The sequence below is a fragment of the Paroedura picta genome, chromosome 9 (assembly GCF_049243985.1).
Source record: "Paroedura picta isolate Pp20150507F chromosome 9, Ppicta_v3.0, whole genome shotgun sequence".
NCBI lineage: Eukaryota > Metazoa > Chordata > Lepidosauria > Squamata > Gekkonidae > Paroedura > Paroedura picta.
In genome coordinates, this window is record NC_135377.1 from 29,753,632 (window position 1) to 29,874,163 (window position 120,532).

At 41.3% G+C, this 120,532-nt stretch overlaps 1 protein-coding gene across 5 annotated transcripts; it reads right to left on the reverse strand.

The window, feature by feature from the left end:
* Window positions 1–41,603: 41,603 nt before the first annotated feature.
* On the reverse strand, window positions 41,604–113,289 carry HNF4G (hepatocyte nuclear factor 4 gamma). 5 transcript variants are annotated; one of them, XM_077352121.1, is made up of 11 exons: window positions 113,093–113,274; window positions 69,839–69,965; window positions 64,456–64,627; window positions 57,688–57,782; window positions 51,974–52,080; window positions 50,682–50,837; window positions 48,687–48,774; window positions 47,886–48,038; window positions 46,424–46,660; window positions 44,448–44,567; window positions 41,604–44,050 (listed from the first exon to the last, which is right to left on the reverse strand). In XM_077352121.1, the coding sequence occupies exons 3-11, from the start codon at window positions 64,599–64,601 to the stop codon at window positions 43,932–43,934; spliced, it is 1,221 nt and encodes a 406-aa protein (XP_077208236.1). In that variant the 5' UTR covers window positions 64,602–64,627; window positions 69,839–69,965; window positions 113,093–113,274; the 3' UTR covers window positions 41,604–43,931. The 5 variants fall into 5 exon arrangements, with proteins under 5 accessions (XP_077208236.1, XP_077208233.1, XP_077208232.1 ...); XM_077352118.1 differs by lacking the exon at window positions 69,839–69,965 and adding an exon at window positions 101,701–101,813; XM_077352117.1 differs by lacking the exons at window positions 69,839–69,965; window positions 113,093–113,274 and adding exons at window positions 101,701–101,813; window positions 104,096–104,113.
* Window positions 113,290–120,532: the final 7,243 nt, after the last annotated feature.

The following is a 120,532-nucleotide window of genomic DNA, read 5'->3' on the forward strand; positions in this document are numbered from 1 at the left end:
AATTGACCCCTGTCAGGCTTCAGAGATAGCAGAGCAGATGCCCTGCCACCCTCTCAGGACGACATCTTTAGCCACACCCCCAATATTTACCAGTTTTATGATGCTTTGCTGTAACATATACTTTGATTCCCTAACGTATCTATGTTTCAGAACATGGAAAGCATACCCTGTTTGAAACTATTCCCTAATGCTAAGCCTTCTGCTCCCAAAATCACACAGTAACCATAGTAGATCTTGAAACTTCTAAGAACATGCATCTCTCTTTGTACAACACTGATAATTGTCATTGAGGATTCCAAATTATTTATTAACAACTGAATTTCACAAAGTTTATGCAGAATATCATCTTCCTGGAGTTGATCGAGAAACAAAAATCTTTAGAAGACATCTGGAAAATCGCACATTAGTTTCCCTATGAAAGTCCTGCAAGTTGATGAAACTCATGACTTCCCTAAGGAAGTCATGCAAGCTGGCAATAACTCCAGTAAACAATAAATTGTTTAATGGTAAATAATTATGTTCTCCTATCAAGCCATATTTTTGTTCAGGGACTTGGCTTACAGAACCATATTTAGGTATACATGTTATAATTATTGGTAATGTTATAATTACAAGACAGGGGCACAAGGAATCATGGAAAGGATTTAATTTCTTCAATTCCAGGACTCTCTTAACTTCTCAAGGGAATGAGAAAGATAATTTTCTTCATTTTCCTGTTTTACTGGCATGAATTACTCTCAACATTCCATCTTTTCTTTAGCATATTTATTCCTCATCAGGCCAGATTTTTTTTTTGGAGGAGGGATGGGGTTTTCAAATAATTTACAAAATATAATTTTTTCTGAATATTTCAAGTGCCCCCCCCCAATGTGGGTGGCCATGTTGTGCAGCATTTACCATTCCCACCGGGACAAGCCAGTTCATTACTTGGCATAGCAGTTAGTAATGCATGTTATCCAATGTTCTTGAGAGGTATCAGACAGTTGTTTATTTTCAAGCACAAGCATTTAGAGAACAGCCCTCAGGAGGTCTATTCAGACATCCCCCTTTATTCAATGGAAAGTGGTTCTATTATTACATTGTTAAGCTATTTAAAAAATCTGTGAAATTTTACATTTTGTGCTACCTTCATTCTACAAGAAGACCTTGAGGTGGTTTACAAAAGCAAATGAAGGCGTATAACCAAACATATAAAAACAAAACAAAAACCCAGGAGTATAAATATTAGTGTGAAAACAGCCAGGGCCTAGTTTGTTATAAAAGCAGACATGTAAAAGGCTGCCATGAAGGTTTGAGGCAAATGTGTCCATAACTACAGCCTCCTCACAGAAAAGGACCTTTCAGTGGTAACCATCAGGTGATGTTCAAGGGCAGGGAAACCTGCAGGGAAACCTGCACAATAGATATATTTATTTGTTTGTTTATTTATTCATTTATTTATTTAATTTCTTACCTGCCGCTCCCAGCAAGCTGGCTTGTGGCAGGTTACACAGCAAATCAATACAATAAAAACCCAGTAAAATCCCCATTAAAACCCAACAATTACAAAAAAATACAGCAACAACAACATGGCAGCAAAAAATTAAAGACATAAACCCTCCCTAAACAGAAGAGCTACTCACCTATGTAGCGAAGGAGTCCAACACTCGACATATCAATGGTAGTAGCAACATGGCAGTGTGTCTTTTCTGGGGTGGTGGGGGGCATTTGACCTAGCAGAAGAGCTCTGTCTTGCAGGCCCTGTGGAAAACAGAAAGATCTCCCAGGCCCTGTAGCTCTTCTGGGAGCTCATATATCAGGTAGAGGCCAAGCGAGCTTCTCTGGGGATGGGGACGACCAGCAAGTTGGTACCCACAGAGTGCAAAGCCATGGAGGGGGCATAGGGTAACAAGCGATCCCTGATACGTGACCTTAAAGGTCCAAACTAGAACCTTGAAACTGATCTGGGCTGCAACTGGCAACCAATTCAGCTACCTTAGCACAGGCTGTATATGGGCCTTCCAAGTTGTTCCTGTGAGGATCCTAGCAGCCACATTTTGTACCAATTGCAATTTCTGGGTCAGGGACAAGAGCAGGCCCACATACAGCAAGTTACAGAAATCAATATTGGGGTAACGATTGCATGGATCACCATGGCTAGGTGCTCAGAAGACAGACAGGGTGCTAGTAGCCTTGCCTGGTGATGGTGGAAAAAGGCCTGGCTAGCTTCTTTCTTGACCCATGCCTCCATGGTCAGTGAGGCATCCAAGATCACTCCCAAATTCTTGGCCTGGGGCCTGGTGGTCAGTTGCATCCTGGTCAGGGAGGATAAGAGTACTTCCTGATCTGCTCTCTTCCTCTCCTGCCACAGGACCTCCTTAAGATACCCTGGTATCCAGTTATTCAGGATTCATAGGTTAAAAACGAACACTGAATAATGCTCAAAAACAGCCTTGGAACTAATACCAATCTTTAAAGTCCAAAAGATGTGATCTCATGGCTAGTCACTCTGTAAATGATTTGCCTATTGCATTCTGGAGTCAGACCTATTGAAGTTTTTGAATTCTTTTGATAGTGCGACCCTCACATGTCCTTGAGTATAGAATGTTCTAACTGGTAAGACTGAACATTGATATCTGCTGAAATGGAATATGGTTTGCAGAACACCTGTCATAGCTCTTCTACATACATTTGGTCTTTAATGCATACAGCCTCTTCCTAATGTTCCTGTGTTAAACAATGGTGGATCTATGTATTTGGCTAGTAGGGAAAGGTACAAATGAAACATTACAGGACAAACATATACATTTTTTGCCTGGAAAAAAATTTAAATTAATTTCAGAAGCAGGAAACTGCAAATCAATAAAGAAAGTGGTGGAGAGGAAGGGGATTAACTCTTCCTTCTCCAGCTGTTTTCCCACTCAGAATTATATTCCTGATCCTGTTTTTCATCTGTGGGAAAAGGACATGAACACCCATATTTTTTCCCTGTTGGTAAAAAAGCAACTTGTGTGGCTTCAGAGGGGGGTGGGACTCCAAAGGGGAAAAACAGTCCTTCCCCTTGCTAGCACTCCACTAAAGATTGAAACCCCTATGGTTACTTTTCATTAAAGAAACACCCATTGGGAGACTGTTACACAGATCTGTCATGTAGGGTTTAGACTGGCCCACAGTTTTTCTCGCAGGGATGGCTGCAATTCACCCCAGGGGAGTGGCAAATTACATGCTTGAACTAATCTCCCAGCTATTTTCCATTTCTACCTCCTGTTTGTTATTCAAAAATGCCAAATGATCTCAATTCTTCTCTATAAGAAAGAGATCGTCTTATCACTAAAATTCTTGTGTTTTCTCAGCATTCTGCCTAGAAGCAAACAGGGCTGTTTGAGGCTTCATAGCCCATTCACTGGGGAAGCATAAGCAGGGGAAGGCATAACGCTGCAATATTTCTTGCAAGTACTAGTAATGAATGAGAAGAAAGGGGCTTCATAGACAAAATGGGGAGACTGGTGTAGGTACACATTTAGTTTAATCAAAGAAGGGGTTTCTTACAACCATTTCCTGTTAAGAACACAGGCACAAAGTCATGGAGTCGAGAGAATGTTTATTTCCTGAACTTACAAGACAAGAAGTTGGATCTAGAGTGACATTGATTGGCTGAAGATTCAGGACAGAAAAAAGAAAATACTTCTGAATTCAGCATATACGCAGTTAATCTAGAATAGGCAAGGCAGCTTGCTGGATGATGGTTGGGGGTATAGTCATGGCAGAAACATCCTTCAGTGGTTACTAGCCTTAATAGCTAACTGAGGCGCTGTTGTGAGAAGCAGCATGGCCCTGAACATTAGCTAACTAAAAGCAAAACAGGGGACAGGCAGGTCTGTGGGATTCCCAGGAGCACTTAGGTGTCCACTGCCGAGATGCTAGATTCAATATATACGGGTTCAACCTAATTCAAAATGGATCACTTATGTCTTGATGAAGGAAGGGCTGCAGGTAAGCTATTTCAGGGAATATAAACAACCAAGGCAAGAGAAATGCAAAGTCAAGCCTTAGATAAGGTGACCAGATTGTCCCACTTTTGGACGGATGACTGGGGGCACCTGGCAAATTGTACCTATGTTGAAATTCCCAGCCCCAACAACTGTGATCCGCGCGCAGCGCAGCTCACAGTTACTCCCTTTGCTGCTGGCCTGGTGCATCGTAGGCGCGAAGTGCCTATGACGTGTCAGGCCGGCCGCAAGGGAGCCCCCAGCAGTTGCGCGGAGCGCGGCTGCCGGGGGCTCCCCGCAAGAAGGCTGCGCACATCCGCCGCTGTCCGGAGCAGCCTGCACACCTGCCCAACGGCCCGGCCTCTGCAAGCAGCATACCCGCCCAGACTACCAGGTAAGCTGCTGCGGCCAGGGGCCCTCCTCTCTCCTTCCCCCTTCCCCCTACTCCCCTTTCAAGGCCCATTTTTAGAAATGGGCTTTGAAACTAGTATATATATATTACAATACTATTTTTGCGTTCTATGCGTTCTATGAAAAATTTTGTTGCTCCATATAGACCAAATTTTTAATCAAGAACCTCCCCCCCCCCCCGGTCAATGGTGTCCTGCTTTACCAATGTTAAAATCTGGTCACCTTAGCCTTAGAGGTAGAAGAAGAAGAGGAAGAAGAGTTGATTCTTATATGTCACTTTTCTCTACCCAAAGGAGACTCAAAGCGGCTTACAGTCACCTTCCCTTTCCTCTCCCCACAACAGACACCCTGTGAGGTGGGTGAGGCTGAGTGAGCCCTGATATCACTGCTCAGTCAGAACTGTTTGATTAGTGCTGTGGCGAGCCCAAGGTCACCTAGCTGGCTGTATGTGGGGGAGTGCAGAATCGAACCCGGCATGCCAGATTAGAAGACCGCACTCCTAACCACTACACCAAACTGGCTCTCCAAACCACTACACCAAACTGGCTCACCAAACTGGTAGATCTAAGCCAGGCTTTCTCAACCAGGGTTCCATAAAACCATGAGGGATTTTGATGGCCCTAGTAGGGTTTTCCAAATGATTTTTAAAATATATTTTTAAAATTTGTGTATTCTCCCCCCCCAAAAAAAAATTCTACTTTCCGATAGTCATAAATAATATAATTCAGGGAATCATATCAATGCCATTTTTAATTAGCTGCCATAGTGCTAATAATTGTCCACCGCTGCACCCCTTTGAGCAAATAGCAAAAGCCTTTAAAACATACTATGGAATAGTAAAGCTAGGAAGGCATTTACTGAAAAGTGAAACATAACTATCATCTTGCACATTTTGTTTAGAAGAGGAAGGTCTGAAATTGGGAAAGAACAATTGTATAATTGTCTAGGGCTATGACCTTCCATCCAGTTATTGGTGAAACTGAGCATTTGTTGAAAAGGATCTATATTGAAGATCACTGAATGTACCTAAAAAATAATGCAGTCTCCATTTTTAAGGCATAGTCTCACTGAAAGTTTCTCTTTTTTGGTTAATGGACATGAGCAGAACACCCTTCTCTTCCTGTTGCAGTGTCTTCAAAAAGTTCGTACCTTTAGCCTGTTCTGTGTCAAGGTTATATTTCAAATTCTGTGGTGCCTCTGGACACGTCATCATATAATAGGATTGTGAGTGGTGAGTTTCTAGGATTTCAACACTTGTAAAGAGAGCTCCTGTTCTCTTGGTAGGTTTGGACAACTTTTCATCACTTGGCTGGCATGAAGTAATGGCTGATCTTGGAAACTGGCCATAAAAAGGGTTGTTTTTTTCTTCTTCACTGTCACTGTGGAATCAGAAAGGGTGAAGCACTCCACAGCATGAACGCAGACAGTAAAACCATGATATAAAATGTAAATCAACAGCATTAAGACATACTCCATGGAGGTCTAACACTGCAACCATCCTTGTACCTGCATACTAAAACAGAAAAACTCATGTATCGCCAGCTCAATTTAAATAAGCACCATAAATATCAATTTTTTCAAACAATTTTTCAGTATTGTCCAATGTTTAATGCACATTATTATAAACAAAATACAAGATGGTCACAGCTGACTACGTTCCTGTCAATTATAAACTTTGGTGTGTTTTTATTTTTACATACATTTTATACAGATCTCTGGCTTTTCTATATGGAGAGTGTTTCCTTTAAAGAAAAATGGTTTATACAGTTCACTTCCTGCCATAATCAAGGCCTTTCTAACCTGATATCTGAAGGTTATGCTTCAGTGAATAATTCAGGAGGTTAGTGAAACTGTGGCAGCAAAGAAAGTGCTAATCTTAGATGGAAGCTGTGAGGGATATTAAGAAACAATTGCAAAAAGTGACATATTTAATAGAGAAAGATTACTCAGTGCTACATCTATTTAATTTGAAATGAATAAATTTTGCCAGTATTTTATGAGATGCAGTCTGCAAATTATGTGAAACTTCATAGTGTCACTGAAGTCTAAGGGAAAGAATAAAAAGGTTTCTCCCTCCTTCCCTCCCCCCCCCTACTATTTTATGGGCATTGTGATATTTGAGGACTTTTCAGTCTTTTCAAAAGAATTTTCTATAGAAGAAGAAGAAGGGCCATTCTCTGTGGGACTTTATTAATTTGAATTAAGAAGAAGAAGGGGTAGGAAAAGGTGACAGCACAAAAAGATAAATAACAAGAAGCAATAAAAGGATCTCATGTAATGAGTCTTTTTTGAAATAACTGAATTCCTTCTGGACTGTGACTGAGTGGGGCCGAACAGGTTCTCAATCTTCCAAGGGAAATTTAGCTGATCTAGTGGAGACAAGTCAGAAAGTGTGAGTGAACACAAGTGTGAAAAATGATAAAGGACATGTTGGGGCTTTAATCACTATGGAGATTCTTAAACCAACCTAGTTCTGGTAGCAATAATTTATTTTACTGCTCTCAAATAAGCCAAAGAAAAACAAAAAGAAATATTGCTTTTACTAAGGATCAAAAAAATACAAGAAAAGGTATATTGGGATAAAATAAGGTATAAAGGTATATGGGATAAAAAAAAAGGTATATTGGGATAAAATATAAAATATGCACCAAATGGACTTGCAATTTCTATGGTTATTCACCTAGAGCTTCAGCTCCTGCACTGACCAAGAAAGTTAATTACGATAGTTATATAGATTAATTTACTGGATTTCTTATCAATGGCACCCAAATTAGCTCACAACAATAAAAATACAATTAGATACAATTTCAATACACAAGAACAATTAAACATTAAAAAAAAAAAAATAGAGGAGCTGGCAGCAACATCCGCCCCATCTGTCCTTCCTGCTCCTTGAATGTCCCACAACCCTCTTAAGGGCTTTGGGGGCTCAGAAGCTTCAGCAAGAAAGGAAAGAATGAACTTTGCTCACATTTCTTAAGATACAACCCATAATTTACAAAGAAAGAACTATTATAAAATATAAACTGGGTTCTTTGCTCTGCGCCCAAGTCATTGTTAACTCAGACAGGAATTATTAAATGCAATTTAGAAATATTCAGTAGACCAGGGGTAGTCAAACTGCGGCCCTCCAGATGTCCATGGACTACAATTCCCATGCGCCCCTGCCAGCGTTTTCTGGCAGGGGCTCATGGAAATTGTAGTCCATGGACATCTGGAGGGCCACAGTTTGACTATCCCTGCAGTAGACAGTCACATTTGCTCCTGCTGTAGCTTTTTCAGTGTATTAATAACTGTCATTTTTATTGCATCACTCTACCAGGTAGGCCAGGCTGAGAAATGGCAACTTCCCCAAGGCTACTTGGAAAGCATCGTGACTCAACAAAGATTTGTACCTGTTGTGCCTTTCATACTTAACCCTCCAATTGTCTGCAAAGTCCTCACGGGCAGCTCTTAGTTTTCTCATATCAAAGGCTTCCTGAAGTGAAATATTTAAGGATCCCCATTTCTATAGCTGCTTTGGAAGACACTCCATTTTAAAAACTATTAATGCAATCTTTTTGATATGCCATGAATTCGGATTAAGGTTCCCAGATATGGGTTGGGAAATATGAGGAGACTTTGGGGATAGCGATGGGAGAGGGTGGGACTTGGGGCAGGGATGGACTCAATGTTATGGAGTCAATCCTCCAAAGCAGCCATTTTCTGCATGGAAACTGAACTCTGTCACCTGGAAATGAGCTGTAAAACTGGTATTTCTAATTAGGGTACTGGTAAATTTACAAGAACTGATTTGAGAGCCAGCATGGTATAGCCGTGGCCTCTAATCTGGTGAACCAGGTTTGATTCCTCACTCTTTCACATGCAGTCATCTGGGTGGCCTTGGGCTACTTATGGTTTTCTCAGGGCTTTCTTAAACTCACCTACCTCACAGGATGTCTGTTGTGGAGAGAGGAAGGCTAGGCAACTGTAAGTCACTTTGAGAGTAATTCAGGTAGTAAATGATGTCTACAAAAAAAGCAGCTCTTCTTATGTTGTACTAGGGTTAGGTTTTTTTTTTTTAAATATATCACTTCAACCTAAACCAGGGGGTCCCTTCAACCTAAACCAGTTAATCTGAAACACCCCATTTTAATGCATTCCTCTTTTGTTCTACACAACATTATTTTGACTCTATCCCTAAATCACCAATATCCTAATAATGTCATCCACCTGAGCTGTCATGCAGGTGGGGGGGGGGGGGGAAAATCCCGGAAACTGATGAAACTACTTTAAGAGTTGACTGTTGAGGATATACTTCTCAATAAGGGTGCTGTGATCTCTACCAGAAATGCGTTTTGTGGATGAATTTATTATGATCAATGGTAGTAATTCTGGTGAGCCAGTCTCAGGATTAGTTAATTGGTATGGCAAACCTCCTGAGCTACCTCCAAGTTGCTGCCTGCAAGCAACACTTGCAGTACTGCCTGACGACAATTAACTGTAATCGGCTTCATTGAAATAAGCTGCAAACCTTTTTCCTGGGAGAAAGTCTGATTGAATAAAATGGAATTTACTTCTGAGTAGATCAGCTCTGGCCTCAGAGTGTTTCACTCTTTCCACCCAGTGCACAATTTAAACAGCAACTCTGAAAATGCAATTAGAATGACATTCCCAAAAGCAGACTGATGGTTTCTGGGACGGGAATGAGTGTTTTCCAGGGCTGTATTGGCTTCGCAGTCTACCACCCCCTGCCCCCACATGTTTACTCAGATGTAGGTTCCTTTTTATTAAGAGTTTACTCACAGGAAGAAGGATTGCGTTTTCATTTTACTTGCCACATTAGACCCATTTCCTTGTTTTTCAGGATCAGTTCATTATTATATGGGAAACTCTACAATGTCTATTCTCCACTTGTCTGAATGGGGTACGAACACATGGCTGCACAAGATAAGGCATGTGATAATGGATTGGCTGCAGGTTTAAGCATGGGTGGGAGCACAAAGGAAGGATTCCCCCGAGCTCAGTGATGGATTGTTGGGGTGGCCAAGCTTGCACATTGGCTTCCTCATGGTAGGGGGCCTCTGTAAGGGGCTAAGTGGTTGCAGAGCTGGGAAAGGGCTTGCACTTCCAGATGGTGGTGAAACCCAACAGAGGTCGATGCCCAGTGGGTTCTCACCAGTCATCAGCTCCCAGGGGTCTGCGGGCCATGGGTTTCCTTGGTGATCCAGGCTGGCAAGCTGAAGGTACCCATTGAAAAGGGAGACTGCTAATAAAGGGCTGCCTTGTGGTCAGTTGACTGTAAGAGGGCAAGATCCATCCCATGCTATGCCATGCTCATTTGAGTTAATAAAGGTTGTGCCCAAAGGAGGTGATGTCAGTGTCCTTATTAGGCATATTCAGTATTATTAGGCATGTTCAATATCCCCCTGCAAAGCAAGTTAGCCCCTTCTTTAACATGTCTATTATCATATAACCTCTTTCCCTCCTCTTATCCAAGCTACACATACCCAACTCTCTCAACCTTTCTTCATAAGGCATCCTAGCCCTAGTTGCACGCTCCGACTTGTCAATATTCTTCTTGAACTGGGATGCCCAGGGCTGGACACTATATTCCATATGTCTAACCAATGCAGAATAGAGTGGTATTATAACTTCCCTTGCTCTAGATTCTATGTTCCTAACAATGCAGTCTAATAATGCATTAGCTTTCTTAGCTGTTGCACTGTTGGGTCTAATTCAACATAATTATCCACCCAAAGTCCCTTTCACATGTACTACTATCAAGCCAGGTATCCCCCATCTTATATTTATGCATCACATTTTTAAATTCATTTTCTTGGCTATGGCCCTTTCCCCCAATTTATCCAGCTCTCCTTGAATAGTAGTCCTCTCCACCTACAATTTAAATATATATGGGACAAGTTTTTTGACAGGCAAATGTTTAGGGTCATATGTAGTTGGGTCTGTTCTGGTCATGGATCTCTTGTATCTCACTTAGCCCTTTCTGTGTATTTTAAAAATGACTGGCAGGTAGAAAACTCATTCTCCACCGCTGCAAAGAATTCAGGCAACCTATTACAATTAGTGGGGAGCGGAGTGGCTTTTTTGACTGTCCACGCAGTAGCATAGAGTCCTTTTTAATCTCACAGAGTATATAACTTGAACCTAATGTGTCAATGGGTATTCTGTGAGGAGGAAATTGTCCAGCCCAGCTTTTTTCTCTCTACTGCCCCCCTTTGCCACTTGCAAGCAAGTTCAGGCAATCCTTAGCCCGTTCCTGCAATCAGGCTCCTGTGAGAGCTGGAATTGCTTAAGAAAGTATATAAAATGAGAGTGCAAGCCAAGTAATGTGATTAGGGGAAATTGCTGGAAAACCAATCAGGGATAATGCTAACTATTTTAGTTAGACAGAAGCCCTTTCCTCATTGCCCCTCATTTATCTTCTGTCACTTCAAGAAATGATAACTTTTATAGTGTGGCCACTGATATCTGGCTAAGCTCAGAAAATGGTTGTGCCCTGGTCTAGCCAGAAGAAATCTTGTCTATTACCTTTCCAAGGTTAATTAACATGGCCTATTGAGATGAGTGTGATCCTCTGCAGTTTAACTATAATTCCTCAGATCTAGCAACCCCTGTTTGTCATAACGGCTAGGCTGACCACTGTACATCAAGACAGTGGAATAGCAAATGTTGAAAAGGATGTCATCACCTGTATGGCCAGGGACTGGTATCTGACTGGTCACTGTTGAAATTAGATGTCTAAGTTTACTGGACCTTGCTTTAATCATGTAAAGCAATTTGTATGGTCATAGCAGTGGCCCCTTCCAAAGCAAGTTGAAAATTGTAGTCTGTGGGCACACAATATGTATCACGATGGTGCAGCTCCAAGGCCATTTTACAGATTTTAAGAGGAAAGGAAAGCTTAGAATGTCTTAAAATAATTTTTTAAAAATACAACTAGAATATGGAAGAGTGCGGGCCAGGGTTTAGCATACACAAAATGTATCATGTTTCTTGTATATGCTTTGGGTGCAATGACCACCCTGCTGTTTATCCTGAGCAGTGGTCATCATTCTTGTTGTGCCACCCAGTACCATATCTTATTGTTAATGTTTTCCTTTTTATTATGTTTTACATTCAGATTGCACATGCACTTGAATCTCTCTAAAGCTAATAGTAAAAAATCTATGTGCACCTTGGGATGAATATATTATGTATAGAGTAGAGTACCCATGACAATCACATTTTAAGCAGCTTGCATGGCCTACACAAGGCTTATTGGTAAGGCACTTAGTTACAGCACGCAATTCTCAGGTTCGCAAACAGATTGCTGTTTCTCTGACTTGTCATTCTGTGTGGGGCTTAGGTGAGCCTTGTGAGATTTTACACCTATTTCAAATGCACTCCCTGCTTGGAGTACATCAGCAACAGCTTGGGAAATGTCTGTTGCTTTCTTCAAGTGTAAATGAAGCTGAATTCAAAACAAAATTGAAGATGCACATTCTCAAACAAGCAACAAGTTCTGAATTCAGAAATCTTCTTAGAGAAACCATCATAACTTGATAATGATGCTGCTTGGCATAACATAGGCCTCCGTGACTTATGATTTGTGATCCAACATCCATCTATGGTATCCTGGCAGAGGTGCAAGCAAATTTAAGATTGCTAAACTCCAGGTGATTAGCTGGATGCAAACCCCTAATTACTATGGATCTGCAGACAACAAAGGCCAGTTACCTGGGGGAAAGTGCTGCTTTAGAGGATGACTCTGACCATTTCTGTACTCTATTGTATGGACTTACATTTTTTTAAGGGTTGAGTTTTCATCCATTTCTGCTCTGAAATTCTACTTTTCAGGCACAGATCCAAATTGCCCCCTCACTTGCCCCACAGCAAAAGAATCCCCAGAAATCCAGTTTTCATTTTTTTAAGTGGGGTGCAACATAAGGTGACCAGATTGTCTGTCCCACTTTTGGAGGGACATCTGGGAGTACCTGGCAAATTGTACTTACGTTAAAATTAAAAAATATATAGTACAATACTATTTTTGCATTCTATGCGTTCTATGAAACTTTCTGTTGCTCCATATAGACGAAATTTTTAACCAAGACCCCCCTCGGTCAATGGTGTCCCACTTTACCAATGTTAAAATTTGGTCACCTTAGTGTAACAGGTTCTCTTTCTGGGCTGTTCAGTGTGGAAATGTGTGCATTTAGTTTTTCATGGCACCTGGCATTTTGAGTCACTTGGGCATGCCCCATTTTTCATATCACAAATGAAGAATGCAGAGTGTCAACTCACACCATCCAATCAAAGTCCAAAACAAGGCTAAAATGAGTCATGTCTCCTACTACGGAAACAGTATCTGTGGCAGAATACCTTGTTGAGGACCCTCCTGTTCCCAAAACCCCTCAGGCTCCTAAATCTTCATGAATTTCCCAATCCAGAGCTGGAATTGTTAATTCGGAAGGATATGTGCATGAAGAGCTATGTGAGAAGAGAGAAAGTGAAAGTGAAAGTCTTTGACTGAATAAGAATTCTTTGCCAGGGAATGGCTGCAAGGAAGAGAAGGAGAGAGAGGGATTAAAAGAAGGGAAAAGAGAGATTTTAAGGGGAAAATAACACATTTTCTGCTTCAGTGTTCTTGATATATGAGATTTAAGGCAGAGCTTCCAAAGTATCAGAGTTAATAATAAGAAGGTAAGGCAGAACAATGATGCTGCTGTGTGGCAAGGAAACAGCCTGAAATTTCAGAAAAATTAAAATTGTCTCCACGCCAGCAGAGGAGATGAAACTCCTGGCTGGTAGAGCAGTGATAGCTATTGAAGACAGCACAGAAAAGCATGAGTGAAATAACTGGAAGGAATGGAACTCATGGTGAGTCCAGGGTGGGTTATGTATTCACAGTTCTTAATCATTGTTAGATCAATGACACTGTTAAATCACCCCCTTTTAAATTGCCACTTTTAAAAAATGTGTGTTTGGGGTTTTTTTTACCTACCATAATAGATCGAAGTTATGGATTCTGCACTTGAGAGAGCTTTCCTCAAGTGGGAGAGTCCTTCATCCATCTCAGAGCTGATTGGTAGGCAGTGGTCAGCAACAATGTCACCTGACTGACACATACTGCTGACAGAACCTCATGGGAATCATAGATCATGGGCTTTCCATTCAGTCATTGGTGTAAGACAGCTCAGGGGAGGAGACATAAAACACAGTAAGTTTAATATTAATAATAATAATAATTGGATTTATTCCGCACCATTCCTGCCATGCCGGCTCATGGCGGGTTACAATAAAAAAAAAAGCTCCCTTTAAAAAAAACCAATAAAAATTAACTTTAACAACAAGAATGGTGGTAAAAACAAGCCCTCCCCCACTGTAAAATGGCTCCCTCCACCAGTGCAACAGGGCAGCAACTGTTGGCCACCACTGATAGAACAAGTATGGTGGGGTATCTTCCCAAGGGGGACCTATCAGATCTTCCTCTGCATGCCAGAAATAGCGTCCCTGGGAGCAGCTTATAGGAAGGAATCATAGCATAGCAAGTTTGTAATACTATGAGGAAAGAACACAGAAAATGCCACAAAGGGTGAGTGATGTGCATAATCAAATGCCTTAAGGAAGGGCAGTATACAAATGTGTGTGTGTATGAGAGAGAGAGAGAGAGAGAGAGACTCTGTTTTTTCTGTGATGAAACCATTGCCACATGCAGAATCAAAAAATGAAACATCTTTCTTTGCAAATTTTTTTGTGAGTTTTCCTGTTGTCAGTTGACAATGGACAGGTGTCTATGGATTACCTGGGTCTGGTGGAATTAAGAAGTTGAGACTTTCGAGAGAGGTAAAAAAAGGTGGCTGCATCCAGGCAGAGTAGACAAAAGGGCAGCCTGGGTAGAGGCTTCATGCATGGCTAAGGCTGTCTGGTAGGCTTACTGACTTCAGGCAAAGTCAGTAAAAAGTAATCATGTGTTTGTCCCATCAGTCAGTCTCCTTCCCAAGGTTTGGCCTCTTGTTAGCATAACCAAACGAGAACTTTGCCAGCAGCTCACCTATTCTGTCCCATTTTGTCAATTTTACTGAGTCATATAATCCACCATGAGCCCGTGTGAGAAAGACACAGTATAAATAATTTAATTTTTTTGTTTAAAAAATAAATAAAAGCAGGCAGAAATGTGGGAAAAGGCAATTGATGAACTGACATCAGTTACCACTGCGGATGAAGGGGCTGAGCCAAGAGTCCCTGAGGCTCTGGCAGAATGGCTAGAACTTGCTTCTGCTTTCCAGCTGCACTCTCAGGCAGTGGCCCAATGGGAAATTTCCCTGCAAGTTAAATGGCCAATCAATCCCTGATTGTATGGACTCCAGTATAGAAACCAGCTGTTGAGTATCCTGAACACCATCTGAACTGAGGTCAAATACTAGGGGTGGTAACGGTTATCTCTGGTATTATAAAGGTGATTAATCTCAGAATTATTCAGCCTAGAACTTCAGTTGAGAGATTCTGTAGGATTCTACAGCCAACTGAACATATTTTTTATTTTCCTCTTGTTTCAGCTGGTACTCCCGTCCCCACCAAATCCCTCTTGCAAGCATACTGTTGTGACGAGAAACGAATCCGATGCATTTTCAGATCTTCACAACATAAAATGAAGAGATAGCTTTTTAATTTTTTCCATTTGGGTGCAAACTTTTCTTGGTTTTTCTTACATGCCATTCATTTTTGAATTCATTTCATTTTCATTTTGTTTGAATGGAAAACACATTTCTGGCTGTGACTTCGATGTCTTACATCCAATTTTGATAAACTTCTCAGGGATTATACAGCCTGCTTGAAACATGCTGCCTGCCAAATTTCAGGTACAGAGACAATACAAGTTTTATAGACAATTTAAAGCAAAATATTTTCCCAAACCTGTTTTGACAATGTATATTGACTGATCACTTCCTATATATCAATCTTATTTCTTGATCTCTCCTGACTCTATATCCCCATCTTTATTACACATGTCAGAAATTAAACATTGGTTTTCTTTTCATGATTACTTGCTTTCCCCCATTTACTTTGTAGTTGGTTACTCCATAATATTCCCCCCCATCAATGTATTTAGTTTTTCCTTCCTGACAAAGTGTGCATGCACACAAAAGCTTATCCATTGAATGCAACTTTGTTGGTCTTAAAAGTGCCACTGACCTCAAACTTTATGTATTGGAAGGTCATTTTTAACATTCTTTATGCAATCAAGGGAGCATCCAAGGGTCAGGAGTGTTCATGTATTTTGAGGAAGTTCCTGTGTGTTTTGAATCATCTCTTTGAATCTTTTTATTTTGATAGAGCAACACTTTTGAACACCCTGAGCTTCCCAAAGCTAACTTACTGTCATTGTAGATTTTAAAAATTGCCAATCCAGAAATCATTCTTCATATTGCCAGCTCTCTCGAGGTTATTGAATAATATCTATACATCCCAAAGGGGCTATGTTCTGCTAAATGACCACAGAGCCAATAGCAGTGGATCCCCTAGATGATTGTATATGTTGTGTTCTTGTTTTGTTTTGTTTTGGCATAGGGGATCAGATTGAAAAAACATCCAGCCATATATGACTGTTCCTTAGATTGCCTTCTAATTTCCAGTTGAAATACAACAAACTTCTCGCTGAGAAAGAAATCTGATAGTCTAAGGACCAAAGATATTTAAAAGATTTATACATGAAATTAACATCTTCACTTGAATCAAGAACTATATTTTAAACAAAGGGTATTTCAAAGCACTGGTACAAAGGGTTTTTTGCAGTAATCAAACATGAGCAGCAACTTCATGATGTACAATGTAGTACTGCGTGGTCTTTTATGATACCCAAGAGCCTCACATTTATTAACTCATTTATTGAAGTCAAGTTGCACCTGGAAAGAAAATACTGGAATGAAATGTAGTCTCTGGTGATGCACATGTAGAATTCTCCATATTCAGAACTGTCCATGTCACCTCCAAACCTGTGAACATGGAAACATTCTTTAGGCCTCTGTGTGCACTATTCTCATTGTGAAATGGTAAATCTCCCCAGAGGCCCCTACAACATCAAAAGCCATTTCCCATTTCTTATGGGAGGAGTCAGCTGGATCACAACTCTTCTTAGGCCTCTTCTAGCTTCATTAGCAGCACTAAAGAGCCAGTTTGGTGTAGTGGGGCACAACTCTTGGGGCACAACTCTTCTTAGGCCTCTTCTAGCTTCATTAGCAGCACTAAAGAGCCAGTTTGGTGTAGTGGTTAGGAGTGCGGACTTCTAATCTGGCATGCCAGGTTCGATTCTGCGCTCCCCCACATGCAGCCAGCTGGGTGACCTTGGGCTCGCCACGGCACTGATAAAACTGTTCTGACCGAGCAGTGATATCAGGGCTCTCTCAGCCTCACTCACCCCACAGGGTGTCTGTTGTGGGGAGAGGAAAGGGAAGGCGACTGTAAGCCGCTTTGAGCCTCCTTCGGGTAGGGAAAAGCGGCATATAAGAACCAACTCTTCTTCTTCTTCTTCTAAAAAAAATGGGAAGTAACTATGTGTGTGATCACCCTCACTCTCCAGAATGACCTACTTGATGAGGGTAAGAAGGTTCCAAGTATTCTGTCTTTGTGCAAACTATGCAAAACAGGTTTATCTCAGAGCACTTTTAAAAAACAGGCAAACAGGATCGTTCAGAAAGTAACATTGGGGCTGTAGCCTATACTACTGTATTGCTGCCTATCACTATAAGTATGCTCCAGTAATGTTGCTTTTACACGATTTAACATGTCACGTTCTAATGCTTATGTATGTTTCAGGCTTGTTTCACGTCTGTTTTACATTTCTGCTTGTTTTCCAATTTCTCTAGTCCGAAACCCCATTGCACTGTTCACTGGATATCCCATCCTTTCGACCGTAATTGACTCACACCATGTAATTGGCCTTGAGTCTCAGTGAAAAATGTAAATAATAAACAAATAGGAACTTTTGCTCTCCACAAGATAAAAATAAGATCTTCTGCTCTCCAAGCTGGAGATTTGCGGAGGGCAGAAGATCTTATTTCTATCTTCTTCATATGAGAAAGAGCTTCTGGGGTCTTTTTGGTTGGGGGCCTGCAGGGTTCTATCAATAATGCCCCTTCCCTCATATACAACATCACAACATCTAGCTATCATAGAATCATAGAATCATAGAGTTGGAAGGGACCTCATGGGTCATCTAGTCCAACCCCCTACACTATGCAGGACAATGTATCAGTCAAACTCTATACATGGTACACTCTTTAAAAAAAAACCCAAAATGATTAATAGTATGCATATTAGTCTTTTCTTTAATAAACTTTGTTTAAGCCATACTTGGTGTCGTGTGTCTTCATGAAGGAGGGGAATTTGCCCACCAGTATTCTGAAGTTCAAGTTTACAATGCAATGACGTGTTTGTGTCAATAGCCTCCAATAGCCTCTTAAAAGTTGATAAGGCACACAGTGGATTGGGGCATTTCCCAGGCTTCAGGCATCCATTGCTTGCTTCAGGCGCCCTCTTCTTGCCTGCTGCCCTCATCATACACACGAAATAATTAATTTGCAGTCAGGCAGCCTCACTCGAAATCATTGGTGCAGCGAACCTCCCAGAGGCACAAGCCTGATTCTATATATCAAACAAAATTAAAATTCAAGAAACATGATGATCTGAAGCAAAACATAAATTAACCTACCTTTACAGATACGGATACAGGAACCTTTATTGGCATCATTAACAATACAAGTAGGGAGATACAAAGTAATAAAATTTTTAAAAATCAAGCAGAGTTACCTACCTTTGTTGCAAAGCAGACATTGCTGGATTTGGGTAAACAAAATCAGGTACATTGAGGCGTCATGAAAATCTGACAGAGTCCCTTGAGATTTCTCTCTTAAGTTTCATTCCGTCGTGAAAGGCAATCTTAACACTTAGTATTTCCCACAGACAGCATTACTTTCTTCCCATAAAGTTTTTTTTGGCCAAAAATGTGTGCATCAGACATAGCAGATGGATACTTTGTGATGCGAAGGGTACTATTTCATGCACCACATCTTTGAAGACAATGACTTGGATGCAAATAATACCAAAACCCACAAACAGAACAGCAATCGTCACCAGAACTGTGCCCTGCATGTCTAGACAGTAATTCTATATTACTTATCATTTATGCTGCTCATTTTATTCTATTTATAATGACATATTATTCTATTTATGTTTGAGTTGCAATCTGATTTGAAACAGCTCTTTTACTGATAATGACTTCAGTTGTAATTATGGGGGATGTAAGGGTTGTCAGAAAGAAATAACTGGATGAAATTAATTAATAAATTAAATAATTCATCCAATACATCTTCTCTGATGTAAGAAAATATGTTTATTTTTAAGTGTCAAAAGAAAATCCTAGGTTTGCTTGAAGATTTTCCTTCAGTTGCTTGTATTCAGATCCTTCAGATTTTTATAGCTTGTGGCCAATAGCTTATAGCCAATAGCTTGACTTGTTCTTCTGTTTTGATTGCTTTCCTTTCTTTGGGTAAATATATCTCTACTGCAAATGGTATTTCCAGCAATACTTCATTTATTTCTTTTGCAAAATCGGACTCAGAAGATCATCATTTTCCCGCTTCTTTAATACATTTTTGGTAAAGCTTGAAAAACACATCCTTTATAAAGATATTGGTAGACTATAATCCTGTAGTCATAATTTGGCAGCAGAACAGAAAACTAGGAGGGGGATGGAGACAAATTGGTGTTCTTCAATTACAAGATGATGTAGAAGCAAGTATCAAAAAGTTCTGGGAGATTTTTTTTTTAAATAAACAATAAGAAATGTCCTCAGCTACAATTTTGGAAGCAAGCAACATTTTTATCAGAAAAATCTTCTTAGCATCTGCTGTGAAAAAGAAATGGAAAAAAATTAGAACAAAGGAAGATAATTGCAGGAAAAATCCAGAGATTGGAACAAGAACATTAAAAAATCTTGATAAAGACATGTTAGCAGAGATCAGACTACTAAAAAACAACAACAACTAGGCACATTAGAAGTGGAATAATTAAAGAAGAGATTTAAAATTTCTAAAACAAAGGCATTTTGAACATGAAAACTGAACAGATATTGGTGTATTTTTTTAAGAAGGAGAAGGGGAAAAAATAGTAATAAGAGGTATAGACCTTTCTACTTTATCCTTGGGTTAGAGACTTTAGCTATAAGAATCATACAAGACACAATAAAGGAATAAAAGTGGACATTGGATTGTATAGAATTTAAAATGAAAAGTTGTGCAGACAATGTGGTCCTAACAGTAATGGATTCCCAAAAATCACTACAGTATGTAATGGAGCATATCAAAGAGTTTGGATCATCTTTCAGGACACAAAATAAAGAGAAAAAATACAAAAATGATAATGCAATTTTAATGCAACAAGAAAAAGGTATTATAAATTTATTATACAGAATGCACAGTAACCAATGAACCCATTACATATTTGGAAAGAAATATGACTGGAAAAAATTGTCATCTTTTCAAAAATTATGATGAGATGATTTGGAAACTTATACAAGCAAACTAATTAAAAAATATCATGGCTAGGTAGAATCTCCACAATCAAAATGAATGTGATGCCCAAACTATTTATTTTTACTTCAGATGTTACCTGTACATATAAAAGAAAGAATACTGAAAGAGTGGCAGAAGCAGATAACAAATTTATTTGGAATGGTAAGAAACCAAAAATAAACTTAAATATTGAAAGATGAGAAAAAGAGAGGACAACTAGCAGTTCCAAATATAAAATTAAATTATCAGGCAGCAGGTCTGCTCTGGATTACAGATTGGATTAAAACCCCAAAACAAAGAACAATAAAGCAACTTATTTGAGAAATTGATCAATCAACAAATTTGAGGACAAAGTATGTCCTCAAGCAGGAAAAAATATAGAATAGGTAGTTCAAATATTTGAACAAAAATATATATTGAAATGTTGAGGAAGGACGAGGAGGAGAAGGAGGAGTTGGGTTTTATATCCCACTTTTCACTACCTGAAGAAATCTCAAAATGGCCTTCCCTTCTCCCCACAACAAACACTCTGTGAGGTAGGTGGGGCGGAGAGAGCGCTGTGAGAACATCTCTAACAGGACAGTGACTTGTCCAAGGTTACCAGCTGGCTGCATGTGGAGGAAAATCAAACCTGGCTCTTCAGAACAAACAAACATCCCATTCAAATCAAGTTAATGAAAGCAATACTGAGCAGTGCATCCCTTCTCCCAGGGAACCCTGGCACTCATTGGCTCTCAATATTCAGTGCCTTATCAGTCATATTCAGGCACTGATGTAGGAAGGGCCATTTCTTTTCATTAATCTAAGGATGGGCACAAACCAGCTCACAAACTAAAGTTCATAATGAGTTTGGGGCAGAACCTGGATCACAAAGTGAAGTTCATGGCAGGATAACTGGCACGAACTTTCCATGAACTTTCAAACTGCTCATAGAGGTTCATGCTGATTCCTGTGCGGATACAGTTCCAAACAGACTGTCTCTGCTCAATTTAAATGTTTACCGAACTTCAAAATGACAGGAGGACAGAACTTGGAGGATGTGTAAAAGACCATCCGGGGGAGATCCCCTGCAACTTTGATGTCTCTAGCTTTCATAGGGTCCATTCTATAAACTTCCGAACCTCCTGGAGCTGTCAATATGATAGGCAGTCTTCCCCCAGCAAGCACCTTCTTTGGGGAGACTGTAACTTGGACCCCATAAATTCAGTGCTCACCAAACTTGGAGGGCAGGCTGAGGAGAGTCAGCTTGAGTTCCCCTTTGAGCTTGATGTCTCTAATTTCCACAGGATGCATTCTATCAGGTCACAAACCTCATGAACCAAACCATTTTATCTGGCTACTAAATGTTCATGATGGGTCATGGTTTGCGAATTGGGCACACCATGAACTGATCTGCAGTTTCCTGGTGCATGCCCATTCCTAGTCCTTACAATACTATATAAGGACTATTCAGTAGTTATGTTTTACCATCATATTGGAAGAATATCCTATACGTAATCATCCTAAACACACACCATCACCATTTCATTTAAAAGCAGTACCACAGAACAGACCCTGTTTCTGGTTTGCGTGTACTGAAGGGGAAAATGGCAATTGTGTTTATCAGGAAGAATGCATCTAGCACATTCTCCTCACATGTGTGGCAAAACACAACTGGAAAGGATGACAGGGAGACTTACATTCCGACCCCCACAAAGGACTTAAGTGACTCACACACAACAAAATGCACAACTGAATTTTATACCATAAACTTATTAAAATAGTGATTTTAGGGACAGAGTGCGATAATCCAAATTAACAGAAAAGTCTAAGCAAGACCTGCTAACTATTTAACATTCCCAGATGTCAACTGACCAGCATCTAAAGGCCAACAGAGATGGGGCAAACATTGCAAACTTTCCTGGGGAACAACAAAATCCGAATCCAAGAACAACGTTAAGACCAAGAAGGATTTATTCAAGGCATGAGCTTTCGAGTGCTTGCACCCAAAAGCTCACGCCTTGAATAAATCTTTGTTGGTCCTAAAGATGCCTCTGGACTCTGATTTTATTGTGCTACTTCACACCAACACGGCTACTCATTGAATCTTTCCTAGCTACAAGGCACTGATGAGGTTGTCGCTGCCAGGCTCTGTGTGGAGAAAGGAATCCTCAGGAACAGGCAGGTTTGTTCAGATCAAAACCCCTTGTTCCTAAAACTGTACTGCATCTTGGAAACTCCCACAACCAGTACACAGTTTTTTTGAGTTGTTTTTTTTTTTAGATTTGAGTCACAACACCAGTTCTGTACATCATTTATAAGGTAAATTATATTAAAAGAGAATAAATTTGCCTGTATTAATCCACAGACCTTATGGCCCAAGTTCATTCCCAACATCTTAGCTCTTTAAGAGCAAAAATATTCTTAAAAGACAAAGGTGTTCTTAAAGGGCAGCTATGGCTCCTATCGCTGTGTTTTGGATATTTAATAGCACACTGGCTGGGTTTTTCCACAGGAAACCAATCAAGCCATCCATTTTGGCATATTTCGAAACAATATGTGGCGTTGCAGATACTCTATGCTCAGCCCTGCATTTTGATCACATTCTTACCCATGCACAAGAATTACATGAAAGGTCATAGTGTATGCAGGAGAATAAATTCTGTATCTATGAACACACATATGTATATCATGCAAATGCCATACCATCACCCTTTTAAAAATGACTCTAAAATATACAATCAAATGGGAGATTGGGAAGCAATTTTAAAACTCTGGTTAACAAGACATTTGGTGAAACCTGCTGAACCTTTATAAAATACAAATTAACAGAAGTGTATTTGAATTGTTAAAATGAACATTGCCTTTCAAATTGGTTCCTGACAATTTTCTTATTATCATAAATATAAGAAAGCTATTGTTACATCGCCACCTAGTGGAAAGCCATGGGGATAGCAAGGGAAAATGAAAGCCTTTGTAAAATTCAAGACTTGCTGCCAATAAAGTAAGGTGGGTAAGGATTGTAATATAACTGTGAACACATGTGCTCTTGCTGACCCACTACGCTCTATAGGGATCCCCAATACGTATGCATAGGACTTCATTCTAAATATGATTAGGTACTGACCTGTTAGATAAGGCTGCAGTAGTATGCAATGTTTATTTGTATCCTTCCCACCCTGTTTTAATTTGAACTGAACATTCAGCCTAATGAAGAGATCTAGGAAGCTGAAAAGCTTTCGCACCACTTTGTGGCACACACTGTTTTGTGATACTTTTACCAGTCCTAAGAAAAGGCATTATGTAACTTCTTCTTTCAGTATTTTTCTGAAAACCAGTGCAGCTGCATCCATTACTCATGAACCATCAGGTAACTGCTGATATTCTTGAAGCAGGACCCAAGCATTTCTGATGGGCAAAAAAAGTAAAAAAAAAAAAAAGCCCTTCCTTTCATTTCTATTGCTGAAGGGTGACAAGCTTTAATCCTTACCTCCGCTTCCAAAGTTTACTCTCATTCTCACCTATATAAATCACACATTTGCCCTTCTGTCCTCATTTATAGGCGATTTACGAGTGGAAGGTCGAAGTCATTAACAGTGTTGCATGAAAGAGGAAAAAATATTTTCAGTACTTATTTACAAGTATAACTGGATGTTATGTATATGAAACTCTATATTATGGTAATGCAATTATAAAGGAAAATTAAATAAAATCAAAGCAATCTGTGGCCTTTACTAATGATTAAGGAAGTTTCGGAAAACCATATCCCTGCTCCAACACTGCCTCCCTTAGTCATTTTCTCAGGGACCAAAGTTTCAAAATCCTAATTTTAATAATACTTTCCCCCAAAACATAGCCACATATTTTCCTTTTGCTAGAATAAATACAGATTCTTGTGGTGTCTTGAGGACTAAAATGTATGTGGCAGGACTTTTTATATGCAAAAGCCTCCTTCATCATACACAACACACACACACATGTGCGTACCTTAAAAAACAGTCTGCCATAATGTGTGCATGCATTTAGCCCATGGATCTGAAGGGAGAAAAGTTTTTGCCTGAGTTACTTTCAGGGTTGTTGGGGTTTATTTCTGTATTCATGAAAATGAAGTTTCATCCCAACTTCGGAGGGCAAAAGTTTCAAAATTTATGTTTAAGTATCTAGGAGATGTTGACAAGTAAAATACAGCCCCTAGCTTGAATTTTAATAGTCGCCTCAAACAGTTTGGTATCATGAGAACAGCACATCTGACTGTCAGACATTCATTACATTTTTGGGGAAATTATTCTACCTTAACGCTGCTGTCAGTGCTTAGGACAAGCACGCGTTGAAATTTCAGCTCAAATGGGGCTATACACTCTTCACTTTTCACTATTTGGAGGTGGTTTGTAATAAAAAGTCCCAACCACAGACTGTATAGCCAAGAATAAGATCACACTTTAAAAAATCAGTCATGGGCAGCATATGACATAGTAAAACTCCAATTAAACAGCAACTTCTAATGAAGCATTATCTTGTAAACATCTTGCCAATTCTTCTCCGGACACAGGAGCATATCTCCCATCATGTTATATGATATTTACTCTAGCTGAATTATAGATTGTTTTCTGTATGTTATGCATTGTAGGCCAAACCCCCACCTGTTTCTTTCCCTGTAGGGTTAATGGATGTTGTAACGAAATGTTCCAACTTGCAGGTGTTACTAATTGGGCTCTGTAGCCAACAACCTCCTTATCATTTTCAAAGCCACAGAGTGGAATGGGCTAATTGAATCAATGTGAGAAATTGTGAGCTAAGAGCTAGGAATGGAGAGATAATCTTCTAGTGGATTGTAGCCAGAGTGTAGGTTGATTGGTTTATTGTCATCACCTGACCCAGGTGGACCAAAAACTATAACTGGCCTAAAATTTGGAATTGAATCTTGATGGGGCCAGGTCTGAACTATTACCTGCCTGTTTGCAAATTGATAATATCATAGAGACTTCTTGAGCTAAGGACTGAGTCTGCTTGAATGTAAGAATTTGCTGTCTAATGCAACTTGTCATTGTGTTAGATGATTAAGCTAGTATTTCTTATTTTCTGAAATGGCTTAGTTTTATAGACTTGTGTTACCTATTAATATAATGATTTTTTTTTAAAAAAATTGTCCTAATAAACTTTACGTATATTTTTACAAAATTTTGTTTCTTGTGCATGCTTGTCCTGAGAACTCACAGGTTCCTGTTTTGGATTCCTTAACAGTATTCTTCAATGGTTATCCCAAATCCTGGTTCAGTTCAAGAGTATTCTCTTTTATGAGGTAGCTATGAGGGACTACAAGGGGGGGGGAGTGGCCAAGGCAAAATTTGATTCCTGGAGGGTCATATGATAAACCCAAACATTTTTTGATGTTTTACTTTACTAACTTTCATCTTCCTCCTTCCTCACTGCACAATATCCTCCAATAGTTCTTCTTGCCTGGGAAAGTTTCCTGGTATTTTGTGCATTACAGGACTAAGAATAGCAACTGTCTCAACTCAAATTAGCAACAAAGTGTAACAAAGACAAAATGCTACTCAATGCTTTCCTGAAACGAGCCTCTTCCTAGCCAGCAAAGACTGCTCAAAGCTTCCTTCTGAACTCTCAAGCCTCCCTTTTCTTTCTCTTCCACCACCAAAGTAACATCTTGTCCAGACAGCAAATAAGATTCAATATGTTTGCATGATGGCTTCTATTGGGAAAGACTTAAACCGAATGAGAACTTAAAAGTGAAATAGAAATTTAAGCATAAATAAAAGTAAAAAGCAACATATCATTATTACCACCAGTTCACTAACTATAACAGCTAATTTTAACAAACTTAAAGTTGTGCTGAATAGATTCCCAAGGTTGGAAATGATTGAGTAGTAGGGGGTTCAAGAGGGGTGGGAGTTTCTTAAAAGTGAGAAAGAACAATAATAAATTATTCCAATGAGAAGGGAAACAGGAAAAGCCTAAAGAAGCCAGGGTGGTTCCATAAACAACTTTCTAATGCTCTGAGCATTAATGAAGACTTATTCAGGAAATGGAAGGAGGGCCATATAACAAAGTATGAATGTAAACAAGTAGCCACTGCTTGTGGGGAGAGTGTCAAAAAACCTGAAGCTGGTTAAGAGTTTCAACTAGTGAGAAATTATAAACACACACAAAAAAGAAGGTTTCAGTCTTTGGCTATGTTCAGAGGAAGAAAGATCAGCCTTCTGGAAACCAAAAGTGTCAGAGAATATTCTTAGAAAGTGTACAAGAGCATTTGGAAAATATTAGAATAAAAACCCATCACATAAAGATTTTAACAAAAATTGAGTCCAATAGCACCTTTAAGACCAATAAAGATTTGTTCAAGGCATGACCTTTCGAGTGCAGGCTCTCTTCCTCAAGCAAAATGCCTTTTGTCTGAGGAAGAGTGCATGCACTCAAAAGCTGATGCCTTGAATCAATCTTTGTTGGTCTTAAAGGTGCTATTGGACTCAATTTTTGTTGTGCTACTTCAGACAAAACACAGCTACCCACTTGAATAAAGATTTTAAGTAATTCTGGATAGCTTAAGAAACTCATATTAGGATGACACATAAGAACTAAATTCTGTGCATGTACCGATTTTACCTCAGAGTTGTATATATTGAGTTACCTCAGAAATTTTACCCATTATTTTACCTCACTTTTCTGCTCTATGTTGAATAAAATATTTTGTTGATTTTGAATATGAAAACTTATTGAGAGCCATTTAAGTTGTATAAATTAAAAAGAGCTCCCATTCCTTCCTTCAGGTTTCTGGACTGAGCAAATATTACTACTATACTGTGACAGAGTGGGACAGCCAGAATTCTACAGGGGAAAAGAAAAAAGGCAACTAGAGTGATGCAGTTACAGACAAGAAAGAAAATTGGAGGCAAAATCTTGCCTCTGAGGGAGTTAAGTGGATGGGGACATTAAAGCCATCTTAAGCAAAAGCATGGTAATTGAAATAGAAAATTTAATTATGCAAAATTCAAGAATTTACAGAAGTATAATCCAAAGTGTTTAAGGAATTCTGATTCCATTTTATCTACTGCGCAAGTAACAAACTTCAAGCCTTGTAAACTCACCCAAATATCACTGTTTTTGTATCTGTAGGGATGAACATATGGTTTCTTTTTGTTAGTTGTTTGTGTTGGATAACCTGTTCGAGATATGCTGGAGAGATCTAATCCTGGTTCTGTGTTGAAATTCACTTTGAGGCCTTGGACAAGTCACCATTTTAACAGTCACCTTGCAAGGAAATTGTACACTGTACCGTTACTGCCCTTTGATCTGAGTGATATGGATTAAGGTGCAAAATTATTTCTCCCAAGAAAACCAGTGGGTAGAAAAGGATTTTGTTTGGAACAGATTATCCAGTTGTTATACAATCTCCTAAAGTGTACCTGAGAGTCAGGATGGGTGCTGTTTGTCACCACGGGGCAAAGGCACTAGAGAAGACACTGGCACTGCGTTGTCTGCATCACCCCAGCAGCCTCTGTGGGAGCCTGCGGCATGGTGACGGTGTAGAGAGGCGGGGTGTGCGGCCATCTCCTTTTAAGGAGCGTGCACTGTGGGCTCTGCCTATTTCCCTTCTTGGAGCAGAGTGTCAAAAACCCATCCACCCATTCTTGTTTTGAATTGTTTAAAAAAATTAAATTATGCTATGAGCTTAAGTGTTTGTTGTTGCACAGTTAGTTATCTGTTTCCTGTCACAACCTCCAGTCTGTGGCACATGGGATGGATCAATTTGGGGGTGGCTTAGCCTGCAGGCTGGCCTCCCCTGAGGTTGGGGACCCCCAGAAGGGTCTGCGTGGATGTGCAGCTCATGGAGATTTCTCATTTACAGGTGGCAGTTTGCAACCCACATTGGCAGATGCCCGCTGGGTTCCAACTGGTAGCCACCTCCCATGGCCTCATTTGGTTCAGGGGGCCTTCTGACAAGACTTCCTTGTGGTTGGCTGACCACAGGAGGGCCTGATATGATCTCATGTTGGTGCCATGCTTACTTGTTTAAATAAATGGCTGTGGCAAATTTATTGCCAAAAGTGGATGTCCCTGTGTCTTATTAAGGTGCGACAATAAACACGTGCAAGGCAAGCAAAAGCACGCTTTTTAAAATACACACCCTGACAATTTAGTTCTATTGCCATTAGTATGGAAAAATATATTGTTCCGCATGTCCACAAAAACACAGAGGCTAGCTGTCAATGATATCTCTGGAACCAGCAAAAGCTACAGTTTTCAGTTTTGAGAACTGCCATTTTTCCTTTGCCTGTCTCATCTCTCAGGCAGGGAGGAACCCTCCTCAACATAAATGGAGCATTTGCTGTTGTCTTTCTACTAAAGCTTTCAAATTTAAGAAATAGTAGATGCCTGTCTAGACAACCCTAAAATTGTTTTAGTTACTGATGTATGGATGACTGATAAATGTCATCTTTTCTGCCTGCAGTGCATTTGGCATCCTGTCTGCCGACATTTGTCTATAGCTGACCTGATTCTGCATTTTTCGTTTGCATGAAGTATTTAGAATTTTAGCACTCCAAAACTTGAGATCCCATGACGCAGAGAAATAAATCTATCCTTCCCATGCTCGCAGACTATGAGGGAAGATTTGTGCTAAAACTCGAAATAACCAAAAGCACTGCATAACTTTACAACTGAAATTGCAATGAATTCCTTTGCTTTATATTCTAATATTGTCTCACAGATCTAGAAAGGAAACTGGAAAAGAGTACAATAATTAACTAATTTCACTCAAATATATTTGCTTCTGAAAGTGCAATTTTTTATCATGTATGACAAAATGTGCATTAAAAGCTATAAAAAGTAATATTTTTATCAAGAGCTTTAAAACTGCAGCTAAGGAGAAAACTATGATTGCTATCCAAAACCTTGTGTATGTCTGGGACTTTGGCTGCTGGTGAGCTGGTGTGGAAAGTGGAAATCAATGAAACTAGCTTTCCTTCTTCAGCTGGTGGAAGTAAGTTACACCAATGGGAAACAACTTTCAGCTCCAATCCCAAGTAAAGCCCAGGGATTAAAATTGAAGTTTTGCACTTCCAAAATGTACAAGTTTTCTTGACAAATGATCGGGGGGGGGGGGGAGTCTTCTAAAAATTATCTCCTTGTCCATGATGTTGGCAAATATGCACCCATGATGCTGAGCATGTTGCCATGGTGTGAATTACAGTTCAACTTGGTATCGGGTTCACAACTGAAGCTGCACTGAATGGCAATGCAGTGGCTTAGACAATTGCCCTATTGTGCTTACCAAGCATGTAGTTATTATGTAAAATACATGGTCCTTTAAAAAGGTCATATGGTTTCATAGGAATCAGTGAAAGTTTTGTAAAGATTGACATGTTAATATTAAAGCACTCCTAAGTGTGTGCCTATGAAGGAAACTGGCTCTGGACTGAGCATGCATAGAATGTCCTAAGTATTCTGAGACCATGAAGACTTTCTGAAGTGGTTTGATTTGAATTACAGCTGAACAGGCTAATTTACTGAACCCAGTAGTTATGAATTCTGGGCCTAGTCATTGCTTCAGTAATGATAGTGTTGCAACGTATATGAGTATCATAATGCAGGATAATAAGAAACAGCTAGTAAGTTAAGGCTAGTAGGAAGCATATGTCTGTCCTGAATTTGAACCCAGAACTTGAGGCACGCAATTCATACTTTTAGTCCCTGCACTATACTTGCTTTCATTTGTGCCATGCTCTGTTCGTAGTTTATAAAATATTCATGGCACATGTCCACTGATTTGCAAGTAGCTAAGAAGATATTACATTTACCCTGTATTTGAGGGGGGGGGGATACAGTGGAATCCTGCAAAAAGTCCAGAAGAAGTCAGCATAGACTCCGTATTGTAGACAAGAGGCCCAGTCATGACAACAGTGCAAAAAGTCTCTCTGTGAGTGTCCGTCCCTAGCTCTCATGATTCACTGTAATAATACAGTGCAGAGAGGGAAAATGTTTTTTTTAATGCTTCCTTCCACACACACATATTTTTATTTAGGATAAAAAAATAAAAGATTTTTGTTTTAATGCTGATAGCCCCAGTGGTATCTTGGTTAGAGTGCTGGGCCATCCCCATGCTCTTAGCCCATCCCCTTGGCATTCCTTTATTCAACCTTCAGCAGTCCTCATGCTTGAGCTGCTGACCCCAGCTCAGGAGCCTGGTGGAAGACAGAAAGGAGACGTCTGGAGAAGAAGGAAGCAGGTTGGACAGGACAGAATTTTTGTTTCTCAGCTGCTACTTCTGCTGCCATGTGATTGACCTAGGAGGAATGAGTCACCAAATAACACAATGGACGGAGAGAACATGAGCCAAAGTTTGGCTGCCAAATCAATCCATGTCTGTGGCTTCTTTAGGATTGCCTGCATGTTAAGGTCACATAAACATATGAAGCTGGCTACCTTCTACTGAATCAGACCATCAAGATAAATATTGCCTATTCAGACTGGTTCTCCAGAGACTTACATCACCTACCACCTGATCCTTCTAACTGGAGGTGCTGGGGATCAAACCTAGGACCTTTTTATACTGAGTGCATGCTCTATCACTGAGCCACAGCCCCTCCACATCATAAGAGAGTGCTGAAGGATTTGGCCAAAGGGCCATCATTTTGTTTGTGTCACAGTCAACTAACATTCCAATGGATCCGATGAAATGAGCATGAAAGCAAAGTCTATTGTGCCCAGCACCTGGTATGCATAATGTTTATGTTATTCCTTAAGTTGAAGGATCTATTTAACTATTGAGTTTGAATACAGCAGCGGCACCTTTAAGATCAACAACATTTAATTCTGGGTATGTTTTCATATACATGCACAGTTCTTTAGATACACTGAAACAGACTTCTTCAAGCCTTACATATGGGAGGGAATAGTTGCAAGGAAGGGCGTTAACATCAAGATGCATAAGTAACTGAGTGATAAGTATAACTGAGGTCGAAGTAAATTAGTTGTTAAGACACGTGAAGAGCAGCAAATGACCATAAAAATACAAGAGCTACCCATTAATGGCAACACAAACTACAAAGCTACCAAACAAATAAATATCAAAATGGTTATACTCCAGAAATCTCTTTTCATCTCCATCAGCAGAACCAAACTGAAAAGATATCATCATAGTTTTTCTTTAGCTCCCATGATCAAATTCCTTCCTCGGCCTTCTCCTAACTAGGTAAGAATGAACTGACCATTCAGATAGCTGGCAAGTACCAGTCCATCCCTACCCCGATGGCAGATAGGAGGTGGATTCTGAAAGAGAGAGACGTATCTAAAGCAATAATAGGAGATCTAAATTGGTGACCTCTGAGGAAGGAACAACGTTATTTACATGAAGTGAGAGGACAAGGGACCATGTGTGAATAAAGAACAATGCCCTTCCTAAAGTAACCTTACTGACTGTAGACAAAATGAATACAAAAATGCCTCTACCACTCAATCAGTCGAAGGCATTTCACTTTGATTTAGTATATCTTTTCTTATTCATCGATTTACAGCACATACACTGGAGGTAAAGTAATCATTCACCACTTGGATTTTCCTGTATGAAGAAGGTTGGTTTTTATATGGCACTTTTTTCTGTCAGAAAAAGTCTCAAAGTGGCTTATAATCACCTTCCCTTTCCTCTTCCCACAACAAACACCCTGTGAAGTCGGTCCGAACAGCTTTATTAAGGGCATGACAAGCCCAAGGTCACCCAGCTGGCTGCATGTGGAGGAGTGGGAACCTGGCTCACCAGATTAGAAGCCACCACTCTTAACTGCTACACCAAGCCAGCTCCCCAAGCTGGACAGGAAGGATGCAATATTTAGTAATATATGTATCCTACCAGATACATATGCACACATGCAGTCCAATCTTAAGCATATTTATTTGCAAATAAGTCCTATTGTGTGGGATTGACTGACTCCCAGCTATATGCCTGGGACTGCTGCATCAAGGCCATTAATTTAAACAGCCTTGAGTATGCTTAAATCAGTTAGAATGTGGCCATTCATTTTAATAAAGTTCAACCAATTTAGATAGCATTGCTCCAGTTCATGGAATCCAAGGACGGTATGCAATTTTAAAAATTCCTTGAAGTTACATTAACGCTAAATAAAAATATGTGTTTGATTGAACTGGAGAAGAAGCCGACAGCAACTTGGAACTGAATCTGAATTTGCTAGCATCTCATTGCAGAAGCAGAAGCAAACTAGGATCATTCAGATTACAAGATCTGTGATGGATTAATTTGTGGCGGCAGAAAGGGAATGAAGGTTGTGACAAGGATATTAGTTAACAAGGTACAGAAGGAATTCCAGAAGAGCTGTTCTTGATTTACGAACACACCAGACTTTTTGAAGCTCTCTCTGGCATGACAGATAAAGGGAGTGTTAGGTGCATTATATATTTAAATTTTCCAGAGGCATTTTGACAAAGATGAGACACAAGTGGCTTGTTTTGAAAATAAAGACTCTCGTGACTCTGGAGAAGTAACAAAGTGAATTAAAAAGAGGTAGGGCAATGATGGGAAAGAAGGAATAATGAATATAATGTATTCATGCACTGATGGGGTCTATTCTCTTGGGGATCCTGACAACCATCAAAGATAACCCTCCCGCACTGAACCAGTGCTACAGAACCTTTGAAAGGTAATCTCAAAAATACCTTCTTGTTTCTTTGTCTTGTTTTCAATTAAACTCACTTCTTAATGCCAAAGACAGACAAGTATTAATAGTGAAATTTCTTAATAAGTGAAAATATTTGTTGCTTACGGCTTTCAATTGGCAGTTGTTCAGCATCTTGTTGGAAATAGCCACATTTAACTCCTGTTAGATGTAAATTTATCAGTCTAGGCAGGAAGAACTACCAAGCAGGAAAAGTGCATGTGTGAATACACTTTTAAGATGGACAAAGTGCTATTATTGTACATTGTACATTCAATGAATGATTAAAATGTGGAATTCACTGAGAGAAGACGTAGTGATGGCCACAAGCACCAATGACTTTAAAAGGGGATTAAACAAATTCTGAGAGGACAGATCCATCAACAGCTATTGGTCATAATGACTAAAGAGTATTTCAAAATGCTCAGCTAAGACTTACCTGTGCTCTTTTTTGCAGGTATGAAGGCAGTATGCCTACCTCTTGATATCATACAAGAGTATAAGAAGGACGGTCTAATAATTAAAGAAAACAGAGAGAAACAGACCTATCCACTGGCAATATGATAAATAAAGAAAAATGTCCTGTTTTTGTGGTTTTCCTTGTTTCTTTATTCTTTAGGACTTCAGTCAAAACGGAATCCAGGTAATCTCCGTTTTCAGTTCTTTCATCAGTGACAAGTCCTTATATATATTAATAGTATAATACTGGCCACAAGCTCACATAGGTATGGGGATACCAGTCTGGGAACAATACAGTGTCAATACAGACTGGTATCCCCATACCTATGTGAGCCTGTGCTTAATCCGGAATTCAACAGGCCAAGTTGTTGAAGTATTAGCCAGATATGGGATCTCCATGATGTTTTAGAGAAAATCCTGGTTGCGGCATTCTGTACATTGTAGTTTCAAGATCAAGGATAATGGTAGGCCTGAATAGAGCGAATTGCAGAAGTCCAGTATAGAAGTGACCATCGCATGGATCAGTGTGGCTAGTGTTCTGGAGCCAGGTAGGGTGCTTAGTGGAGGTAGTAAGATGCCAGCCGTGCTACTTTTGTGACCTGGGCTTCCATTGTAAGAGAAGCATCCAGGATTATGCCCAGGTTTCTGGTGGAGAGCATCACTGAGACCTGCACACTATCCAGGGTGGGCAGACACACTTCTTCCCATGGTCCCTTCCTACCCAACCACAGGACCTCCGTCTTTGCAGGGTTGAGCTTCAAATGACTCTGTTTGATCCATTTCATCACTGCTTCCAGGCTTTGACTAATAGAGGAATTGATGATTCCATTACCTCAGTAGCTATTTAAACAGCCAACAAAAGCCAATCCTGGGATCACTGGGATCTTTACAACCAAATTTTTCCTCCTACAGAGGCCAGCGAGCTTCTTTTTTCAGCAATCTGGCTGAGAATTAAATGGACCTTCAGCTGTTGCATTGCCTGTCAGCTGTTTGATGGCACACTCTTCTGGAAGTGGATCTGTTCGCCCGGCTAAGAATCATAGAATCATAGAATCATAGAATCATAGAATCATAGAATCATAGAATCATAGAATCATAGAATCATAGAGTTGGAAGGGGCCATACAGGCCATCTAGTCCAACCCCCTCTCAACACAGGATCAGCCCAAAGCATCCTTTGCAGCAAGCTGGTTTCTTTCTATTGCCTCATTTTAGGATTAGTTAAGCTTGCTTCCCATGGCAGAGAATTGCTTCAGCATTTCTTGTGGTAGTAGCTTCCTATTTCTGGGAGGCTTACATTGGCAGTAACCACTATGACCATTTTTAGTGGCTGGAAACTGATCAACTCCCCCCCCCTTTTTTTTTCCTCTGGTTGTGGGGGGTTGTCTCCTCATGGCCTGTGGGGACATTTAAGCTCCTTTCAAGCAAGTAACCAGCAGTATTTCAATTTCATCTTGCCAAGGATAGCTAGTTAATTTCCTTGTGTTACCCATCCCTTTTTTGTATTTGGTGGGTGTGTTTGGGACTATCATTCTCATTTGTTTGTTAAATTCTTGCCTTATATTGCTGAGAAAGGCTAGCAGCCTTGCTCACCATTTGGTATGTTGCCGCTGTACCAACCACCCTGCTTTGTTTCAGGTCCCCACTAGCCCAGGATAAGACAGAAGGCCCAGCCAGACACTCAGTTAACATATTTGGGGTTTAAAGGTTTTTGTATTGTATTGCTGGATTGCTGAGGATATTGCTGGATTCTATATGTGGTATCTTTTACCTCCCTGTACGTAAGTTTGTTGCCCTCATAACTCTACTGTTTAGGATCATAAGTAGGAAAAATGCACTTTGAAAGACACTCATGTGCTGCTGTATCACCTAAATTTTGCCTGCCAGGTAGTCTCCCCAGGCAGGCTTTTCATGCTTGGCTGGCTTGGTCCACCATCAGGATTACATGTGGCTTGAGAGAGGACCAGAGGGTGGCAGGATTTTAAAATCATTTTAATGGGGCTGCTGTTTGGCAGTCAGTACTGTCCCTGGGGGAGAATTTACAACAGGGGTAGTCAAACTGCGGCCCTCCAGATGTCCATGGACTACAATACCCAGGAGCCCCCTGCCAGCGAATGCTGGCAGGGGACTCATGGGATTTGTAGTCCATGGACATCTGGAGGGCCGCAGTTTGACTACCCCTGATTTACAAGTTCACGCTGATGCTTCAGGAAGTTAGTACACAGATTTGTCTTGGCCTGCCTGGTGTCTAACATATCTTTCTCAGCACAATACATTGCAGGCACCAGTAACAGTGTTGTGGATGTCTCATCTTGATTCCAGGAGGAAAGGTTCCGAATTCTTGCCTCCAGTACAAACCAGCAGCGAGATGACTTCCTGGAGGACCTGTGGAGACTTGGCAGTGATTAATTATTCAGGGAGTCTTGGAGTTCCTTGATCCCTCTGCCTGTTGTGCCTATGAACACAGTTATTGCTTTTCTGTCCTTTCTGGTGTCTGTGGGAATTTCAAATTCTTAGTTGCTCTCAAAGGCTTTGGTCTTGCAATATTTGTCACATCTTAAAGAGTGCAAGCTCACCCCTAAGACCCATGACTATTCATCTGTTGACCATTTGCTTTTATAGTAAAGCTATGGGATTTTGCAACCCTTGTGACTTTTTTCTTACTTGGCATGCCATCAAGGGCTGGTAGAGATCATCCCTGAGAGCCTGATATGCGTAAGCCCATTGCTTTACCTATGTTAGAGAAATTCGTGTGGCAGCTCCTGCAGATATGTTTCTCAGTTTTTGAGATCACCTTTTTTGGCCAGCCTTTTGATTAGCTTTCTGGGGGGTTTTCACAGCCATAAGCTGCTGGCCACATTATGTGGGGACACTAGTGGTAGGGCCCTTGCCCTTTGAGATATTTCCTTGCAGAGCTCAGAGGTGCATATTTTGTTATGAAGATCCAAGGCAGATCAACAGGGCCAGGGGACTTGCATCTTTCTTTGTTCATTTCCTAGTGACCAGCCCTGCCCTTTTCTCTACCCCTCAGAATACTTCTCTATTTGTCCTACTGTGTCCAAGATTTTTCTTGTGCATGCCAACAGTTTCTGCTTGTCAGATTTTCATTTTGTCAGTGTCTTGCAGACATGTATCACCAGATAAAGTAGATTTGGCTATAAGAAAAGTCTGTAAAGATGTATCATATGCTATTAAGACAGAGGTCAGTGACAGAGTTCCTAAAGAGAGTGGATTGCCTACAGGAAATGTCCAGGAGCAAAATCACTGACCTCCATCCTGATGGCATGCACATCCTGGAGTGGGAGATAGAAATCTGTCTATATGAAGTTTTTGATTCTTTGTTGGGCTGGTGGCAGCATTGGGGGTCACCTGTTCTGTGGCAGTTTGGGCATTGGGATGGAAACTTTTGGGTGGAGGCCATGCCTATGTACCCACCTCCCCCATTTGGAGGACTTCCTAAAGGGGTCTTGGGAGTGTTGCCACTTAGCCTCTTTATCTGTCTTTGCAATGAAGGATTTGCAATCCCCCTTCTGCAATGAGAGACAGCAAACCACTGAATACAAGTGCCAGAGACAACCTCCGTGCCCTGTTGCTGGATTCACACTGCTATTCTGCAAGACGTCTGAGAAGACAGTATAAAAGTCTGAAGTTATTTCTTCAAAAATTCCTGAGATGAAAGATAAGGAATTTTTCCAGTATTTTTCAGCTCGGAACCCAAATACACACCTCTAATCTACACCTATTATTTTTCTTCATAAGGACCGTTTATGCACTGGCAACTTCATTGCCCCACCCCCCTGTCAGGAGCACAGATTGGGGGTGGATGAGATGCACCAGGCCAAGTACTCCCCCATGTGAGTGCAGGAAGAGGTGGGACAACCTGCCACGACTAAAACTCCAGCCTGCAACCTGGCATGAAACCTCTAGTGCGTAAACGGTCAAGGTGAAGCCTAACTATTTAACTATTCTCCTGATAGTTTTCCTTGTCTCTTTGTTACTTCTATAAGACCTATCTGAGAAATTACAGACTTTCCCTCCACTTAACTCTCCTCCCCCCTTCCAGAGGTTCCGCAGTCTCTCATTGGCTGATTCAACTGAGTATCTGTCTACTCTACCTGCAGGCAGGGATTGGCCAGGATTCCTGGTGAACAGAAATAGAGACCACCCATCACACCAATATAACTTGTATTTATTTAATATATTTATATTCTACAGTTGCCAGAATCTGGACAAGGTACCTTACTTTTACATATTGAATATCAGCAAAGAACACGGCCACAGAACTTTCAACATATCATGTAAACTTCTCCAGATGCATGTACCAGGCCAGAAGTGAAATCTGACATGAAATACAAAAGGAAACCATCATACACACTATTCCCAGCTGGGTAGCATCTGTGGAATGGGTCACTTATTTTTTCCATGACAATATTCACCAAGAAGGTGTTGGCAGGTTTCTTCCTATACCTTTGGTAGTAGTGGCCTATTGTGTTAATGGTAAGACTCTACCTGCTGTATGCTATTTTTAAAAAGATATTACTGCTTGTCAAGGAATATAGTTTGCTTTCTTATGGCTAAAAGTGTGGAAGTTGAATGTGTCCATATTGTGGTCTTCTCCCTGGTTTCTAAAACCTGTGTTTTGACTATATCATCTTCCTTCACAATAGTCTGTATGTTGAAGAAGAGTAGTTACTTACATAGTATTTATGAGAATAAAGCCTATGAGAATAAAGCCTACTTGAAAAACATTTTAACATTGAAGGAAATTCCTAGGTGAGTATAGCAGTTTTATAGCACAGAAGAAACACATCTAGCCAGGATTTCATGCCTAGCTATCATTACATACTGTGACTTCTAGATTCCACTGGATCTGTTCTATAAGGACAGTATTGATTACAGGCTACCTCTATGATATAGACATGCACCGTACATGGATCTTCAAACGTACAGTCCCTCACTAGACTCAGAAGAGTGTAACTTCATTTAGAATTGCACTGAAGATGCTCTAATTACATAACTGTTCATAAATCTCCTTTTTACCATTCTCTAAAGTCCTATCATTGACTGTGACAGACTTCTCTGTTTTCCACGTGTTTGATGAGAGTTCAAAACATACATCTTAATTTCTAAGATGAGATTAAATGGAGAAGGCAAACAATTCTATCTCTGTTATAAAATCTATACATACTGAATTTATTTTGGTTAGTGCACAGAAACTTTTAAAATCTATGTCACATTTCTTACAAAAGTCATTTTTCAGTTCTGCTTGTACAACATCAAAGTCAATTTTGAATTTCTGGATATCTGGAATCTCCTTGCATCCTTCTTTCTCCTTTTTGTGCTATGAATATGTAGATTTCTTCCCAAAACTTAGAAGTTCAAACTGTGGCCACTGGCTATGCAGCTGAGTGATTCAAAAAAAGCAATTATCCAGAGTACTGTATGGCTCCCCTTTTAATATTCCTTGTCATCTTATTTCTATTCAGGTGCATAAGTGAAGTGTAATATGGATAGTTAGATATCCACAGATAATATGAACATTCTAATTAAACTACACAAGGTCAAAGAAATGTTACAGGTTCTTTTTTCCCTTTTAATATATATATATTTATAATAAAAAGATTGTCCTTTTATATCAGTGTGAAGTTAACTTTATTATACAAATATGGATAACTTTTTTTTTGTTTCCTTGATAGCTTGGAAGGCTTTAGAATACTAAACAAAAATGGTAACTGAGCATGAAAAAAGGTGTCTGTTGCTGCTGATGCCCTTCTCTACCTTCAGCTGTTGCAGGGACATCATACGGTCTTGCAGACAACAATCTTGCCCCAACCAGCAGAAGAGAAAGGGTCCATTCTCGGTTGGATCCTATTTCCAAGTCTGAAATGCTTCTATACCAACAGTAGCCAACCACACATATAACAAACAGGTAGCGAACCAAGGCCTGGAGAGAAGACCCAATCCCAGTTCAGACAACAAAGACTTAGATCATCATTCCACCCAAGTTGACCTGTCATTTTTGTCTATTTGTGTTGGGAATTTTTTCCCCTTTGGGTAAGTTTTTTTGGATCCTTCTGGGGAGAAAATGCTTGCAACTATTTAAATAAATAAAGATATATCTGTATATATCTGTTTTATATCTGTTCAAGTCACACATGCAATCACCTGCCAACAATCTTGTGATTTCCCAACTACTGTAGAATGGTCCTGTGTAATGAATATACATTTGCTCTATATTTAAGCTTGAGACATACAAAAACAATGGGAATTCATTTCAAACTTGCCAAACATTTCCAGCACTCTTATATGAAACAGCATAATAAAGATGAATTTACTGTGCTAATTAAAATGAATACGAATGCCATTTGCACACATTAGAATTCCAACAAGACATGTTAGAATTCCAGCATAGGACTGGTACACAGAAGTGCTTTTATATCTTAAACATAGCTGGGATGCAACCTTCATTTTCTGGGACCAGCACAGCTAAAGCAATGTCTTGCTTCCGTGCTCTCAACTCAAAGCACAATATGACACATAATTCATATCAAAGCATTCCTGTGTCCAAGAGGCACATTTTAAAACTATCTAAACTGATGATTCAAAATTCACGTAAGAACTTAAAAAAAATGATTTCCCCCCATTCACACATGCAATCAGTGAGGAAAGCATTAACTGTAGCCTTCATCATGAGCAATGTAAAGAAAGGCCATGAGAAAGGCCATCCCCCCCCACACACACTTTGAAATAGTATTGGCTATATCTTTTAAAATGACTTCCCTGTTGCCTTATTACATCTTGAAAGCATTCTCTGCTTTAGCAACTCATTGTGCAGCCATTGGTGCTCCGTTCCTTACTCCCCCTCCTTTACAAATTGGGGTGTTTGAACAAGTGAATCCTCTAGGGAATGTTGTTTCCAGAATCGATTGTGTACTAGACTGCCATTTGTTGAGCTGCACTGCTGCCCTGTGCCATCTTTCCATCCAGTCACAAGACCCCACAATAATTTACCTGCTCTTTTGAGCACAGGAAATTCAGTCAGCTGAATTTAGTTTGAGTTCTTTAAACTCTTTGGATGAGCAGTGATCCATGTCTTTCAGAACTGGACCAGTGCCTGGGTGGGGTTTTGTGCCTTAATGAGAACTTTAAACTCTGTAGCAGGTGAAAACTTAGCAGGGAATGAAATGCACTAAATGTTTTAACTGCTATGTTGTGGGTGGGGGGGGGAGGGAGTTGTCTGCTGTTTATAACTACCAGGGATTTTTTTTAAAGGAACACTGATAAAACAGGGAAACCCTGAAAAATAGCAGCCTTCACATTCAGACTGCATTATATTATGGCTGCAGTTCAGGTCTTTGAGTTCATAAAGTCTCCTTCCCCAATCCATTCTTGCCTGGACTGTTTCTGCGCTGCTCCCTAGCCCTACAGGTCTTTTCCTGGTTCTCTGATTTCTCCAGAACTACAAGCTGCTTCTCTCCTTGGATTGCCTATTTCAGACTTGAGCCTTTCCTTTCAATCAGATGCTTTGGCAAGTCTACCTCTCTGGAAAAGGCATGATCATTTCTAATAATGCCCAATATGAAGCGTGCACACATTGGTACAACCCTTCTATGGAATAGACCAACAAAATTTTATTCATGTATACTTTCAAAGGTCTTGAATAAAACTTTTGTTGCTCTTAAAGTTGCCACTGGACTCAAACTTTGTTCTTTTGCTCCAGACCAACATGGCTACCTACTTGAATCTGTTTTCTATGGAACAGTAACTCTCATGTTCTTTGTCCAGGTGCTGGTCAACTTCATGTGAAATAAGTTTCTCCCCCTTGCTCATTTCCTTATGTCCCTTGAAAGATGAAAACTGGAACTGCTTATTATATTTTGCAGAATAGGGAATCACATCACTATAAACTGGATTTTCCTTGAAACCAACAGTCATGGCACAATATGTCATGCTGGGGGGATTCTTAATAATGTTATCAAAGGGCAACTAAATTTTCACTTAGGAAATACAAAGTTGGCACAAGAAGGACAAGGGTTCTCTTTTGACCAACCAAAGAGGCCAGGATAATGGGATCACTTTACAGGAGATAGATGCTATGGAAAGAAGGAAAATGGGCAAGCTGGCCTCTTCTCCCTCTTGTGGCTGAAGATAAATTGGCAGGATCCAACCCATATAGATTTAATGTACAACATCTGGTTTAGAAAAGAGGTCACCTTTTATTCCTGAATAAAGAAGGGACCAAATAAAAACATCCTTTCCTGATTTGAGACCTCGAAAAAAAGAATCTGTTTTCTTGTAATACAATAGCTGTGGCCTTCAAATCACTCGCACTTCATAGAAATTCTAGGGAGTGCAGTGAACAATTTTAGGGTAAAGGATAGGAGGAATTTAGCCTAATTAAAGCTCTCACTGATGTAGGAAGAACTGTGATGTGGTTCTCATCTGATTTCAATATAGTTTAACTTTCTCCTGCTTGGGTCTATGACAGCCAATTTAAAAAACATCACTGTTTACATTATGCAAAGAACAAAAAAAAAGTTACTTCAAGGCCCATTTAACATTCATATGTTTTCAATATCTGTTTATTGAGCATTGATGAAAAGCAGTCAATCTGAAAACATTTGCAGCAACCATTTCATGGCAACGCAGTTTACATCCATACATGACATCAGAGGTCAAACAGCTCAGCATAATCAACCATTTTCACAAAGCCAGTCACTTTGATTTTGTGCTATTAGGCGTACAAAAATAATTTTACACTTCCAAAATAAATTTGATTTTCAGTAAATTACAATATACTTATTATTTAACAATGATGTGTACCATACAAAATAGGTAACAATATTTGAAATTAGAAAAAAAAAATAAGGCGTTTCACGTCTGAGGCTTCGATCCCATGTGCATGCAAGTCACATTGAACTGAGCAAAATTACTTCTGAGTAAGCAGACATGGGACTTTGCAGTCTAGTACAGTTTCAATGCACACTAAGCAGAGTTATACCCTCCTAAATGCATTGGCTTAAAAATGGAGTTAGAAGGGTGTAAGTCTGCTTAGCATTGCACTGTTGGCCATCTTTGAAATCAGCTTATTGTATGTCTCAGAACTGCATATAGTCTTAAGCATTAGAACAGCAGTCGTTTTGTTTCCGTGCTGAGCTGCTGTGCTAATATCAGACTGCCGAGGAGGAAAAAAAAATGAGTGTGGCATCAAAAGAGATTAGAAATGTAAAATTTCTGGGAATTTTGAATTTTGGCTTCAATGGAAATAAGGAACTTTGGAGAATAATTCAGAGGTACATACTTTCTTATCAAGACTGAACATAAACACAGAATGTATAACTTAACACATAAAACATTTTGATATGAAAATTTTAAATATACATGTCTTCATTTTATTAAAACAATAATTACAACTAAACTGAGCATTAAACAATAATTACAACTAGACTGAGCACAAACATTGCAATCCCCTGAAGTGTAATCAGTGGACTTAGACTGGACTAAAACTGAATAGGATTGCACTGTAAGATATATATCTTCTGCCACTTGGGGAGACAACCATAAAAGTTGAAAACAGAAACTATTAACATAGAAGTAAACAAAGGAGGATGTATTATCTGGGCTTGAAAATGATGAAAACCCCTGCAGCATAGTGCAGAAACAAAAGGAAATAATAAGTTTCAGGGAAAGGTATTTTTAAACCCTTAAAGTCTAACTAAGGAGTAACAATAAATTGGACTGTACTAACAAATTTGACTATATGATTGGATTTTCCATGGCATACCAACTTTATATGATAGTGGAGTTTAATAATATGAATATTTACTTCCAGTTTCTCCAGTATCACAGGAATTTGCTTATGAGTAAGCATGCATAGAACAGAGCCACAAATGTCACATAACTTCCTTCCTTAAGTTCATCATCAATATATCTAACTCTCAACATGGCTGAATCTGTGGATACTTAAATACAAAGACTGGAGATTGGCTGGTTAGGGTGAAGGAGAAGGAAAGTGGGAAGAGGGGAGATACTGACAGTTTTCTGATGAATGACAGAGTAATCAGTGGACGTAGACTCGAGTAACTCTGCATAAGATTGTATTGTAATCTAATATCTTCTATTTGCCACTTGTGAAACAAACATAATAATGAGATATCCCCCCCCATAAGTTGGGGGGGTCCCCCCGTGTCTTTTATCTATATTCCATGTTTCCACCATAATTTATTTATATAAGGGGAATTAATTCTGAAATTTATATAAATTCCTTACTTTTAAGGTCACTGACTCTCTAAAAGAAGTAAATGCAGTGGCATTATTGAAGCCATTGAAATTAGTGCAGCTTGGCCCACATACATGTGTTCAGACTTAATGTATTAGATGAGCACATGTGTCATACCAGATGCTGGCAGGAAGTATTTTGGCTTCCAATCTCTACTGTATATTCAAGAAAATGAGACACTTGCTTTGATTAACTGTTAAAACTGCTGACTTCTGCTGTTTCATTATTTCTAAATTTCAGTCGGCAATTTTATTAATATCAGGCTTTACATTCCACTAGAAATGCATACTTCAAAACTTTGTAAGATGGCATATGTATAAAAGGACAATAAATTAAACTTCTTCAATTATGATTCAAAGGCACTGCAAACAATGAACAGATTTCTCTTTTTTTTTCCCAGTCACCTTCTAGTATCCACGAATTACATCTGAATTCAAGCTTTTTGGGGGGAGGGGAAGGAAGCTAGCAAAGATGATGAAAAACCATCTCCAAATAGAACAGTATTTGTCTCTTTAATAGCAGGTCTAAATTATCTATCCTGAGTTTTCAGTGTTGTGATGAACCTCCAGTGTTTGTGCCACAAAAAGAAGTATTGATCAATATCACAATGGCTTTTGTTTTGGAAGAGATTGCTGAGAAATAACTGTAACTTGGTTTGTAGACATCTTGTATTCCTGGCCAGAGCCTTGTGGAGGGGAAGGCAGTGGAGTTTCAGGTGTTGCTGGGAGAAAAACATGAAGAAATTATCAATTTGATTACAGTATGAATAGCAGGCATGATAGAACCTGTGTTCACATCACACTTACAGATATACTTGTCATTTTTGCCCCTCTGGTTTGAACAAAAAGCTCTGACCCCTTTACAATTAACTGCTTTGTTGTGCCTTAACAAAATATATAAGATTTTCTCCAAGAAAATGTTGCAGCTGCCCATTTTTTTCCAAATCAATGAGCCAATGGGAAAAAAGAAATGAAGATGAAAAAAAAAGAAATTTTAAGGATTCTCAAATGTTTTGTGGCAACAAATACATCTGTTGTACTGTCTTTGTGCTGTCTATCAGATAACTTAGCATTACACACAAATGTTATACTCAAAATAATAAATTTGTAACAACTTACAGATCTGTTCTGTATGCATGGAAGCAGATACTGAACTTATAAGCAGGGTTTGCCCAGTGAGTGGATCTTGGGCTAGATGAGGATGAACTGGATGAAGATTTGTAGCATCATTGGATGTGCCTGTAAGGGTATATTAGACAATGAAGTTCTTGCTACTGTAGGAAGGGCATTTTTCTAGCTATAATCATTGAACCTCTTCTCAGTGACTTAACTGAAGGTCCCTGCCTTCATTCACTGCAACCCACTGATTTCCTCAAAACATGGTTCCTGGTGGATAGGGGCCCCTCAGGAGGCTCTAAAGTGAGAAGAGCAAATTGGTGGATCTTTCCAATTTAGAATGTATTCAACCTCTTTCTGATTTTTCTGGGTTGAACAGGCTCTGGGGCATTTTTATCACACAAAAAGTACAACTCCTAAAGTTAGCCCAAAGATTAGAACAATTTATTCTAAACTGCATTCTTTCACATTGTTCTTGCAAATTGGTTCTCAGCAGCTACAACTGGCATCTAACTATGGATCCACAGGATTTCATTAAATCATTGTCTCAGCTGAATATATGTGACACAGATTTTTCCAATATTGTTTTTATGGTCTGTTTCATTTCTTATAATGTAATGAAAAAATGATATGTTGTAAAAATAAAGTTTTTAAAGTAAAAGATGCTAACAGCTATTTTGATTGGCAATTAAAGAAATTGTCCTTTGGATATTTGTTAGACAAATACAGTATTTATTTTCACTGCTTATGTTCAATTGCTTTTGGATTTTGTGATACATTTGCAAATATTCCATTTGCTGTTTGTAAGAAAAGTAGAGATTCTCACCTATGAAAAATTAGACCAAGTGAATTAAGAAAACAGAACACCACAGTTGGATCTGGGAAAGTTGGATACTGTAACTGACACAGATTTCATGCCATTTCATATTATCATCATCATCATCATCATCATCAATATGAAATGGACTTACCATATTTGCCGGCGTGTAAGACGACTGGGCGTACAAGACGACCCCCCAACATTTCCACTCAAAATATAGAGTTTGTTACATTACATTACAGTACTATGGGCCACTATGGGCAGCTATGTCTATCCCAACTGAAGTGCACCCACTTGGAGGCATGTTTTTCAGGGGGGAAAAGTAGTCTTATATGCCAGCAAAATACTGTAAATACAAGTAGTCTGGTTGCACTGGTTTGCTGTGATTGATACTACTGGTTACTTCCTTGTATTAAGCCCTGATGGTTAATCATGATATATATATAACATATAATGCCTTTTGGATGCTGGGAACAGAAAAAATGAATAAAACAGTGTGGAAAATGCTGTGAAATATTTTAATGCTGAACATTGCTGCTCAGCTTTCAAAAGATGAAGATCCTATAAGGAAGGGGAAGGACCCTAAAGAACCTACCCCCAGTCCTACTGCTGCATCTCCAACTGGAATCAAAGGTACCAAATTCACCACTCACAATGCATTTGAAAATTTGCTATGCTTAATCACACCAATTAAGAGCCTTTTGTGGCACAGAGTGGTAAGGCAGCAGACATGAAGTCTGAAAGCTCTGCCTATGAGGCTGGGAGTTCCATCCCAGCAGCCGGCTCAAGGTTGACTCAGCCTTCCATCCTTCCGAGGTCGGTAAAATGAGTACCTAGCTTGCTGGGGGGGTAAACGGTAATGACTGGGGAAGGCACTGGCAAACCACCCTGCATTGAGTCTGCCATGAAAACGCTGGAGGGCGTCACCCCAAGGGTCAGACATGTCTCGGTGCTTGCACAGGGGATACCTTTACCTTTAATCAAACCAACGGTCTACTAGGTCAATACTATCTACTCTTACTGGCAGGAGAGTCCAATATCACAGGCCAGTGGAGGAAGAAAGTAAGCATTTCTTACTTGACAAACAAGTAATTTCTTCCTTCCCCATCACAACCCATTTGAACATAGTAAATAGAAGAAAATTTCTTGAGATACCTACCCCCTAGTAACATTTCCTGAAGTAAACTGTCAATTTTAACCATTCCAAACAGCTTCACAAACTGTATTTGCTCAATCATTTGCCACGTAATACTCTGGAGAGTAGGCAGAAGTAGCAGCAGCTCCCCGAACCGTCCCCTGGAGTCATACTGGCGGTCATTGATGTAATCCTCCAAACTGATTTGGACTTGAAATCGCATGTTCCTGATCTTTGCAGGGTTGCTCAGTCCTTTTGCATCTTGAAACAGAGGGGACATTATGTAAGCAATATATGAAAAAAAGAAAAAAATATTCAGGGATACCTTCAGAAATAACACCAAGAAACCATTTTTAAATGTAGCTATCCATGAGAGGTTCTGGGAAAGATGAGGCCTAACATCTAAAGAGAGGAATGGTAGGAATGAGGTCTGCCTGTGCCCTAAAGCAGCGGTAGTCAACCTGTGGTCCTCCAGATGTTCATGGACTACAATTCCCATGAGCCCCTGCCAGCAAACGCTGGCAAGGGCTCATGGGAATTGTAGTTCATGGACATCTGGAGGACCACAGGTTGACTACCCCTGCTCTAAAGGACAAGGTGGGTAGATTACCTCTTTCATTTACTACCACCTTGTTGAGCAGCTGGTAGTCAGGAGAAAGTCAGCCAATTCACAGTCCTGCTGGCAATGCCAGAATCATCAATGGAGCAAGTGACATAAGAACTCATGCTCATCATATTTATCAAGCCTGATCGTGCCCAGGGCAAGAAGATTCAATGTACTCCAAGCACCATAGGAGCCCTCTGTCTTAGTTTGCTCCTGAACTCATTTTAATGTCCCAATATGCTCTAGCCCAATGTCTCTGTGAGTCTGCCTTTGGATAGTCACAAAATATGAACTAGGCCAGATCCTATGAACCTGAGTGCCAAATCAGATTGTTTTCTGCTTTTGATTTTACCCAGTACCCCCTGTGACCCACAAAAGCTGGGGCTGGGGGTTGGGGAGCCTTGCAGGCAAACTACCACAAGGAATGGAAGACCAGGGTGAGAAGGGAAAAAAATCAACCAAACTTGTTCCATCTTTCAGGCCTAGGGATATATAAAATACAACTGAACAACCATTCCATTCATAAACAGGAAATGAGAGTTGATTTCACTAGATTCACTAACCTTTCACAACTGCCTGTACCACACTATCTACACTGCATCTCCTGACATTTGTTTGTGTTGTTCCCTTTGACATCTGCTTTTTAAGAGGTCTCAGAAAACTGCTGGAGGAAGGGGAAGACAGGGGAAATTATGTCTTACGGTCTTCTTACTGTAAATAGAACCCAATCCAATATTACATGCAGGACAGCACAATCATCAACCCTTCTTTTCAACAAAAGATATGTAGATGATGGTATGGCTAGATAGTAAGGAAAGTTAAATTCTTCTCATGAGTGTCAGAAGGAAGTATTACATTTGGGGGGGGGGATCTGAAACGCACCTGGATCAAAGAAGACGATAGCTTTTAGGCAAGCATATTCATTGTCATCAATCTGAATTTCTTGAAACGGTCGTATTATCTCATCCAAAATCCGGTTTGCTACTCGGCTGATCTCAATTTCAGAACTATTGCGATGGATGACAAAATTGTTGCCTCAAGAAATAAAATGCAGTCGGTATTACTAACAGCATTTGTAGCCCCAAAGTCAGCACCAGTTTCTGCAATGTATTTCTGCAGAGGAATATGTTCTGAATATACACCAGTGTTTCTTTCCAAGTATAATGCGCCAGAGTACAATTGCCCTCCTGTACGAGCATATCATTGTGAACATTATTTCAGTTCATAAATTCGTGCAGGGCTGAAGCTCTCATTTTTATGAAAACAAATTCCCGGGTATATATTATAATAAAATGGGCACACTGTGGATTACAGAAGAGACGACAATCTCAGATAGACTCCCTCCCATATGTGCACAGAGTTGTAACCTGAGATGCACATTCCTCACAATCTTGAAAGGTAAGACCTCTGCATTTCATTCTGAGCATATGCCAGAGACACACTTCCCCAATGCATGGAGGCGAGATCCCAGTCCCAGAACTACTGTACAATTCCACTACTGTGACATAAATTTGGGGCACTATATACATATTCTCTTCTCCCTCACACATACACAGACCACTTCAGGCCTTTGGTATGTGCGTACCTTCTTCTCCGCTGCATCCGGAGACTAATGCTGCTGTCTTATGATTAATTAGAAGAAGTCCAGAGCATCATGCATTTTCTAAAATCAAATATCCTTACCTAAAAGAATGATGTCCTTGTAAACCATAGAGCGCTTTGCTGCTCCCAGCAACAGGTGTTCTCCAGCATGTGCTCTCAGCAAAGCAACCTTCAAAAAGAGTGGGCAAGTAATAAACTATGGTAAAATCGAAAAGATGCAAGTGGATGCAGATAAATCATCTGTGCCAGCTCTTGCTACTATTTCAAGCTACAGCTCAATTAGTAAGTTATCATTTTGAAGGCAGGGCTTTCTGCTTTCGAGATACAATGGGAATTTATTCTTTTGCTGCAGGTTCACTCTATTGTCCCTTTGTTTTTTGTGATGGCATGCATGTGATATCTGAAGACCGCATGAAAAGGAGCGTTCTTTCCCTGTGTTCTGCTTCTTGCATATGGTAATAATATAACTGTTTTGACCTCATTGGCTTCGGTCTCCCACTAGCCCTTTAAAAATGAAGGAGGAAGCAGGTGCTGTCTTTTCCCTTACGGAGGACCTTGACTATACCTCAGGGAAATGAGATTCTTCCTAAATCTAGTTTTTCTTTCACTGGACTGTAGTTCCTCTTTGCTTTAAATCCTCCACAAATAGCTTCCTTTTCTGGCTTTTTGACTCATGTTCTGTTCTGGAACTTGATCCTGCTCTGACCCGTGCTGTACCTGATCCTGCCAAGGTTTTCTCTCACAACCAGATCTGCAAACATTATACGACCAGCTTAGGGATGATTTTAAATTGTTCATTCCTGCAACTTCCCCACAAAAATCCTTCTGAGAGGAATCGTAAGCAGGTTCCACTCGGAATCTATTCCATGGGGCTTAGTCCCAAGAAACAGTTCTTAGGATAGCAGCGTTTCACTTTCCCTCATGCCAATCAGGCCCATGAGGGCTTTTTTGTTTTTATTTCTATGACATTTTTTGTTTCCAGAGTATGGATCCATGCCACCATGACATCAAGACTAGATTATAATAATACACTCTACATGGATCTACCCTTAAAATAATCTTGGAAACTCCATTTGGTTCAGCCTGTCACGGCTCAATTTCTACCATTTTCCAGGTTCAATTCAAAGTACCGGTTATCCCATGCAAAGCCCTTCTTACAAGCCAGCTACCTCTCCTGCTACGCTATGCCAGGACAGCTCCACTCATCTGAACAAAGCTTTCTCAAGGTACTCCACTGCCCATAAATGAGACTGACAGCTGACATGTGGATTCACTGTTGTGGCTGGCTCCCTCCTTGTGGAATGGCCTGCCTGAAGTTGTACACAAGGCTCCAAAACATTTGTCAGTCGGCAAGCTGTGTAAAATAGAACTGCTCGCAAGGCCATATTTAGAAAGAAGATACAGCTATTGCATGATGGATTTGTTCCGGATTGTGCTTTTACAAAGGGACCTAAAGTGAAGTCCATTCCTTGTTATGCCGTTACGATATTTTTTTCTGCTTTTATTTGTTCTATTTATTTGCATTGTTCTATACTTAATGAACAAAACAGGGCACTTAGACAGGAATCTCTCACTCTTCTCTTTCTACACAAAGTTTGTTATGCCGTTATGATATTTTTTTCTGCTTTTATTTGTTCTATTTATTTGCATTGTTCTATACTGAATGAACAAAACAGGGCACTTAGACAGGAATCTCTCACTCTTCTCTTTCTACACAAAGTTTGTTTTTCTTATCAATAAAATTATTTTATTCTTAAGCATCCTACTGCTCTACCCCTCTTTGCATATTTAAACTCTGCAAACAGTATATGTACATAAAATGTACAGCAATGTACAGCAGATGTACACAATACAAATTAATAGACATCAAAAAGTAGAAAACCAGAACGACTGACAATATAGAGGACCATAGAGGACCATTGGGTTCATCCCAAGACAGTTTGCCTTGTCAGTCCTGGTTCTGGCTTATTCGTGTAGACTTCTCTTAGAGGTAAACCAAAGGGAAGTTTCACCCAGCAGATATCATTTAACCCCCATATCAACATAATTAAAGCTTTCCGATGCATTATGTCATACCTGATCATCCAGTCGTAATTCGCAGAAAGCTGGAATATATTTTGCCCACTCTACAAGGACCAAGAGTTGCTGCTTCATTGATTCACAGACATCACTAATACAGGCAATTTTCTTAACATTTACATCAGTACTAGCACCAGGGCTCGAAACAGGAATCTGATCATCATGGAGAGATAAAAACACACACACTCCAATTAATACAGCTAGGGCTGTGCAGGGTTTTTTTTTAAGTATTCATTTAAAAATATCCACATCTGAGCCTCAGGGGAGGGCGGTATATAAATAAATAAAATAAAATAAATTTAGTCTCTAGGTTTCAAGGATGGCACTGGTCCCATTATCCTGACGTTTTGGTTGGTCCAGGATTGCATTTTGAGTTGGTTTTATTTTCTTAAAATCCTGAGAAATTTAGACTTTTCATTTTTACACACAAACCCCATTTCTCTCCTCAGAGGCAGCAGAAGCAGGGAAGGACGGGGGAGCTCCTGAGACAAGGCATTGCCACAGATAATTATGTCTCTTGGCTGGACCCATTAATTCCTTTAGAAACCCACCCATTCACAATAGACTAAGGCACCGTAGAAACTTCTTAACACAAAAAATTAAGACAGCAGAAAGTCATGAAGATTAACAATCACTAAGCCAAGACCACACAGTAAACACCAGATGCAAAGTGAAACCAGCATGAAACCAGGTGCATCACTTTCTTTGCTTGTCACTGAAAAAACAACAACAGAGAGCCAACAACTTCCCTGGGGATGCTGTTCAACCCACCATCTCTGAATGTCTTTGACAATACTAGCAGCAGTCACCAAGCCTAAAGTTTGTAACCACAGCTATACGCCCACTGTAAAGCTCAGATGCATGCAGGCAACAATAGATACTTTCCTTTCCCCTACAATCAGTTATCTAGCCACACAACAAGGCCAAAGGACTATAGAACAAAAAGAGAAGGCATGTGGCATCCAAAGCTCAATGAATGCCAAAAAAGGGAATGAGGAATGACCAGACCAGGTCTTGACAGGATATTCCAAAGTGAAGAAATCTAAAACTTTAAAGCGCCTTATGAAACTTCTGACAGGGGCTAATGGCCTTTTCCAAATCAACTGTTAAGTATTCTGAAAGTGCATAAGGCAGTATTGTAAAAGCCACTCATAAAGAATTGTTTTCTTGAGCAAAACTTCCTTTCTTATTTCAGGACGGCAAATTGAAAAGGGTAGGTTCATTTATATATAATCAACAAAGAAAGTATTCCAAAGGTCAAGCTCGCCCATTAGGCCTTTATGCTGTACCTGACGAGAAAGCACTTCAGCCTGGGACAGCGTGTTAATAGAAGGGCTGTTATTGCCGTCGGGTGTGCTCCGTCGGGTACTTATCCTGTCCCGCTCATTTTGCACAGCTGGAAAAGAAGAACTCTGTAATTAGTTTGCATTTCAATTCAGTTTTCAAAAGAGTTTTAAGGAAGCCCTGTGAACGGGATTGTGAGGCTCACAACCGGCTACAACATACAGTCAGAAAGTCAGAAGCCAGCTCGCTGGACTAAGATAGGGTTCAAATCTCTGCTCATTCATAAAGCTCACTGGGTGATTCTTGGCTTCTAGGAGCGGCAGCTTCTCAACTGGAGAGCTGGGTTTGATTTCCCACTCCTACATGCAGCCAGCTGGATGATCTTGAGCTAGTCACAGTGCTGTTGGAGCTGGTCGCATAGAGCAGTTCTTTCAGAGCTCTCTCAGCCCTACCTACCACACAAGGTGTCTGTTGTGGGTAGAGGATGGGAAGGTGATTGTAAGCTGCCTTGAGACACCATCCAGTAGTGAAAAGCACGGTATAAAAACCTTGTTACTACAACTCTTGCTTGATCAGGAACTTTCTGTCCCATCTTTAGTCATAAGGGGCAAGAATCCTTGTCACCTGCCCACTCCCCACTTACCTATCACTTCCTCAACCTCGTCCTCCCCCTTCTCAGAAACACACACCCAGACTCCCTCCCACCACGCCCCACTTCCTTTCTCTCCTCATCTATGGGGCTTCTACAGCACCACAACTGGGCCAGCTTCTACGGGCAGCGGCTCAATGGCTGGCCCAGCCTCTGTGGGCACTGCCTCTGCAACTTGGCTGGCCTGTGCCACTGCAGCTGCTCGCACTGATGCCCTCTTGCTGCTGTCGCCCCCACCAGTCTTCCGAGGCTGCTCCTGTTCCCCAGAGGGTGGGAGCAGCCTTGGAAGACTAGTGGTGTGCTCCCTGAGGAGGGACAATGGACAGCACATCTGTTATCATTTCCATTATAGGGACCACGCCAGTATATGTTCCACATCAATAATGGCAGTGATACCAAGGATTCATTTGCCCTGGCCCTTTCTTTCAATGGAGGCAACTAGACAGAACTGGTCTGTGCTGGAGAAGCTCCAGTCAATGAGGAGGGTGCAGAGTGACTATATAATGACGACACCCCTCCCAGGAAGGATTTTGCTGATTACTGCTGGTCCATTCACCTTATTATGGGATACTGCAGGATTCGTAGGTTGCTTTGAAGGGCCAAACAGGAATTGTGTGGGTTTCTTTGGGCTGACTTTTGGGGGACAACTGTTTTCTCCTGCTTCATGATGTCTTGGAAGTGCTGGTGTTTAGTTAACCAGGCCTTGTCTTAGACTGGTTAGGCCAAAATTAGCTCACAACATTGCTAGTAAGAGGCAGCGATAATTGAGGCATCAGTGTGATGGAGATCCTATGTCTGATACAGCTCATGTAGGAGTGTTCTGAGACGAAACACCCTTGACATGGAGTAGGATTGTTCCACACCTCTTGTAGCACGTGAGGGGAGGGATGAGGCCTGGCACTTCTTAGTACATATGCAGGTGGGAATGGCAAAAACACTGGCAAGGTGGTCCTGCCCATCAAAGACAGCCATTGGTAGGCTTCCCAGTGCAGGCTTCCCTGCCCTTGAATAGGTTAGTGTACTTTAACAAGCAATTTCAAAGATCTGCTACTTAAATAAACAAACTGAATCCACAGAGCTCTCTTTTGTTGCCAGGCAATGCATATAATATACGTTCTCATGTATATATATTCTCATGACTTATTCTGGTTGATAAATGATGCCATTACTCTTCATGCCATTAAAGCTATTTGTTTGTTTGTTTGATGCCACTACAAAGGGCTGGAGCCGCTATAGCTTGGATCCTTTGTTTTCACAGCAACAAGTCTCCTCATGGACACTCTGCTACACTGCACAGGGGACGGCAGTAAAGAGGAAGAATCTGACAGACAGAACTATTTTGTTTCCTCTCCTTAGTGTAGACTTGGCATGGTGCATTGTCGCTATGAGGGCGTCCAGATCCCTGGCATCTTTTTTTGTGATCATAGCTGCCTGATGGGGGGGAAAGCAAACCAGAGAAGAGCGACACTGGACTTGTGGTTCTAAGGATCCCAACTGAACAGGAGAGCTGAAGGAGCTGTGAAAGGGTGATTGCTTCTTGTGGCATCTACAGACCCTGAGGTTTCTTTGTTTTGTTTCAAAAATGTGTCTCACTACACATGACAAAAGCCACACAATGCATGTACACCATCAGGTGTGAGATCTCTCAAATCACTTTCAGCGCTCTTGAAAACTAATTGCTTCCACTTTAAGAATGTAGCACTGACATTTCTTAGATCAATATTAAACAACAGACTTCTGAGCCAGTAGAGTATGGAAGAGAATACTGGAATGCAGTAGCAATTGCATTAAAGCAATTGTGCTTTAATACAAAAATAGAAGAGATAAATAAAGGTATCCATCAGACTTCCTGAACTTATTTTATGTCCAAGGTCACACGAAGGAGAGAAAGCACAATTTTGATCAACATATTTCTTTGCTCCGCACTGAACCTCATAACCTTTTATAAGAGCAGCAGTTGTATTTCCAGTGATCCGTTGGTTATTTTTAGGGAAGCAATCTGCATCAGAGAAGTTGAGAGGTAGCTCCAATGCTTCAATAAAAATGCGTTCTGTGTACTGTATAGTGTTCTGCAGTTTATATGAAGAATGAACACACTTTATAGTGAAGGCGCACTAGATTCTTAGCCAAGGACATTCACTGATGGGCCTTTTATTAAGGTCATAATAAGAAATGTCGTACAGTGATAAACACTAAGTGATAAATGGTCATGTAGACGTGAATCAAGAATGATGCTCTGGTCTCTTTAACTGGAGAAATGCCATCTATTCATTCCTTAACCTAGCAGCTAAACAACAGTGTTGTTATACTTAAAATATAAAATTATACTGGAGGGATAAGCGCCTAACTGCTTTGATCATCTAGCATAAATGTTGTGACTACATCTAAAGATACTTAATCTTTTAAAACATTGAATGCAACAAATTTCTCAAAAATAAATGCTCTACCTGCACAAAATTTATATTAAAAGTTTACTGAACTTCTAGTCAGTCCCAGGAGTTTTTAAGATGTGCACAGTCTATGCTAAAAAATACTATAAAACAGCATTCTTTAGCCTGGAAATTTGGTAGAATGTGAAACTTGAAGAATATGAGACCAGAAAGGAGGCACGCTGGTCTATGCATTTACTGGCACCTCCCCCACTCCCTAAACATCTATTATAAATTGCTTCCAGTTCATCACTAGCTTTAAAAAAAAACTTGACAATGTTTCAAGTCCAGCATGAATTAGAGTGGGTGAGGAAGGCTGCTATGGCAGGGAGAGGAGAGAAAATGTATATGCAAGCCTTTATGCAAGGCTGCCTTGTGTAGACAAGACATAAAGGGGATTGTTGGATCGGGGTCATAGCTATGTTAACTAAACATTAAGGTTAGCACAATGTATAATATTTTAAGGGTGTTGAGATTCAAATTCAAATTGATTGCTTTATGGCTGCTGAGGAAATCACCAAGTGACAAGAATCCTTTTCAGCTGTTACAGTTCTTGGTACCACTGCCATGCGTACTGGGCAATTGTGGGACACATGATTCTACGTCGCTGCACAGTGAAGTAGCAATGTTCTTTTCCATCCCCTCCAAGAAGCAATGCTTTGGACACCCACATTGCAAAAAGGAGATGAGAAAAAGATTGGGCCCCTCTACTCTAAGCTGGGTGGAGACAGAAGCAGTGTTTCTGAGGTCACCATTACAAGCGAGTGGAGAAAGATCTTGTTTTTCTCCTTAACCCTGCAGCCCAAGCTGACAGCTTGAGATGGGAACAAGAGAAAGGAAATTAGCTGGGCTTCTTATCACACCCCTTAAATTTGCTGCATCTCAGTAAGTCTCCAGGCACCAGTACAGGAAAGCAGAAGAACTTGACCCCGCTGATTAGCCCGATTCCATCAGAGCTCAGAAGCTAAGCAGGGCCAACCCTGGCTAGCATTTGGACAGGGCCCTCTCCTCAGATCTCCTGATTACACATGCCATATGATACATACATACATAAAACTTTTGCTGGGTACAAAGCAGGGGATCAGAAGGCATTCCCAACCGATTCCTCATCAGCTGGGAGTGGCATTCCAATGGCTGCAAGTAGCCTGTTCTTCCATTTTACTCAAACTGGTTATGGACAGGCCAACAATTAATTAGTTGTCTGATCACCCTTATGAATGGGAAGAGAATAAGAATGGCAAGTGTTTGAAAATCCCTAATTAAATAATAATAATAACAATAATAATAATAATAATAATAATAATAATAATAATAATAATAATAATAATAATAATAATAATAATAATAATAATAATAATAATAATAATAATAATATATGATCCCCATGCTATTCTACCCCTCCCTCCCATTCTGAGACTGAGTACGGCTCTTATGTTGAGGAAAAGCTTACAAGTGCCTGAATCTTGACTAGGCTATGACTAGGAATCTTGATGACCAATTAGCATATCAGTTGGGAATATGACGTATGGTGGATCCAGAAAGACTCTGAGGGAGATTTTAAGTCCGTAACAGCTAATGGATAAAAATGGATCTTCAAACAAAATACAATATAACTAAAAACATACTGTTTGCCATACAAAGCAAAGGCTTGTTTGAGGAAGTAATCATGAAGCAGTTCCTCACTCATTTCCCCACACAGAGAGCAAACAGAACTAGATGTAATTGAGTATTGATAGCCCAGAGTTCAGTTGACAATGTTTCTATTATAGTCTTTCAAAAGAAAATCAACCTTGAGAATCTTCTTCCCTAATCTATTACTAGGCTGGGCATTACTACCTCATTTAACTGTGCCAGTTATGCATCAAGCAAGATTTCAACTTGAATACTGAATATGTGTTTTTATACAAAAAAATATCACTAAATCAAACACATGCCAGGAACTATATGTTTCTCTTTTATATAAGCAGTGAATTTCCTGATGACTAAACTCTATTTAATGATATTGCCAATGGGTCTCTTCTTTTGGTGTGTTTTGTATTATTTAATGGTAACCACCGAGAATCAAACCTGCATATGATCTATCCTGGATATGCTTCAATGAGACAAAATCCACAGAACAGTTAAAATTTATTTACAAACATAAAGTGGTTACACCAATGAGTCATTGCATCATGACAACTGATTATTATAACTGACTAATATTCCCATTTTACAGGGAAACACCATGAGAGATTGACTCATCTAGGGCTACCTGGCCATTTCATACCTATGCAGGTATATGAACATGGAACTTACTAGTATAATTCTATTACTCAAATTGTCTATTCACTTTCTTGAAAAGAGTTACTCATTTTTTACTTGAATTTATTTAAAGCTACAAAAGAACGTACAATATTAGCAGAAGACATCATTTTAAAAGAAAAAAATCACCCTTATCTCAAATCTTAGCATTTATCAAACAAAAATTACACAGCAAACCAACTTCTTATTAAAGACATATTTCTACTGTTGCAAAAAGTCACTTTTCTTCATGGGCACCAGATATATATATACACACATTAGTTATTTGCTTATAGATTTTATTTCCTACTAATTGATATAAAGCGTTTTCTCTGAAAGGGAGGTTTAAAAAAAATGTTACCTTCCTTCTTCATCCCAGCACAGAAACACTTTTTTAAACGACAGTATCTGCATTGATTTCTCTTGTCCTTATCAACAACACATTGCCGGCTAAATCTGTCAGACAAAATCGAGGGTAAATATATTAGAACACAAAAATTACAGAGGGATCCTGATTAGCACAACTGAAACAATTAATGAGCACTGTCAAAACAATGTATTCAGCTAACACCCTTTGCTGGTATTTTTTCTTTAATCAGCCTTGAAACATTTTTCTTTGCCATTCTTCCAAAAGGAATAATTTCTTGTGATGGGCGAGTAAAATCCCATTACGTTATTCATCATTTTGTAAAAGAAGAGCATATAAATTGTGCTTCTGATTTAATGAATGTTTAGAATGCCTCTTTTATAGATTCATCCTATCCTGCCAGATCGGATTTAAAAAAAAAACACATGAAAAGAAACTTGCTGGATCTGAGTAAATGCCTGACTATTTTACTGCTTGTTATTTACTCATTAGTCAAGCAGATGCAGATACATAATGGTGAGTCATCATGACTACAACAATCATCTCCTAGGGCCAAATTAGCTGCCCTGAACCCACCTTCAGCTGGGATGGATGGGGTAAAAAATGAATAACTAAATAAATAAATTACGGTGGCCATGGGTTTATTCCGTGGCTGCTGACACCATTTTAGAAATGGCTGTAGTCCGTTCAAAATTCCTGTAAGACCCCAGTCTGGATCAGGAACTGTATCCATACCTGAAAAGACATGGGGAGTGTGTGTGTGTGTGGGGGGGGGGGCAATGGACAAGAGCTCCTGTGGCCACAATGCTCTATATCCAATCTAGTTGGTGGCTTGATAGTAATTTTAAAAGAACCGCAGATGCTTCTAAAATGGAATTGATGGCCATAGGATGGACTCACAGCCACTGTGACTTGTAATTTGGCCTCTAGTTTTTGCCCCCCAATCTGCCTTACATCATCAAAGTTGCCATATGTGTACTTTCCAACCTGGGTTTTTTCTTCCCTGAAAAATATGTGCCTATATTCAGTACCAGGGAGTACCATTTCCAACCAAACCTTAAGATTTTGTAGCAGTCAATTTATTTATTATACACCGTTTGAGGCCTAAAATTCCCTGGAGCTTTCCAGAGTCTAGAAAGACAATAAAAATCATTACAACAATGCAAAAATTAACTATGTCTTTTGAGAATATTAGGGATTACTATAGTAAACCACTTATTATGGATCCTGCACCTCCCTAAACTTTGCAATCTCTGTTTTATTTGCTTTGAGTTAATGATCCTAAGATTACTTCAGAGGTAGCAAAATCTGTCTCAGTCCTTTTATCCCTTGAGTCCAAAAATGAAAATCAATGAGCTTCTAAGGGAATAAAAGGAAAGGAAATTATATATGCCTAAATTTATAATAGCAGTTTTGCAAACAGTTAAAAGTACATAAATAATGTTTCATGAAGATGTACTTGCCCTTGCATAATTTTATAATGCTTATAAATCATACTTTTATAAACTCTCATAATTTCTTCATGATTCTGGTGTAAGTACAGAAGTAAGGCCCTTCTGTCAGGAAAAGTTCTGTGCCCTGAAGCACTGATGCACCAATGAACGCATTTCAATCCTGTACCAGATTCGTAACACTGGGAACTTCCACCTATGGATCTAACCATAGGAGATCCAGTAGAAACACAGATAGGACTGTTCAGAAAGAAAATGAAATCTTTAAGCAAAGGTGTATTAGGCAGGTAACTGGAATGCTAGAAGAAGAAGAAGAAGAAGAAGAAGAAGAAGAAGAAGAAGAAGAAGAAGAAGAAGAAGAAGAGTTGGTTCTTATATGCTGCTTTTCTCTACCCAAAGGAGGCTCAAAGCGGCTTACAGTCACCTTCCCTTCCCTTTCCCCACAACAGACACCCTGTGAGGTAGGTGAGGCTGAGAGAGCCCTGATATCACTACTCAGAACAGTTTCATCAGTGCTATCGCCAGCCCAAGGTCACCCAGCTGGCTGCATGTGGGAGAGTGCAGAATCGAACCCGGCATGCTAGATGAGAAGTCCGCACTCCTAACCACTTCACCAAACTGGCTAGTGAAGCCAGCATGCAAAGGGGATGGCAGGCAAAGGTTCTGCAGGACTAAAGGGATTTTTAGAGATGCTTTACAGAAAGGGTGAGCAGCTGCCAGTAATCCATTGCCAGTAAGCCAAGTGCAAATCATATACAGATTTATGCCAGTGCACTAAAATAATCATGCAGGCTTGTCCTAAGTATATTCATTATATTTTGAGGAATCTTGTGAATGCCACTTCCTAATAAAGGACTCACATCAACCTGTGATTGGACTGTAGAAGCATTATGGATTATTAATCCACTTGTCATCCTCAGAGGCCCTCAGAGACTATACAGGTGGCCTTCTCAGTTGTGGCAGGGCCTTCTCAGTTGTGGCAACAAGGAGATTCATCTGTCTTCTTCTATCAGTGTCCTTCACCAGAGGGTGAAGACATTTTATTATTTCATCGGTTACATCCCCTTCCCCAATAACCATTATTAGCTCTCATATCTGATTCGGGCATTGTTTGCTTTTGTGTTCTTGTTGATTGTTTTATAATTTTAAATGCTGTTTTAAATTGGTTTTTATGTGCACTGCCTTGGGGACTCGGGCCAGGGAGAAAGGTGACATAAAAATGTTTTTTTTAAAATCATCAATATAAATAAATGTTAAATTGTATCTGTTCAGTTCTACCAGTGGACAGTCTTATGCTGATTGTTTTTTTTTTAAATTATACATATTTTTATTTTTCATTTTGTCCAAGATAGAAAAAATACAAATAGTATGGATACATAGAATATAACTTTGCCAATCCAATTTGATACAAGTTATAAAGAAAAAAAGATAACCTTACAGTGAGTATATAATATGTTATGCTCTAAATATGTTATGCTATGAGCCCCCTCCATAGAATATCTCAATTATGCTGATTGTTGATCTCTCACTGTGAAATGTTGCATAGTGTAGCTCTTTACATGTAAAAGGTTGCCACAGCCCTGTACTAATAGTAGCTTTTAACCTGGCTCCTAAAGAGTAAGAAACAATAACACAGATGTTCCAGGTAAGAAAAGGACCAGATCTAGGTGTGGCTCTAGCCACTCTTCTATGTTTATCAAGGTCAAATCATCACTTAAAAGGTTGTGCTGCAGCAACCTGAGCTGCTGCGCTTTGTAGATTGAGAGGACTGCGCTATTAAATTGCTTTAGATTAAAAACCCACCGCAGGCATCATGCCTGAAACTGAGTGCAGAGCGATGCACACTAAAGTTGCAGTGATTTCAATATTAACAGATACAGACAGAGATAAATTTGGGGCAGAAAGTCTCAAGATAACAGAAGATCTTGAAAGCGAGACCTAAGTCAAGTGATAGTAATAGCAGGAGAGGGTACCTTTTAACCTCGGCAGCAGTCCTAGGCAACCTTCTTGAAAAATGAGAAAGAGATAAAAGGAAGTGCCAGAGGGCACCTTGTAGCAACAGATCGAGTAATACTTTGGAGGAAAAAATAACAGAGATATGGGGACTGAGAATAAAACAGGGGACAGTAAGGCAACGAGGAGCCTCAAAGTGGGTGTTGCTGGCACAGCAACAGCCGAAGATCAAAATCTACATTGGCTGTCATTTGCAAAAGAAATAGTTTGGCCCAGGATTATAAATGACCACTGGAAAAAGCAGCTCGATGTTTAATGCACCAACTAGTGTTCAGCAAGGAACGTTTGCTGCATTATACAGTGGAGTGTTGAAAAGATAAAAGTATATGAGACGTGAGCAAAGGGGCCATTTCCTCCATGATGGAAGCTCCTGGGTGGGATTCTCTGAATCACTTGTCTAAATGCTAAACTTCAGGTGATACAAGAGAACTGTAATCAGAATCTCTTGTGGGTGGGTGGGTGGGTGTGCGTGTATCAAAAACATCTCACTAGCACACCTAGGAGGCTGCTGCTATGAGGTGCTTTGATCCTGAGGAGTTGCAGGAAGAACATTTAACCGTTTCCTCCTGGGGCTCTTTCACAGTTTATGCAGCCTCTTAAAGGCCTAAACTACACATCATGCTATTTAATGAGAACTCAGAAACTGCAGGGAACTTTTTAAAAAGAGCTGCAGGGGGCTGATTCAGCTCAGCACCATGATGTGGGGAGAAAAGGGACTTCTGCCTCTCCCATGCCATTTTCCTCAGCTGAACCTACCACAAGTGGGGTTGTTTGGCCCATTTTGGAGCTGCACACATACCCTGCAGTTAGCTCCATAGGAAGGAAGAGCATCATAGCTGTCTTTTACTTCCCACGGAGCTGAAAGTAGGTTCTTTAATGGCAGGAAAGGTTATACAGAGCCGCACAGCTTGGAAAACCCTTCACAACCAAAAGATTAAACACTTCCTCCCTGGTGGCACATCTCTAATCTTCAAAGAAATGGGGAACTGTTGTTTGTTTTTGTTTTGTTTTTTAAGCTAGATAAAGTCTAATCATGGAACTCTCGTATTGTGCACATTCTTGACTTTAAGCAACACATTTATTTATTATGGGAATTTTAGCCAATCCCTCTCAAACAAATGGTCTCAGGGAAGTCTTATCATTAAAATAATGTACATTTTTCCCCCTAAAAATATGTAAAACCAGTTTTAAGATCCTTAAAAGTTCCTAAAAAGGTTAGACAAGTCACTCACCATGAGCCTTGGGCCAAGTAAAGCCAAACTGAAATTATAATTGCCAAGTTCAAATGGAGGAAGTAAGGTAAAGGTAGGGAGCTCATTTATTGATGTCACCAGGTGCTGGCATTGGTCTCAACCATACACCTGGTGAAACAGTGCCCTTTTATAGGCCCTTAGGAACCTTAAGAACTATGAAACAGCCCATATCTCTGTTGGGAGTTTATTTCACCAGATTGGAACAGGGCCAAAAAACCCTGTCTTTGGTCAAGGCCAGTCGCACTCTTTTGGGGCTGGGGAGCACTAAAAAGTTGGTACTTGCTGAGCAAAGAGCTATTTGGGGACATACATATAGATGTGGTCCCTAAAATATACAGGACTTGGAGCCCAGAAGAAGAAGAAGAAGAAGAAGAAGAAGAAGAAGAAGAAGAAGAAGAAGAAGAAGAAGAAGAGTTGGTTTTATATGCCGCTTTTCTCAACCCGAAGGAATCTCAAAGCGGCTTACAATCGTCTTCCCTTTCCTCTCCCCACAACAGACACCCTGTGAGGTAGGTGAGACTGAGAGAGCCCTGATATCACTGCTTGGTCAGAACAGCTTTATCAGGGCTGTGGCAAAGCCAGGGTCACCCAGCTGGTTGCATGTGGGGGAGTGTGTAATAAAACCCGTCTTGCCAGATTAGTAGTCCACACTCCTAACCACTACACCAAGCCTCCAATTAGGAATATATGTTCATATATATCTAATCTAAACTTTATATATATATGAAAAATATCTGTTGGTATTTTTGGGATATATTTGAATCTTTGGTTGGCATTTGGGATCTTCTGGACCATTAAATGGGTCCCCAAAATCCTGGAAATATTCAGGATTGAGCATATTTGGAGCCAGTACTTCACTTTTTAGTGAAGTGAAATTTAGTGAAATTTAGTGAAATACCCCGCTTCCCGACATGTCGGATTGGGGCAGCTTACAAAAAAGGCACAATAGCCCAATACTGTAAAACAGTAAAATCAATACTTCCCTCAATTAAAATAACTGAAAAGCAACAAGATGGCGGGCAAAAATCAGAAAATACTCTCCAATACCCATCCCGCCGCCCATATTTCGCCAGCACAGTATGCAATGTAACATCAGGCAGTCAGATGTACTGGTCAGCATCTAAGCTTGGCATATTAACATAGGACAGGACCCACAGATTGATCACCCCAGGATCTCCCCCTGGCCTCAATCATAATTAAGGTAGCCCTATCATGGACAACCAGCATAAGACATGTGACTCAGCAAAAGAATGACTGATTTATCACATGCAGTCACACACACACACATATATGCTCTATTTTTTAAAATCAAACTATTTTCAAGGTTTGCAGAGATGGCTGAAGCATCCATGGTGTACAACGGAGAGCCTTCTAGTCTATGTGAAAGGAAGCAGTGGACTACAACAAGGAAGGATGAGAAATGCAGAGTTTTCTATGAAAAGCTTGAAATATTGTCAGTCACTATAAGAGTACATAAGAAACCAGATCCAGATGGAATTTAAAAAGCAAAACAAAACACCAGGAGCCGGCATTCTCCTGCCGAGCTGGTGCCATTTTTATCCACAGGAAATAGTAGAGAGAACTGCTTTGAGGGGTATCTAGTTCAGGGGTCTGTAAAACTGATCACATTTGTCAGCTTGAAATTTAGGGGGTCCTGACATTAAAGTGAGGATTATGTACTGTACAGATTTGGTGCCATTGTATTTTAAAAATAGTTGCACTAGACCCTCAAATTGATTCCCTAATTGAAAATAACGGTACTGAAATTCCAGAATCTCCCACCCCTGCAAAATGGATTTGTACCTGGAAATCAGAAATAAATGGTAAAGGTGCCATACCCAAATAATAACATTTTTTTCTATCCGCACAACCCTATTCAGACAATTGCACTGTAATACTAGATTGCTGAAATTGAACAGGAAGCTACTAAACTCTCCCTGAGCTTAGCAGTCCTGGACACCCACATACCCCCCCCCCCCCGCAATTCCTTATTGTCCTAAGAACCTAATAACTACTATATTTCCTAAATCTGATGTGCCTCATACCTGCAGGTGTAAACATGGTTCTTGCGTATGCTGCGTCGGAAGAACCCCTTGCACCCATCACAACTGGAAGCGCCATAATGCTTGCCCGTCGCTCTGTCTCCACATATTGCACAAAGGCCACCAATTCCATGGTCTGCAGTATTCATATTGAGAGCTTCTGTTGAGCAACTATCTGATGAGTAAGAACAAGGCACATAATTACTAGTAAAGGGGGGGGGATGCAACACTGTGGCCAGACTAGAGTGTCTCAAAGATTTTATGAGCTTTCTCTTTTAATTAGTACTTGCCATTAAAGACTGCAGGAACACAGCATGCCTGATTACCTCCAATTGTTATTCTAATGAGTGCTTTCACATCTACCCTGCCCAGTTGTCAGAATTTATGATGCTCATAACAATGAATGTTTTTTTCTTTAAAAAACAAACAAACTAAAAAAATCCCTGAAACTCAGTCTTGGAACAGGAATTCCAGTGCTGATAATGCAGTTCAACTTTTCACTGATAGTTTGTCTGAAACACTTATATCCTGTCTTTTCACAGTTCTCAATATGTTTCCAAACATATAAACATACAGAATTAAAAACATAAGTACATGAACTCAAACACGTAAAGGGGCAGCTTGGTTTAATGGTTAAGAGTGGTAGCCTCTAATCTGGAGAACCAAGTTTTATTCCCCACTCCTCCTCATGCAGACAGCTGGATGACCTTGGGCTAGCCACAGTCTTGTTGGGCTGTTCTCACAAAGCAGTTCTGTCACAGCTCTCTCAGCCCCACCTACCTCACAGGGTATCAGTTGTGGAGAGAGAAAGGGAAGGCGATTGAAAGTCGCTTTGAGACTCCTTTGGGTACTGAAAAGCAGGTTATAAAAAACAACTATTCTTCTAAAACGACTAGTTTTCATCAGCTGGCCAATCATGGGACTAACTATTAGAAATAGAAAGGCCCAGGTCACATTGACAACATTATACAGGAAGTGATGTCATCACACCAGCAACTTCCTGGTGACACTGTGTTATTTGGGCAAAAGGTTTGTGGTGGAAGCGTTTTACCATAGAATTTCTGCCCAAATACCAGAGTGCTGCCTAGATGTTGCTGGCACAATAATGTCACATCCCTTGTGACACCAGTTATGTGGCCTGGGCCATTTTCTTTCTCCTGATAAGTCCCCCATCCCCAGCCAGTTGTCAGAAGGGACCTGGCAGTCCTAGTCCCAGGCCGCAAATTTCTGAAGAACCAGAATCTTGAATTGTGCCAGAAAACAAATGGGTAACCAATGAATTTGACTAAGCACCAGTGCCATATGATCATATCCAGTGCAAATCAGTTAGTAATCTAGTATCAGCAGTAGCTGAAGTTTTGGAAGCCCCACATATAATGCCCCATTCACTCCACTGTCTTAAAGGGATGTAACTCTCAGAGGATTGCATTGTAAATACCTTTATTTTAATATTGGTTAAATCAACAACTGTCCATACATTGTGGTTCCCACCTTACAGAATGACCTTCCTGAGTTGATCAAGAAGGCTCCCACTCTCCTAGATTTCCAAAAACTATGCCACACTTAATTATTCCAGAAGGCTTTTCTGCAAAGGTAACAGAGTTGCACCTTACAAATGGTTTATAAACTTACTTGAACATATGATTAGGGGCTATGGTCTATACTGCAATGTATAGCTGACCATAAATGGAATCCTATTATGTATTTTTGCACTGTTTAATATGCCATGTAGGTACCTATGCTATACTTCAGTTCTTTCTAGTCGAATCATGCAATAGGAGTAGGAATACAGAGTACAGAATTAGAGAACAAGGTAAAGTATACTATAAACAATACAGAAAGTGGATTACAAGGTGAAGAAAATGCAGTAAAAGCTGCAATAATAAGAACTGCAGAACAACAATCCTATGCCATTATAAAATTGTCCTCAAGACACTGATTTTTATTTTCCCATTAAATTTTGAATGAATGTTGGCTGTACTGTGTAATTACTAAAAGTCCTAACTCTGGAACTTTCAATAGAGGTGTTGCCTTTGATTTAAACTCTCAGATTAGATTTAACCCAGAGAAATGCAGATTTTCCCTATCTCCCCTTCTTGTTGCAGCTCCTGCACCCCCCTAAAACCACTTTTAAGAGGCCCTTCACAGATTATATGAGATATTTATAGGGAGCTTCAACTGAGCAAAATCCATGAAAACCACATTTCCTACATGAATGGGAGATGAACAAATGAATGGCCAAGAGGTACACATGGCCTTAACCAGGGCCAGAGCTTGTTCAGTTCTGGCCCTTTGGGGTCAGGAGGCAAATTTCCTCCAGGTCAGACTGACCATGAATTCTGGATGTTTTTTTGGGGGGGGGCATCATCTGAGGAATTGGGGTCACTGTGGCGGGCAGGTAGCTATGAATTTCCTGCAATCTGCTGCTAGATATTTGGTTGAGGCCAGAGAGATATTTGGGCCCTCCTCACCATAGTTGTTATAATGCTATCTCCCTGCTTCTCCCCCCAAGGTGAGATTTGGTGGGGATCTGTTGAGTTTAGGTAGTGGGTGAAAGCTCAAGGATTGGATTGCTGCTACTGTTGTTAATTTTAAGGGTTGGCACATTTATGTTTGATTGTGGGGATTTTTATTGTAACCCACCACAAACCAGCTACTCCAGGGTGTTAACTACATGAAGCTTTTATTCCAATCCCAGGTCAATTCAGTCCCTGCCGTCTCCACAGAAAACGATTTCCATTTTGATTTGGGGCGATTTAAATTTTCCTTCTGCAGCAAGAAGGATTGATCCAGAGTGACCCTACCTTTATTATGCGATATCTTAGAGTGCTTTTAATTCTCAATATTTTAAGATTCGGATTGAGAAAGCAGGCTGTTTTGAATCTGGGCTTTGCTCTGTGGTAGAGAATGCCTGATTGGCCAAAGCTCCTCATGTGACAAGTTTGCCTTAAAGGAGAAGCCCCTAATTTCTCTCAACTTTTGTCGGTCTTGGATTTTTTTTCTCCCTTCTCTGCCTTCTTCGATCCTTTCTCTCCCCCCTCCAAGAAAAGAAAGATGCTCCTTGCTTGGCTTCTCTCCTCCCCTTCAAGAAAAGAAAGAAAGGCTTGGCTCCCCCCCCCCCTTCTGAACTACCCTAACCACGTGCAGAACACTTTCCTGTTTCAATGGGGAGGAGGAGGAAGAGGAAGACCCGAGTTCAAATTGATCTGAATTCAACAGGATTGACAATGGAATAAACAAAGTAAGTGCAGACTCTGCCCAGGAGTGGTGGGTAATACATTAGATAATAAATAAATAAAAATAAATAAACGGGACCCTGGAGTTCCCTTCCAGTTCTATGATTCCATGATTCTACAGAAAGTTTACAACTATTAGTTCATTATCTGATTACATTAATATTATTTTCTGTTTCCAGCACTGCTTCATTTATTATCTGTTTATTGGCCTCTCCTAAACTCATCTGAACAGTAGTTTAAAAAAAAGCCAAATTAAATACACAGTTTAAATGACAATTCCTGAATGTTTCAAATAAAGCAATACACATACAAACAAGTTCTCTATCATGGACAAAAATATTGCTATCATTAAATCCTACTGTCTCCCTGATCTTGATTATCAGCAACAAATATCAACAAATCAAATAATACATGTATATGTAGTGGCATAGCTGCAAAGCAATCCTTGAGGTTTTTTTTTAAAAAGTCACAGAACATGTGCGCAAATACCATTGAATTTCTAGGGTTTTTTAAGGTCAGATAGGAAGAACAAATATTTATCAGCAGAGAAAATAAACTCCAGAATTCTAGTCATTCCCTGTGATGCATTTGCCTATTGCCTTCCTCCTTCTCAAACAAGGTATTCTGTTTATATGAAAGTTGAATACAACTCGCTTCATATCTGAGTCACTAGACAAGATTGCACTGGGACAATACTCTTTGCAATGCCAACACAACCGAAGTTAAAATGTTACTCTAATCAAATACCAAGAGATCTTCTCTGCTAAACATTAGCTTGGAAAGTTGTTGCGATTAACTCATCCCATTTTGTATATCAATACTTTGGACATATTAGTGTACATTAAACATGATGACTGCACATTTCAAGATAATTTGATGTGTCTATTTGTTTCATAACTGTCCCTTTAAAATATACATATATTGAATACAAAAAGATCTTTGCTCTGACAATCTGTCTCATTGTTTGAACTCAAAAAAGAAACTTTTTCTGCTTTTGATTAATTGCCCACACTCCTGAAGTTATTATAGAATCTAGAATTTTATTTTAGGTGTCTTAAGGAAATTGTAATGCCAGTTAAGTCGTCTCTAACTATTATCCCTAAAAACGAACCTCAGTTGGGCTATCAATAATGAAACAAGTTCAAGATTGTTCAATTATTTTCTGATCTTGCTCTTTTGAAGTTCATTTTGATCAGTTAAAGAAAAAACATCACACTTACCACTACCATTATACAAGACCTGCATTGTTTCAAACTCCAAACTTGTGTAGCTTGGGTCCAAGACTTCACTATAATTTGCCATCTCCATGTCCAGGACTGAATCAGAGATCCTCATCATTGAACAAACCCAAGAAATGACTGCTCTTCCAGTAGGATGCAACCCATTCTACTTGGCTGGTAATCAGTAATTGATAATTGAAGTAGTAACTGTAACTGTGTCACTTACATGTTGCAATGGGAGGAGTTATAAAAGTGCTTCAGCATGCCATATTCTGCCCGTATCTCTCCCCCTCCCAACATGCCTACTTTATGATTCACCAAAGCAATTCCTTGTGATAACTAAGGAGTGTATCATTGAAGGTTTTCAGGAAGAGTTCTGATCAGCAACATCCATTAGATGACTTCATTAAAATAACCAAACTGTGTTCAACAACTCAGAAACACTTAAAAGGGGCATGGTTAGATTGCTCCATTCAAGTAGGAAGACTGTTTGCAGAGATAAATATGGTGCTTACTGTCCTTCCTGAGTATCATGTAGGCAAGACAGAGATTTGTAGATATTGGCTGGCAAGCTATGCCACTATCTATTTTGGAGCATGTTCTTCCAGTTTTACACATTTTTTTATTCATATAAGATTTAAACAGAAAGTAAGTTCTGCATCAAAAACAGTGTTGTAAAAGAAGTCTCTGAGATTGAAATACAGAACAGCAAGAGCGTTAATCTCCTTAAGGTTTCTTATTTGAGCAGAAATGGTCATAATGTGCATAGATACTGCATACATATCCTAAACCCTTCCACTTTTTAAATCATGCACACAAGCACACAGAGAAAGAGAGATGTCCAAACTGTTCAGTGTTGGAATTGTCTACAGGCATTTGGACAATGCTTTTCTGTAGAAAAAGATATTAGAATATCCAATTGCTATATACCCTTTTCATCTCTACAGTCCAGCAAGGGGGTTCTGTTGTGGGAGGGACAGAAGAGGATGAGGATGAGCTGAAGGCTTGTTCTTGTGGTTCACAGTACATATATGCTGGAGTGAAGTGACAGCTAGACCTAAAAGATACAAAGGTATTCTTATTTATTTATAATTATATTTGTTTTCTGCCACTCACGAATGTCTCGTGGCAGTTCACAGGAGTCAATAAAACACAATAAATCCCCAACAATACCCTTAAAATATAACAATATAACATCAACACTAAAAACAAGATGGCAAACAATAGAACATAAATCTTCCCCCTCTGTTCAGCATGTAGGTCAAGAAACTGGGAGCAAGGATCCTAGTTGATCTCCATTGGTCTCAGATGGAGATCCTCAGATGGTAACACCAGACACTGCCCTGGCCTCAACCGTATGCCTGGTGGAAGAGCTCCGTCTTGCAGGCCCTGCGAAAAGCTGACAACTCCAACAGGGCTTAGCTCTTCTGGAAGCTCATTCCATATGGTTGGGGCCATGGCTGAAAAAGGCCTGGCCCGGGTCGAGGAAAGGCGAATGTCCCAGAGGCCCGGGACAACCAGTAGATTCATACCCACACAGCCAAGCGCTCTGCAGGGGGCATAAACAGATAAGTGGCCCAGCAGGTAGATATGACCCAGGCCACATATAGTCTTAAAGGTTAAAACCAATACCTTAAACTTGATCTGCGAACATACTGGTAACCAGTGCAGATGATGGAGCACGGGCTGAATATGGGCCCTCCAAGATGTCCCTTGCGGACGCATTTTTTAAAAGGTGGAATTATATCTTTTATATCTCTTATGAAAACAATGGGCATTTATGGGTTTTTCAAGTGTACCCATTCCACAGAAATGTTTTTATATAGCAAAAAATCATTTTGCTTAGATCCTTTTTTTTATCAGACCTTGCTCCACTTCAGGTGCTATAAACATTTACTGTCAAGCTACCACATAATATGATAATCCAAGTAATTCATTACTTGGCAATGTACTATTTGTATAAAACATACAATACACTCCCCTTAAAGATAACAACTAGAGAGCTATAAAGCTATGATTTGTTGCACCTCATTAATAGTTAACATAATGTTCTGAACCTTGTTCAAATGAAGGTAAGATATTTAAAATTGTTTTATCAAGCACAAAATGACCACCCAGTGAACTCTCAAAGCTAGGTTCATAACAACAGTAGGAAAAAACAACATCACCTCAGCAGTCAACTATCAGCAGGAAACTTTAACAATATGGTCAACATGCTTCCAGCTTCCACTTTGGGGAAAACAGCAGACTTATTCAGGATTAAGGATTTAGTTTATCACAACTTGGAGCTAAACAAATTAGCTACATCCAGATAAAACAAGTTAAACTTCTCATTTCTCGCCCAACAATCCTTGTGCAAGCAACTTCCCTTTTTCCAGTTTTAAGTTACCAAAGGGGTCTCTCTCGATAGCTCTTAAGGAAGCATGTCAAATTCATCAGTATGACTAAATTGTATGTACTCTGTCTGTATGTTTTGAGTGCTATAGAAAACCTACATCGGCTGGTCCTTTCCATCAGAATCAGAGAAAGAAATTTTGTCAGAATTATCTCCTAAAAATACTTGTCTCAATAATAAAAAGTGGCATTTACTAATGTCCATTGCTGATGCTTAACACTGATGAAATTGTGTTGTTTGTACAATTCATCTGCTGAATGGAGAGGATGTACTGTATGAAACATATTGTGAGAAGTGAACAATATTTCTGCTGTACTGTATATTTCCATGTTTCAAGGAATCGCCAACAGGTCAAGAAGACACTTTACTGATACGTTCCAGGGCTTTTCTCAAAAGGATTTAATGATTTTCCTTGTTAGCCCAACAAGGTTAAAAAAGAGCCACACGTAGGAAAGACAGTCACATCGATGAGGGATTCCTAACTGGTGAGGTGCGGAATACCTCAATGTGAGCCACATCAACCCACCTCTCCCAAAGTAGCCTAAGATGGGCCTGGAGGGGGTGAAAACGGGAGGGACCCTAGATATTCAAACCTTTGCCAGCTGAGGCTCCTCTTACTTTGAGTCGACTTGTGTCAATAGTGGCATTTTTGTTTTAACTCAGGGAGTAGCAGAGGGACCTAGCTCAGACTAGCAGTCAGCCTTAGGTGGTCACTAGGCCACAGAATGCTCCTGGTGAACTCCAGGCTTGGGAGTAGGAGAGGGGCACTTCCAGGGAAGTGGCAGGGAGGTGTAGCCAGCTGACATAAATTCTGATGTGCCTCAAAGCCCAAAATTTTCAGAGGGGCCTCATTATGGAAAAAGTAATGAATGCATTAGATAAACTTGACATGGAGATGAGAGTCATTAAAACAACATTAAAGATGCTGAAATATGGATCTGGGTGGTTTTATGGTTCTGTGTTTTAAACCTCTTTAATTTGGAATATGCATTACAAGAGATGGCAATGGTTTATTTCTGGGTACTGACATTTTGTTTATTTTACTTAAGCATGTCGTTTCTATAAAGTTAAATAGACAGCAAACAGATTCATGTCAAAATTCACAGAAACACCTTTCTTCCCAGAATGCTGGTCTTCTTTGCATCCCTACATTGCAGAAAATAATTATCTTTGCTATGTTATTTTCAACCATTGACTTATAGGCACCTGTGTGCTTAAGCAGTAAGACTAGGGTTGGGGAGAAATTAATTCAAAGCCCCTGCCATGAAGTTCAGAGAGATTGTAGACCAGTCATTATTTCTCTGCCTCAACTGTCTCATAGGACTCTTGACAGAAATAAAAGTAGGGAGGAGAGCTAAGTATGCAGCCCAGAGCACTTCAGATAGAAATCTAATGTGGCTATAATAATGACTTATGAGCCCATTGAAGTTGCTCTGGAGCTTGTTCTAAAGCCAACAGAATCGCCGCCATATTTTAATCTATTTATTTCAAGACCAAGAGGCCACTTGCATGAAAAAAATTTACAAGCAAATTAAATTAAAAAAAAATTCCAAGCAAGTTTAAGATGAGTTCAGAACCTGTAGAAATGTGATATCATTTGACATAAAGGTGAATGGGAAAGGTGGGTGCCAAATGGAGAGGCTGAGAACTTTGTGGGGAACAGGTTCAGCAGCCCAATAGGCCATTCGACATTCGCAATCAGACATTCGCTGATCCTTGGATGTCCTTGCACTACCTCTGTGTGCCTTAAGCAGCCATCAAACCACTGGCTGACTTGCACAGTAGGAGAAATTGCATACCGCCTCGATGTTTCATGACCCAAACCAATACTATATTAATACAGCCAGTTATAGCTGCCCTTGCATGTGAGTCAGTTGGCTGCCTAGGCAATCCAAGAGCTTTCCAGGGTAGAAAGAAGGCTTCCATAAATCTTGACTCAGGCAGCAGACTTGCCACTCCCCCAGCAGGTTGGCAGTTTTAAAAATATCCTTGTTTGGGTGTTTCTGGTCATGTAAACAATCCTTCATTTCCACGGGGGTGGGGGGTAAAAACCACAAATCTCATCAGACTTTGAAAAATACACTGAGAAAAGGAGGAGGAAAGGACTTCAACAAACACCAGGACAGTTTCCAGAGCTGCAAAGAAATGGGCGGTATAGAAATCTAAACAAACAAACAAGGAATAAGGAATCTGCTTCTGGGCAGCCTCTGGTTGCTGGCGGGTTTTAGAGCCCCTCCACATGATGTCATCTGCATCCCAAGGCTGTCCAGGGGAAGAATTCCAGGAGCAGTGGAGTTTCTACTTGGACTATCTTGCCAAATGAAGCTTGGAGCAAGCAAAGAACAGGAACTATGGGAGGTTGAGGGATGTGGATATACTGTAACCAAAATATATTTCTCTTCTTTTCTGTATATCTTTATTTTTAAAAATCCCATTGAAAAAAGCTGTCTAGGAGCTGGCTTGAGTTTTGTGCAGATTTGCCTTGAGATTTGCCACCTCCTATCACACTTCTCATCAGGGAGCAACCATGAACCAGCCCATATGGAGGGGGAAAGGGTGCTCCAAGAATTTTTTTTTTAATGATGCAGTCTGCGTTACTTTTCTCAAAGGTAAAATTAAATCTTCTGTACAGTGTCCACGGCCTTTTTGGTATCAGGAAGGCTAAATACAGTCCCATTTGTGTTTTCTGGTGGATGGAAAATGAATGGGGAAAGAAAGGGGGCAGCCCTCTCCCGATCAGACAGGCGTCTGTGTGCTTTTTTTTAAGCCCACTGTTTACACAAAATCACTCTGGGGGGTCCAGTTACCATTTCCAGCATCTCACAAATCTACCCAGTCTGAACCACCACAACTCCCAAAGGGGAGGAAGGAATGCTGTATCGTTCTGGCATTTCTCCATAGCAACATGGAAATGTTGATTTTTTATTAAAATGTGTCGTAGCATTACCACATAGCAAGGCAGAAGTGCCTTTAAAAAATAATAATTTCAGGTCTTACAGGGGTAAGAATGTTTCAGTTTACAAGAGAACCGCTGTGCTGTGATTGGTGGCTTGCTGTGATTGACAAGCCAAGGAGCAGCATGAGAAGTTTGGCTTGTTTTCCCTTGCAGCCTTGTTGGGAGGCAAAAAGCTGCAACGAGGAAAAGGGAAGATGTGGGAGGGGTCCCCTGTGAGGCTTACAACCACACGTTTGCAAGCAGGAGGCAGTGTGAGGTTTGTGCCTCTGTACGGAAACAGTCCAGATATTAAGTAAACAACAACAACAAATGTACCCGGTGCATATGAAGGTAAAGGTAAAGGTATCCCCTGTGCAAGCATCGAGTCATGTCTGACCCTTAGGGTGACGCCCTCTAGCGTTTTCATGGCAGACTCAATACGGGGTGGTTTGCCAGTGCCTTCCCCAGTCATTACCATATGAAGGTAGAACATGCTTTATTCACTTCTTATTTAAACAACTGGTTGTCGACTGGCACACCACCAACATGGTACTAAAAGGAAAGAAGGGAACGCAACAGGGTGGTTGTACTGCACCATTGAGTAGTTGGTTGTCACTGCAGAAGTGTAGATCCATCAACACAAGCCCCTCTTCAGACTCTCACAGCTTCGCACATGCATGTATCCACACACACTGTATATTTTTGATGTTGCAACAGTTTCATGGTTTAGTTTAGTTTAACTTAAAGATTTAGTTTAACTTAAAAGGTTCTTTTTATCTAGTGCTCAAAGTAGAGCTGTTTTTTTTTAAGAAAGTTTCCTTGCAAACCTCTCTGTCTTTTAGCAGTGGCTGTCTATGACTGACTTCTAAAGAATCACCAAGAGTTACAAGATTGACCTCTTATGAGTGGAACAGCACAAAAGGCTATTAAAAAGGCTCTTGGTGGCTCTTCCTTTGTAGACTTCTCAGCATCTTGGTCCAAACCTGTTCAAGTAGGAAGTAGCTTGTTGCACATGTCATCAATGGGCCACACAAGTCAGAATAATCTGCCAAAGCCCAACATAAAACCAATTAAAACGGCCACATAAAGGATAGATTTGGTCTTCCAGGAACATCAGTATTTATTTCTCAATAAAATTCTTTGTTCATAAGTGAAAATCCCGTATCAAAAAAGTAGATTATGCCATACCTCCTCCTCCCTCTCTCACCTCGTAGACATTCATACAGAGATCAATCTGTCTTTAACTATCCTTGGCTCACCATGAAACACAAGAGAAGAGACTATTAGGATTCCTCAGAATTTTACCAAGCTGTTGGGGTTATGATCTCAAGTGTTAAAATGTTTCATGTCAAGAAGTGTCAGGAATAAGAATGCTCATCTGTACTTTTTGGTGCTGTTGTTTATCTATTCTCAAACTTTATTAACTTGTTCAAACAGCATTTTAAAGGGTTTTTTTTGTGCAATGAAGTCAGAAAGCAAATCTTCGCATGAAAGACTGCAGCCTCTTAGCAAAACCTTCTGAGGTGTTTGTCAAATGGACTAACATCCCTTAGGATTCCAGTATAAAAGTTGCATGCAATCCACCGCCACCCCCTCCCTTTACAGTGCGGGTGAGAAAGGACAGATACAGTCAGCTGTCAGAAAAACCATTTTTTCCCTTACTACCATTTAAAAAAAATCAGACAATAGTTTAAAATATTGGCTCAGAGATTCATAAATAAAAATCTTGTCACCTTAATACCTGTGGATGTGTTTTTGTTGCAACCAAATTAATTGTGTCAACTCAGCTGACCTAGATTATGGGTCCCCAACTTTTTCGAGCCTTTGAACATATTTGGATTCTGACACAGGATGGTGGACACAGCCACAGGAGGCAGAACCACAAAATATCAGGCAGGGAGATCATGTGTAACTCTACTGTTAACTTGTCAACATTTCAGACAAAAACCTTTGTTTGGTGTAGTGGTTAGGGGCGCGGACTTCAAATCTGGCGAGCCGGGTTTGATTCCGAGCTCTGCCACATGCAATAAGCTGGGTGACCTCAGGCTTGCCATGGCACTGATAAAGCTGTTCTGACAAAGCAGTAATATCAGGGCTCTCTCAGCCTCACCTGCCTCACAGGGTGGGGAGAGGAAAGGGAATGCAAATGTAAGACTCTTTGAGACTCCTTCAGATAGAGAAAAGGGGCATATAAGAACCAACTCTTCTACTTTGTCTTATTTGTAGAGCTACGAAGCTGGCAGGGGCAAGAGGCATCCATGCAGGGATGCCGTGGGTTGGGGGAGGACCCAGGCCTACGCACTAGGCTAGCCCAACCCAGCCTTCACCAGTGTACACAATAGCCTCAGGAATACGGAGGGGCTTCTGGGGGCCTGGGTTGGGCCAGGGTTTGGTGGCAGCCGGCACCCTTCACCCGGGATGATGGCAACGTCCCAGGTTGGGGATTTTCCCCAAAGCCCTGTCTCTACTCTCTCGGGCATTCTGCCCTGTGCATAATCGGTCAAAGTGACTTATGATTAACTTTCCTTTCTCTCCCCACAACAGACACCCTGTGCGGTAGGTGAGGCTGAGAGAGCTCTGACAGGACTGCTTGGTCCGAACAGCACAATGAGGATTGTGACTAGCTCAGGGTCCCCCAGTTGGCTGCACGTGGAAGACTGGGGATCAAATCTGGCTCACCTGATTAGATGCTGCTGCTCTTAACCACTACACCAAGCTTTAGGACTTAATAAAGCAGCAGCATCAAAGTTTGCTTGGAAAAAAGCAGAGTGAAAACTCATATGAATGAAAATGTATATTCCCAGTGGCTCAATACCGAAACGCATACCAAGACACAGAGAAAGAATGACCGTGACTCAATGGCAGAGCACATAGTTTGCAAACAGAACATCCTAGGTTCAATCATTTTTTGACCTCTCAATTTAACAGATCTCAGGTAACAGCTGCTGACGATGACTCTAGAAAGCTGCTGCTAGTTACAGCACACAATACTGAGCTAAATTAGCCAATAGTCTGATTTGCTGAGCATCACATTCTGGAGAGGCTGTCATATCTTGCTGCATGTTTTTAGGGGGTATTGTTGGGCACAGGAAACCCATGTTCCCTTCTTATGCAGCTCCTTCTTGGATTAAAACAACTTTAGTATGAAATGTAACTGAAACAAATTTTGCAACAGTCTTGGTTGTGGAACAAACCAAGATAATACAATCTTATGGAAAGTCTATGAATTACCAGCTGGCAAATAAAATACAAGGCAATGTCTCTACACTGCCAGTTCAATCATTACAGCAATGGAATGTTTCAGGAGTCTCTGGCCCCATTTGGAGAGGTGCCTCGAGAATATGGCAGAGTATAAGTGTAGAAGGTGGGGGTTCACAGTCATGACAAACACTGGCAATAGTCTTGGGTAGAAGTTTTATGATGTGTATATGCTTATCCCCACGCCCCAGTTGTTAACTTTTACATCAGATTGACCACATTATTTAAAGGCCACATCACATATTGGGGCACAGGAGCTCGGTATACAGGGATCATGTGGGGCCCTCATTTTGTACACAGAGGAAGCATCTAATAATATAAAATATGTAGTTAAGTAGGTACAGCAGGTATGCAGGCAGACTGGGCAATCCCCTAAATACTGTAAATTTTCTATCCATTCAATCTCAGCAGGGAAGAGTACAAAGAACTCCGTCACGTCAGACACATGCATTGTTCAGCTGGTGTTGTGGCATTTGATGTCACTAGGGTTACCAGCTCTGGGTTGGGAAATACCTGAAGACTTTAGGGATGGAGCTGGGAGCAGGTGGGATTGGGGGCAGGGAAGGATCTCAGTGGAGCATAATGCTTCCAAAGTAGCCATTTTCTCCAGACAAACTGATATCTATCACTTGGAAATGAGCTATAAGTCCAAGGGATCCCCAGATACATCTAGGGATGCCACACTGAACAAAACAGGTGATCAGCTCACATCTGACCATCATAGTAGAACACGGTAAGTTTGACTTTTAAGTAGATTTGTTACATTTGTTTCCCTAGTGCCATTCTCAGAGCTACTTGCAAACTACTCAAATATGCTTCAGATGTTTTAAATGTTATATCACATTTATTTGGAGGTAAGTCCTGATGAAGACATTTGTCATTTACACCCAACTGCAGCCACAGTGACACAGGTAATACCTACACAAGCATTATTATTAAGGTTAAATAATTCCACATAAGAAAATAATAATCCTTAGCATGTATACAACACTACAGTATTCAAGCTGTCCACAAATATTATCTTGTAATCTTTATAACAGTTCTATAAGGTGGGTCAGTATTATCCCAAATTCCAAGCAGTGGTAACAAAGCTTATGGAAAGTGGTTTACCTAAGGTAAGGTGATATTGGAAAACTGAGGATTTCTTTTTTCCTATTAACTCACAACATGATGCTTGTTCTCAATTGCCTTACAGCATTTTCTAGCAAAGGTGTTTCCTAATCATGATGTAACTAAACAATGATCTTTTGTGGAGAGCTCCTTATTGTATGAAACATAGCAAAATCATAAAACACAAAAAAACATATCAAATGAAAAATGGGAAATCCAGAATTCCACAGCAGTAATGGAATATATACATCTAATAACTTGAAGAACATTCTTACAAAGGTGGCAGTTATTTAACAGTTATAACAAATGATGAGATTCATTTTCCATTTAAAAGAAAGAGAAACCTAATATCAGGCTGTACCCTATATTGTGGTAAGAGAATTTTTTAAAAATGCTTATTTTCATCACAGCCTGGGCATTATCAAGGGTGAGGAAAATCAGGGAGAAGCACATAAGGAAAGAAAAAGTATTTTAAAATATAAAGTTTGCCCTTTTAATTACCTAGACTGGTAATCAACATAAGCAAAATATGTACTGTTCCCACTGGAGAAGTGGGCATCTTTTTTCTTTTTTTGGTTTCACCATCAATAGATATGCCCCAATTGGAATCTCCTTGCTTGAGTAAGAATGTGACCTAAGAAAAATCTCAGAAGCAGTGAATTGCGACTCCCAAAAGCTCATACTGAAATACATGTTAGTTTTAAGGTGTCACTGGACTTTTGCGTCATTTTACCTCTGAAACAATAATTGCCTCCACACAATAGCTTGGAACCGATTTAATTACATGCAGGACTCAGGATCTGATCTATCATAGAATTCACTGTCAGTTCCCAATGTCAAATTCAAATTCAAAAACCTTTAATGGCATATAAAACATCATAAGAACAAGGGTAATTCATAATTATAATTAATTGATAAGATTACATAGTCTAGGTAAACAATAAAAGAAAAGAAAATAAACAGTAACCAGCAGTAGATTCCTCCAGAATGCCCAGCAATCAGTTATTTCCACCAGTTGTAGGTGCCCCTGGTCTAGACCTGATTCTTGCCTAGCCGACTGTCCTTTTGTATCACAGTAGCCAAGAATTCGGCCACCAGTTCCGTTATTTCTGGGAACCTATCAGCTAACAAATGTCCCCAATGTTCTAAGGAGGGCATGGCCATCTAGTAAGTGCCCATGCTCTGTTTTTAGTAGGACAGGAAGCATCCTTGGAAAAGGCAGGTATCTTTTCTGTTATGATCTCGCAAGATGGCTAGACAATCTGTTCCTCTTATGCCAACCGTGTCTATTAATGGGGCCCTGCACGGTTTATAATGTATGAAGATATGATTTCTTGACAACTGCATCCCACCCTGAAAAGATCACAATGTAGATATGCCTTTACTGGCCTAATCGTTATATTGATCATTGTACCATCCAAGCGCTGCAGCTTTCCTACTATGGATTCCACAAGACATGTGATGTGTGAATTAGTGTTGCGAGACTTCATCCATTTCAGCAGTTGTTCTGTCAGCTAAAACTACAGCTGATTAACAGGTAAAAGCCAGTTTTAATCAGTGAGGACAAATCTGAAGAGTTGGGAGTACGCTTTCTAATTGACGGGCTATTTTGATTGTGGCGTGATATGATGACAATGAACCAATGCTTTCATTAGTTTGCCTCACACAAGTTGTCTCATACTACTCTCAGAACGTCAAAACGCAGCAATTCTTTGGGAATAAGCAGATGTCCTTAGATGTAATGCTGTCACTGATTAATGGTTACAATCTGATCAAATTACATTGTTTTAAAAATCAATTCACTGTCCTAGCCTGAATGTGAATCATTTCTCCAACAACCTGTAAATTGTTTGATCCAGCGACCTGCAGTGGATTGGACAAGAACCAATTCATATGTCTTAACGCTGTCATAAGAATCCGCAAATTAAAATCACATACTTTGTGAATCTTTTTTAAAAATTATTCAATATGCAGAATTTTCGTGAATATGACTTATGATGTTCAGCTCATGAACTAGCAAGCTTAATATAACTCTCCAGTGGCCTTATTTATTAATTTATGTTAAATATAGTCCACCTTTATCACTTGGAATTAAGGCAGATTACCTAGAGCAAGTCAAAGCAATCAATGATTGGGACGTTCAACAAACCATGCAATAGGATTAGGGATGTAGAATCAGAAGTTTAACAACAGAACTGAAGCAAAGTATTAACATTACAGATCAAATGATGAAAAATTACATAATAGAATCCCAGTTTCAACAACCTATACACAATAATATAGACCACAGTCCCTAATAATTTTTCTTAGTAATTTTGAGAATCATTTGCACTTACAGCGCAAGTACATTGCCTGCACAGAAAAGCCCTTGTAATAATTCCACAAGGTAGGGGTGGCTAGTTACAGATAAGTCCTGGATACAGGTGGCTGCTGATTTTTGTCCATCTGCGGGTAATTTTGCCCTTTTGCAGGAGATGAGCAAAGCTGTGGTGATAGAGCATTTGGTAGCCTTTCTCAGCTTTTTTACCATTGAGAAACCCCTGAAACATTTTTCATGCTTGAAGAAATCGCAGAAGTGGTGTGATCATGCAGAATATGTTTGGCCCATCATTGGCTATTTTGAGGATCAAAATGACTATATATAGTTATATAAAGAAAAAATCATTAACTCCCACCCATTCCGGGGCCATCATGAAAGCCTGATTGAGAAAGCCTGCAGAGAGAGAATCTCACAGCTATCAGGGTGCAAGGCCATGAAGGGATTTATATGTGTTAGCTCATATCTAATTGACCCTGGTAAATTATGGCAGCCAGTAAACAACTGTCCTAAGGCCCTAGGACTGCCACGTCAGGACTGTTACACACCTGCAGGTAGGTGAGAGTGTGGGGTCACCATGGTGACACTAAATTCTACGCTCAATGGTTTAATTGGCAATCAAGCCCATAATAGTTTTTAAGGATCTCAGATCACATATAAAGATACCTTTGGGGTGTACATATAGGTCCCTTAAGCAAAAGATTCTTAAGCACATAGACACCCTTAATCCTATTGCAGCAGAGCCAGGATCAGCAGGCATGATCCCAACCAATCCCTAAACATGTTCTCATTGGCCTCGATCAGAAATTCAGGGAATAGAACTACGGTGCCATTTTGAACAAAAGTGTGAGATTTCACATATATATTTAACTGTCAGTTTTCTGTTCATGTCAATGTAATCTGGATAGCCATACCATTTCCCCCCTTTGTTGAAGGCAAGAAAGTACATAGGGTATAGATTCTCAGTGGTCAAATGGAGATTTGCTGAGTTTTAGTTCAATAGCATGTGACTGGAGCAGTTAGTTAAATATTGTTTAAATAAGGTAACTTATTCTTTCCCTTTCAAAAATACTTCATGGAGGGTAGACTAGGAAAGGGGGAGAAAACAGGAGAAAGTTCATGAGTAAGATAAATACCATGATGTGACTGGCTTTTATAAGATAAAAAAATCTCCTTGTTGAAGAATAGCTAGGTAATTAGTAGTTTGTTAATAATCTTCGGAAAACATTGGCTTGTGGTTGGTCATAAACAACATTTCATATAGATGATTAGATAAGTTTTACACACACCTTAGTCTCATTTACCTTGACAAACACACTTTTATAATGTTGTTGTACAAAGAGAGAGCAATGGCTCTTTTTCCCCATGAAGAATTATTGTTCACTTTTACCATGAAAAGGAAAACAGGGCTAAAAATCAGATTGGGGATAAGAGGTTCAGGGACTTTTAAATGATGCCAAGTCTTCTTACAGCTTTCTTTCCAGTTAACCAGGTCTCTCTGACCCAAGTATGGCTGCTGGAGTCTTGCCACGCAATCATGGTTTGCCAAAGCGTACATTTAATTTTAAGAGCCTCTTGTGGCGCAGAGTGGTAAGGCAGCCGCCTGAAAGCTTTGCCCGTGAGGTTGGGAGTTCGATCCCAGCAGCCGGCTCAAGGTTGACTCAGCCTTCCATCCTTCCGAGGTCGGTAAAATGAGTACCCAGCTTGCTGCTGGGGGGTAAACGGTCATGACTGGGGAAGGCACTGGCAAACCACCCCGTATTGAGTCTGCCATGAAAACGCTAGAGGGCGTCACCCCAAGGGTCAGACATGACTCGGTGCTTGCACAGGGGATACCTTTACCTTTACTTTTTACATTTAATTTTAATTTGCTATGCAGAATCAGCATGTTGTGTGATGAGAATCCACTATGAGGAATACCAGCCTCCAGGAGAGACCTGGGGATTCCCTGGATTCACAGCTTGTCTCCAGGCTACAGAAATCAATTCCTCTGGAGCAAAAGGATGTTTTGGAAGGTGGGCTCTATGGCATTAATACCCCACTGAAGTCCCATCCTCAAATTTCCAGGAGTTTCCAAACCTGGCTCTGGCAACCCTAGCTCCATGCTAGCTCTTCCTCCTAAAGGATGACCGCCCTGACTTTCCCCCAGAAGCATTAGCCAGCTGCCTGGAAGCTGTCATGAGATAGCTCAAGCAGAGTTGTCTGAAGCTCAACCCTTCAAAGATGGAGGTCCTCTGGCAGTGTAGGAAGTGACCATGTGAGGAAGTCCATCTGCCCACCCTCGATGGTGAACAGCTCTCAGTGGTTCACTCCGGCAGGAACTTAGGCGTGATCCTGGATGCTTCCCTCTCAATGGAAGCTCAAGTCATGAGGCTGGCATTCTACCACCTTTGCCAAGCCAAAGTACTAGCACCCTACTTGGCCCCAGAACACCTAGCCACAGAGATCCATGCAACCGTCACCTCTACACTGGACATCTGAAATGTGCTCTACACAGGCCTGCCCTTAGCTCTGATCTGGAAACTGCAGCTGGTCCAAAATGCAGTGGACAAGGTCCTCACAGCAATACCATGGAGGTCCCACATTCAGCCTATCATTCACTAACTACAATGGCTACCAGTCGAATTCTGGATCAGGCTAAAGGTCTTGATAATCACCTTCAAGGCCATATGCAGTCATGGCCCAATGTATTTGAGGGACAACCTTTCTGCCTATGCCCCTCAAAGAGCCTTGTGCTTCACCACCGCCAACTGGCTAGTGATACCTAGCCCAAAAGAAGACCACTTGACCTCTACCAAGGCCAGAGCCATCTCTGTCCTGGCCCCCACCTAGTGGAAAAAGCTCCCAGAGATCAGGACCCTGACAGAGCTAAAGCAGTTCCGCAGGGCCTGCAAAAGGGAGCTCCTCTGCCAGGTATTTGGTTGAGGTCGGCTTGAATCAACACGTACTGGGCCCCTGAACCTTCCTCCCTGGAATCCATGTATCTGAATGTACTTCATGGACCTGTTTGATTACTAGTTCTCTTCTGTTACTACTGTTATTGTTACATTGTTATATTCTAGTTCATTGGCAAAACTGAGTTCAATGTTACGTTCCATGTAAACCACCCTGGGTCCCAAGGGAGTGCAGTATATAAATTTAACAACATAAATAAACAACATAAATGAATAAATGCCTTGCCAGTGGTCAGGGGGACCTGGCAAGCCTATTGTTTTAAGGGAACTTTTCCCCCCAAACAGCCAAAATGTAATAGGCTCTGAGTCTGTGAGAAAGGTGGATTGCAAATAACATAGCTCAATGGTGCATTCTTATGAATGGTTCGTGTGGATGGACAGAAGGACACTCCCGACTGATCTTTTGAAGGCTACTTTCATATATGAACTGACTGTAGCTAAGACAGTAGGAATATCATAGAAATCTATTAGATAGAACCACCTACCATTTCAGGTCAATTGCCTTTGCCTAACCAAATTCTTGTGGCACAGAGTGGTAAGCGGCAAAAATGCTGTATGAAGCTGTCTGTCCATGAGGTTGGGAGTTCAATCCCAGCAGCCGGCTCAAGGTTGACTCAGCCTTCCGAGGTTGGTAAAATGAGTACCCAACTTGTTGGGGGGTAAAACAGTTATGACTGGGGAAGGCACTGGCAAGGCCACCCTGTATTGAGTCTGCCATGAAAACGCTAAAGGGCGTCACCCCAAGGGTCAGACATGACTCGGTGCTTGCACAGGGGATACCTTTACCTTTACCTAAATTCTAATGATTTCCATGACATTTTGTGAATACTGCCATAGGGTCAAATTCATCATGGAGGTGACACTGCCTTTTTCATTGTGAAATCTCCCCTTTCAAATCACCACCTTCCTGTATTTCCTGTTAGACTATAAATCTTTGGACAGGGTACATGAGTCAGTTTTAACATTGTACACTGCACATTGTCTAAATGCTGTATAAATTAGGTATAAAATGAGGGGTAAGAAAAGTTCCTTTTACATGTTTCCTGAAGTATGGAGAGTGCATTTTGAAGTATGGTTGAGTAAGTATCCCCTTGAAAGCAAGTGAACCCACACTGAGATAAGTTTTTGAATAAGTATTTCTAGACAAGCCATGAATAATTTTTGTGGGACTAGCCACAAAATAATACATAGGTAGGGTAATATGGGAGAAAGCAGTCCTTTAAGTTCCCTGGTCCCAAACTTTGTAGTGATATAAAGATCAAAAATATTTATAGAGCAATGCTGAAATGTCATACATGCAGTTACTGCTAGATAAATAAAACATATTTATACTAAACTTTCCCTGCCAGTAGTGGCCCTAAGTGGCTGACAATATTATGCTCCCCTTGTCTGTTTTTATGCTCACAACAACCCTGTAAAGTAGGTTTGGCTGAGAGAACATGGCTGGCCCAAGGCCCCCCAGAAAGCCTCCAGGGCAGAGTGGTAAACAAATCACCATTGTATTCATACACAGCTCTCCAGCTCAGCTCTATAATACTGCAAGAGGGTCACTGGATGTAAGCCTAGTGACATTTCCTGAAGTAGCATAAGCAAATCCCTGTGACTGCATTCATTTTGATATTTAAATCACTACACAGTTTGGGACCAGGGAAGTTAAAGGACCACTTCCCCCTATATTGCCCTTCCCAGACACTGAGATCATCATTGCAGTTTCTCTTCAGACAATGTAAGTCAACTGGAAAACCAAACATTCCAGATGGAGCTTCAACACAGTACTTTTCAGATGGCAATAGGGTAATTATTCAGACAAACGGAATATTCAATTCCTATTCTGGCCACATGAGCTTATCCTCAGAAGCTCTTATATTTCTATACAGGTTCTATACAGCACAATCTCAAGAATGCCTTCTTAAGTCCCATTAAATAGACTCAAGCAGGATTCTAAGTAGACCAGTTTAAGTTTGCTCTCTAAATGGCAGGAAGCACTGCTATTAGCCTGGATTTTTACAAGAAAGAAATATCACTTCAATAAATATAATTAATAATCAATCAATAACAATGCATAAATATTGGTTGAAATATTATTAAAATGCATGGTTCTTTTCCCTATAATTAATCTTCTATATGCCCAAGATAAAGTCCTATAACACAAAATTCCAAAATCCAAAATGATTCTCAAGACAATTCACACATTTTGTCCCAATTCACTGGAGTTTGGTCTATACCATTAGCAGTTGGGAATGAAGTGGGAAAAAACAACAACCCTGAGATGGTAGAACTGGACTGTACCTCTCAGTCCATTTATGCACTGGGAACTTCACTGCCCCAGCTCCCATGCAGGAGCACAAATCAGGGGCAGATGAGGTGCACCGGGCCAAATGCTCCTCCGTGTGGGTGCAGAAGAGGTGGGACAACCAGCCACGACTAAAACTCCAGCCTGCAGCCTGGCATGAAACCTCCAGTGCATAAACGGTCTCAGTGAGGAATTATATATTTGAAAATTGTCCAAGCTTTTAAAACAACCAACACATCAACAAAAGGAGGACTTGCAATTCAGGTAGAAATATTTTAGTCTTGTTCTACGTGTATCGGCTTTCTATCTGTGAGGAATTTTGAAATGTAAGATTCAAAAATATTATCACTAACATTTTGTTCTACATTTTACAACCTCTTCCTGTATGGCTGATTTAGACATGTGCCTGCATGTTTAAATCACACATTTAAGATCTGTTTATCCTTTGCCTCCTCAAATTATATCAATTCTGTAACACCCAATGTAAAACTCATCAGTGCTAGTAACTCTGTAACTCTGGATTTTACAGTATAATCTTCATTAATCATCAAGTGGTGAACAGGATCCACTGTTTTTACTCAGAAAAGTTTTAAATTTTAACCAGAAGTCAAACTGACACATCAAATTGTTGCTTAAAGCAGTTTCCACAGAGGGTCTCATAAAGAAAAAAAGAATGGAATCACAATGTTGATGTTTGTGTTTAGCTGTGTCATGCCACTGATTATTATTGACGGAGTAAGTAACAAGCATCTTAGGAATCAACTACTACTAGGATTAACTATAATATCTTCATTACCAGAAAAAGTTTATTTCTGGAATCATGCAGACTTAATTCTTAACAACTAAGGTCACCCATGACTGAAACAAGTTTAGTGTTAATTGTACTTCCCTTTACTTACAACAGGAAAGGTGTGGTATAAATAAATAAATCATAAATCCAAGCCATTGGTGAATTTAAGAACTTCATATAGGAGTGCTCTTGCAATGGGACATAGCACATGATGATCTCCAACTCAAAATCTTTTTTTTTAAATTGCTTACATATGTGGATGGTATACGCCAATAACATTTGAGATATTTTTTAATATGTTGCAAAAATTTATGAAAAATGACAGCTCTCATGTAGCCAAAGCAGTATGTACATCCCATCTTATCCAATATATTGTGTTGATGTAATCTCCTAATGGACAAAATTATTCTCATGTGTTTGGTCCTATGCAAACATATCTTTTAATATGGATAGGAGCAGCCTATCAGGATTCATCACAATATCTCTGAGGGTTTGCTCAGCCATATTTGCAAGGAAGAACAGCAAAGAAGAGATCAAATCCCAAGTAAAACAATAGCCACACCTTCAATTTTGTAAACCAAAAACCAAAGCCAGGCAAGATTGACCAAATCCTTTCATGAGGGATTGTCACCCAGAGTATTTTCAGGCAGGGTCTGAGATTATTCTGCTGGTTTCAGCCATATGAACATAGTTTGCTATTGCTGTCCGAGCCACAAAATACATTTCAAGTTAAATGTTAAGGAACGGAAAAGCCAGCTAACTGGCAGGATTGCTGGAAAAATTGCTAATGGCAATTTTATTTATTTCTATCATGCGTTTCTTCCCACTAGGGACTCAATGGCTTATAGCGGAAAACTAAAATATAATTGTGCTTCTGGGAATCCCCTTTCCTCTCCTTGTGTCCCACTGCTTCAGATTATCCATCAGGATGTTCTCCACTTTCCGCTGTTTTCTGGTCCAGAAGTGATGGTGGGGAGTCCTGATGCCACAATAATTTAGACAGACAAACACACACACACAAATATACACACTATCATCCATTTTTGGGCTGGTCCTTCACCCAGGGCCAACTCACAGGTTCAGAGGGCCCAGTCCGGTTCATTTATCTGGCTATTTCCTGGCTTATACTATGGAGGGAAACTCAACCTCAGCCCAGATCTCATGCTGTTAGAAGAAACATTCCCAAGATTCCTCTCCCCTGCAATTGTGGAATAATGATCAACAACTGTTTTTAGGACATGCTGGGCAAGCATCTGTTAGAAATAGATTGGCTGAACATGATCCTCAGAACAAATTGTTGGAATTTATGGCCCTTGGAGTCCTTTCCATCCTTAGGCTCCTATGATTCCACTACCATGTATGCATTTTTTCACTTTGATACTTACCTTTGAAAATGTAGGAGCCTCTACCAAAGAGGTAACTCAAGATTCAGCAGAAGTTAGGAACTTCTTAACTTCAAAGAAAATCCATCAGATGTTTCTAGCAAAAGATGAACTCTTTGTACATTGAAAATGAAAAGCAGTTCTTTGAAAATGTATTTGTAGTTTGTTGTGAGACTACCCCTTGGTGGCAATTCCTTTAAGTATTTATAGGAAGGAGGGCTTCTCTAATAACTTATTTCTTCTTTGACATGCCCATAATTCAAAGAAACAGTTTGCACTCACTTTTTAATCAGAAGAAAGAGCACCCTGTTGAGAAATTTGTACCATATTAAAATATTCAATGACAAAACTTGTCTAAAAAGTTTAAGGAAATCATTAATTTAAAATAAAATATACTAAGGGAGGAAATATCAGAATAATTCTAATATGAGCTCCAACAGTCTCACTTTAAATTTGTCCTGAAGTTTAATCTGTTCACACATACCCACCACAATATGAGCAGGTCCATTCTTGATTCCAGTGTGTGTGCCTTTTAAAGGATTATTAGGCAAGTATTCTCACCTTGTTTATTTAGCATTTACCTGGAATGTCTATCCCTCCCATTCTCGACAGCTTATAGTCAGAAGCTGTACTTGTGTGTTTTGCAACATGCCCACACAATCTGAAACACAAACTGACCACAGTAGTATAACCTTCCAGCTGCATAACAACTGGTTTTATAACACCATACAGGAAAATCTAAATGAAGGACTGTCCAATTAATGCAGTCATATTTCTTTACACAGAGTGAGAAGCTCTGTGCCTTGAAATATAATCTTTAGATTTTATGTAAAGACATAGGTATAATCAGGTTTCCTCCAATTTGTCCTGCCACAGATCATAATGAAACAAAATCTAAGTTTCTCAAAAGGACTACAAACAAATGCACTAGGCAATTTAATTCGACTACCTCAGATCCTAGCTGCCTTAACACACTTGGTGCACTAGAGAGCTAAGGTCTTGCCCAGTGGTTCTGCCTAGTTTGTATCTAAGAAGGCTGGAAACGTTATGGAAATAATTGTGTGGATTTTAGTGCAATTCTCACATTGGAAATCTGTGTTTTAGTCCCAATATCAGCTGTCGGTTTCTCTGACTGCTTCTGCTCTTCTTCAATAAAAGCTATTATTTATTTTAAAATGAATACTCATTGTCTTTCATTCTGCTTGGTTTTCACATCAATAAAAATATAACAATAATAAAATAGAGGAAATCACGATACACCATAGAGTTCAAAAATGTTTCCAACTTCTGATTTGGCAACCAGGTGAGAAGCACCTGGTCTTTGTCTAATTCTCCCCTAGTCTGCAGATCCCAGCTTGCCTGCCAGTGAGCACAAGCAAAACAAAATTTTCCCTCCATGCCTCCCCTCCCTGATGCAATCTGGCAGCCAACCTTCCCAATGCTGCAGGAGACAGCTTGGGTTCAAGATCAGGGATGGGCAGATTTATCCCACCCACCTACCTCCATCCTTCAGAAGCTGTCTGTGGGCTTGGATGAAGGAAGAGAGGCAGGGGAAACTGTGCCTGCCTTCCCCGATCCTTATAAGTATTAAAAAAAAATAGTCTTGCATGTTACAACACAGCAGAATTCTAAAGTAATAACCAAAAAAAATGCAAAAAGTTAAAAAACCAAGGGGTGCTATTGAGAGGGAAGATTAGACCCACAGCATATTGAAGGGGGGCACTAAGGGGGATGAAGTGAGGGAGAGACGGAATGCCAGTGAGGAAAGGGATGTGCCCACTCAGAAAAAAGTCCACATGCAACCATTTCCACACTGAGCAGCCCCGAGTTAGACCCCACTTGAAAAGATGAGGATTCCTATGCTGTAGGCAAGTAAAGGAGCAATTCAGGTCTGTACCCGAAGCAGATTTCAGTGTGGAAATAGGACGAAAAAGTTATCCCCTTAAAAATGCAAATCTGAACAATATTACTGGTACAGAAACAGTCCCAGAGTGAATGGCATGCATTCCAAATGCGTGTTCTAATACAGATGACGTCTCTGCATGGCACTGTTTTAACAGATTGCTTACTCAGCTGTGTATTCAAATAAACATTCCATTTACTACTATGCAATGCAAATAAATCTCATGTATCTGGCCTACCCAACCAAGCCTCCAGAAATGAAGCTGGCTTGCTATAACCAGAATGGGAAATAATGCAAAGAAAGAAAGGAATGGATCATGTGCTACCATCTACTTGGCTGTAAACATTTATCCATGTGATCTATACTGCCTCTGGGCACCTATTTAGGAAGTTGGAAAGGGCATTTTGAATAGTGGTGGAGAAGCCCAACAGTTGTTACAGCCTCTGTGACAACATTGCTGTAGCTGCTATATTTCAAATATAGGCATTTTCCTGACTGCAGCCACCCAGGTTTTCATTGGTGTTGTGGTGGTTCTGATGATTGCACTTATCAATGTGATCATGATACACTTGCATGTTTTCTATACACTTTGTGGAAAGGTTTACTGCTCCCCCACCTTTTTATTTTTGCTCATATGCTGAAGAGTGGCAGCACTTCAACACCCACACCTGAGAGTTGTATCTGGTGTACATGTCTCATCTCTTACTGGTTGCCTCTTTTCCCACATTTGAGCCTTATCTCTCATTGGTTCCCCTTCCCCACAAAAATTGTGAATGCCTTTACATGACTTGCATCAGGTACACAGTTCACGACGATTGTGTGTTTTCAGGCTAGCTGCATGCACTGAAATATATATGTGAAAATGCCACAAAGGGATATGCTAGAATCTGATTTTGAGCAAGAGACTGCCTTGGAATTCATGACACACTTGGGGGGGGGGAGAATGGGACAGCATGCAAATATTTACCAAGTTGTCTGTGCACAAAAAAAATAAACAGTATCATAGGGGAATGAAAATGAAACATTAGAGCAACCTGGAAAACACCATAGTTACTATGCCTTGCTTCACATATACTATAGTGTTACTGAATTTTCTCCATGTGATAGTTATTTGTTCACATGGATTTCTTCTTCCATGCTAGAATTTCACCAGTTTTTCTTGCCGCAGGAAGCCGTTTTAGTGTCTGAAGCAAATGAATGTTCCATACTCTCCAACCACAAGATAATGTTTCTCATCTTGGCTTCTCCTGACTATTTAATTTTATATGAACCCCTTGTTAAGCTCCAGATTTTCACTACTGAGAGAGAGCTGATTAACAAATGGCACTCGTGTTTTGAAATGGAGTACAGCTCTTTTTGTTGGCTTCTCCATCCTGGTAGCTTCTGATGTATCTTGAAGTCATCCCTGATTAGCACTTTGATAGAAGACCACCAAGGAAGTCCAGGGTTGCTACATGGAGTCAAGCAATGGCAAACCAACTCTATTTGTTTCTTGCTTTGAAAAGCCTATGGGTTTGCTGAAAGTCAACTGCGGAACTTTCCAACACCACTCCAAATAAAGTCTGCAAAAGCTTCTAACAGCCATTTCGAATGTGTAACAAATTACTGACTTTGAGATTTTCCACCATGCCTTGAGGCACCTCTTTTTTTGTACTAAACATCCTTCCTTTTGAAGGGGGGGAGTTAACTCAAAAGCTTACTCACTATATTGATAATTTTAGAGGGCTGTCATGTTGGTTTGCAGTAAAACAGCTGGATTCAAGTCCAGCAGCATCTTAGAGACCTGTAAGATTTTGTGGGTATAAACATTCGAAAGGATCCCCCCCCCGCCAAAAAGAATTTTATCAGATGTTATCTTGAAACATTTTATCTTGTTTTTCAAATGGAAAACTTTGTTGTTCTGGGTTTCTAATAATGGACCAGTATTGCCTCCTAGAGTCTTTATTTCAGAACTCAGAATATGATAATCCCTGAAAAGCCACATGCCTTTGAGTGCCCACTGCATCTACATCATATGGCCTCTAAATAAAGCCCAGTCTATTTGACCTAACCTGACTGAGGAATGGGTCTTGACTCAGGCCTAGTGATATCATAGGTTTTAGCATTGACCATGTTCAACAGTCAAACTTACCTTGTCTGAATGCTACAATTAGACTTGGTCTATTCAGGTCACAATATATGTTTTGAATGCTTACCAGACAGGTTTGCATTGTTGTTTTTTCACAACTAATCATGCACCAAAACACTATATAACTCCCACCTTTCAGGGCCATCAAGAAACTCCAGAGTTTCATGAAACCCTGATTGAGAAAGCCTGCTTTTAATGAAAGATAGGAATTCAGAGAGCATTGCAATAGATAGAATGTTAATGTACAGTATTGTAATAGAAATAACGGATTTTTTTAATATTCAGAAAGTTTTACAGTGGCCACAGCTGCATGAACAGCCAACTGTGCTATACTGCACTGTTAGGAAGGAATACAGTGAAACAACCTGCTGAACAGCCATGAATGGGCCATCAAAAATGATCATTTTAAAATAAAACCCTCCCTTTTGAATTCCAGTGAACTGGATATGAGCCAAACCGCTCATATCCTTGCTCAGGCTTAACAATTTTTTCCCAGTCCCAGAAAAATGTCCACTATATTTCTTTACTGGCTTCCTCAGCAGCAATGAATGCAAAAGAGAAATATGAAAAATTATTGGGTCATCATTGTTCCTTTTCCTTGGGAGCACTGCTGTTAATTCAGCACTCTGGATTTATTTTACAAATAACAAAGACGAAAGGGCTGTATGTAAAAATTAAAATAAAAGGTAATTCAATAGTGAATACTTTCCACAACACATGGATCAGAAATTTTGTAAGTAAAAAAAAAACAAAAAACCTTGGTTGTAATAACAGCCTGTCTCCCAATGGGGCCACTAAAAGGCAGCATAAAAATCATTGCTGCACAAGACTGAAGATAATAAAACCAAGGAATGAACCTGTTTTAAACCCATCTCCTACACAGTGACTTATCTATGCAAAGTAAATTAGTCTCTCCATCATCCACGGTTAAGAAAAAATAGACTCTCTGTGGGAAACATTTACTTACTTGTATGTTTCCTTCAATGTGTATATTTTCAAAGCTCTTGCACACCTAATCCACTAGTCATTAGTAGGGTAATAAAAAGACATAAATTGAAAGGCACATACCCCAACTTGTTTATTTAGGTGTGCTTCTTAATGATGGAGACCTTTGTACCAGGCAGCACCTTTGATTCAGAAGCACTTCAATCCGTTTCCCCATACCCCTCTTGTGTTGGAAATTCCATAGGCATTTGTGTTCACAAAGACATTGTGATTATTTATAGAAATATTACATTTAGATTGTTAAGCACAGAATGGGTTCCTCTTTGTTGGGCCAGGCCTATGCTTCAGACAGCATCTCTCTGTCACATGAGGCAGCAGTGCTACAATGACTCCTACAATGAAGGGAACATGAATTAGCCTAGGGCAGCACACAGTAGAAGCAGACAGGTCAAACACTAACAGCCACCTCTAGAAAATGTATTAATGAGACATCACTGAAGCATCCCTGCAGTATACAGAGAAATATGAAAAGGACCTGTCCAACCACACCTAGGCATACTGGCAACCATATAGTTAAATTGGCACATGCCTATTCATCTGGTTTGTTGTGTATCAGTACTGTATACCCTCCCCATTCCCCTTGCACTAGAAATGCCAGGAAAACATTATTGATCATATTTTGGGCCTATTATACAACAAACTACGAGCCAGTAATAAACACTGGAAAGGATGCATATTCTTTGCTATATAAATATACATTCAGGGTAACTAGCAAAGGAATTTCAGTTGGATATCTCTCCAACAGGTAAATGCAGGACCACCACTGATGCTTGGACAGTTAAGCTGTTATTTGGGGAGAGGGGTGTTACCCTTCTTCTAAGAGTTCAGTTAATTAGTCAGTTATTGGTAAACAAATTTCCAAACCAAAAACAAAACCAAAAAAAAACCCCTTCAACTTAGGTACTGTTCAGAAACACCGTGTGAAACAACATACAGGTTAATAAATAATAGTTGCCATTCATGAATAGAAAGCTGTAATTCATATTTTATGGTATCAAAACTATGATGGTAACACATCATACCTAATTTAACCTCGTAAAAAAGCACGCCCACTGTTGGCCCACTGTTTAAAACCAGGACCTACCAGTTAATCAAATTAAACTTTAGGGGTCACTCTAGTTATACACGTTTCCATGAAGCAATGGAAATGCTTAAGGCATCTTCTTCCCTGGGTTATTTGCTCAGCCTACACATCACTGATGCACAGTGATACTCTAGTTTGCATTGATTTGTATTCTATGTGAAATGAGATAGTTTTGTGTTATTGGATAGTAATACAAGTTACAAAAATATTGTCAGTTATGATAAAGTTCACATGATAAGACTTACTACCCAGGCCCATTACAGATCTAGCATCAAAATAGTATCTCAAAACACTGTAAAAATGTAAACATCAGTATTAATATGAATAATCATCAATTATAATCATCATCATAGGTACTTTGAGATGGGAAAAGCTTTATTGGGGGCAGGAGTAAAAAAAAAACCACCCTTCTTCTGGTCTGGTTTTATTGGAGAAGTTCTAGTCAAGCTTGATTGAGAAAAAGTTTGACTAGCTGGAGGTTTATGACCACTAATACAACCACTTTTATGGCAGAGAAGGCAATAGATCGTTGGTAAACACTGATAAGTCCTCAGTTCTTGTGAGAAGTCTCCACCTATCCAAATGTCCTAGCACTGGAAAACCCCACAGCCTGATAAGGATGTAGACCAGATGACCCTTAAAGTGCGGTGGGTGGAGGGAGGTAGTTTCAGATGGAAATTCTAAATGGAGACATTTTCCAGCAACCTAGATACTGCATAAATGGCAAAGCATCTCACCCTAAGCCAGTTTGGTGTAGTGGTTAGGACTGTGGACTTCTAATCTGGCATGCTGGGTTCGATTCTGCACTCCCCCACATGCAGCCAGCTGGGTGACCTTGGGCTCGCCACGGCACTGATAAAACTGTTCTGATCAAGCAGTGATATCAGGGCTCTCTCAGCCTCACCCACCTCACAGGGTGTCTGTTGTGGGGAGAGGAAAGGGAAGGCGACTGTAAGCCGCCTCCTTCGGGTAGAGAAAACCGGCATATAAGAACCAACTCTTCTTCTTATTATTATTCTAATTAACTAAAGTTTACAAAAATGCAGGTCCCTCTTGCTGAATTCCAAAATTAACTGATGCCACAGTGGCTTAAGAACCTGAAAAATATGGATAGCCCTTAAAAACATATGGGCAGCTTCTAAAAATACTAGCCAATATAATAGTACTACTTACAGTACTATGTGCTTGGCACGCTTTTCTTACTTCCTAAAAATGCAACATGATAATACCAGGGAATCTGTGATCCTAATATTTTATTTGGTGCATTTTTATCTTATCCTTCCTCCAAGCAGCTCAGTGTATACATTGTTCTCCTCTCCTCCATTTTATCCTCACAACAGCTTTTAAACTCTGAGGGGAAATGATTGCTCTAAACTAACTTATTAAGTTTCTTGGCAAGTAGGCATTTGAACCTGGATCCTTCATTGTCCTGGTCCAACACTGTAAGCAACACATCACACTGGCTCTCATTTTCATCCTCAAGGAAACACAGAGCCACGAATCCAAAAGGACTTTGGAGTTGATATGCACTATGAGTGTTGCGCTCAGAAACAAATTCCAAACACACTGGGGGGGGGGGTTCCTGTGAATTGGGACAATGGCACATGGGAAGATGGCACTGAAGCCTTTCACCAGACCACTTTCCTGAGTTCAAACAGCTCCAGAGAGGCAATATTTGTCCTATTGGGGAGACTTATATATGCTGATAGCTATTTCTGCTGATCCAGCAGAAATAGCCAACAACCCCAGACTCTCTGGCCAAATATTTGGCTGTGGTGGACTAGCTCAAGATGTGTCAGCTGAAATTAAATCCAGCAAAGACAGGGGTCCTCTGGCTGGGCTAGCACACTGAAGCAGATACAATGCATCTCCCTGAACTAGATGGAGGTCTGTTTAACACCTGCAACCACTGTCTCAAGTCTGAGCATGATTCTGGATGCAGATCTATGAAGGCCCAGATTGCCTGCCAGATCTACCACCTTCACCAAATGCGACAACTTGCACTGTGCCAGTTGGAAACTGACCGAGCTGCCACGCAATGGTCACCTCCAGACTGGACTTCTGTAACTTGCTCTATGCAGGGCTGCCCTTGAAGCTGATCCAGAAGTTCCAGCTGGTCCCGCATGCAGCAGCATGAGTCCTTACTGGGACTAAATGGAGAGCCTATATCACACCAGTGTTCTCCCAACTGCACCGGCTCCAGATCAGACCAAATCACATCCAAGGTTCTGGTGCTATCCTTTCAAGCCCTAAACAGGTCTGGGACTCCTATACTGATGGAACCGCCTCTTCCACTAAACCTCCCAAGGAGCACTAAGATCCAGCGAACAGAAATTGCTCAGGATCCCTGGCCTAAAAGGAGTAAAACTGGGCTCAACCAGAGCCAGGGCCTGTTCATTCCTGGCTCTAACCTGGTAGAACACTCTCCCTGATGAGATCAGCACCCTTCAGGACCTTAAACAGTTCTGGAGGGCCTGCAAGACGGAGCTGCTCCACCAGGCCTAAGCTGAGACAAGGAAATTTACACCTAAAAAACAATGGCCTCCCTACCAACAAAGCAGCAAATAAGCTATCCACGGAAACACCAACCCACCTTACAGAGTTGGGCTCCCCACTATGGGGTTAGGAGAGCAGTTTACGAATATAATTTAGTATGGTTTGGATAATATAATTTAGTTTAAATGTTCAAAAAAATTGTTTATCAATGTAAATTATATAAATCATGTTATTAGCTGCCATAAGCCAAGCAGGAAGGTGGGCTATACATTATCATTATCATTATCATTATCATTATTATCATTATCATTATTACATATAGGCCTCCCTAATGGGACAAATAGTGGCTCTTGGGGTCCTCAGACTCACACTCACAGAAGGGATTACCTGTTGTGAAAATACATTTCCAAGTTTCCTATTGCTGGACTGGACTTATAAGGATCCAATGCAAAACAGCCATGGCAAATGTAAAAAATAAGATGGAGACAATAATGTTGATTTTTAATCTTTTTTTTTTTTTGCAAATCCAGTAGACAGTACAACAGAAGTACCATTGCTAATCTGTCAACATTTTACAGAAGAGTAAAACAGCTTTCTGTTTTAGCAACTTTTTTATAATATAGGCACACTAACTCAACAACTATTTCAGCTAAATCCATATATATATCCCCCATCCCCTCTCTCGTTTCCCTGAAAACCTGGTTATTTTATCTACCTCAACAACCAAGCTACTCTACCTTGTCATTTCAATTTTCACATATTTTCTGTTTGTGTATTAGTTCTCTGATTCCACGAAATCTCATCTCTGCAACTCACAGCTATAAGCTACTGTCTGGAACAAAGCTCCTTCTAAAATTCAATCTCAAACAAAATGAAAACGGAGGAGGGAGAAAGAAAATCACAAATAGGAAAGTGGGCCACAACCAATCCTAGGCGTCCCATTCTCACAGGTTCTGCAAATTCTTTTTGATTCATCAACAAACCTGAGTTTCAGGGGCATGCAGCCATTTCTGCTGTTGCAGAGTTAACAGAAAAGGGGGATTAAACAAGATAAGATGGTCTGAAAAACGCTGTATATTGTTGGTGCTGGTTGCTAGGTCAGTACACAGGAAAGTACTAAAATAGACAATACTCTTCTGCTCATTTAAAAAAACCATAATGTGAATTCCTAGAATGCTTCGAAAACAATATGACCAGCCTCCTGAACTGACCACCACTTGGCTCTCCTCCACCTAAACCCCTTGACACTTTCAGGTCCAGGAAAAGTCATACCTCCCACTTAAAGCTTGTAAACACTGCATTCCCTTTGGGCTAGTTGAAAGTTCAAAGTAACAGTGAACAAAGCTTATGAACCCTAGGATCCAAGTAATGGTTTGCCATTCCTTTCTGTTGGTTTCTGAAAGAACTAACCCCAAAAAGCAAAATATGAGCTGGCTACTGAGCAAATAAGATCTGGTCAATCACTATGCCCCCCCCATGGTTTTTACATTCTTCTGTGAGCGGGATTGGGGATAGGGTTTTAGTTCACTGACAATTATTTTACAGATTGGATCTTTTTGATGATTTATGTGTATTTTATTGTGAGGTTGTATTTATTGTTCTCCCCACGAGCCAGTTACCGGATATACACTAAATTGTAAAGAAATATATTTATAATATAACCCATTCACTCCTGGCTCCAGCCCCAAAGTCTTCAGCTATTTCCCAAACCAGAGTGGGCAGCCCCATCCCATGATGCTCTTAAGATACCTCACGCCAGACCAGCTTGTTTAATAAAATGACTTAAACAGCATAGGAAATATAGTGGCCATAGTTCAGGTGGATAGTAGTAGGGGGTTTGGCTTATTTTGCACATGTCCTCCTGCTAAAAGGAACTTGAACTATTAATTTGAAGTAAACATAGTTTTCAGAAGACAGACCTACAAAATAACTTCTAGTTGCTGTCCCCAGAAAAAAATGATGATTCCATACAAAATCACTGAGAGTTTTGCCTTGAAAATCATATGTCAAACATGCACAAGTTCATTCCTCATGCTCAGGACTGCAAGATCATTTTGAAGTTACAGCAAATTGTTCATATGGAGAGGATAAGGGGGAGGGATAGTTAAATGGGTTTTTAGTTTCTACTAATATGATTTAGGCTCTGTAAATAAGGAAGAAGATATACCATCAAGTCATCCATCAGTTGTTTGCAAACCACCAGGAAAAGCTTTCTAGACCACAATGTGAAAACCTCTGATCTATTTATTCTGTAAATGTAAGTGTCTAGAGACCACCAGGCATATACACGGTTATCAAGACACTTTGTGACGGGAAAAATAAAAATAAACACACTAATGACACTGGGTAACAGTATGTGGGCAAGGCATTTTACCTTTAAATTACATGACTAATGAGGTATATAAAGTGGCTCTAAATGGATTTAGGTCAAGCTGTAAGGCTGACCTTTAGCAACTTATCGATTTTCAACAGTGATCTAGAATCTCATATCCCAATAACAGAATTAAATGCTTCTCGTCAGCAGGAGATAGGCCTTTGACAGTCTCATCTCACACATCAGGTTTCCATCCCACCACGGATTAGCCTATGGTTCTGGAAATGTGCTTCTATAGCCACTACAAATATTACAGAAAGGACACTTTGGGGCTGGTCATGAACAAAGAATAACACCCTGATGTTGGACTGATGTTGTACAACTTTATTTGGACAGTACCATGGGAGATTTCTTTTTTAAATGAACACATCAGTGCTGCTCTGTTGAAGAACTGAAAATACATGAGGACCAACACCATCATTTTGCAACAGAAATTATTCCAACCCCAATTCCACCTAATTGCAGCTTCATCCCTAATAGAATATCTCCAGTATTAGAGGCTATTGGGAGCTAGGTTGGTGTAATGGTTATGAGTAATGGTTCTAATCTAAATGGTGTAATGGTTCTAATCTAAAGAGCCGGGCTTGACTTCCCACTCCTCTACATGCAGCCAGCTGGGAGACCTTGGGCCAATCACAGTCCTGTTAGGGCTGTTAGCACAGAGAAGTCCTGTCACAGCTCCCTCAGCCTCATGTACCTCAAAAGTGTGTTTGTTGCAGGGAGAGGAAAGCAAGACAATTGTAAGCCGCTTACATACTCCTTTGGCAGTGAAAAGCAGGATATAAAAAACTAACTCTTCTCCATAAAGATGAACACCGGAAGATCACTGCCAGTAGCTGTCTAAAAGTCAAAAAACAGCTGCTGCCTAGTCCCCAATTCAGATGGGAGTTGTAGGTACAGGAAAAAAGGGAGTTATCTGGCCACTCCTACTTGGATTTCACCAATTATAACAAACCATCTACCACATACTGTTCATCTTTAAAAAGAAAAGAGGTGTTTTTACAAGATCCAGTTAACTTCTTGCATCTTATAAGATTTAAACCATATACTCCAAGCAGAAAAATTGACATTTAAAGGCTTCAGAAGTATATATTTGATGTGCAATAGCACAATTTTCTGGAAGGGCCACTCTTGTAACACATACATGCTTACCGATTCATTTTATCTCAAGACACTCCTGGTTGTTTTTCCAGGGCTCAGGTCTCCTCCTCCTCCCTCCTTTGCCTTGCAGCTATAGAAGCTATTCAGTTTCACTTCTATGATTGCAGATATCAATGGACTGGAGCCCAGGGAAGATTAGTCAGATTCCTTTCTGGTTACTACCTTGGCAGCCCTGAGCAATGGGACATGCAAGTCTAAATGCTAAGTATACTGACAGTTTTGCAAGACATCGAGCGTTCCAGAGGACCACTTCAGGGTCTCAAACAGGTTTCCAGGAGACAACTGCCTGTGTTACAAAATTCATTTTAACCACTTTACCTGAATCACAGCTTCAGCAAGGAGAACAAGAACTGACAGATTCAGCCATCAAATCAAGATGCAAGCTCTTGGCCTTCGACTTGATTTAATAAAACAAAATGTAATAACATTTTCTATTGTTTTTTTTTATATTTTCTTAAGAGAGAAATTGACACAAGAAGCAAACTTTGCCAGAAAATAATAGAAGAGTTGTTTTGATGCCATGCTTTTCACTACCCAACAGAGTCTCAAAACGGCTAATAATCACCTTCTGTTCCTCTCCCCACAACAGGGCACCCTGTGAGATACGTGGGATTGAAAGAGCCCTAACAAGTGCTGTGAGAACAGCTCTAACAGGACTAGACCAAAGTCACCCAGCTAGCTGCATGTGGGGAAGCAAGGAATCAAACCCAGTTAATCAAATTAGAGGTTGGAACTCTTATCCACACCAAGCTAGACAGTGGGTTGCCAACCTCCAGGTGGGGCCTCAGTATCTCCCACTGTTACAACTAATCTCCAGACAACAGAGGTCAGCTCCCCTGAAGAAAGTGGCTGCTTTACAGGGTGCATTCTCTGGCAAAGTGTCCTCCTGAAGTCCTGCCCCAGGCTCCACCTCCCAAATCACCAAGTATTTCCCAACTCAGAGTTGACAGACTGAACAATACCAGGGAAGATTCTCAGCCTAAGGAGAGATACATTTGTTGATATATTACATTGTTATGAAGTTATTTATTTATTTACGTATTATTTGAACTACCCTATCCTTGTAGACTCAGGGTGGATCACAACATAGCTAAAATTACATATAAAATACAAAAATAGAAATCTAGATTAATCTAAATTAAGACTTAAAACATCATAAATGTTTACCATATGGGAAACAGGGGGGTCATAATTATGCAATACTCACTGGGGGGTATCGTTGGTATCATAGAACTATTGCTGCCCATGGAATGAAAACTTGCCCTCATTTTCTGAAGGATTTGTGGTACTTCAAAATCTGTGCCAGAGGGATGCAGGCATCTGTGTGTACAGAAAATGCAGAGATGCCTTCTACCACTTTCACCTCTTTTAACGCTATAACAACACTATTTAAAAACACCATTAGGCCCATTATGCACGGCCGCTGAAATGGCAATTTCGGGTCACATGGAAAACGCGGAGGGGGAAGAAGCGAAGCAAACCGCTTATGCACAGGACGGGACGCAACAGCGGCAAAACCCAGAGTAACCGATTATGCACGCTGCAACCCCGGCGCCACTTCTGGTTGTGCCCGGTCACCCGGAAGCTCAGCTTTCTTCCGCGTTTCGCTAGCGCAGCTTTTTCGGCGGCATGCACCGAAGCTGCAGCCGGTTGCAGCTGGCTCCGTGCGTTATCGGTGATTTTAGTCGCCGCCATTCCACCCCGAATGTGCACTATCCCCCCCATGCGTAATGGGCTTTACATATACTGCATTTGCAAGCCAATGTTCAAAGTATCTTGGGGTAGGTAGAAATAATCTGTTTTTGTTTGTGGTGGTAGGGATCATTGTTTCATCATACTAAAACGTCCAGAGTTTGAAAACACACTTTGACATAAGACAGCATGTTTCTGTTGTTTCGATTCACCCCATCCCCTTTTTGGACACTAAATAATTCAAACCAGTATGGTTTCTTTTCAAAACATTTTTTTAATTTTGAAAAACAAAACCTATAGCTTGAATCTAAAATATTGGACAATTGGCATAAACTTTCATACATTTCCATCTATTTTGTAATCTACAATTAATAATGCTTAATATTTTTAATAATTGTGGGAGGAGGCCTGCCCCTTGAATATATCATCATGTCATGCAACAAGTATTGTTAAAAAGGGTCTTCAGGGCTGTATCTCTTCAAATCAAAATTCTGTTAACTTATATTTCTAATCAAATTGATTTATCACAGTCCAAGACCAGCAAAGAAAGTGTTCCACAGTACTGAAATATCAAAAGTGGCATACATATAATATTAATATAAAATATTTAAAACAGCATAAAATACATCAATTACCTACAGAATAAAACCATTCCTTCCCTCATTTAGCCCAGAGGCTTCTGAACCTAGATGCCATCCATCCAAACTTGGCCACTTTAAAAGTTAATAAATCTTTATTTATTATTCAACTTATATACCACCTCTCTCCACAAGCATAACAAACTCCTGGATTTTTTTTTACTGCTATGTTCTAATAGGTTTGGAGTGGGAATGTTAACCAATATTAACCAGTGGCAAAATGCATAGATTTCTGGAGTTGTTTTTTCCCCTGTGCTGCATTTTAGTTTACAGAAAACAAAATGTTTAGTAAGTGGCAACTGACTGTGCTTTAGGGAAATTGCCTGTGTAGGTGACAAGGTCCGAAGATGACCAAGTGTTTGAGCCATTTTTTCTACTAGAACCCTGCTACCTAATCTGACCCTTAACCTGACAGAAAACCTTCACACAGGCCCTTGAAATTATCCATATTTCGGCAGCCTGATATTACACCTAGAATGTTGCTATGTCAAATTACATGTCATATGACGGCAAGCATTTTGTATTCTCCTTGTGCCCAAAGACAAAATAGAATGCTTAAAAAAGACAAGCCCTAGTCAATATCAGCTGTGATGAATGGCCACCACATTTTGCCCACTTTGAACAGTTTTATAAAGTTTCCTTGCCCCAGTTCAACTATCCAATCAGTCTTTCTTACATAACAACAATACTAACAACTTTATTTTTATAGCCTGCCCTTCCCAGTTGGCTCAGAGCAGGTATAGTGGGAAAGGGATGGCAGTCCCTCTATCCATCAGGCACATGCACACACAGAATTAAGTATGGCACAAATATAGTTTTAAACACCTTCTCAAACTCTCTCCTCTTGTTCCAGCACTTGTCCCTGTACAGCAGCTTTTTACCATTGAGAAACCCCTGAAACATTCATCAGACTTTGAAAAACCCCAGAAGTGGTGTGATCGTGCAGAATATGATTGGGAAGGATAGCTGTGGATATGCTCACCGGGGTCCCTTCCCTTCCTACCTCCTCCAGGACCATTACTGGCCAATTTGGGAGGTGGGAGGAGGTCAACATGGCCATATATGGTCATATCACCCATAAATGTTTAACAAATTTAAAAAATATATAAAAAATTAATTAACTCCCACCCATTCAGGAAACCCTTCCAAGGCTATCAAGAAACCCCAGAGTTTCACAAAACCCTGGTTGAGAAAGCCTGGTGTAGAGGGAAGTGACACCAACCAACATTTCTCAAACACTGCTTTTAAAAAATGCCAAACTGCAATACATACCTCTTTTTCTTAAATCTCCCACCTACGGTCCCTGATGGGGAGAGGGGACTACAGAGCCATGAAATCCTCTCTTTCTCTTCCCAGCACTTTCATAAATACCACCAAACCAATAAGACACGTTTAATGTCCCACCAGCCAGGTTTCACCATCCACAAGCCTTCCACAAATCACCATTGCTACAATTAGGCATCACTGTTGGGTAGAAAGAGATTTGAGGTAACTTTACGTATGTGACAAGTGCTGCCCCATTTTAATTAAATGCAGCATTTCCATTTTCTATTGTCATAATGACTGAAATTCAGAAAATCAAGGCTTTAATCAAGAACCTTCTTTGGTCGTCCATTAACAGTAACTAAACTCTGCCTGAAAAAGTTTTTGATCTGGCACATTTTATATTAATATGAACAGAAATGCAACAGCTACACACATCTTAAGGTAACAGTGAGTATATGCTAGCTTGAGTACAGGATGGCACTGAAGAATATTTTTTTTTAATCTAACCGAAATGAAAGGCAATTTTTTCCCCAGTTAAACAAGTCATGAACATTTGCATAAAATTAGAATATATATATGTTAGGAAGGGAGGGGGAGAAATACCCAGTTTGTTACTGCATCTGGAAATAAACCAAGAAGACAGAGGCCACATCATTGTCCATCGAAGACTAATAACTGTTAGAGGGACAGCAAATGTCAGGCCCTGAAAAGTTGCTACCACTGTTGAAAAGGCTAGATAGAAGCCTTCTCTTTTTCTTATGGGTTAGTAAGACAGAGTCTGGCCTAAAGTTTTCTCCAGTACTTTCTCCTGAGGAGTTACAAAGGGCAGGCAGCTAGCCCATAGTATTTTAAAATCTCAAGGGCTGCCATGTCATGTTGTGAAGTAAATCTCATACAATTCATCACCCAAGTTGGAGGAAAATAGTTTGAAGCTCAAAAATAATGAATTCTGTCATTTCCAATAGAAGTGTGAAGGGAGAATTATGAATGAACCTTTTAAAAATACGTGTGTGGAGGGAGATTGCCCTTCTACGAAATGAAAGCAGCACGCTTGTGTTTAAATGGCCCAATCCTGAAACCAAGACCTTTCGCTTTCAATTAACTTAAATTGACAATTGGAAAAGGTTTGAAAATGTAGCCTGGCTCTTTCTGTTTGATAGATTTCAGCTTTGACATTATACGTGTTATTCCAACCTGAATTTTACTTCTCCCTTTAAAAAAAAATGAAAATGTAAAGTGAAAAACCTGATTCAATCATAGCTGTTGGGTTACAGATTAAAATACTTCTAAAGTGAAAAAATGTAACACATTTTAGCTTTTGATATCATCTCTGCCAATTATTTCAATTATGTTATTACATCTGTACTTTATAATGATAAAACCATTCACAGCTCCAACCTAAGGATATTAGCTCAAAAAAAAAGTCCAATCATTTTTCATGAGCCATTACAGATGCATAGGTTTGTGGGTTGATCCTGATTATCAACAACATGCAATGTAACCAATGCAGGTATAATAAGTAACCCTTTCTTTAAATTATTACATATTAGCAAGACAATTTTCTAGGGGAATAGGTCTTTATTGAGTCCATCCTTTATGATAGGTGGCATTTGTAATCAGAAGAACAGCCTTCCTATGCCATGAGGCTCTGCATAGACACAGGATCCATGTATCCATCAGAAACAATAAATCAGGCAAAAGCAAGAACTGGTTTCATATAACCAAGCTAGGCTATATGCCTTGCATTTCATGCTTAGCATAACTGTAATAAGAAATCTACCTGCTTTTGCACACACTGTACTTGGGATGCAAGAGAAGGTTTCTGTACAGCTGACTAGCACAGTTAAACAAGACCTCCAAAGAATGTATACTATATAAGAGCCTAGAGGAATATATGTATCTGATTAAGTGGAATGAAACAAGTTCATAACTGGTATACTTGTAATACTGTACATCGAGAAACTGTATTTTAATGAGATTATTTAGATTTACTTCAATCTGTTTTTGAGATTATTACACATGGTTGTACAGCCTATCCCATACACAGTTTTTGTATTTAATTTTGAATGTTTATGCTACGTGACCTCTTTGTATTGATAATGTCCATTACTATAATGCCCCTGTATAGATCTATGGTGCAGTCTCATTAGGAATAGGGTGTACAGTTCTGGTCACCGTATCTCAAAAAGGACATGGCAGAGCTGGAAGAAGTACTGCAGAGGGCACCCAAGATTATTAGGGAGGTGAAACACCTTTCATTGAGGAAAGGCTGAAGAGCCTGGGGCTCTAGAGTTTAGAATAGAGATGACTAAGGGAAGAGGTGACATGATAAAGGTTAATGAAAATATGCATAGCATAGACAGAGTTGAAAGAGAGTAATTTTTCTCACACTCCCATATTACTAGAACTCAAGGGTGCCCAATGAGACTGATGGGCAGGATGTTCAGGACAGAGCAAAGGAGGTATTACTTTACAAAGTGATTAAAATGTGGAATTTGCTGTCAGAAGTTGTAGCAATGGCCACAGAAACAAACAGCTTTAAAGGGGGATTAGATTCATGGAGGATAAGTCTGTCAAAGACTACTAGCTATGGTGACTGAGGGGAACCTTCACATCCAGAGGCACTCAACCACCAGATGTTAACATCAGGGGAAAGCCTCAGCCTCTGTGCCATGCTGTTGGCCCTCCGAAGGAACTGATAGGCCACAGTGTGAGAAAGGATGCTGGACTAGATGGACTATTGGTTTGATCCAGCAGGGCTCATTTTATGTCCCCATCCAGGTTGTCTTGCATTTACAGGTACTTACTTTGGGGTGACAAGAGCCTTTTTTGGTGCAGAGTGGTAAGGCAGCAGACATGCAGTCTGAAGCTCTGCCCATGAGGCTGGGAGTTCAATCCCAGCAGCCGGCTCAAGGTTGACTCAGCCTTCCAACCTTCCGAGGTCAGTAAAATGAGTACCCAGCTTGCTGGTAATGACTGGGTAAATGGTAAATGGTAATGACTGGGGAAGGCACTGGCAACCCCCCCTCTATTGAGTCTGCCTTGAAAACGCTAGAGAGCGTCACCCCAAGGGTCAGACATGATTCGGTGCTTGCACAAAGGGGGATACCTTTACCCTTTACTCTGGAGTGACAGAAACTTTTCTGGCAGGGGAGGAACATCCTATTGGTAGCATACCAGCAACCACTAAATTTGTTCTTCACAGTTGTTCACAGGTATATATGCAGGGCATGGGACAGAGGTATGAGCCTTGTTTAGCTTCTGAGATCTGATGTGATAGGCCTAGCCTTGGTCATCCAGGTTATGGCCAACATCGTTCCATTAAATGGTTTACTGGACAGTTCCTGCCCCCCTCCACCCCCAAAAGAAGAACCCTACTGATTGCTACTGCCCATAAGTAGCCCAAATATCTGTACAAGCAGCTTGGAACCGCCAGGATAAAGGAAGCCAATAGATTCTTTAGTCTCCTGGTCTGTGGCAAAACATACAGGAGGCCCGAACAACTCACAGTTCACCAAGCCAAATGAACCCTATTGTAGTTTTTCAAATGCTCCCCAGCTGTGATAGCTCCAGGCATGTATCAAAGACAGGAAATGCATCAGATGCCTGGTGGCAAGGGCTGCCTCCGTTTAGGGAGTCACTATTCAAAAAGGTGGCATCCTCAGGCCAACCTTTCCTTGAAAGAGAAAGCATCAGCTTCCTAAGCAGCTTGCACTACATTTCAACTGTTCCTTCCATTAGAATCAAATATAATTTTTGACCTTGGCAACCACAGGCCTGTAACCAGGAATTTGGTGATGGGACACGAATGATCACAAGAATGCCGGAAACAGGGATTGCCATTCAATGCAAAACAGAAGGGGGGGGGGACACACACACAATTGAAGTGGTCTGTTTGTTGACATTTTAAATAATATTTGACAAGCACTTGGCATTTATTTTTCATTTTATTTACAAGTTGGCCATTATCCCAGCACTTCTGTCTTCACTGACAACTTTAAGGCAGTCAGAGATTTACTTACACTTGGCCTGTACAGTTTTCCACTTGTCTGCATAACTAAAAGCTATTTTTTTTAATAATTAAAGCTTCAGGTCTGGAATGTCTCAGATGGCAACAGACTCTCGCACCTGCCCCCATTCCAGACAAAATGAACTGTTGCTCATCACCTTTCCAGCAACTTTTAAATGCAGAGGCCTTCTCACAATCTTCTTTCTCTAAGGTAATTGTAGACAATTTCTTCAGCTTTCCCCCACAGTATATGTTTATTTATACTATGCTACATTGGGGGTGGGGACTGATTGTGAGATCGCATAATAACAATTTTTAAAAAATGAATTTACTATAGTTAACTGCAATAAATAGCAAAACTGCATTTTAAAATGATCGGCCTTTCTTCTGTATCGGTATAGACAGAATTTGTAGATCTCTCTAGGCACAGACCGGCCCCAGACCAGTTTAGCTTCAGGTATGATACTATGTCATACTCCCTCCCACCATATTCTGAGACCATATATATAGCCTTTGGATGCAACTGGTGAAAGGGGGAAAGGAGGGTTGCTAGTACACTGTTGGTCATTTTATGATTTATACATTCAGCGCTGTCATGGAGATGTCTGCTAACAGCCATGCTTTAATTCACCCTTGCCACAACAATTGCACTTATTCAGTGTCAACAGTTCAGCACTGTCACACTATGAGTTTTTGAGAAACTTTTCCAGTGGCCTCCCATGCTGCAATTATGCCATAAGAAATACATGAAAGCAGGAAACAAACCAAAACTGCACTCTACAATGCAATACAGCTAAAGCACTGCTGGTTCTTTTTTTCTAGATCCCTTTTTAGCATGCTGAACCTTATCTAACTTACCCATATTCATCTTAAACAGAAGCGGTAGAAATAAATGGTGCATACATGTTCCCCTCTCAGTGCCAAGTTTTACAACTTCCAGAACTGAGGATATGCTTATTTCGTTGACACGATCTTCAACTGCGCCTTACTTTCTCATTCTGCCACTACATGACACCCAGAATTTCCTTCCATATTAAAAGGCATAACTTGTTCCTAGAGGCCTCCTTACTATAAAAGCACTGACCAAAAGAAGAATTTATGATGAGTCAAACAGATGGCAAGAGAAATTGCCCTTGTAATAAATTGTAATAAACAGGACTTTAAGAAAAATCGGACGGACAGAGTAGGAGGCTGCTGCTACATTCCCATTGTATGAGCCACTAAAATGAAAGACAACATTTCTGAACGAGATAACTGCACTGGGATCTTGTCCGACACCTGATTTTTTTAATGTGTATGAGGTGAGCCTCAGGCAGAGCTGCCTTGCATCTGTAAGACAGGAAGAAAGGGACAGGGAATTGAGTACCAGGCAATGAAAACAGCATTTTAAACTGGGTTTTCTCCCCTCAAAGCTGTAGAGTAAAAGAGGAATTATGGGAAGTATGGACCAGGTTACAAAAGAGCATTTCAAGTGCTTTCTACCTTAACTCTCTTTATACACATCAAAAAAGAGGGGAGAAAGAGAATTGGATGATCAATAAAAAGGTTCACAATATTCTCCCAGCATATGGCTTCAACTGGATACTTCAGGTTTTTGCTGAGGATATTTTTGTTTTGTTTTTTATCCTGTGCATACTGCATGACATGCAAAATTATACTTTAAATCTACAAAGCACTTTCATAGTTTTAGACTTTCTCCTGTGAATTCAGTGCATTTCTAAAAACTATAAATGTGGGTATTTTTAAAGACACCGTCATGTGTGCACTTCATTGTAAATATATTTGCATTTGGAAGTAAATCTCATAGCTTCAGTACATGATTAAACATATATCCTTACTTTAAAAACATTGTTATTAGAACTTTAAGCTTTCTGAAAATGTTCATGAAAGATGCAGTAGTATAATGGTCAAGAAAATATGGCACAAACCACTTTCTCATCTTCTATATTATTGGGATAATAATGTATCCTACCTCTCAGGGATACCTTAACAGTAATATATGGAGCACGCAAATGAAACGCACTCTATAAATGCTAAGTCTTACTATAAAGCACCTTAACAACTAAGCAATGCATTGTAAATTGTGGGTCACTGGTAGAGCATCTGCTTTGCATGCAGAGGGTCCCATGTTCAATCCCTGATGTCTTTCAGGTAGCAGATATTGAGAAAACCTTTTCCCTGCCTGAAATACTATTTCCAATCAAGTGCTAAACTGAATGGACCAATGGTTTGACTCGGTATAAGGCTTTTTCATGTGTTCATCAACTATTTCTGCAGAAACCGTCTGTAAGAGTAAGCAACAAAGAACGGCAACATGAGAATCCATGAGAAAAGAGGCTCTCTTTACTAGATGTCACTTCCTGTATTTAACGTCTACACTAAGAGGCATCCCTACGGCAACCAATCCAAGTACTGCATGTAATCACTGAGCTTTACACTATTCCAGCTCAGGAGCTAAAAAACAGGGCGACCAGACACAGAGAAAATAGCATGCCTTTGATAGCTCCAGGGCCTATGCAGTTCTTATATTGCTACGACTCCTACTTGGATTCCCTCTTCCTTTTTTCAAATACCTGGTCATGTGAACAAATGAAACTGAAAACAAGGAGACTATCACCTTTGTTACTGGCTTCACTCTTGACCCATACAAATTGTGTCTTGTACAGATGGACTAAGCTGTTTCAGGAAGCAAAGATTTCTGCAGTTGTATCTTCCATGAGGGGAGGGAAAGTCGTCTAGTTTGCTGTGGTTTTAAACCTCATACCTGAACCTTAAGCATACAAGTTAGCTTTGCAGAGCAGGCTATACAGTAGTAAGAGCTCGTCAGAGTTTGGAAAGTTAAGGGCCCATTAACAAGAGGCAAAGTGGTGGAAGGAAGGGTGTAAAATAGATAACAGGCTAAAAAAACAGAAATCATTTTTTTAAAAGAGTAAAGGATAGGAAGATAGTAAGAGGAAGCTTAAAGGGCAGAAGACACAGGGGACAGGAAAAAAGATCCTGATGAAACTCCAGAGCCCAAGATCGACAGGAGGTGAATGGGAGGAAAACAGGAGTGGTATGTAGTTTCAAACCAAGGCATAAGATAAATAAGGGGGGAGGGGAAATCGAAGAGCAATGAAGACACTGTCAATGGACACAGGAAGGAAAGGATGATTAGGCAAATTCACGGAAGACATGGATGGACCCATTAGCCATGATTGCTCAATGGAACCTTCATGTTCAGAGGAGGCAAGAGAGGGAGGCTTGGGGGCCTTCAGTAGTAGCAGCTGGTCACTGTGGAAACAGAATACAAGACTAAATAGGTGATTGTTTTGCTGCTTGCAGGATTTTTATACTTGTATTCAAGGAACAAGTACTAAGTAAGGAAAAAGCCATCATAGGACCTAGGCTGTGCATTGTGAAGTCTGTAACAAATACAGACAGGAACAGAAGGATGGAACGGCTGATGTCCAGCTAGCAGTGAGGCACTGGTTGTGACAATCCAGATTTAAAGCTCAAGGTGTTATTGTAGTTTTCAAAGTCCAACCATTTCAGCTTCTGCTGCCCTATGATCTGGCAACCCCAGTGAATGCCACATCTGATGTGCACTAGCCAGCCAGATCTTTGGCGGTAGTCTTCTAGGAAGTACCCTTTGCAGAAACACAGAGCAGTAGAGGTTTAGTAACACAGGACAATGTTACATACTTGGCAATCTAGGAATCCTGTTTCCTTGTAGATGTGAAGCCACTGCAAGTCTACCTTCAGACTGAACAAAGTTACATGTGAAGTAGCAAAGACATATATTCGTCCACATCGCCAGCACTTCTAACTAAAAAAAAATGGTAGGGAGATTGCCAGAATGGCATTGGTTGTACTCAAGGTCGCCATGACTATGCAACCATTTAAAATCTCAGTGAACTCAAGAGGAAGTTAACATTCTTGGTATGTCCTGGTCTATGGTGGGGCCATAATGAGGCCTCCAATCAACTTCATGGAATTTCTGGCTGCCTAACCATCAAGTATTGCAATAGCTTCAAGATTAATACATTAATTCAATCCCAAGGTTTTGTGAGCCAAAGACCATTTCTAATGTTCTCCAAGGAGGTCCAGCCACCAAGTGAGCAAGGAAGGGTATCCCTTCTGGAACCACAGCAATTTTCTATGGCACTGTGAAACTCCACTCCTTGAAAATATGTTCCCAGATCTGAGGGCCAATGGGCACCTTTGTAATTCTGATGTAAGGTTGTGGGGAGGGCCACAAAATGCAGGAGGTAGTGCCAGCTATATTATGACTCTCACGGCTTCCTTTCAGCCAGAGTAAGCTCCTTGTGCTATGATGGCAGCTTCTAGTAAAGTCATGTTTAAAAAAAAAAAAATGCCCAGGAAATAAAATATCCAATGGCCAATCAGAATATGCCAGAATACACTCCACCTAACCCCATCTATTTTTTAAAAACACTTGGTGAGCACCAAGAAAGGTGTCCATGGGTGGCACAGCGCCCATGGGCACCACCTTGGGGACCCCTGATTTGTATTATTATTTCAAGGGGGGAGAGAACATGGTATGGGAGGTGCTGATGTTGGCAGAGGTCTTCCCACTCACTTTCAACCTAGTTTCTTCTTGGCAGACAGTCGAAAATCCTCTGGGGATGAATGAGTCTATTCTATAAACAGTAACGGCGGGGCTCGCTCTGGATGAGCCGGAGGAGGAAATGAACCAAGGGCCTGCCAAAGACCCGGGAGGGGAGGGGAGGGGAGGGAAGGAAAGGCGCGCTCGGGACTCGGCGGGTGCGACGCTGTCAGCCGCTTGGAGCCCAGGGAGGCCCCGCCGAGGCACGTGATCCCCGCCGAGGCAGCCCTCGCTCCGGCTCCACATCGCCCGCTGCTCAATCTGTGGCGACGGGCCAGCGAGAGGCTGTCTCGGCGGTGGCGCAGCCCGGGCCGAGCTGGGCGAGGGAGGCGGTGGCGGCGCTGCGCTCCGTCTGCCAGGAGGCGCCAGCGGCAAGGCGACTTACCTGGCCGGCCGAGTCGCTCCTGGCCTTCTCGCCGCTCACATCCGCGGCAGCATCTCCCCGCCTCGGGTGCCGCCGCTCGCGGCCCTCGCCCGGGTTCATGCGCTCGCCCAGTCGCCTCCCGCACGTGCCCTGGAGGGGATCTTAGCCGGCCTCAATGGCGGCGGAGCCCCGAGCAGCATCAGATCGATTGACTAAACAAACTGAAACGTGGGTGGGGAGGTTAAACAGTAACCAAGAGCCGCAAGGAAAACTGAAAGCGGCCGGCACTGCCGGCTGCCCGCTAGCGGCGCGCGTCGGGCCTTCCCTTTGCCCAGGGGTGGCTGCCGAGGACCCCGCCGCCCCATAGCCCTGCGAGGACGGCCGAAGAATCCGCCCTGGCCGCTAGGGTTCCGTGCCAGGAGCTGGCGTAGCCAATCAAGCGTGTCTCTGAGCATGGACCGAGTGTAAGCGCGCGCGAGCCCCCGGGGACGACGCTTGGCTCTCCGTTGCCAGCGACTGAAAGATTGGGATGTCGAGGTCTGTTTTATTCCTTTAGAATCGAGCCTGTGCGTGTTTACTCGGAAGTAAGTGATGGTTTGCTCAATAGGCTCTGCTTCCGGGTCAGTTTGCATTGGCTGGCCCCTGGGAAAGGCTGCGCTTCGCGGCCGCCAAAAGCCATGTGAGCCGAAGTTCGAGGGGACCCTTTCACTGGCGTGGGCTGGCTCGCCCAGGCGCTCGCAGCAACCCAGGCTGGGCGAGGCGGCAGAAAACCTCCCCGGCTTCGAGCAAGTTTGTGCAGATTTAGGAAGAAGCCGCTGAGGCGGCCGTGGGAGCCGGAGCAAATGACCGGGGAGCCAACCCCACCGCGAAGGCTGCAGCCTTCGGATAACTTAACCCAGCCCTTTCGAACCAAGTCGCACTTACTCCAGAGTAAGCCTGCTGGATGTCTAGAGAGTTGTCAGGCGTCCCTGCTCTCCTTGGGCCCACTTCCTCTCTTTTAGCCTAACCTACCTCATAGGGTGACTGTGATAAAATGGGGGGGAAAGGAGAACCAAGAACAAACGCAATCGGCAGCTGCTATGGGAAGTTTATGCGCCCGCGTCGAGTTCGACAAAGTTGTGAGTAGAAAACAATGACAGAGCGGCCAGGTTGGGACGGTTGGTACAAAGAACGCCCTCTGGGCGATGATCCTTGGTCAATGTGTTTCGGTGGGGCTAAAGCACATAGCTTCCCAGTGGTCATGTAGTCTTATTGGAGGGAAGGACATGGAGTCTGGCTCCGCTACACCCTTGCTACTTTGGAAGGGGCCCAGGTTTCCTACCCCGGCGAGCTGTGCAGCCCCCGAGTCCAAACTCAGCTGAATACGTGTTTGGAACCAGATCCCACGCGGGGGGGGGGGTAGGATCCTGTGTCTAGGATAGCAATGTCTAGGATAGCAATTTTCTGGACCGAGAAAACCGCAATCCTGTGCACTCTTACCCGAGGGGCGAATTCTTATGTGGCATCGCGGGTCTTCCTTCTGGAGGAACCCGCAGAATGAGCGCCACGCCCGGGGGACGCCACGAATTGCCAGTTCCCCCAAGTATTCTTGGACTGTTAAAAAAGAGGAGGCGGGCGGAAGCCTCGACGTGAGGGCAATCCACAGAAAACAGGCACGGTCTGAACCTCCAGGGAACGCCCTCAGTAGGTCTGGGCCCTATGATTCCGCCTAGGTTCGAGGGGCGTGCGATCTATTCTCATTTGGGAGGAACAGCGCCGACCGGAAGTAAATAGATGGGACGGGGAGGTATTAGTATTCCCAGAACTCGTGGACACACACAAACACCCCTTCAGTGTGCGGAAGGCCTACAGCAAACGATGACATTTCCAATTACAGTTGTTTGTTGCTCCATAAAATGCCTCTGTGTGGTAGTGGTTGGGGGATCTTAAATACGCATGCCTTTATTTTTCTTTGGTTACGGTTCTTCTGGGGCAGCAGGTATTGGTACAAAGTAATATGCAGTCATACAGAGTCACACAGAACTCTGCAATCGCTTGAAGCCCTATAGAGCGGGCAAGCTCACTGGAGTCAAGTAATGAAACAGCTCGCTTGCGGGGCTGTGGGGGGGAGGCGGGAAATAGAGCTCGATGGGGCCGAAATCCAGCAGTACTTGAGTCGACGCCGAGTGGATCTCCTGCGATGCCTCCGCCCTGCTGCCTGCCGGGGGGGGGGGGGAGGTAAGGGGGCGGTGTAGTTCTGCGAGTTGCAGCGGCGAGTTTTGTTTCCGCTCTCGCGTATCTCAGGTTTATCGAGGGCTGACGAATACTGGCGATTACCGTTTTGAACAAAAGCGATCATTTTTAAATCATCTGTACTGGCCCCAAAGTGGATTTTCCGCTTGGAAGGAAAAGGAACAAAAAGCACGAGAGTCTATGTAAGATGACTCAGTTCCTTCAACTGAGGATCTAGTTTCAAACTTCGCCGCTCTCCTCCCCTCGCCTTCGGTCTTCGACGGAATCGTTTCGAGGGCGGGGGGCGCAGTGCGTAACTGTCTGTTCACACAGAGACAGTAGGCTCCTGGGCCCCACTGGAATTTATGGCAGACCGACCCCTCTGGTTTCAGTGAGGCTCAACGCTTGCTGGAGGCGTAGTGTTCTCTCTCTCCCTAGATATAGATATAAATCAACAAGACTTGCATCCGAGTAAACCTGCCTAGAATAAGGATCCAAAGCGGCTGGACCGCCACGCGCAGGGGTGTGCGTCTGCTTTAGGTTCGTTGTCGACTCGACCGTTTATTGGGAACACATAGCGACAGTCGGGGGGGGGAGGCGCCCTTTTGGGGAGACCACGAGAAGACTTGGGCATCCCTAACAAAGGGCTTCGTTGAGGGACCATCGCGGAGCAATTTTGAAACCGCCCCGTCTGTTGACAAGATATGGTTGCAGACCGGAGCTCCGGCTGTTTTCCTTAGGAAGAAATACCCACCTTCTAAACCAGTCCTAAATTTCAGGGAATTGCTTAAAGAAGCAATGCAGCGGGAAAATGAGGGCTTCTTGTACTTGTTCCGACGTCTTTCCTTCAGCGTCCTTCCTCCGCCCTGAAGGAGGGGAATTCTGTAATCTATTTTGAACGTTTTAAATGTGAACTTGTAAGCCGCCTTGAACTATGGCGAAGGTAAAGTATACATCGGGGAGGGGAAATCCCGAACTCGCTGGGAAAGCCCTCTCTGGGGTATCGCAGCCAGGGGGCACCTTGAAGACTGCGGTGCTTGAAAACTTTAAAAAGCCGGGCGGTAGGAAGCGAGGGGCTCTCCTTCCAGGCGAAAATCTCCAGTCACCCGTGGGATTTCCCTCTGCAGGCAAGTCCTCGCCCTCCGCAAACCTCGGGTCGCCACGGAGCTGAACAGGCGCCCCCATGCTGGGAAGGGTTCGCTCGGGCTAAAGAGCCGCGCAGAAGAATCCTGGGCGAAGAACAGAAACTCAGCAGGTGAAGTTGCATCCCCGGGAGTGCTGCGTCTTCACCTGTTGAATTTCTGCATGTTGAAACTTAAAGTGCTCATCCCTTATCCAAGCTGCAGCTTAGTGGACTTGCAGGACGATCTGAAGTTTGCTCGCCTCCTCCCTCGAGGGAGTTCAAGGGCGCCTGGTGGTTGGAGGCTCCTTCTTAAGGAGAACCGGTGCCGAAGCGCGGCCCTAAATGGGGCAACAAACAAACGCTTCGCATGGCGGTTCAAACTCGGGGGCCTTCGCAGGCCAGGATCCCGGTGCTTAAGCGCTACCTGGCCCGGGTGGAGCTCCTCAGAAGTAAGCCCCGGTAACACTCCAGGGGATTTACATCACGGAAAGATAAGGCCCGAAGGGGGGGGGGGGAGGATCGGGAATGAGTACAGTTTGTTGGGCGGCGGTGGGGGAAAGAACCTGGCCTGCAAGCTAAAATAGGTTATATTTCCAAAAAATAAACGTGAGGGGTGGGGTTCCTTGAAGAAAAAGAGTTGGTTCTTATACGCTGCTTCCAGTCGCCTTCCCTTTCCTCTCCCCACAACATATATTCCCTGTCATGTATGAGATCGTAGTCTGACGAAGGGTGCTTGCACTCGAAAGCTCACGCCCCGAATAAATCTTTGTTGGTCTTAAAGGTGTTCCTGGGCTCTGATATTATTGGGCTACTTCAGGCCAACACGGCTTCCTATTTGAATCTCTCCCCACAACAGACACTCTGCGAGGTAGGTGAGGAAGCCCATTGGCCCCATTGGACTCTTCCGCGTCTGTCAACAGCCACAGCGCTGTTGCCACCCCCCCGGGCATTTTAAGAGTGCACTCTGCCACAATATGGGGGGGGGGGGGTAAACAGGAAAGAGTTCTTCAGAGGCTGTCCCTTGAGGAAGAGACAACAGCTCCGAAGCTGCCCCTGAATGGGACCCGGACGCGAGGGAAATCGAAGCCGCTCCCTCCTTGTTTACTCGGAAGTAAATCCATGTGATAACCGCGCAAGCCTCTTATGTCCTTAAGAATGCTCTCCTGGTGCTCAGAAGTCCAGAGAGGGACGGCTCTTAGTTTCACCCACATGAATTCTGCGGACAGTTAAAGGAAAGTTTCTCCTCTCGAGCTTAGCAGGTCCAAGTAAATATGGTTAGAAGAATCGAGGCGTCAGGGAAGGAAGCCTCCTCTCCCTTACCACGGGGGTCACACCGGAGGAACTTCTACCTACAGCAACGGTGGCCAGTTGCATCCTCAGGCTCGCCTAGTGGAGACTCTCCTTCGCAATGGGTTGGGTCACTCGCGGACCGATTGCCTTGGCGAGGGGAGGGAAGCTCGTGGTGTTAATGGTGGTCTCATGGGTTCTTTAGTGATCTCACCGGGCCAAGGCAGCAAAGCTGCTGATCACACGTGACGGCGAGGGAGTTGAAAGAAACAGGCGATACCGAATCTGTTCATGGGCAGATATACAGACTTTGTGGGCCTCTCCTCCTGAATCCACTTCTGTTTCAGCCCTTTACACTGCCAGGGTATTTTGTCATGCAATTAGTTTCACAATCATCCTGCAAAGTAGGCCTAATAGGCTTAATTCAGAAACCAGGCCTGCAATCTACTAGCATTCAAATTCCATTCCATCAATCAGGGAGGGTTCAGGATTGGGTTCTAAGGCAGGGCCAAAGTGCTCCTTCCCCTATTTAGAGATAGCTCGCGCTAATGTGAGATTCGAATAAACCTGTAGTATCTTGATCTTCCAGCAGGACATTCTCTCCACCCCTTGCAAAAATAAAACAAAATTTGGGATCTCTCAAAACTCTATCTTTGGCGCCCCGTTCCAAACGGGGCAGGGGACGGTACCTTTAGAGTGGCGCAGAAGGAAGAATGTGACTCGGACAACTTTGCGCACACCTGTTGGCATTCCTTACGCGCACCGTCAGCACTATTTCAGGCTGGCTGCATTTGCACCCTTCGGCGGGAGAAAGCCCCCCGGGGCTGCCTTGTGAGTGAAGGTGGGGAGGATCGGGGTCTTTCGGTGGGCCGTGAGGTCTCTGACTATTGCAAGGCAGTAAAGCTCATGAGGACCGGAAGGGTGAGATCTTTCTCCGGCTCTTGGCCGAAGAGCGGCGTTCTCCCCCTCCAGATGCCCGTCGGGGCGTCCCTGCGCCCTTAAAACCTGGCCGCCGCACAAAGGCTCAAGTGCTGGGCTGCAGGCGACAGTTCCAGCTTTTACGACCGTTACAGCCATAAAGCCAGCCGGAGGCAGAAGCGGGCTGGTGCAAGGCGCACAGGCAAAGCCCCGCGCAGCGCCTTGGCAATTCTCAGCGGGCGTTGGTGGTGCCGGCGGGATACGCCCGGCTTGAGAGCGCAAGACGCCGGGGCAGCTGGAGGCCAACTTCTGCGGGCGACCCTATTTATTGGGGAGAGAGCGGGGACGGGCCCTGGTGGCGCAGGCGCCCTCGACGGTTCCGAGAATTCCGCTGGCAGAACAAAGGGCCGCCTGCGAGGGCCTCCTGGGTGCGCGCAGAGGTGCCCTCTTCCTTTTGCAAGTCGGCAGGTAACGTGACCACGACAGAGCCTCCTCAAGCCGCGGATGAAGCCCTGAAGAGTCCAACCATCCCAGTCATATGATCTCAGGCAAGCGGAAGCCAAGCCCGCACCCCCAAACGAAGGCGACAGCCCCGTCCTGGATCTGAAGGAGAGAGCCTCCCGCACACGAAACCTCATGCGCTGCCACAGATGTGGCGAGTCTTTAAGGACTCCTGCTACTCTCGTCTCCTGCAACAGACAGACGAACGCGACTCCCCACCTCGATCTAGCCCCCCCCCCCAGTCCTGAGTCCGAATAAGTGCTCGGCGGGTTCTGGATCAGGCTCCAGGGGACCCCGCCCTAAGCAGAGCGCAAGATTAGGCGCAGACGCAGGGGTTGGGAATGGGACGTCTGAGATCCGGAAAGTAGAAGCCCGCGTTTCCCAGTCCTTTCGCCCTGGCGGGTTGCTCTTCCTGACCTGCTAGATGACTGTGTGTAGGGAGTCTTCCAAAGGGGGAGGGAGACATCAATGTGCCCAGGAGTGCTGCGGTCTAGGACCCCGATGATTGAAGCCCTGGCTAGTCCCATCCCGTAGGATCTCGGAAGCTAGAGGCTGGCTCTGGCTAGTCTTTGGAAGGGACCCCTCCCCCCCACCCCTGCGGATGCCCAGATACATCCCGACGAGGAGGAGGCCAATGGCAACCCCCCCACACACACACGAAGTCACCACACGTGAGTTGTCACTGACCCCCCCCCCATACTTTTGAAGAATGTGCGCTGTGAAAATAAATATCACACTGCAAAGAATTCCTCTTGAATTTGTGGAATTGACTTCTGCACCTAAGTGCGCTGACGGTCGTTGTCTTTCATGGAGGAAGACGCTTCGTTTCGGCTAAGTAAGGGGGGTAAATTCCTAGCATTAACTCAGTGTAGGGTTGCCAACTCCATACGGGACGTGGGGACCCCCAGGAATTACAGCAACTCCCCAGACTAGAGAGGTCAGTTCCCCTGGAGAAAATGTCAGCGTTGGCCGCTGGGGTCCCTGTATTCCCCAGTCTACATCCCCACATCTCCAGAGTAGGATCTGCCAGATCCACCCCACCCATCCCCCGCCGGTCGCCCGAGGGGACTTGGCAACCCTAAAGCCGCTGCAGATTGATCTACCGATGTCAAGCTATTTCCATTACTAGGTGCTTATTCCACTGAAAGCAGAGGGGCTTCGTCGCAGGCGAGCCAATTCGGATCGAAATGGATATGCTTTTCAGAAGATTCCTATGCTGGATACCAAATATTGGGGGAGCGGGGGTGGGTGGAAGGGAGAGGCTAACGCCTTTTCATTTCTTTGCACTGTAACTTGGAAAGCGCCCTTGCTCCTCTTTTGCTATCACCTGGGAGAGAGGCACTCCTCTCAGTCTCTTAAAGAGGTGAACTTTGAAATTGCAACCGGCGGCAGACAGTTCATCAGCCTCCGAGCAGTAAGTT

Coding starts and splice junctions, on each gene's coding strand:
- HNF4G (XM_077352116.1), bottom strand. CDS start 69,026: ATGATGAGGATCTCTGATTCAGTCCTGGACATGGAGATGGCAAATTAT. Junction 57,783..64,455: donor AACCATGTTTACACCTGCAG/GTATGAGGCACA, acceptor TTTGTCTGACAG/ATTTAGCCGGCAATGTGTTG. Junction 48,775..50,681: donor AATTACGACTGGATGATCAG/GTATGACATAAT, acceptor CTCTTTTTGAAG/GTTGCTTTGCTGAGAGCACA.